This window comes from Pantherophis guttatus, chromosome 5 (genome assembly GCF_059756535.1).
Source record: "Pantherophis guttatus breed Tessera chromosome 5, ASM5975653v1, whole genome shotgun sequence".
Taxonomy (NCBI): domain Eukaryota; kingdom Metazoa; phylum Chordata; class Lepidosauria; order Squamata; family Colubridae; genus Pantherophis; species Pantherophis guttatus.
The window spans coordinates 89,403,323-89,517,416 of record NC_142067.1 but is presented as its reverse complement, the minus strand read 5'-3'; the positions used below and the strand labels follow the sequence as shown (position 1 = coordinate 89,517,416).

General features: G+C 38.8%; 2 long non-coding RNA genes across 2 annotated transcripts; both read right to left on the bottom strand.

Annotated features, from left to right (window-relative positions):
• Nucleotides 1-25,443: 25,443 nt before the first annotated feature.
• Nucleotides 25,444-71,891, bottom strand: LOC148113514 (uncharacterized). Its single transcript, XR_015728307.1, has 3 exons — nt 71,824-71,891; nt 65,577-66,854; nt 25,444-25,485 (listed from the first exon to the last, which is right to left on the bottom strand). It is a non-coding gene; the product is annotated as an uncharacterized LOC148113514 (long non-coding RNA).
• Nucleotides 71,892-90,820: 18,929 nt separating this feature from the next.
• LOC117673720 (uncharacterized) lies at nt 90,821-102,587 on the bottom strand. Its single transcript, XR_004593552.3, has 4 exons — nt 102,477-102,587; nt 101,489-101,601; nt 94,148-94,273; nt 90,821-91,053 (listed from the first exon to the last, which is right to left on the bottom strand). It is a non-coding gene; the product is annotated as an uncharacterized LOC117673720 (long non-coding RNA).
• Between the last annotated feature and the right edge of the window lie 11,507 nt (nt 102,588-114,094).

Sequence of the window (114,094 nt, the reverse complement as noted above, 5' to 3'; positions counted from 1 at the left end):
TGGCAACTTGCATATATTTATAATGATTGCAGTGTCCTAGGATCATGTGACAAGCAAAATCAATGAGGAAGCCAGACTTACTTTACCATATTAGGTTAATACGTACTACCGTATTAACAACTTAGTGATTCACTTGCCAACTGTGGTTAGAAAGGTCATAAAATTGGGCAAAACTCACTTAACAACTGTCTCACCTAGCAACAGAAATTTTGGGGTCAATTATGGTTGTAGGTTGAGGACTATCTGTAACCACAGGAAAATATATGTTTAAGGAATTGCAACAAGTGAGATGTTCATGATTTTGAGTACTCCAAAGGATTTGTTAACTTTCAAATATGAAAGGAAACTCACAGCCTGAGGATTGCATTATCATAGCAAATGGTGTCTAATTTATAAAAAACAACATGCAATTTATAACGGCATGTACTGTAAGCATGTTGAAAAGAGATTAGAAAATGCAATTTTGGTTTGTTAATTACAAATCCAGATATTCACAAGTCCTTGGGATCTAATTTTTGACCCTTGGGGATATAGTTGGATGATGGGTGTGCCATGTGCAAGGCAGCTACTAGCAAATCAGTTGATGTGCAGTTGGATGAATATGGTGTGGCTCATTCATTTTTTGCCCACCAAACATTTTTGTCTGCTAATACACCTATGTTTTCTTGCTTTGACAGTTTCACACTTCAATATTTTAATGGCTGTTGCCAGATTGCTATGGGGTTATCTAGGGGTCATGGCTGGCTCTACAGGCAAAAGGGGAAATGCAAATCCTAGGTGTTTGAGCTATTCTTGTCAGCTTTGGAACCTTGCCTATTGTGTTACTTATTTGGAGACTCTTTGTTTATGGATAGATTGGCTCATTCTTTCTGAATGGATACAAAATAGCCATTCCTAAAGACCAGCCTCTTCAAGCTCCTGCTTGAGACTATTTTTCTATGGTAGGAAGACTGGGGCTGCTTTCTGACTTTGTTAAGATTTTTCTCCTCTTTTCCTTTAGGGGAAATATTCCATCCTGCCCAATGATGAAATGTAAAATTTGTTACTACTGGTTCTGTGGGCGTGGCTTGGTGGTGGGGTAATGTGACTGGGTGGGCGTGGCCAACTTTTTTTTTTTTTACTTTTAAAACCATTTTTTCTACAACCTCTTCAGCCGAAGAGGTTGTAAAAAAAAATGCTTTTAAAAGCCTCTGACGATCCCAGCTGAGCCGTGCGATCATCAGAGGGTTTTTTTTTTTACTTTTAAAAGCATTTTTTCAGCCGAAGAGGTTGTAGAAAAAATGCTTTTAAAAATAAAAAAAGATGCCTCTGATGATTGAGCAGCTCAGCTGGGCATGGAGGGGAGGGCAGGGATTTTTGCTACCAGTTCTCCGAACCACCCACTGCCATCGCTACCGGATTGGGTGATCCGGTCCGAACTGGGAGCATTTCACCCCCGATCCTGCCTCTTTTTAATATTAAGAATAAAGAATATTTTAATCTGGGATGGGGGGGGGCGGTTCTACACAACAACACAAAGAAAAAAGACAGCTAGCCTTTCCATTCTGATCTATTCATTGATTATATCCTTTAAGTATAGATTTGTTACTGATCTAAGCTTTTCATCTTGACCTAACCCAACAGCTTTCACTCATCATACAGATGAAGGGTAGATCATTTCAGTGGTGGGTTTGACTATATTATTTCAAATCATAGATGGTGGGATTTAAACGAATTTATTGTATTGCACTGCACTGCATTGCATTGCATTGCATTGCATTGGTCCTTTTCTCCTCTTTTTTTTTTTTTTTTTGAGAGAGAGATACAGAGGAATGAAAATGATTTAGGAGAAATGTTTTAGATGTTACATAAGCACAGAATTGGTCTAGTATGAAAGTAACCTGGCTTTCCCAGGCTCTTATGGAATCACATGAAAGCCAAAGGATTTCTTGCTTGCAGGCCTTTCTGTAAAGGCTCTATAGGCTTTAATGATCCTATACTGCTACAGCAAAAGTCCTCCTTGAAAAAAACAAAGTGCAGGATCAGACATTGGTCATGCAGCATTTCTGTATTTTTCCCCATTGCATTTATTCTGAAGTCTACAGACTACAGGATAAGTGGGAATCTTTGCTTTACTCACTGAAAGCTCAGAGATTGCTATTTTAGCTACAATATTATGTCCCATAAATGTGAATCCATATTTCAATATTACTATTTTTAGTGTGTATCCATTTTCTTTCTAACTCACTCACCATATAATCCTTGAATACATGTTTTGTTTTAATTTATTGTAATTTAAATTAGTAGAACTAAAGAAGGAAGAGACTATGCAAAGCTTCTCAATGTGCACAGAAAAAATTGCTACATTATAAGAATACTGAATACTGAAAGTAAATAAATAAAATATATCTTCTTTAACTTCAAAAGATAATACACAATGATGATGACCTGGATCATATGAATATAGAATGCAAATAAATTAAAAGTAAATACTGCTAAAGCAGAAATTTGTAGAATCTGCAGGATTAATATCAGCCTAACTGCAGATCAGACTAAGAAAAAAAAATCCACAAGACTAAAAGGACTTTTATTAAGAATGGTTAAAATAACAGAGCATTACAAGTCTGATTATGCTCTATTTTTTCTCCTTGTTCTTCCCTTTCTTTATAGTTCATTGAATTAAGGACATGTCTGTCTGAAATGCTTCCAAATGTTACCTGACTATTACGGACTCAAAATACATTTTAATGTTTGTCACGTTGGCAATGGGGCTTGCATATCTCTGTCAAGGTTACCATCTTTACTCTCTAGAGGAGAAAAGTGTGGGATTTTGGCTTTATCTTCCTTTGAAGTTGAATAAAAGTTTTACATTTCTATGAGAGCATAAAATTACACAACCCTTACCTCAAAAATAGTTTTGTGAGGTCCTTTAGTATTATTTATCTACTATGTTTAGGTATCATTAATGGAATTGCTCAGTTCTTAAATATTGTCCAAACATTTTGATTAGAATTGGGCATAGCCTAGTGCTAAATACAAATTGCATTTTTAAATGCTCCAATAATTCTGTGGATGGAAAAATTGAGTAATCTGTACTTCTACAAAAAATCCTTAAGTGCAAGAACTCTTCCCTAATAGTGACATTAATAAATACTTTTCTATACAAGCTACCTTTTATCCAATTCAATTGGAATTAGTAATGGAAGAAAAGCAGGGTAATTCATCTAGTAAACAATAATTATCTTGTGAGGTTTGTTTGTTTGTTTGTTTGAATTCTGGCAGGAATTGTAGTTTTCAGAATGCCAGTTAAGAACCCCATGTCTAAGCCAAAACAATGACAACAATGAGCGGGTTGGCTATGCTATATTATTCTATGGTAGAAGGGCTGAATGATTTGTAGGAGAGCCAGTATGGCCTAGAGCTAGAAAAAGAAGCAAGTTTAATGATGATCTGTCAGGTTTCAACTCTTCAAAACATTTGTGGAAGAATCTTCAGCAGAAAGAAAAAAAGATGACAAAAAGCTGCTTCTGTTCAGGATCAACATACTTCTGTCTATTTACAGCGGAATATTATGCTCGCAATTTAGATAATGGAAAACAATAATACAATTTTTCCAACTGAATATCAACGAATGCTGAAAAAGAGGAAAATTCATTGATGCTTTAAAATGTAAATATAATCAAACAAATTTTTACCTCATGAAAAAAGCAGAACTTGTGATTTATAGAGGTATGCATAAGCATAATGTTCAGCTTTCTTTTCTTCTAAACAGAGCAAATTGAAAATCTAAAAATATAAGAATCATTGCCTTAGGACAATGATTCTGATCTCTTTTTTCTTCTAGTAGGTTTCATAACGCATTAAAAGAATAAAGGGTGGTGGAACAGTTCAATACTCTGCAAAGGTACTGCAAAATTTATATCTGTTCACCTCAGAATTGCTTTACATGCATTACCTAGCCTCTTGGTCTGCTAACAGCTTACAATTCTCAAAAAGCAATTGCAACTGTCTGTTTTAAAGCAATTCAGCTTTACAAAGTCATTCACAGGCAATTTACTGGAGATGGGCAAATGCACCCACTTAAACTCTCACTCTAGAGCCAACCAGAACTTAGACAGAGTGCCCTGTAAAAACAATATCTTTTTAATGATACTCATTTCCTTATAAATCCATAAATTACAGGTTCATTCCAAATGATATTTCTACAGAGAAGATTTAAAATATATAGTAGAAATAGTAAAGGAAACAGATAGGACCATTAAACCATTAAATGCTTATAGTTCACATTCCCATGCATAATACCGCACACCTCTGACTCACCCAATTTGTTTTTACTAGAGATTCTAGGAGCACATGATCATGTTGACTGTATCAAATATCTCCAGTTTTGGAAACTTTTGGAACCCACAAACTAAGGAAAGAAAATTACTGTTACTGCATGGCTTCTTCTGCTGAGAAGACTTTATTTCATCATTATTTCATCGCTTTTCAATTCAATAGGCAGATAGAAAGGAGAAGGAGAAGATACATTTTCGAAAAAGGAGAAAATAAATTAAGAAAAAAATCAGGAAACAGAAGGATTCAAGTCCCCGAACCTTTGAATACTCTCTCTTCAAGCAATATCTTATCTCCCAAGCTAGGACTCCAAAAATAGTTCATGGGGAAAAAATGAATCAATTTTACTTGCAAGGAAAACAAAACATTTAATGAGAGGGATGAAATGGCCATAAAGGAACAGCCACAAGTCAAACTGGAGAGGTAAGGTGACCCAGGGCAGGAGAAAACAGGGAAGAGCACCACATATAAGAGATTAAGATAGAACCAAAATGCTAAACCATTTCTTATTATCTGCACCAGGCACAGAAGTAGTGCTCTAAGTTCATGGCAGCATGAACTCAGGCATGGAAAATCAGACTGTGGATTCTTCCATATCAATCATGTGGAGGAGATATCAATGCTAATTGTCATTTTCTATGGAGTTAAAGCAAATCTCTTAACCACAAAACCTAGTATATGTGGCATTCTGAAGGCTATTTCAGCTGTGATATGATCAAGTTTCATATAGGACAGCCAGAAATAGGTAAGAAAGTGCTCATTGTGTCACTCACTTTGTTCTTCATAGTAGCAGCTGTGCCATCACATTTTCTCGTGTTTTTTATTACAGGAAATGATTTCCAGTTTTTTCATTGCTAGTGTGCTTAAGCAATGTGAAATGAAGCGGACTATGAGCATATGGGTCTTTCTGTTATCTAATTATAGCAAGATCGCATGAGTTTTATCCCCAAACTCCACAGTGGACCCCCTGAGTACTTGGAGCCTGTCTACTTTTCTCCAGATTTATAACTGCATAATTTTTAGACCTTAATTCTAAGCTCTTCTCTATTTCATTGGTCAATCAGTCATCAGCATCTTCAGGCATTTGAACAGAGCCCTCTCTTTGGCCAGCTCCAGCAACAGCCTTCATGTCCTCATCCTCTTGACCATCTTGACCTTGATGACCTACTTGAACCACTTTTCACAACTTTTACATTCTCTATATGCTGTTAGGAGGTGAAGTCAAACAACTTATTTTTTTCTGTCATCTACATTATGCTAATAGTTAATTCATGAATAGATAGAATAGAATAACAGAATTGGAAGGGACCTTGGAGGTCTTCTAGTCCAATCCCCTGCCCAGGCAGGAAACCCTACAGCACTTCAGGCAAATCGTTATCCAACATCTTCTTAAAAATTTCCAGTGTTGGGGCATTCACAACTTCTGCAGGCAAGTTGTTCCACCGATTAATTGTTCTAACTGTCAGGAAAATTCTCCTTAGTTTTAAATTGCTTCTCTCCTTGATTAGTTTCCACCCATTGCTTCTTGTTCTACCCTCAGGTGCTTTGAAGAATAGTTTGACTCCCTCTTCTTTGTGGCAACCTCTGAGATATTGGAACACTGCTATCATGTCTCCCCTAGTCCTTCTCTTCATCAAACTAGACATACCCAGTTCCTGCAACCGTTCTTCATATGTTTTAGCCTCCAGTCCCCTAATCGTCTTTGTTGCTCTTCTCTGCACTCTTTCTAAAGTCTCAACATCTTTTTTACATCGTGGCGACCAAAACTAAATGCAATATTCCAAGTGTGGCCTTACCAAGGCATTATTAAGTGGTATTAACACTTCACGTGATCTTGAATGTTTAGTCTGTTTCTACATCTCTTCATTCATAGGTTTGAAGACATACTGTAGATTTCAAAGTTCTTTTTTGATATAGATGGATATCAGGTGTAGGAAGCAGGTGTTCCAGTCTACAGTAGTGCTCTGTACAGTTGCAGCTGAGGAATAACATTTGGAAATGATAGGTGTGCCATTTTTTAGGAACAAAACTGGGGTTGTTTGTGAGAGAGAAAGAGAAAGAGAGAGACGCTGTCTGTCTGAAGTCATATATTCCTGCAATTTTCTTGGCAAGGTGTTTCAGAAGTAGATTGCCCTTGCTTCCTTCCTAAGGCTGAGGGAGAATGACTGGCCCAAGGTCATCCTGCTGACTTCATACCTAAGACAAGATTAGAACTCATGGTCTCTCAATTTCAAGGAACCTTAACCATTATACTAAATTTATTCTCCAAGCATGAGATTGCACAAAAATTTGATATGGAAATTTGATTAAACGATGGTATCAAATCTCCAAATTATCTCATTATCTGACTTAGACCAAATTGCAAAATGATCACAATTCTCAGTCAGAAACATTCCATCAGGACTGAATAATATTATGATGATTCATTAAGAAACAAAATTGAATTATTTTCTTCTTGAAAAATACATAATGGTTCAACATAATCTTCTCAAATTAGTCATGAATCAACTAGAAATAAAGGTAACCATCTTGTGTATTTTAAATTGTGATTGCTTCATATAATATTATTTTATTATTATTTAGATGTTATTGTATTGTTGTTGTTAGGATCTCTGTATTGTCCTTCCACCTGAAAAGAATGCTTAGTGTGGCTGAAAGCCACAAAGGAAAATGAAATACAACGTAAGATTTTTAAAAGCAGAATTGAAAATGTAACTCAAATATGTACAATCATCAGTACAATAACATTTTAAAAATTCAAATAAAATATCTCTTTTATTGGATTCAGTTGTTAAATAAATTGCAGAATGGGACACTGTTGGCAGCAGTCACAGAAGGAAAATTCTCAGTATGATCAAAACAAAAAGTGAAAGAAAAATGACACATTCAGAAATCCTAATTTGCTCAGCTCTGTTGGGCTGTAACGTTCATTCAAAAATCTGTGAAAGAGAAACCGGATGGCAGAGAGAAAAAAGTATGTAGTTCTATTCCAGTTGTAGAAGCAAATGTCTTCAATAAAATTGCTAAATATAAAGCAAGAGAGTTTTCCTTCTGTATATCTGTACCTGAACTTTAGTCCTACCACCAAACCTAGCAGTATTTGCAAAAGTATCTTAGTATATATAAGAATAAGATCAGATCATAATGTTCAGATGATAGTCTACAACAAAAAATATTTTTCTTTTAACTTTAATTTAATGATTGGGTTTCTCCCCTTTTCTTTTAAACAGAGAACTGTAGAAATTAATTTATTAAACTAGTTTATAGAATAGTAAGTTTTCAGCTCATTGCTTTATTCATTTATGAGTAAATTGCCTAATTTCAAAGGTTTTCATATCAACTGGATGTGCTTGTGAGCTTATCGCCAGATTCCGTGGACAGTATTGAATATCAAGTGACAGTTTAAATAAACCAATCAGGAATTAGTCCTGAGAGCAGGAAATTTAGAGGCATATCAATGGCTGAAGCTGCGGACAGCTCCTGGCTATATAAAGGGCTGCCGCGGCTGGAATAGCCATTGCTGTTACGGAGCTAAATAAAGTGTTGTTAGTACACATTGTATCGAGTCCTTTCTTCAATCGCCTGCGATTTAACACTGGTGACGAAGGTGGGATCCTGAAGAAAGGGACGGTACAGCGAACTCCAAGCAATCAACAGCCAACCATCAGATATACTGCACCGCACCGGTCAGATCATCGGCTACCATGATGTCTGCAATCAGCCCACCCGCTCCATTCAACCCAACCGGAGAAGATTGGGGAGCCTACATGGAGCGTTTCTACATGTTTATGGAGGCAAACGACCTATTAAGTTTGTCGGAACAGAGGAAAAGAGCCCGTTTCCTCACCCATTGCGGACCAGCAGTGTTTAAAATGGCCAAGACACTCGCCGCCCCAAGGACAATGACCTGGACAATGCTGCAGGAAATACTAAAGGCACACTACACACCACAAGCATCATCCCTGGTAAGAAGGCATGAGTTTTACCAGAGGGACCAGAGAGAGGGAGAGTCAATCAGTGCATTCGTGGCAACCTTAAGAGAGATAGCCGCCGCATGTGATTTCTTGAATCTGGAAGAGGCGATGAGGGATCGTTTAGTGCTGGGACTGAGAGACCTCACGTTACAAAGCAGGTTACTAGCCAGGCCTCAGATCACATTCAAGGAGGCTCTGTAAAAGAGGCATCCGCAACTGAGGCATCCCAGAAATCGGCGGCGGCTATGAAAAAGATGAAAAACGGACCACCAGTAAAGGAGGAGGCATCTGTGCACTATGACAGAGTGGAGTCAGAATCGGAAGAGGAGGAAGAGGAAGAGGAAGTCTATCACCTCCGGGCCAATCGTAAAGAGAGACAACAAGGAAAGAGGGAGGCCTGGTGTTCGGGATGCGAAGGAAACCACCCACGGTCCGAATGCAAGTTTCAGGATGCTATTTGCCAGAGACGTGAAAAGAAAGGGCACATAGCAAGAGCTTGCAGGGCATCCCAGCCAGTCTCCAGAAGGACCAGACCTCCCCGTTCACCGACGAACAACAGAAAGTTCCAGACCAGCGGAAGGAGGCAACCGTTTGGACAGGGCCAGAGGAATGAGGACCACAAGGCAGACCAAGGTGAAACCCATCAAACCATAGTGGTCAGCCACGCCAGCACGGGAAAGACGAACAAGATGGCAGCGACCGTCCTCATCGAAGGGAGACCCTGCAAAATGGAAGTGGACTCAGGATCCTGCCTATCGAGGGTATCGTGGACGACAATAAAGAAACTGCTGCCACACATCACAACCCACGAACTCAAACGGCAACGCCTCACACTCATCGATTACCAGGGACACAGAATTCCTGTAGTGGGCATCGGCATGTTCAACGTCACCTACAAGAACTTCAAAGCTATGCTACCCCTCACAATAGTGGACAGAGACAGACCCAGCCTATTGGGCATGGAGTGGTTTGAGCCGCTTGGACTAGCAATTACCGGCATCGACCACATCAGAAATGACGCCTGGGAAGAGGACCTGATGAAAGAGTTTGCGGAAGTGTTTAACGGCGAGCTAGGCAAGTACAAGGGGTCCCCAATCACTTTTAATCTAGATCCCCAGATAGCCCCAGTCCGAATCAAGCCCCGAAGGGTCCCCTTTGCGTTACAGCCTAAAATAGATGAACAAATAGACAAGCTGGTCACCCAGGGAGTTTTAGAGCCAATAGATCACGCAAGATGGGAGACCCCTATCATGACACCCATTAAGCCAGATGGGTCAGTACACTTGTGCAGAGACTATAAAAGTACCCTAAATAAGGCGCTCCAACAAAGTGCATACCCTGTGCCAGTAGTACAACACCTGCTGCACTCTCTGGGGAGGGAAATAATTTTTGCAAAACTAGACCTAGCACAAGCGTACCAACAGCTTCCAGTAGACGAGGCCACCGCTGAGGCTCAAACAATCGTCATTCACAGGGGGGCATTTAAGTGTAAAAGACTACAATTTGGGGTGAGCGTAGCGCCCGGGCTATTTCAAAGCCTGATGGAACAGCTTCTGCAAGGAATTGACGGAATCGTCCCTTACTTCGACGATGTCCTCATATCAGCAAAAGACACAACCCAATTGAAACAGTGGTTAAGGGAGGTGTTAACAAGATTCCAGAAAGTGGGGCTCAAGGTAAAAAGGGACAAGTGCCATCTAGCAAAAATGTAGGTCGAATTCCTAGGATATCTAATTGACGAGTCGGGGATTAGGCCCACACCGGGAAAACTGAGAGCAATCAAAGATGCACTCACACCAAAAAATAAAATGGAACTGCAGGCATTTTGGGAGTTGCTTAACTTTTATACTATCTTCCTGTCGCAGAAAGACACCACTGCTGAACTGCTCCACCAGCTACTGGACAGAAAGGCAGAATGTAAATGGGGGATCGAGAAAGGAAGGCATTCAAAGATATAAAAAAACCTATTGACTTCGGACAGAATATTGGTGCAATACAGCGGGACATTACCAATAAGACTAACGTGTGATGCGTCCCCTTTCAGCATTGGAGCTGTATTAAGTCACACAATGCCAAATGGAACAGAAGCCCCCATCACATTCTTCTCCTGAACTCTGTCAAAACCAGAATGGAACTATAGTCAATTGGACAAAGAAGCGTTAGCTGCAGTAGCCGGAATAAAAAGATTCCATGAGTACCTCTATGGTCGGAGTTTTGAACTCATAACCGACCACAAACCACTGTTAGGCATCATAGCAGGGGACAAACCTACACCTCCCGTCCTATCACCCAGAATGCTCAGATGGGTAGAGTTTTTAGCAGCATACAATTACACATTACACCACCGTCCCGGGAAAACGATTGACCCTGCAGACGCGCTCAGCAGATGCCCACTCCCAGAAATGGGAGAGGATCCAGCACCAGCAATGACCACACTTCTGACAGAAACCATGGAGGAAGCTCGGATATCTGCAGCCGATATCGCAAGAGCCACCTCAAGAGACAAAACGTTGGTGCGAGTTTTAAACTGGATCTGGAAGGGGTGGCCGGAAGAAAATAACATAAACCCAGAGTTCCTACCATACAGATGGAGGCAAAATGAGCTGTCGGGACTAAAGGGTTGCGTACTGTGAAGAGATAGAGTCGTAGTACCAGAGACACTAAGACAAAGTACCCTTAAATTGTTACACAAAGGACACCTGGGAATCGTGAGAATGAAAGCACTGGCCAGGAGCTATGTGTGGTGGCCAGGAATGGACAAAGAAATTGAAACATGGGTGTCCTACTGTGAAAATTGCCAAGAATCTCAAGCAGCCCCGAACTCAGCCCCCGTCCACGATTGGGAGAATCCGGGAATACCGTGGTCCAGATTACATGTCGACTTCACAGGGCCATGCAAAGGGAACACATTCCTAATCATTGTGGATGCGTTCTCGAAATGGCTCGAGGTAGTGCTCATGACGACGACTACGGCAGATGCAGTAATAAAAGTTTTGTGATGTTTATTTGCTACACATGGCATTCCAGATCTCGTAGTTTCGGATAATAGGCCCCCATTCACAGCGAACGCATTCAAGATGTTCCTCGCTGACCGGGGAATAAGGCATACATTGTCCGCCCCAAAAAAGCCATCCACAAACGGACTTGCGGAATGGATGGTGAGATCAACGAAGGAGACACTGACAAGACTGGGTCCAGGGGACATACAGGCCAAATTGGATAAATTACTGGCCATCCAACATATCACACCAAGCGCTACAACCCACCAGAGCCCAGCAGAATTATTGATGGGGAGAAAGTTGAGATCTCCACTGGACAGGCTGCACCCACAGTACAGCACAGAGAAACCAACCAACTCCACAAGCCGCATCCGAGAATTTCAGCCAGGGGACAAAATATACGCAAAGAACCTGAGCGGAAACTCACTCTGGGTGCCAGCGACGATAACACAAGTGACGGGCCCATTATCATACCGAGTCCAAACAACAGACGGTCAGCACTGGAAAAGGTACATCGACCAGATCAGGGGAAGACTAACGAGGGTCGAGAGTGAACCACAACATAACAACCAGGAGGAAGGAAAAGACAAGCAGGCAACAGCAGATTGGGCCATACCACAAGCACCAGTACAGGGGACTACAAACTTTAATCTGGAAGAAAACAATGAATACTTATCTGAGATCCAAGAGGAGAAGCCGATCGCCAGAAGAAACCTGCAAGGACAGCCGAGTGAAGTGGGAGAAGGAGACGGGCAGAATAAATCCAGGCCAGCAGCCGAGAGTTCCGAAGCCAACGCAAAGAGAGCAATGGAACTCGATCTCCCTCCGAGAACACCGGAATGACTGAACTGCGCAGGTCCAGTCGAGCCGCAAGGCGACCCACCTACTTACGCGACTACGTGGCCTAGGAGTCACCGGATTGGTGGGCGCTGAACTAGGGGAGAGGGGTGTTGAATATCAAGTGACAGTTTAAATAAACCAATCAGGAATTAGTCCTGAGAGCGGGAAATTTAGAGGCACGTCAATGGCGGAAGCCGTGGACTCCTCCTGGCTATATAAAGGGCTGCCGCGGCTGGAATAGCCATTGCTGTTACGGAGCTAAATAAAGTGTTGTTAGTACACATTGTATCGAGTCCTTTCTTCAATCGCCTGCGATTTAACAGAAAGTTAGAATGTTAATTGTGCAAACTTACATGTGTTGTCTTGGAAATAAGTCTCACTATCTTCTTACTAAATTATTTTAGGATTACTGCATCCTACAGTTCAATGTTGTTTTAATAGCCCTTCAGTATGATTAAAATAACTCCCTTCCTTCCCACATCAGTAAAAAATAAACTTTATAATTACAAATTTTAAAGTATCATAAAATAGTTAATATTTCTAAATCAATTTAAATTGAGAAGCTAGAGATTAAGGCCTTGTCTCCTTTCCAAGGAGCAGAAATACTACCCCTGTATGAATTGAATGACTCAGAGCAATTTGGTCAATAGTTCTTGAACCATCATTGATGATTATGACTTATAAATGCATTTGTTGTCTACATCCAATAGAAATTGGAAGAAATAGCATGAATCTCTAATAGCTACATAAATTTTTTATTCATGTATTTATTAGATTTATATTCTACCTTTCATTCAGAAGCTCTACACAGCATACACAAAACTCCCTTCTATTTTTTTTCCTACAACAACCCTCTGAATAAATTTAGGTAGAGAAAAAATTACTGACTCAAAGTCATCCAGTAAACTTCATGGCTAGGCTTACTTTGAATCTTTCCACTTTGTATTTATCCAACACACTTTAAACATTACACTCCCTTGATTCTAATCAACACTCTTTTCTTTGCATTTATTTACCAGTTCAATATATTATCTTTAATTCAAATTAGGAGCACTGTTTATGCGACTACACTTTAATTTGTATTGTAAAATATTTTTTAGACAGAAATGTGCAGTCATTAAGAATATTAATAAAATGTATCACTCTCTTTAAATGTATTTAATGTATATTAAGGTATTCTGGATAGAATACAGGAGGAAATAGACTGTTTCTTTGTTCCCATTCCAGCACATAGCCCAGAGTTTTCTGTACTGTGAGGTGCACATCCATTAGGGAAGTGCAGAGAGAGTCCAGGGTAGGTGTGAAGAACCTATAAATTAGGTAAAGGTTCTCCTCGCACATATGTGCTAGTCGTTCCCTACTCTAGGGGGCGGTGCTCATCTCCGTTTCAAAGCCGAAGAGCCAACGCTGTCCGAAGACATTTCCGTGGTCATGTGGCTGGCATGACTAAACACCAAAGGCGCACGGAATGCTGTTACCTTCCACAAAGGCGGTCCCTATTTTTCTACTTGCATTTTTTACGTGCTTTCGAACTGCTAGGTTAGCAGAAGCTGGGACAAGTAATGGGACCTCACCCTGTTACATGGCACTAGGGATTTAAACTGCTGAACTGCCAACCTTTTGATCAACAAGCTCAGCATCTTAGCCACTGAGCCACCATATCCCTTTAACCTATAAATTATATTGTTATAATAAATCCACCTCTCCCAGAATTTCAGTCTATTGTTTTCATTGTTCATTTGTGTTCATTTTGGGTTAGGTTTTTTAAAGGAAGTGTTAAGATTACACTAAAAAGAGATACAATGGTAAAAAGTTTAGGAACCCTACCTTACCCACTACATCACACTGACTCACATACATGCCATATTCACATATGACCTTCTAACAACATAGGATCCAATATGGGTCAATCACCGGGACCAGAGGTTTAGTCTTCCAAGCTTTTGGACTCTTGCTGAAGCTTTCGAACTCTTGATGGAGCCCATCCTTAGGGAATTTCTGTCTCATCAGAATGTGTTTGGTGGTCAGAGAGATTCCCAGAGGATTTCTCCAGCATGACTTTGAAAACTTGGAAGACTAAACCTCTGACCCCGGTGACTAAGCCAGATTGGATCCTGCAACATTATCCTGGGACATATATATTTGCCTTAATACTAACAATACAGTTCTAAACACATGGAGAACAAATATCAGTAGAATTAAGATCTAATATAAATGTAACTTTCACATTATTTTATTTAATACTGCTGATTTATTCATCACAATGTATTCTATTGAAGTGCCTCATCTTCCTATTTGAGAAAATTTGGATAAGTTTCAACTTCCATTCTGTTGCATTTTAAAAAATATTTCAAACTGTATATATGTGAAAATCTAATACATTCCTTTGTTTTCCCAATTATTCTCATTGTTTCTTCTCTTTCACAGTTTATTGCTGAGAAACTGTCAGATATGTATTGGATAATCACAATTATCCTCTGCATGCAAAATACAGAATTCAAATTGTCTCGTATTTGAAGATGTTGTCTTAATCTGCAAGTAATGCTACAAAATGTCAGAGGGATTTAGATATGTCAGACATTTCTGCATAGATAACAATAAAAAGATATCTTTGGGCAGGATTTATGAACTTTTTATCAAATTTGTTTCATAACTGACTTAATATAGAGAAGAAAAAAGATATTTTTCTGAGTTAATAAATGCTGAAGATAATACAATTTTGATTAAAAAATACTACTGTGAATTTCATACTGGTGAAATAGCTAATTATATTTACTGTTTTTTCATGTTTAATGCAAATGATTCAATTTGAAGAAACCATGTGATACTGTTCAGTTATTAACATTTAGCATGCTAAACTTAGAAGCTTTGATTTCTGTTAAGTGAGCTTAAGATTCTAGTCTTAATTATGTACACGCCAAGCAATTTTTAGAGGCTGTTATAAATTTGGGAATTTAATCTGTGGGAATTATAATATGAACTGACAAGGTTCAGACTTGTAGATCACAGCTGAATTATCTAGCAACATTTTAATTTCAGAATGTTAACAGATTTCTCTGCTCAAAACAATACATCAAAACATTTAAAAGCTCTAGTTCTGTGGTCTTTGAAGAACACCTTGAAGAAAAATCCAATAAAAGGTGTCTCCTGCCAGCTTCTCTCCCTGGTTTTTTCTGGTAACCTGTCCTTAAGTCCAAAAGGAAGTAAGGTGACGATTGGATAAGGCTGAGGGATTTCCCTTGAACATTGCTTTGATAGATTGAGGGGGATAAAAGATGCTCAATGCTCCCATATTTTGCTATGCTCCCAAACTGATTAGAAATGTATTCCTATCCAGGGCTCAGAAACTGATAAATCCACGGTCACTATCCTAACTTCTATTCTAGGATTCAGTATCCAGCATAAAATTAAAATTTCAGGGTCTTCTTGAATTGACTCTTTCTCCTGCTTGAGAAGTAGGTGGCAGGTGTAGGATAAAGTCCTTCATACCAATTCAGCTAGGCCTGGAATGCTCTTTAGATGGTCACTCATGCTTTAATCACTTTGCATGTGGCTTATTGCTATGTAGCAGTAATAACAACATATAATGGAATGAGCAACCACATGGTATTGTTGCTTGTAAATCATTTGGAAAATAGACTCATGTCTCTATGTTTCAAAAGGATATGCTGCTTTTAACTGTGATTTGTATTTGATTGTGATCTTTTCAGCACAATTCTTTCTTTCTAACACCCCAGTATCTCTGTCTGTCTTCAACTGAAAAGTGACCTAGGGTTGCCAGGTCTGCTTCCAAAAAATAGCGGACAAGCGGGGGGGGGGGGGTTAAGTAGTAAAAAAAAAATACAATTAAATTATATATTTTCTTACAAACATTTTAACACGTATTAAAATAATCTCTTCAAAACTTTACTTAAAATTCAAAACATCAAATAAATTATCAAGGGATGAATCGCCCTGCAGATGAACATAAACTTCTTCTAAGGCAGAAATTTCATCGAAGAGAGTGTTGGGTGGAACTTCTTCTCGCCATGGTGATAATAACCAGATGTTCGTCATTTCTTATAAAGTTGGAGAATTATTGCGATCAATTAGATTGAAAGAATTTAGCATCTCATATACTGAATCGGTGAAATTATACCCCTTTTCTAGGTACGCAATGGCTCTTTGATACACGTTGATGGCTTCTTTCTTGAACTTTTGCACGGCATTCTCAGGCAAATGTTTTTTACGTAAGGCAAATAAAATTTTCATTCCAAAAAACTGCTCATCGTATTTTTTTTGCAAAGAATCACGCAGCTTACACATGATAATGTGAAGATCACATGCAAGAATTTTCTTGCTTTCCAGCTTCAGTAGGGTGTCTTGCATTATTGACATGAAGAAGTGCGTGAAATATAAATACAATTCTGAAATTGTTGGTTCATCGTCCTTTGCGAGTTCATTTTCCTGATCTGAAATAAGGTTCCAGATAACCTTATGGCATCATCAGATCCAAGAGAAATAAAATACAATTTTAGAGGTATCCAGTTTAAAAGAAGTCTTTCGACCACTTTAAACAAACTTAACCAACGTGTTGGAACATGGCGCAAAACTTAATGGAATTCTGACTCGCAAAACTCAAAAAATGATTTCAACTCTTCTTGTTTCTTCGCAGAATTCGAAAATTCAGCAAAAACCTTCAGCACTACATTTTCGATATCAAAAGATAATTGCTTTAATGCATTTTTTGTGCTGTTGTGTAAAATGTGATTATTGCAATGAGCAGCTACAATATTGTCATTTTCCAGCAATAATTTTTGGTAAACAGATTTGTTCACTCCATAATTGACCGATGCATTATCTGCTGAGTAAGCTGAAACATTATTTATTTCCAATTTGTTATCACTAAGAACTCAACACAGCTGATTTTTTATTGATGTAGAATCTTCGAAAGAATTCTCATAAAAGTCTAAAATTTTCACACACAGTCCTTCTTCACAAGTAAAATATTGTGCAACAATGGGATACATTTTGCGATTTCCCTTGTTTGATGTGTCAGTGGAGAGAGAAAATGGAATTCCAGTTTTAAGATCATTGAGAACCAACTCAATAGAAAAAGGATACAAAACCTCATTGACAATAGCTGATGATTTGGTTCTTCCACAAGACATCTTTTTTACAATTTCTGAATCATCAAAAATTTGCTTCATTAACTTAATACCACAATCTTGAGCCAGGAAAGAAATATGGTGTTTGATCCCATGGTAAGTTTTAGCCATTTCAGCTACAGTCACTTTCTCACTGAAAGAGGAGTCTTTAACAATGAAAAACGAATTGATTCGCTTGTTGCTGGAAGCTATTTTCTCCTTATCTAAATGATTTTTTGTGCTTGCATGCTATGTGACAGCTTTTATACCATTATATTCAATTGTGAACGATTTCTGACACAATTTACACTAGGCCGTCGTATTTGTTCTGTTGGTTTCGTTGTTGGTAATCCATGCAAAAGTAGCTTCCCAGTCTTTGGTGTATTTGCACACTCCTCTCTTTTGTTTTAAAGAATTCGAAATCTCGCCGCTGTCACTCTCATCACTCGATGCCATTTTAGGCCAGTTGACACAAGCTACAATACATTTTAAAAATGTGAACTGTACATAATTTTATAATATATTTTTATTTTAATCTCATCATTAATTTTTTCGGAGAATCGAGTTCAATGGATATTTGATCTTTGTCTCATTCGAACTTATGAAAAAAAAGGCAAAACGCGATTCTCCTATCCTTATTCTCTTAGACTGTACAGCTTTAGATTACGTACCATTTCATCATAAAGCTTTTGAATAAAAAAAATGTCCACTATTTTGTGAAAAAAAATAGTGAACATAATGTGAAAAAAGTAGACTGTCCGCTCAAATAATGGACACCTGGAAACTTTAGAAAAGTCACTTCCTCCAAATTCATCCTAAGCACCTATTGATTCACATAGTTGTCTACAGACTATATATCATCAAACTCAGGGGTGTCAAACTCCCGGCGTCATAGCGGCATCACGTGATGTATCAGGACTTTTTTCCCCTTCGCTAAATCAGGCTGGGGCAGAGCCAGCATGTGACGCATCTGGCCCGCGAGCTGCGAGTTTTACACCCCTGATCTAACTGAACCAGAATGCAGTATCATCAGCAGATATGTAACACCTTTTATTCATGAGCTGCATTGGTAATCAGTAGGCTTCTGGTTGGAATTCAAAGTGCTGGATGTTATCTATAAAGCTCTTCATGACTTAGGAACAGGTTATATGAGACATGGAATGGGACAATTAACTACAGCCAACTTGCCGTGAATTCACCGCTGTCAGTTTGCCCTGGCTAACTCATTGCGGCCAGCTGCCCATGGTCTATTAGCCATGGGACTACATGCCATGGCCAACTTGCCATGGGACAACTTGCTGTCAGGAAATTCAAAAATTGTATTTAATTATTTAACATAATTAAAATATATATTTTATATTTTAATTTTTGTCATTCACATTTCATTTTGTCTCTCCTTTTGCATTCTTTCTGTCAGATGTGCTTCCTTCAAAGTCCAGGAAAGAATGACCAAAACTCCATTGTTTATAGAGAAAGGTACTTTTACTAAAAGATGAAGTGAACGCAACCAAAGGAAAGCAGAATCTAAGGCAAAACGCGTGAAAATTGCATATAGAAAGCATCCCCTCCCACTATCCACCGTAAATAATCCAATCCAAAGGTCTCCCAGGGGTCAGGTGGAAGCACATGTCTGGCAGTGTCATCAATCAGGAATGCCATGACCGTTGGCCCAACGGCAGCTTCAAAGATACAGTCCGGTTGATTAACTATTTTCCTCCAGCACGCTTCCCCCCCATGCTACCCAGCTCTCCCCCTCCCATTACTATGGCAGCCAAAGCAGAAAAAGCAGAGGTTGACATTCAGCCCCTCTGCAGAAGAGATGTTAGTCCTAAATAGGGAAAGAGAAAACAACACAACACAGAAATTAGGGTTTATCAGGATATTTGGTATGAAACAACTGAACTTTCTTTGGTGCCCGGACATCACGTTTATTCACCCATTCAGCTTGAGATAATGGGAAATGTTTCCAAACCACCAAATACTGCACTTTACCATGATGCTTCCTAGAATCCAAGATTTCCTTAACTTCAAAATGTTGTTCCCCTTCTATCAGTATGGGAACCGGAGAAGAGTCCTGGTTTGGATGCAAAGGGGACGAATGTTCCAATTTCAGTAAGCTAACATGAAATACAGGGTGGATTCGTCTCAAATTTTTCGACAATTCCAATTCAACTGTGACTGGGTTGATGAGTCTAGTGATTGGGAAAGGCCCCACATACTTTGGACTGAGCTTTTTTTATTTCTGAGAGGTTTGTAAATATTTGGTGGAAAGATAAACCATATCACCCACTATGTAAATGTGTGCCGGGCACCTCTTTTTGTCAGCTTGGGCTTTATGTGCTTGGTGTGCGTCATCTAAAGCTTTTCAAGTTACTGCCCAAGTACCCCGTAGTTGTTCGATCCACTCAATTAAAGACGGGTTCTGTGGGTTATCCTGTGGTAGCTTTGTGATTGGCACAAACTCTTGGCCAGAGGCCACCTTAAATGGAGTGAAGCCAGTGCTGTTATATATGGAGTTATTATATGCCACCTCCACAAAGGTGCTCATGCAGTACTTTGTTAATCAATTGCATGAACACAGCAGGAGCTCCTTGTAGTCCAAAAGGGAGCACTTGAAACTAGAAACATCCCAGTAGGTAGTTAAACGTGGTTTTCCATTCATCCCCCTCCTTAATTCTCACTCTGTAGTATGCCTCTCATAAGTCCAGTTTGGTGAAAATTTTCCCCTTTCCTAAATGTGCTAGCATGTCCTTCATGAGCGGCAGGGGGTAAACGTTTTCCACGCAAATAGTGTTGATATTCCTATAATCAACTACCAAACGAAGTGACCCATCTTTTTTTTCTCGGAACATTACAGGCGCTGCCACCCTTGGTCTGGCTGGTTGGATAAAACCCCGTTCTAGGTTTTTATCAATGAAGTTTTGCAATTCCCCTAGTTCTCGAGGGGTCATGGGGTAGATCTTTGGCTTAGGGAGCTTCACCCCGAGGAATATTTCAATGGTACAGTCTGTAGCTCTGTGGGGGGGTAGCACATCCGAGGCCTTTTCACTAAAAACTTCTCGGAGATCCCAATACTCCTTTGGAATCTTTTCCTCCCCTTCGATGTGGCCTACTGCCACTTCCGCCCTTTCATGTTCTACTCCGTCCTTCAGGGGGTTTTCTTCCCTCTCTAGTCTCGGTTTTCTGGTGAGAATGCGCAAAAACCCCGTTTTCTAGTTAACCCGTGGGTTCCATCTATGGAGCCAGGGCAGTCCAAGTATGAGGGGTCGTTCCATGCCAGGGGCCACAATAAACCTGAGGGTCTCTACATGATCCCCCAGTTGCATTTCAATAGGTTCGGTCACAAAGCTGGCTGAGCCCCCTCCTGCAATCGATCCGTCCAACTGACAGAACGCAATGGGCCTTTTTAATGTTTTTAGTCTCAGGCCCATTTTCTCCACCACTTTCAGGCTGATTATGCACCTGGTGCACCCAGAGTCTAATAGGGCTAACATCTGCACATGTGCCCCTGTGGACGGCACCCTTATTTCTATGGGGATGAGCATGGGGCCCCCAGTGTGACTCACCAGATCATCGGAGTCGGAGTCAGAGTCAGAGTCCGTCCCACTGTCGTCCGTGGTGGTCGGAGTTCCCAACTCACCCTGGTTTCAGAGAGCAAACTCAATGACTTCTCCTTTCAGGGCGGTTTCACAAGCTTTTGCGGGTGCTTTGTCAGCCTTCTTTGGTCCCGAGCCGGTAGATTTTGGCACTGGCTTGGAGAAACATTTGGCAGCTCAATGGCCTTCCTTTCCACATTTGAAACATGTGAAGGGCTTCAATTTTGGTTTGAATTTCGCTCTCCCCGCGCCCGCCTTTGGTGCTCCTTTGTGGTAGAAGGGGGATGACGGGTCCCCTGCATGGCCCCCTCAGAGTCAGCTTCGGGCCAGCTCGATTTCCACATCCTCAGCTACTATGTACCAACCCTGCAAGTCTTCGGGGATCCCCCTGTGCTCTACAGTCTTTGTATATGTCTTCATTCAGTCCGTCCTTGAAACTCTCCAGTAGGGCCGCTTCTGACCACCCTGTCATGTAGGGTGCCAGTTCGCGAAATTCTTGGGTGTATTCTGCCACCGATCTCCGGCCTTGCTGGATATCTTCATTCTGAGTCTTGCTTTCCGCTCAGCTAGGTGGTCTTCAAACTGCCTCCTAAGAGCCCCCATGAACAGGTTGTAATTCCTTAGCAAGGAAGAGTTATTATTGTGGAGGACTACCATCCATTCAGCTGCTACTCCCTCTAAGACATTCATGACGCATCTCACTCGTGCCGCATCTGATAAGTAATCCTCCCGCCAGCTTCAAAGATACAGTCCGGTTGGTTAACTATCGGTTTCGTTTTCCTCCAGCACGCTTCCCCCCCATGCTACCCAGGTCTCCCCCTCCCGTTACTATGGCAGCCAAAGCAGAAAAGGCGGAGGCTGACACTTTCTTTAATGATTCCACCATTTCTTCGATATTATGTTACTTCTGTCCTGTGGCAAATTGTCCCATGGCGTGTTGGCTGTGGCGAATTATCCCGTGGTGAGTTGGCTGTTGTGAGTTTCAGTCATTCTGTGCAATCAAGCAGTGTTGCCATGCTCCAGACATTTCCATTGAGCAGTGTTATCTGATTAGACCTTCTCTGTTCTAATGTCTGCTCTCTGGGACAACATTCTCTCAGATATATTTTTGGACCCCATTCCCACCTTGTTAAAAAGAGCTTGTAAAATTTTACTCTTCCCCCAGGCCTTGGACTAGAGTGAATTGCAGACCCATTGTTAGAGTTGGTGGACCATTTTTTCAAGACAGCTGTTGTTCTTTTGTTTATATTTTTAAACTGTTTTATGATCACAAAGGTGTTGTGCACCCTTGAAATTTAAACAAATCACTAAAATGAGAATTTAGGATTGCTCTGCTTGAACTGTATCTTTGACAGAAATTATACTGAAATATTTCTACTTATATATTATTTAACCCGAGTTGGATGCAGGCTTTTGGAAACATAAATTTGTATGGAAATTGAATAAAATGAACTTGGAGGGTAGGCAAATGTGTGAGGGAGGTAACCAAAAATCCTATTGATCAATTCATCCTTCACTAGCACCAGGTTAATTTAAATTTATTAATGGCAATTTATATTTATCACAAATATAAAAATTAGAAGCCAAGCTGCAGGCAAATTACATATTCTTCACTGATGAACAACACTTCGTGTAATGTATGCTTTTGAGGAATTACAAACCGGAAACTATTTAATGAAAGTTAATATAGTTTTTTGCACTGAGCATGTCTACATTAGAAGCATGTGATTTATGAAGCATGTTTTATAAGGCAGGTAAATTACACCAATTCATTTAGCAAGATAATTTAGCTGCGTAATTTTAAACAAATATTGACAATGACATTTAGGCATCAGTCCAGTAAAAAGCCATTATTTTTCCAAACAGTATTTTTTCCTGTCTACTAAAGATTAGGACCTGTAATTAGCTTGCTATCTGTCTTCTGAGTAGAGAGTTGGATGAAATTAACATGAGGCTTCCATCCAAAAAAATTGTGCTGATTTACGCAGGAAGTCTCTTAACTCTGGGTGCCCAGATTGCAATTTGAAGGAAATGCCTTCCATCCATGAAACCGATTCCATCGTTCCCTGAAATAGCTATGTAGGCAGAGAAAGAGAAAACATGTGATTGCCTTTTTAACTAGTTTTCTAAATACATTTAGGAAAGGTAAGCTGAATAGAAAAAGGACAGTTATAGTAGAACCATCCATGGTAGAATTAAGGGATTTTCTATATTTTTCTTGCTATCCTTTCTGCTGGAACATTCTTTAAAAAAATAAGAAATGAAATACAAAAGCAAAGAATTGGCGACGTTTCGACGAAGTCTCATTCGTCATCTTCAGGCTGGTGTTCTCGGCTTCGTGCTTCCAGGAGCAATGTGTGTGATCGCAGCTGTTTCTTCCTTTTAACTGCCAGTGGGGGTGTGAACTGATTGGGTGGGAGCTTGGCTGTGTTCTGATTGGGTGGAGATGTGTTCTGATTGGTTGGGGGTTTGGCTGTGCTCTGATTGGATGGGGGGTTGGCTGTGCTCTGATTGGATGGGTGTGTGTTCTGTTTAGGTGGGGGCTTGGTTGTGCTCGGGTTAGTCTGAGGGGGATTTGAGCTGGTGAGCTGTGTTGCTGTTGTTTGGATTCGTGTTTGTGGCCGTGCTATCTCTTCATGGTGGGTGTCAGTCTGCTTCATGTATGGATTGGAGGGGTTTAAAGGGGCTAATGATGCAGCTGTGGTCTGGCTTCTGGTCCGCGGTCGTGCCTCATCCTCAGTGTGGGTTTGAGTCTGCTTTCTGCATGGATGTGTGGTGGTTACATCCTGTGTGGCTCTCTCACCCACGTCTGGTGTCATTCTTTGTGTTAGGGACTCGTTTGTCAATAAGGGCGGGTTTCCAAATGGCTGGTAGGCGGGAGGTATCATCTGTTTATTCATGCTGTGTGGACGTTTTTCTATCTCGATGGCTTCTCTGATTATTCTGTTGTTAAAGTGTTCGGTTTTGGCGATAGTTCTGGTCTTTTTAAAGTCAATATCATGTCCTGTGGCTTTGAGGTGTTGGACCAGGGAAGAAGTTGGTTCCTCTTTTTTGACTGAGTTCTTGTGTTCTTCAATGCGTGCACTTATTCGTCTGTTGGTTTGTCTGATGTATGTGGTGGGGCAGGCAGTGCATGGGATTTCATATATTCCTTGATTTTCTAACTCAATTTTGTCTTTGGGGTTTCTTAGGATGGTGGATATTTTTCAGTTTGTGCAGAATGCTGTCTTGATGTTGTGTTTGTGTAGGATCTTGCTGATTCTATCTGTGGTGCCTTTTATGTATGGGAGGAGGGCTTTGCCATTTTCTTGTTCTCTGTCTTGGATTTTAGTGGGGGTTTCTTTTTGGATTAGGTTGGTAATCTTATTTCTTTGGAATCCATTGGATGTTAATACGTTAGTGAGAGTGTGTAGTTCGGTTTTTAGGTGTTGTTCGTCAGCTAAGCGTTTTGTTCTAGAGATGAGTGTCTTGGCTACGGAGTTGATCTGTGCTGGGTGGTGGTGTGAGAGTGCGTGCAGATAGCGGTTTGTGTGTGTTTTCTTCTGGTAGATGGTGTGTCCTAGGGAGCCATTGGATTTCTTGTAGACTAAGACATCCAGGAAGGGAAGTTGGTGGTATTTACCGGTTCTCCAAACTACTCAAAATTTCCACTACTGGTTCTCAAGAACTGGTCAGAACCTGCTGAATACCACCTGATCATATGTATGATATAGCATACATCATACGATATATCTCATCTTTTGAAAATAGTGTACTCTAGATTCCCAGTAGTGCACACCTTTTAAGTTTTCACCCTATAACTCATCACTATGAAGCATCAAGTAGATATTGTATGTGTAGGTATAAAGTAATGTGTAGGCATTGGGTAACTTTATTCAATGTGTACAAATGTAAATAATAATTCTATATAGCTGATCTTAAAGTTCAAGCATGATGAAGTTACTCATTATAATGTGTTTGTTTTTGCTAAAGTCCTAGAGAGGCATAAAAATATATATCTAAATGAACATGCTGACATAATGCACTTAGCATGTAGTTTTTCATTTAAAAAATTCCAGTGATTATGTAATTATGTTTTTTCCCATTTAGGTCACAGTAAATTATAGGGAAGAGGAGAAGAGTTTTTTTCTATAAAATTATTTGCATAAATATATGATATTCAGCTAGAGAATCAATTTATTTCAATCCAAATTATCAATTAGTAATGAAAATTCTTCAGCAAGAAAGTACGTTTTTACAGCAGCCATATGAGACTGATTTTAAAAGCAGCTGAGATTAAAATCTTTATAAACTACAAATTTTCTGCCAGTCATAAAGTGAGTGGTGATAAAACCACTCAAATATTCTAAATTAGTACATTTTATTGTCCCAATATGTACCTTTTTATGTAGCCAAATTAATAAGTATGTATGCGTACATGTATATACACACACATAAACACACAGACACACACACAGTTGTGGAATATTGTGTAAATACATGGGCCTATGGAAATATAGAAAGTGTCAGTATGTTATTTTAATAATGTGACATTTTAATGTAACTAAGATGGAAAGCTTGCAGAAACCAACCTTAAAATTCTGATGGAAAAAGTTGTCCACATGACTTTGCCTTTTGTCAGAAATAACCAATTCTGCTGCATTTGCAGAAAAAAAAGCTTTATTATTTTCCATGAATATTGAGTTATATTAACACAATAAGGTATAGGTACTGTATTTCATTTTCTATAAAACATTGCAGACACCTTATCCAAGAAATTTGGAAGAGCTATTTTGCTTTACTTAGGGGGATGTTGTTAGAGGACTTGCTTGGCTCTGATATTCTAAATTGTGCTGAACAAAGGATCAGGATCTCAAAGAGACTGGTGTCCAGTTAAAATGAGCAAAGAAGAAGAAACAATTTTATTTTAATCTCTATTTGCAGTATGTGGGAAGCTTGGGTTTTTTTTTTCCCCTGAGGATGGTTTGTTTATTGCTTTTTTCTTCTGAATATTCTTTTGGCAATATTCTGTATATTTGCTTTGGCTCCACTGTTGGCTGTGAAAGACAAATATGCATTCATATCTTTGTCTAGCTGAATTCCAACATGCTGCAAAGCCATAATGGTAGGTGTTGTACAAATATGCATGGAAGCAAGGAATACATTTGCACTTTGTAAGTTTCAGGCACAACAGATGGATAATAGAAGAGTGTTTCTGCCTAAGCCTGTCTTTCATGTGACTTGTAGGAATAGTAAAATAGGCAGTGCTCCCTGCACTCTAAGCATGCTGCTTATTTGTAACAACTACAATATGTCACTGCTATCTAGAAAAAATAGCTTCTACCCTTTGCTTTGTAAGGCACTCTAAAAATGGATAGAGTGGCTCATTGCTTTGGATAAAATTTCTTAAACATGATTCACAAATCTCATTGTTTCAACCATGGTTTTTAAATCATTCTTATTTTATGCTGCTGACTTCAGAATGACAGAGCTAATGGTACATTTATATTCAGTCGCAATAACCTAAACTGAGAATTGTTATAATTTGTTCCAGCAGCAGACGCAGGTCCTCATGCTCTGCATTTTAAAATTTTCTTTATAATCACTCCATGTTTCTAGAAAATTCCAGCACAAAGCACAGCCTAAACTTAGCAGACTTTCTTATACTTCATTAAGTGTTTTATACTGGCCACTCAGTTAGTGTTCTTTGCTAAACCTACTTCAAATTACAATAAAGTCAGAGCAAGAGAAAATTTAATTCATTGTGCAGAAGGAAAAGGATTAGATCAGTTCTAGGAAATGAGGAAGAACAAGAATCAGTTTCATCTGAAAAGAAAGAAAGAAAGAAAGAAAATCGTGTTATCGCTTCATTTCTCCTGCTCCCTGTCTACCATGCAATTGTTTTTTAAAGTTAATTGCTTTATAATTATAAAGTGCTCTGCCTAGAGGCTAGAAGCTATTTATGTTCCTTTGGCCTAGAAATGTTCCCTGATTTTTTTTCAGTTTCGTCAACACTGTGGAGTGTTATATTCTACTCCTTATATTCTACTTTTGAGCTTAGGAGAAAAGCTAAAAGAAATGGATTTGTCTGTCATTAGTTGATTTAGGGCAAAGCAAAGACAAAACAACACATACCAGTTGTTGCTATGTACATACTACACTTACAGCTGATAACTGTTCCACAAAATTAGTAGATACAATTCCTCCAATAATATTACTTAATCTGAATATTATTTCATTTCATAGTTTCACTGTTTCATAGGATGATATATTCAGTTCCCATTGAATCTGCCTAGTTAGCCTTTTTTTCAGCTGAAGCTCAGATATGAATCTCTATACATGTAAAGCTGCGTATATGCATTAATACATTTTTGAACAAAAATTAACATATCAGTCAATAAATATTTAAATAATGGCACAAACGGAAAAATCTGAGTAAAAGTGGTCTAACTTTGTTAATGAATGTATAGATGTGAATGAAAGTGATTATGAAAAAGCTAACATATACATCAACCAGTATAAAATAGTGTAGTTTAGACTGTTGTAATTGTGCATAATTACAGTTAAGTAGTGAGAATTCATAAGTTATTGAAAAAGAAATTAAATCCAGGGGACAAGTTATTCTGGAAACTGAATAGATAAGTGGAAATGAAATATGAGGGCAATAAATAAATAAATAGGGGGAGACTGTACCATTTAGAGACCTAAGAACAAATAATATGGGTGATTGGTATGTAGATGCTTAGAAAGAGAACTGTTTATTTTGAAATAAAGTTATTTATTAGTGGTCATGGCAAATGGATGAATCTAAACAATCATGGATGTTTAAAGTGAAAAATGGGGGGGGGGGAATGAAGAGTATGTATGTAATGACAAGTTCTGATTATTGGATACCATCAAGAAACCATCTTGTGAAAAATGGACATTGAAGAAAAGGAATAGGGAGGGAGGGAGGGAGGGAGGGAGGGAAGGAAGGAAGGAAGAAAGAAAGAAAGAAAGAAAGAAAGAAAGAAAGAAAGAAAGAAAGAAAGAAAGAAAGAAAGAAAGAAAGAAAGAAAGAAAGAAAGAAAGAAAGGAGGGAGGGAGGGAGGGAGGGAAGGAGGGAGGGAGAGTGAATATTCAAAATTAGAAAAGATAATGTGAAAGCTGCCTTGAACAGAGTGAAGAAAATGTGTTAGATATCCTATAACATTGTTTAGAGATATAATGTATTTAGAGAAAATATAATAAAATATTTTGGTGTTTTGTATTTTAACTTTTTTGAATAAAATAAAAATAGTTTTAAAAAAGAGATATGCTAGAAAGAAAAAAATAATGCTTAGTGGAATGATGAATGCAAGAAGTTGTGGATGAGGGAAAAGACACATGTAAGAGAATGCAAATATAATATTAGAAAGAAAAAAAGATTAGTGAATAAAGTAATGAAGGAGAACAAGGAATGTTTAAGATTAAAAGACACAAAGAAAATATAAAGTTAGAGGAGGTTTTGGTTTGCCGGATTGGGAACTATATTATCAAGCAACTAATTTGATGTGGATTGAAGAATGGATAATGTTAAGAAATACTAGATTGTTGACTTTAGAAGGACATGACTTGTTGTTGGGCTGTCACACTTTCTTATGGTACAAGGGCACAAAAACACAGGGGTAATTTAGAAGACATGTTATATGAGAGTCTTTGCTATTAACTTGGGAGAAGATTAAAAGACAACATTATTTAAAAATTCCAGTCTGGTTATCTACTATTGAAGCATTCTCATATTCAATAACATTTAGAAAGGAACAAATTGTTAGATATAGTGAATTATTGAATGAAAAGGGTGAACTTAATCGAAGCAAGAATTAGAAAAATAGGATATAAAGATGGACTGATTTTTGTATATGCAAATACATTCCAATATGACAAAGATTCGAAGACAGAGAGTTTTTACAATAATTTGACTAACTTAGATAAAATTTTAACAGGTTCTGATGACTATGTAATTAAAAAATTGTATGGTTATTTATTTGAGGTAAAATTGGAAGAACAAGTTAAAGAAACAATGATTGCATGGGGGAAAAATTTTGGTTATGGAATTGATTTAGAGAAATGGCAAAAATTGTGGATGCAAAATTATAAAATGACAATGTCAACAGCATACAAGGAGAATTTGTATAAGATGTTTTACAGGTGGCATCTACCCCCGACAAGAATAGCTAGAATGTTCAAGAACAAATCCGAGAAGTGTTGGAAATGTCATCAGATACCGGGCTCATATTACCATATATGGTGGACATGTGTAGAAGCTAAAAGATACTGGACTAAAATCCACACATGGTTGGAAAAAATGACAAAAAAACTTAGATTTTAAGACATAGACTTTAAGCCAGAGATTTTTTTTATTAGGGATTGTGCCAGAAATATACAATAGAGAATTGAGATATCTGATTGTGAATGTTTTAACAGCTGCTAGAATTGTGTTTGCTAAAAACTGGAAAAATGAGAAAATACCAACGCAAAATGAAATTATTAAGAAAATCATGGAATGTGCTGAAATGAGTAAATTGACATTTGAAATTAGAGAACAAGAAGATAAACAATATTACAAGATATGAGATTTATTTTATCAATGGCTAGATAATAAAACATGAAAATGAAATATGGAACATGAAATGAATGTCATAAATATAATATTTGAAAATAATTTTTATGAGGCAATAAAGCCATAGTTAAATAAAGGATAAATGAGGATGTTTATTTGTTTGACAATATTAGAAATTAGATAATTAGTCAATTTTGAATATGGGGATGAAACACAAAAGATTTGTAACTGACCGACACACTGTTTGCAATTGTAATGGATGATGGATTTGTTTTACGTTTTGTTTAAAAAAAATTTAAAAATTCAAAAAAAGAAAAGAAAATATAAAGTTATTTTTGCTGAAAATAACAATAATAATAGTACCTGCAAATGGAAGTAGAACTATGGCAAAAGAAAACAAAGAAAATACCAAAGCATTTAAGATGTAATCCCAAAATTTACTTCCTTCCTTCCTTCCTTCCTCCCTTCCTCCCTCCCTCCTTTTTTCTTCCCTCTTCATTCTTTCTTTCTTTTTCCTTCCCCTCTTCCCTTCTTTTTCCTTCCTTGCTCTCTTTCCCTCTTTCCTTGTATCACTTGAACATCATCAACACTGACAAAATCAGCATCAGTCAATTGCAAAAGGCAGCTTTATTTGGAACATCTTACATTCTGTGTTAATATCTTTAATACCATCAATCCACAACATCTCCCAATCCCAGATCCTTGGGAAGGATTATCTAGGTGGATAAAATGTCAAATCCAGACTAAATTCCTGGCAGACTGTTACTAACTATAATGAATAACGATGTTGTACCTGGAGTGAAGGGCCTAAATAAAAGAGCTTCTGTAAATATGAATGGTAAAAGGATTAAAGTAATGAAATGGTTTGGAATGAAACTGAAGGAAAAGAATGCAGGAAGGAGAATTTTAAAGATTTGTGTGGAAACATAGTGATACATCAAGGAATCGATAATAGGCACAAATTATAATTAGGTTTGAATTACATAACATTTTTCATGATTATGATCTGGAAGGTTCACTGCTGAATGTAATGAGAAAAGTACAGTATATGATGGAAATAAAGCATATATAAGAATAAATTGAATGCTTAGTGACTGGTTTAACACTGTGCAGGGACTAAGAGTAAGATTTGTAACAGCTCATTGATAAGGTAATGTTGTTATAGATAAATGTACTGTATAAAGAATACTTGTGGCAAAGGAAGAAGACATGAGTTACTATAATTGGGGACATAAATGTGTGAATACTTTTATATGCCAATGTTGCCACCCCAATGATTATTGCTAATGATAGACATATTGTGTGATATAGTAAGGAATTTGGATATGAAACTAATGTATTAAAGGTCAAGATAGCTTTTCTTGTATGGAAAATTGAAGTGAATGTTGTATATTATACATAAATGACAATTTTTGATATGTAGGATGTTCACTGAAGATACTAAAATAGGTGGAGAAACAACAGAATACAGAATAACAGAGTAAAAGAGTTGGGAGGAGCCTTGGAGATCTTGTAGACCAACCCCCTACTCAAACAGGAGACCCTATACCATTCTGGACAAACTGCTGTCCAATTTTTCTTAAAAATCTCCAGTGACGAGGAACACACAACTTCTGGAGGCAAGCCATTCCACTGCTTAATTGTTCTTACTATCATGAAATTTATCCTTAGTTCTAAGTTGATTCTCTCCTTGAGTTTCCATCCATCCTGCTTTTAGATGCTTCACAGAATAGGTTGACCCCATCTGCTTTGTGGCAACTACTCAAATATTGGAACATTACTATTATGTCATCCCAGTCCTTCTTTTTGTTAGATTAGAATGCCCATTTCCTGCAATTGTTCTTCATATATTTTTGCCTCCAGTCACCCAATCATCTTTGTTGATCTTCTCTGTACTCCTTTTAGAATCTCAACATCTTTTTTATATCTTAGTGACCAAAACTAAATGCAGTATTTCAAATGTGATATTACCAAAACATTATAAAAAAGTACTAACACGTCACATGATCTTGATTCTATCCTTCTGTTATTGCAGCCTAGGACTGTATTGGCTTTTTTGGTGGCTGCAGGGCACTGGTGACTCATAATTAAGTGGCTATCCACTAAGACTCCCAGTTACTGCTATTGAGCCAAGTACTGTATCACCTGTTCTATACCTGTGCATTTTGTTTTCTTGACTAAATGTAAAACCTGACTTTTCTCACAATTGAATATCATTTTGTTAGATAGTGTTCAAGTCTGCCAAGATCCTTCTGGATCTTGAGCCTATCTTCTGGAATGTTGGCTATTCCTGCCAGCTTGGTGTTGTCTGAAAGTTTGATGAGTTTGCATTTTATCTCCTCATCTAAATCATATATGAAGATGATTTATGATAATTTTGAAGAGTAAGGTCACACTTGGAATACTGCATATAAGGAATGGTTGCTGGAATTAGGTATGTCTAGTTTAATGAAAAGAAGGAGTAGAGGTGACATGATAGCAGTGTTCCAATATCTCAGGGGTTGCCACAAAGAGGGAGTCAAATTATTGTCCAAAGCACCTGAGGGCAGCACAAGAAATAATAGATGGAAACTAATTAAGGAGAGAAGCAATTTAGAAGTAAGGAGAAATTTCCTGACAGTTAGAACAATTATTAAGTGGAACAACTTGCCTGCAGAAGTTGTGAATGCTCCAACACTGGAAATTTTTAAGAAGATGTTGGATAACCATTTGTCTGAAGTGGTGTAGAGTTTCCTGCCTAAGCAGGGGGTTGTACTAGAAGACTTCCAAGGCCCCTTGTCTCCATGTTGAGTTGGTCAGCTATGGTGAATGGATGAATGGGTTGAGGGGAAGATCAGGAAGGAAGACATCCTTAGAAAAGGGATATCTTAAGTATTAATCTGAATATGGATATGATGAAAACAAGGATTCTTTGTAGGATAAATAGATATGGGGATGTATAGATAATGGTTTTAGATTTTTCTCACGCAACTAGATTTTTCCCACTCAACCTCCCACATTTATTTTATTCAGTAGTTTTTACTTTTGTTTACATTGTATAACCTTGCTTAAGCAGATGTGGAATAATGTAATGGAGACATGTGCATGTGACAATTTTATAGAACATTTATTATTATTATTATTATTATTATTATTATTATTATTATTATTATTATTATTATTATTATTTTTATATACCGCCCTTCGAAGGTAGACTCGGGCGGTGTACAGCCAAGATTAAAACATAAATATACAATATCATAGTTAAAATTAATTAAAATCATTAAATAGTTTTGGCCGAATTTTAAAACCCAATATTAAAACCCAATTTAAAATCATTCAGTTAGACAGCCCCGCCTGTTGGAACAGTAGGGTCTTGAGGGCACAGCAAAAGACCCGGAGGTCAGAGATGTTATGAATATCTGGGGGCAATTCATTCCAAAGGGCAGGAGCTCTGACAGAGAAGGCTCTCCTCCTGGGTATCGCCAGCCAACATAACTTGGCCGACGGTACCCTGAGGAGTCCCGCTTTGTGGGAGCAAATTGGTTGGTGGGAGGCTGTTGGTGGCAGAAGGCGGTCTGATATCCTGGTCCTATGCCATGGAGCGCTTTAAAGGTGGTGACCAACACCTTGAATTGCACTCGGAAGACCACTGGAAGCCAGTGCAGCTCGCGCAGGAGAGGTGTTACATGGGCATAACGAGGTGAGCCCATAACCACCCGTGCGGCCGCATTCTGGGCCAGTTGGAGCCTCTGAGTGCTCTTCAAGGGGAGCCCCATGTAGAGAGCATTACAGTAGTCAAGACGGGAGGTGACGAGGGCATGAGTTCATGAGTGACCATGTGCAAGGCATCCCAGTCCAGAAAGGGACGTAACTGGCGGATCAGGCGAACCTGATAAAAAGCCCCCCTGGCTACGGCCATCATATGCTCCTAAAGACAGCCATGAGTCCAAGAGAACACCCAGATTGTGAGCCCTCTCTGTGGGGGGCAAAGGTTCACCCCCAATAGTCAGCAATGGCACCAGCTGACTATACCAAGATGCCAGGAGCCACAGCCACTGGAAGGGTTGAGCTTGAGCCTATTTCTCCCCATCCAGATCCGCACGGCCTCCAGGCAGCGGGACATCACATCAAGGGCATCATTGGGGTGGTTTGGGGTGGAGATGTACAACTGGGTGTCATCAGCATACTGGGGGACTCTCACCCCAAAACCATGGATGATCTCACCCAGAGGCTTCAAATAAATGTTGAACACAAGGGGCGAGAGGACCGACCCCTGCGGCATCCCCCAAGCGAGGCGCCTTGAGGTCGACCTCTGCCCTCCTGCCAACACAAACTGCGAGCGGTCGGAGAGGTAGGAGGAGAACCACTGTAACACAGTGCCTCCAATTCCTAACCTCCTCAACCGCTGCAGCATGATACCATGGTCGATGGTATCAAAAGCCTCTGAGAGATCTAATAGGGCCAGAACAGAGGAGCAACCCCTGTCCTGAGCCCTCCAGAGATCATCAACCAACGCAACCAATGCCATTTCTGTGCTGTACCACTGCCTGAAGCCCGACTGGTACGGGTCCAGATAGACAGCTTCCTCCAGGTATCGGGGTAGCTGTCGTGCCACCACACTCTCAACAACCTTCACCACAAAACGAAGGTTGGAGACCAGACGGTAATTTGCTAATACAGCCGGGTCCAGGGATGGCTTCTTGAGGAGGGGCCTCACCACCGCCTCTTTCAAGGTGGCGGGAAAGGCACCCTCACTCAAAGAAGCATGGAGCCAGCCTCATGTAACCTCCCAGGAGGCCAGTACCAATCAGGAGGGATACGGGTCCAATAAACATGTGTCAGCACTAAGCCTACCCAGAATCCTGTCCACATCCTCGGGAGACATGGGGTCAAACTCTTCCCAGATAATATTCTCAAGACTCACCCCCGTCTCCCTCCCTGGATTCACCCAGTTTGAGTCCAAGCCTTCCTGAATCTGAGCGACTTTATCATGCAGGAATTGCACAAAATCCTCAGCTCGACCCTGCAAGGGATCTTCCTGCACTCCCACCCAAAGGAGGGAGTGGGTCACCCTAAACAGAGCAGCTGGGTGGTTCTCTGCAGATGCGATAAGAGCAGAAAAATAGTTAGATTTTGCAGCTTTTATCGCCACTAGGTAGGTCTTGATATAAGACCTCACCTGTGTCCGGTCAGATTCGGATTGACTAGTCCTCCAAACACTCTCTAGGCGTCTTTTCCGATGCTTCATCTCTCTCAGCTCCTCGGAGAACTAAGGAGCCAATTGAGGTCGGCATCGGGTCAGAGGCCGCAAAGGCACGACGTGGTCCAAAGAGCCTGTGGCCGCACTATCCCAAGCAGCCACCAGGTCTTCAGTTGAGTCATGTGCCAGAGTCTCAGGAAACGGCCCAAGCTCCATCTGGAACCTTTCGGGATCCATCAGGCACCTGGGACAGAACCATCTAGTTGGTTCCATCTCCCTGCGGCGGGGGGAAGCGGCTTGAAAGTCTAAGTGAAGGAGCGAATGATCTGTCCATGACAAGGGTTTAATGTCTAGGTCCCCTCTACCAAGATCATTCAGCCACTGACCAGAGATGAAAATCAAGCCCAGAGTGTGTCCCCCTGTGTGAGTGGGGCCTTGTACTAACTGGGTCAGATCCATGGCCATCATGAACTCCCGACCTCTGACCATGAACTCCCGACCTCTGACGTCTCACCGACGGATGGCAAGTTGAAGTCCCCCATAACAATAAGTCTGGGGGTATCAACCACCACCCCGGCAATCACGTCGAGTAGCTCAGGCAGGGTCACCACGTGGCAGGGAGCCAGGTACGTAGTCAGCAAACCCATCTGCATCCCACGACCCCACTTCACAAAAAGGGACTCACATCCAGCTATCTGAGGAACAGTGGCCTCCCTCAAACAAAGACTTTCTCTAATAATTGCCGCTACTCCCCCACCCCTCCCCTGGGCCCTTGGCTGAAAAATGCACGGAAGCCTGGAGGGCACATTTCAACAAGAGGAACCCCCCTCCTGGCCCAACCAGGTCTCCGTAATCCCAGCCAGGTCTACACCCCCCTCCACAATAAGATCACAAATGAGGGGGTCTTTGTTAATTACCGACCTGGCATTACATAGCATCAGTCGAGGACCCAGGGCCTGAGACTCTGTGCAATCCAGGACACGAGCCACGCTATGGGGGCCGGAGTGCGCAATCGCTCGAAGACAGTGTGTGCGCACCCCCAGAACCTGATATGGCCCCCTGCGCCCACCATACCTGCCCCTCCCACTTATCACTTTGATGGAACTGCCCTTCCTTTCACACACACCCCGGTGCCCCGGTCAAATTACCCTTCTCCCCTCCTCCATTGCACCCATCCAACCCACCACCCCACACAGTGCCTATATGGACCCCCATGGTCCATCTCTACAGCCCCCTCCCCCCCTCCTGGGTCCCCTTAAAAGCATCCCTGCTACCCTTTTTTAAAAAAACCTCAACCCCCTCTTTTTCACATGCCACCTCTCCGGGTCCCAAAACCCGTCACTGAGGTAGGTCCTCAATAATGTGGAGGGCCACATGTGCGAGTGGGGGCATCTCGCAGTGCAATTAGCTCAGCTGCCAAATACATCCACTAAGAAGACCAAATGGAACTGGTATCCGGGTGGGGTCCAATAAAGTTCTATAATAGAAAATGGTAAAAAGATGGTGGAAACCATGTGGAAGAACAGCTGGCCTCCACTGTTCTCTCACCACAGTGGGAGGAGTCCCAGGCCTTTGAGCACCTCTGCAAGATCAATGTCCCAATCACCCTTTCACGGCGATGGTCAGATAGTCATAACTTTGGAGGATTTGTTGGTCCGCCTCCAGTCTTACAGCAGTAACCAGTGCCCAAAAGCCATCTCCCTCAGCACCCACATGACTATCCAGACCACCTCGGTGCATGGGCTCAATAAGAATAGAATAGCAGAATAGAATAATAATTTATAGAGACAGGTCGATGATAATCCACGGGCGGGGGATGTTCCATAAACCGGGAATAAATCTGCAGTAGTACAATCCATGGGCAGCATCTAAGAAGTCCAAACCAGGCTGAAAAGAAACGGGGGGGGGGGGGAGAGATGCCGCCCAAGGGAGCCAGTCCACAGGCCCGGCAACTCCCAACAATATATGTATTGCTGTTTCAGTTAATGTTGATGCTCAATGAGTTTCTTTAGATTCCTTCTGATGTCCAAACTTAGCATTAGAAAATTACTGGATAATGATGGGCCAATTACTATCTCAGCCAAGGGAAAAAATAGAAAAGTGAATGTTATACCTATTTCTTTTGGAAGAAATATGGGACATAAATTGAATGAATAGATAATACAATTTGTATATATGATGAAATACTAAGGAGAATGAATTAGGATTGGTTTGTCTCATTTACTTTGAATAACCTTGTATTAAAAAATGGTAAAAGAGAAACAGATGGAACAATTTGGCGACTAACAAAAAAAATCAAATGTTTTATTTCTGGAAAATATCCTTAATGTATTAAATTGTTGCAAATGCACATTTAATAATAATCTTCACACCAAAGCTATTAACTATATCCTTTTCCTTAGTAAATTGATTGAATACTTTAAGATTTTCTTCTTTCGTTTGTCAGCAGTTTGCAATCTTTCAAGGCCACAAAATATGAAATGGGACTATATGTAAATTAATTGCTAATTTAATAGTTAAATTAAATCAATAAAAATGTAAAATGTTCCTCCTATGCTTAATAATTTTCTCTTCTATCACATGATGGTTTATCAGCAGTTTTTTAAAAAAGAGTTGGGCATTGCCTCAAATGGTTTTGAGATATTTCCTGAAAATAACTTTATTAAGTGTAACTGTCATCATAGGCAACTCACATGGATCTATATATGACCCAAAGGTGCTTTTTCAGGAGGCAACTGGACTTTCTTGTTATTCTTTGAAGTCGTTTTGCTTCTCATCAAAAAAGCTTCTTCAGCTCTAACTGGATGGTAGGGAATAGAAGGATTTATATTCCTTGCAGACAGCTGGTCATTTGCATACTTTTACAGAGTTATTGAGGCCACTTGGTGGTTTATCTGTGTCCTCAAGTTCACCCGAGCAGTGCAAATCTCCATAGACATTTATCTATGCACTTTGGGATAAACACCCTTTAGATGGTATGGGAGTATGAGTGGATTTTTTTCTTTCTAAAAAAAAATGCAGACTGCAGGAACCATTTGCACTTCAGTTTGAGATGCAGACAACACAGACTCATTCCCAACAGCCTGCACCTGTCTTCAACAGCGAAGGGGACACAGGGCAAACAAACATCCTGCAGCCCAGAAAGTTCCACACACATTTGCACTACTTAGGTGACCCTGAGGACACAGATAAACCCCCAAGTGGCCTCAATGACTCTCTAAAAGGATGCAAATGACTAGCTGTCTGCAAGGAATATAAACCCTTCCATTCCCCACCATCCAGTCGCAGCTGAAGAAGTTTCCTGGATGAGAAGCAAAACATCTTCAAAGAATAACAAGAAAGTCCAGCTGCTTCCTGAAAAAGCACCTTTGGGACAGTCATGACCTGGATGACTGAGAATCTCCATAGACATGGATTCATATAGTTATTACCAACAAACAGATGTGTGATTAACTTTAGAAACTGGGGGAAAAAAACAATCAATCATGAATATATGGTTCATGCCAATTTAGATTAATCAGAGTGTTTATTCAGAAACGAAACATTCTATTCTTATACCTTTATTTACAGAGAAAAAATCCTGCATAGAGCCAATCCTAGCATAAAATAAATTGAAGATAAGGAATAGTATATCAAATAGATTGGTTTTAATGTGTGCCTTATGAATCCTGCAAAGATATACTTGTTCATAGACTGGTAAAATCTTCCCATGTAGATCAATAAAACTTATCAAATAATTCTGTCAACTGTATGATATATTACTCTGAACATCAATATGCATTGAGCTGAAATTTCCACACATCTTTATCATGCCTAGAAATAATACCACATTCTGAGCTGCCAGCAACATTTTAACAACATTTAACTGAAAGATTAGTTTACTATAAATTGTTTCTAAAGGGCGTCATAGTTTTTTTTTTATATAGTGTGAAGTTCTATAGGAGGCTAAATATGAACAGTGTGTCATTTTCTAAAATTTTCATTGCAATAATTTCAGAGCTCCTGTAAATCTGATTCTCAGAAAGGACAAACTGTTGCACTTGATAAATCCAAAAATGATTCCCTAGGTCAGGGGTCTGCAACCTTAAGTACTCAAAAAGCTATTTGGACCTATTTCCCACAGAAAAGAAAACACCTGGAGCCACAAAACCTGGGTGGGCGTGGCCATCTCAATGTCACTTACTTCCACCAGTCATATGACACCCCCCCCAGCCACGCCTACCCAGCCGGTCATTAGGGCAGAGAACCAGTTGTTAAAAAACACCGGGAACCATAAAACCCTTTTGACATTTCTCTCCCTCTCCACTCTCTCTCCCTCTCTCTCTATATCTCTTTATGTCTCTCTCTCTCCTGCTCTCTCTGTATCTCTCTCTCTCTCTGCCCTGGCCACTTCTCCATCCTCTGCCGTCGCCCTTACCTTCTCAGGCCAAGGGGTGGGGCCAGCCAGTGGTGGGATCACTCGACACTGGCTGGCCCCACTAGCTCCAGAGCCACAGGTTGCTGACCCCTGCCCTAGGTTCAGTAGTGGGTTGCTCCTGGTTCGCACCGGTTCTATAGAACCAGTAGTAAAATTGGCGGGAGGCTCCATCCACTTACCCCGATGTCACTAAAATGCTTCAGCGCATGCACAGAAGAGCACACAGCCCCGCTGCGAACTGGTAGTAAAGGTAAGTAGAATCCACCCTTGCCTAGGTTGTAGAGGAAAGTTCCCTCCCACACACACACACATGTGTGCGTGTTTTGAACTACTGAAGAAATTGAACAACACAGAAAAGCAATTTGGAGACCAAATAATTCAAGAAGAAATTTGCCACTGAATGGACCATGTGAATTAGATTCCATTGCTTCCCAAGTATTCCAAAGCTAATGTTTCTTGCATATTAAAAACTCAGCGAACTGAACTCAACCCAAACAAAAGTGAGTGGCCAAGTGCTGAATGTGGCAGCATAGGTAGTAAATGGTGCTGGTTATTTGATGCATGTCATGCCTCTACTCCATGAATTGCATTCATTGCCAGTGCATTTTTCGGTGCAGTTCAAGGTATTGGTTGTCACTTTCCATGCCATCATGGAATTCGACCAAGTTATTTGGAGGCTCTTTTCACTCCAATTGCTTCTATCCATTGGATCCGATTAGGGAAGATGGACATCTTCACATCACATAAGTTAAGGAATGACATGGAACATGGAAAACATGTTCTGCCATAGTAGTCACTTTATGGAACATTGTTCCTAAGGAGAGCAGGATAGCCCCACCTGCTGCTTAAAGACTTGGCTCTGGCTTTCATTTCTTGGTTAATTTAGTAATTACAATGGGAGATTTTTTTTTGCTGCTATATATTTTAATATTTGTATTACAAATACTCCTTGAGTTACAACCACAATTGAGCCCAAAATTTATGTTGCTAAGTGAAACATTTGTTAAGGGAGCTTGCCCCATTTAATGACTTTTCTTGCCACAGTTGCTAAGTGAATCACTGCAGTTAAGTTAATAATATTGTTGTTAGGTGAATCTGGCTTCCGCGTGGATTTTGCTTGTCAGATGGTTGCAAAAGGGACACTGCAACTGTCATAAATATGAACCATTGCCATGCATCTGAATTTTGATCACATGACCAGGGAAATGCTGCAACAGTTGTAAGTGTGAAAAACAGTTGTAAATCAGTTTTTTCAGTGCTATTGTAACTTTTAACATCACTAAATGAACTATTGTAAGTCAAGGACTGCCTGTATTTTTATTTCTTTTTATTTCTTTTTTAAAATTGTATACCGCAAATTTGTATACCACAAAACTTGATATAGATGGGAGGCCATACAAAATAAGTAAATGATTTTGTCATTTCTATTTACTGTGAAATTTTAAATATCCCTATGTCAGAAGCATACCCATTCAATGGCAGTTCCTCTTAGAACACTGTCAGTAAGACTGATTTTATAGAACAAAAATGTCCTTAATTCTTTGCCCCTTATTTGCCTCATGAAGAACCATCTATATTGTTCTTCATATGTTTTAGGTAAAATTTGCCAGCAACGTTATTCTCTTAAGACATAACAATCTGTGATTTATGACAGTTGATCAAGGGAATCATGTTTATGAGTATCCAAGACCTAGGAAAATGTCTTTGAACACATCCTATTGCTTTGAAATAGTAGGGAGAAATCTGCTAGAGAGCTTTGTAAAAGACTGGTGAATTAATTGTGGATGAAAGTGGGGAAAAATATAGTACATGATGAAATCTGAACTATTTGGAACATTAACACATATTTACAGACATATACAGAGGAAAAAAGGGGGGAAATAAAAACAAAATTCTATTAAATTCCTTTTAAAAAGGGATTATATTTGACAAAGATTTTATTAAACTGACTTTTTTATAAATGTATTTTAATAAAACATTCTAATTCCTGCTGTATATGTTTTTCAGTTATCATTCTCTTCTGCCCTTTCTCATATTTAATTAGAGAAAATATCGTTTGGTAACATTTCTACTATTGAATAAATAGAAAGTATCTCTTTTCTATGGTGAAGCAGTGAGTCAAATTGTTTCCATGTGAAAAAAATAACCTACAAGTTTTTCTATTATTTTATTTCTATAGAAAACTATGGAGTAGATAATTCTCACTTTTTGAAGTAATTCATTTTATCGTTACAGCTGGTATTCGTTACTGGTAATATTTTTCTGCATTTTGAGTATTCTTATTTATTTCAAAGAAACATGGTTTTTTTTCTTCCATGAGAAATAAAGTTGGGTGAGGGCACAATTTTTATTCATCCTGTCTTATTTATGGCTTGCCTAAAGAGTCAATGTCTTTCTATTTCTCTATCCAATTACCTCTCCAGCAGTCTATATTCTGTTAGCCTCCCCATATTTTAATTAAATTGCAAAAGAAAACATCATAAGGGAACTCTTACAAGGCTTTGGGGTAAAAGAGAAAGACATGTAACAACAACTGCACAATTGTCACATTAATAACATTATTGTCCATCCTTTTGAGTCCCTTGGGAGTTGGGCGGCATAGAAACGTGACAAAATAAATAAATAAATAAAATAATAAACCAAGCTTAAAATGTTACAAAAGAGATTAGGAACAAATTCTAAATGCCCTGAGAATAAGATAGGGAAAAAAAGAAGAGGTTTTTATTTGTTGGTGGTTTTTTACTGTTGTTTTTTTAGGGAAGGAAATCCTTTGGGAAATTGTAGAATAGATTTTGGTACAATATTATGTGATTTATTTTCATTGTGCAATGTTATACATTATCTTGAGGTTTCACTAAAACCTTAAGCCACAAAATCTCTGTCCAGATGTGATCAGCAATATATGATTCTGCAATGCACTGACAGGTTTAATATTATTTTAACTATAAATCTTGTTCATTCCTAGACAGAATGCTGTGCTCTTTAGGCAACATAATAATGCTGAGGTTTCTTAGACTTTGCTAAAGAAGCTAGGTCTTGCTGATGCATCATTAAAAATTACATAAAATACTGTGTGTAAACTGTTAAATGTGCTGACCTAGGCAAAATGAGGTCCCAGTTTTTGTTCTCCCTGGCTTGATCCAATCAATACCAACCTCTACACAATCTGTTGGAAATAATAAATTACTGCAGGATGACTGGAAATCGAGGGTGGTATGGCCTCGTGCAATCTTAGTACTACTTCCCATAGTTTTATGACAAGACTTCTTAAAACATCATAGTCACTGACATATAAGCATGTATTTGCCTGACACAGTTAATACATTTTGGAGAGGTTCCAAAGCCCGATTTGGGAAAGCACTATAATCTGAAAAGCAAACTTATTGAAAGAGTTTTCCTGTGTGTTTCAATTTCCTTGGGTAATTTGGTCTGCCACATAGAATCTGGGGTCCATCAGTCCCTTTTCTCTGATTTAGCTGTTGCAGGAAACAATCTGTAAATTGTCTATCTTTCTGCCTTCAGGGAATCTCAATTTCAGACCTCATCTGCCTAGATTCTCAGCTGTTATTCAACTGAGGTAGAAAATGACATATGTGCCTTGCCCCACATTAACTGTATGTTCACAGGCCTTAGGGGTTTGATTTGTAAGATATTGCTTAGTTTATGTTACCAGAGTGGTCAAACACTATTGCCTCAAATGTTAAAAATTTTCAAGCAAAAAGGAACTGGTATGACCAGAAATCTAGATTTTGAAAATAGCAAATAATTAAACAAGTAAACTACTCCAGATCATAGAATATGTTACTGGATGTTTTGAAATGGTTTGTTTGTTTGTTTGATGTATATAGTTACCGATCTTACAAAAGTCATTCTGGGGGCGTACAATGATTAAGCAAAATAATAAATATATAAAACATCATTAAAGTATCAAACAAGTATTATTAAAATTTTTAAAAACAAAGGTACAGGAGTGAGTGAATATTAACTACAGTGCAATGTTGGAACTATTTTAAAATGACACCAGTTCTCTGGGAATCCTAGACTGATGACATAACCATATCTTGTGGGACCTCCGGAACATTAACAGGAATGGAACTAACTTCATTTTGGCAGTGGGGAAGAATGTTACATAAGATGAATATCATGGCAGAGAAGGCCTTTTCCTGGGACTCTCCAAATATAAATCCCTAGCAGATGGGAGGCACAGCATGTACTCTCTGCTGTATCTAATAGGACAGGCAGATGAAATTGGGTAGAGGCATTCCTCAGATAGCCCAATTCCATACCATGAAGAAATTCAAAGGTTAAAAACAGCACCTTTCCCTGAAAGCCAATGCAGCTCTCTGAGCAGAGATGCAATTACATATACAGTAGCAATCTGGTAGCACACATAACTGCCTGGACCATACAGTAGTGGCCAAAATTGTGGAAACCTTTTAGGAAAAGTGTATTTTCTAAAACTAGCTAATAACACCACTTTTTTTTTAGTAGTACCATAAAACTATATATCAATGGAAAGATAATTTAATTAAGAATGTAATGCAATAACTTTTATGAAGGATTTTCTATTAGAATAGCAGTTACAGTATAAAGAAGAAAAGTGAAACACGTAGAAAAAACAAGATATACAAAAATTATCACATCAGTTAATACTTATTTGGGTAACCTTTAGCATGAATTACGGCCTTACAATGTCTTCCCATGGAGTGAACCAAGTCTTTAGTTCTGCAGCTGTTGTAATGTGAAATCAAGATTGAATGATTGCTTCTATTAACTGGGTTTTATTGCTGGATCGCTTCTGACTAACAAGTTTCTTTAGTCGGCTCCATAGATTTTCAATTGGGTTAAGGTCTAGGCTATTCCCAGGCCATTCCAGCAGTGGAATATGATTATCTTGAAACTCCCCCCCCAAAAAAGTGGTGTTATTAGCCATCAAACCTCAAAAATACACTTTTCCCAAAAGGTTTCCACAATTTTGGCCACTACTGTATATTCTGCACTATATTCTGCACTAGTGGAAGATTCTGAATAGTTATCTTCTTTTACAAAGGCAATTTGTTGAGTACATAAAAAGAATACAACAGGGCACTATTCCACTCATACTTCAAAATATTTATATATTATTTATAGGTTTGAAGATTTCAAGGTAAACGCACAATATTTACTATAGTGTATTGGAAATGTATGCCCCCAAATGCAACTTGCATATGGAATGGGAAGATGATATTAATCACAAGCTCATCTTCCCACTTACTGGATCTATATCAAACTTTATTAATCAAAAAGTAATAATCAAAAAGTTATGGCTATTTTAATACAATACCCTTAAATTGTTATTTCTGCTAGTCTTCTACACAGTCTTCAGCTTCACTGCAAAACCTTTGAATAATTGAAATATACGATGAAGCTGTAACTAATTTACTAGTTAGCATGTTTATCTTTCTACAATCTCAAAATCTATCAGAAGTCCAGAATGCTTGTATGTTTATTACGTTTTATCAAAATCCATTAGTTAATTCATTCTCTATTAATCATTTATCAATCAATGCATACTATGCATACATGCATTCTATGTGAAAACAGTATGCTACAAGCCCATAAACATTAAGATTATAGCTGATATAAATTCTGCAAGCTCTTCTCTTTTCAATCACCCTCCTAAGCTGTTAAAAGTAAGCATGAAATTAAAGATTCATGACAGCTCAACCCATATTCTGTCCTTAATAAGGTTGCAATAAAACTGAAATGTAAGAGTTTGAGGGTTGGAACTATTGGAACAAAAAGAATTTAATTACTGAAATATTCAGTCAAAGCCAAATTGCTACCCTACACAATAGTTCCTTAAATAAGATGAATTGATTTGTGGTGTTCACAAAACCCCATTCACTATGCATTGGCACAACACTTCTGTGTTGTATCCTATAGTTATGGTTTGCAAGACAATACTTTTTCCTCTTTGGAAGTAATTTTGTAGTACCTTTGATGTATGTTTGAAGCTAATGCCCTCTTTTCCCTAATCAGTGTACAGCTGGTTGAACAATGCTTGCATAGCTTTCTAGATTTTCTTGAAAGGGAGACTTCTACAATCTAAAATACCAGATATTACCTGCATATCTTCTCTTCCCCCTCCTCTCCTGCAGATTTTTTAAAAAAGTGAACTGAGTGACAGACGTACCAGTTTCCAGTAGCTTCATTATTTTTATGTGTCCTTGGAACTTGCATGATAAATAAAAATAAAAATAAAAATATCCCATCTCATTTTCATCATTTTGATGGGGTGTGAGATGGATGAGAGCAGTTTTTGTGCTATAACTGGCAGGCAGTTTTGCTATGTACTCACTTCCCATCTTTGTGCTGTTTCTTTGTTGTGAGCAGAAGTTAACTGATAAAGTAACAGTATGAAAGGATTTACTTATTCTAATGGGCACATTATGAGTTGCAGTGGTTTAATTTGCTTTATGGCATTAATTCTGACCTATATTTCATGTATATTATTATTTCTACATGTGTCCAAACCATTTGTGTAACCTCCCGGGAAGGTCTTGGTCCGAGGAAGGAACGTTTTGGTCCGAGGGAGCCCACTGTGCCTCAGATAGCCAGATGTGAGTCCCTCCTTGTGAAGTGGGGCTGTGGGGGGCAGATGGACTTGCTGATCACGTGACGGCGACCTTGGGTGAGCTGCTCAATGTGATAGCCGGGATGGCGGTTGATACCCCCAGGCTTATGGTCATGGGGGATTTCAACCTGCCATCTATCGGTGAAACGTCTGAGGTGGCTCAGAAGTTCATGGCTTCCATGATGACCATGGACCTGACCCAGTTAGTTCATGGCCCTACTCACATGGGGGGACACACTCTGGACTTGGTTTTTGTCTCTGGCCAGTGGCTGAATGGTTTTGATATAGGGGATATTGTGATCGAGCCCTTGTCATGGTTAGATCATTCTCTCCTTCGACTTGACCTTCAAACTGCTACACCTCACTGCAGGGAGGCGGAACCGATTTGGTGGTTCCGCCCCAGGTGCCTGATGGACCCAGATAGGTTCCAGATGGAGCTTGGGCCATTCCCTGAGGTTCTGGCTCATGACACGGCTGAAGACCTGGTGGCCGCCTGGGATAGGGTGGCCGCTGGAGCTTTGGACCGCGTCATGCCTTTTCGGCCTCTGACCCAGTGCCGATCCCAGATGGCTCCCTGGTTTTCCGAGGAGGTGAGGGAAATGAAGCACCAGAAAAGACGCCTAGAGAGCGGTTGGAGGTCCAGCCAGTCCGAATCTGACCGAACACTGGTGAGGTCTCATATTAAGACCTACCTAGTGGCAATAAAAGCGGCAAAGTCTGACTACTTTTCCACTCTTATCGCGTCTGCAGATAACCGCCCAGCTGCCCTGTTTAGGGTGACCCGCTCCCTGCTCTATCTGGGAGTGCGGGAAGACCCCTTGGAGGGTAGAGCTGAGGATTTTGTACAGTATCTGCATGACAAAATCGCTCAAATTTGGGAAGGCTTGGACTCTGATGGGGTAGGTTCAGATGGGGTGATGGAGGAAGGTCTTGAGAGTGATATCTGGGATGAGTTTGACCCAGTGACTCCTGAAGATGTGGACAGGATTCTGGGTAGACTTAGCACGGCCACATGTTTATTGGACCCATGTCCCTCCTGGCTGGTGCTGGCTTCCCAGGAGGTTACATAGGCTGGCTCCAGAGGATTATCAACGCTTCTTTGAGTGAGGGTTGCTTTCCCGCCACCTTGAAAGAGCCGGTGGTGAGGCCCTTCCTCAAGAAGCCCTCCCTGGACCCGGCTGTTTTAGCAAATTATGGTCCAGTCTCCAACTTCCACTTTGTGGCAAAGGTTGTTGAGAATGTGGTGGTGCGACAGTTCCCCCAGTACCTGGATGAAGCGGTCTATCTTGATCCATTCCAGTCGGGTTTCAGTCCTGGGTACAGCACGGAAACAGCATTGGTCGCATTGGTTGATGATCTCTCGAGGGCTCGGGACAAGGGTTTTTCCTCTGTCTTGGTCCTATTAGATCTCTCAGCAGCTTTTGATACCATTGACCATGGTATCATGCTGCACCGGTTAGAGGGGTTAGGAGTGGGATGCACTGTGCTGTGGTGGTTCTCCTTTCTCTCTGACCAATCACAGTTTGTGTTGACAGGGGGCCAGAGGTCGACCTCGAGGCGCCTTATGTGTGGGGTGCTGCAAGGGTCGGTCCTCTCACCCCTTTTGTTCAACATTTATGTGAAGCCACTGGGTGAGATCATCCGTGGTTTCGGGGTGCAGTTCCACCAGTACGCTGATGACACTCAGCTGTACATCTCCACTCCAGATCACCCCAATGATGCCCTTGACATGATGTCCTGGTGTCTGGAGGCCGTGTGGATCTGGATGGGGAGAAACAGGCTCAAGCTCAACCCGTCCAAGACTGAGTGGCTGTGGCTTCCAGTGTCCTGATATAGTCAGTTGGTGCCATCTCTGACTATTGGGGGTGAGTCGTTGGCCCCCACGGAGAGGGCTTGCAACTTAGGTGTCCTCCTGGATGCATGGCTGTCCTTAGAAGAACATGTGATGGCCGTGGCCAGGGGGGCTTTTTATCAGGTTCGCCTGATCCGCCAGTTGTGTCCCTTTCTGGATTGGGACTCCCTATGCATGCCCTCGTCACTTCCCGCCTGGACTACTGTAATGCTCTCTACATGGGGCTCCCCTTGAAGAGCACTCCGAGGCTCCAACTGGTCCAGAATGTGGCTGTGCGGGTGATTATGGGAGTGTCATGGCGCTCCCATGTAACACCTCTCCTGCATGAGCTGCACTGGCTTCCGGTGGTCCTCCGGGTACGATTCAAGGTATTGGTTACCACCTTCAGAGCACTCCATGGCTTAGGACCTGGGTATTTACAAGACCGCCTTCTGCTACCAATAGCGTCCCACCGGCCAATTCGCTCCCACAGAGAGGGGCTCCTCCAGGTGCCATCGGCCAAGCAATGTCGGCTGGCGACCCCCAGTGGGACAGCCTTCTCTGTGGGGGCTCTGGAATGAATTGCCCCCCGAGATGCAGAGGATTCCCGACTTACGCACCTTCCGCCGGGCCCTCAAGATGCTTTTATTCCAACAAGCTGGGCTGGCCTAATTTTTAAATTTTTTAATCGTTAACTCTTAATTTTAAATGTCTAAAATGGGTAGTTTTATTTTAATTAGATATGGGCCAAACTATTTAATATTTCTTAAATTGTTTTTTTAAATTTTATATCTGTGTGTTTTATTCTGGCTGCACACCACCCTGAGTCCTTCTGGGAGAAGGGCGGTATATAAATTAAATCAATAAATCAATAAATCAATAAATAAATAAATTTAAATGACTCAATTTTTGAAGTGAGTGTTGATGGGAAAGAAAAAGAAAATAGGAAAATTTAGCATAGAAAGAAAAATAAGAATATAGAAAAGGAAAAGGAAAGAAATATATAAAAATGACTTTCCCCTTCATCATAACAAATATAAACAAATTTAGTAAGTTATCACTTTCTCTTAAAGTACAATAAATAATTATTTTTCCCCTAGCCCATATCTTTCCTATATAAACAAACCTTTTAAAACCTCATCATCTCAATTCTGATCAGCAAAAGTCCATCAAGTGTTAAAGATATATGAAATTTTGATCAAATAAACTAACTTTATATATGTTCCTTTTATTTTTAACAATCTTGATCATTAGTCCCTGCAAATAATGTCTTAAAATTTAATTTTTCTTCCTATTTTCTTTGTTCCTTTTCACAAAATTCTTCAAAGCTTTAACAAGCTGCTTTTCTAAACCCAGTATCGGAAGATTATTCAGGTCACTCTTTTGTTTGTTATCTGACCATTCCTTTTGATTATTATGACATCAGTCAGTTTCTTTTGTATGTCCAGCATAGCATCTTTTTCTATGTCATTCTTGTAACCTGTCATTTTTAAATCTACTTTCAAATCAATCTTTTTTTAATATCATACTTGTTCTTCTTCCACAGCATCTTTTATAACAAACTACAGAGGAAGACACTACTAAAATTAAGTTCTTGTTCCTTTATTCAAAATGCCCAGTCAGTATGTCCAGTGTTAAACTATTTTGCTCCATTCTGAATTAGACAAATGTGTTTTTCTCCTTTCATTATAATCTTTATTTATTTCCAGTTCCTAGTAGTGTCTAACCTTCAGAGCAGTGGTGAAATTCTCTGATGTCTGCTACCGGTTCACTGAGTGCGTGCATGCACAGTGCGCGCCAAACACGGGCTTCACATGAGCATGCGCAGTGTGTGCCAAACACACACGATTTAGATTTCCTGCTTTCTAGCAAATATAAATCGCATGGCACAGCTAATTATTGGAAATACCAGTTTGTCCAAACCGGAAGCATTTTTTTTACTACCGGTTCACCCGAACCGGTAGCTTTTATTACTACCGGTTCGCCCAAACCAGTCTAAACCAGTAGCATTTCATCCCTGCTTCAGAGTCATTTTTTTCTTTTAAGAATTCAAAACAAGTATTTTCACATGGGAAGGATTCTTATAATAATTCCAAAATGTTATTTCAATTTACCTGGATTAATCTGTAATTTGCTATAATCAAAATTTTAATAACACATTTGCCATTTGTTACAGAAAAAAAATAAGTATTTAAACTTGATTTGAAACTTCTTTTGCTAAGGATTATAGGAAAATCACCTGGTGCTATAAAATCCAAAGTTCCTAACAGATGACAGTTTATAACAGAAGCAGTTAATAAGGCATTTCTACAGAGTTTATGTGAGCTCTGGAAGATGAAGGAATAGTTATTTTGTATTCTTAAATAGATGGTATCAAGTCTGCTATTGTAACTACAACAAAAAGAAATATATTGACCTTTAAATTAAATGGAAAATTAAAAAAAAATCCATTGGGTTGCAAAAAATAACATAATTTAAGAATTACTTTACTTTATCAAGTCTCTCTGAAGTTAAAAATTGTCTTCGTGGAATTAGGATGTTCAAATATGAAAGCCATTTGGAGAAACAAATAACAGACTGAGCATCAAGAATAGAGCAGAAAGAGTGACACACTTTCAGTACAACATTTGGGTAAGTTTAAAACTAGACATCATGTGTTGTAGCATCTGTGCTCTTCTATTTCATTCTTTTCAAGTTTTGCAAATGCATTATTAATTCTAGAATCATGGATTAAAATATTTTGAGATTAAAAAATAAAAAGCATTTTATGCAAGGTATAGGAATGTCTAATACTTTACTTGATTGAATAGGAAGAAGGGCCAAGAGAAACAGATTTTATTCAAGAAGGCTGAATTTTGAATAAGATCAATCCATGCAACTTTAGGATATGTTTATTGCTTGTAGAGTGTAGAAATTATGATTAATTGCAATCTTGTTCCAGAGATGATTTTTGGGCAGAAAGAACCACAGTTCTCCTAAACACATTGGAGGCTTTAAAAAGTATCATTCCATTATATCATTTGATCACTTGTCTGACTCAATTTCCAGGATGAACTCAGCAAATGATACTAGAAGAGTTCTGTTATGTTCCTTGTGTTTTTCAACATCTACATAATACATCTGGAGACCATTATTTGGAGATTTGTACTGAAGTATCATCAGCTATCAGCCCTTCATAGATCAGACTAGAAAACCAATGTCATGTAGGTCAATGCTCTTTTATTTTAAAGATGGAATAACAGAGTCTTGCAATGTGTTTCCTTTCCTTCTCTCTTTATCTTTTTGGAGAACTAGGGAGGAACATATCTAAGACATTTATGCAGGGCAATTTTCATACTAGATTCAGGCTTCTTTTATTTGACCATTCCCTTGGTGATGTCTCTTTCTCCTATCCCTCAATTTATTATTTTATTTATTTTATTTTTGAATTTGTATACCGCCCTTCTCCCTGAGGACTCAGGGCGGTGAACAGCCAAATAAAAACATCAAATATAAATATTAAAACACAGTTAAATATATATATAGATTTGGCCCCATTAATTAAAACGATAAACAAAACAAAACAATTAAAAGACCCTTAAAAAGAATTAAGCCAGACTTCCTGTTTGCTGTTTGTCGCTGCCAGACGTTCCTTCGGGATCGTCAGCTTCCACTGCCTGTCAGAGCCGCCTTCACAACGGAACGGCGGCTCGAAAAAACTCCGTTCCCATGAGGAAACGGAGATAGAGCCGGCAGGGGTGGGTAGAACTCTCTGCAGAGTCCCAAAAGTTTTTCTTTTACTTTTGGGATGGAGCGGATGAGATGCCCCATATCCCCAGCCGTTGCTCCGGGCTTTGGGAGACCTCTGCTAATGCAGAGCCAGGCGTCAAAAGCAAGCCTGCGAATTTGACAGATTACTCAAAGAAAATGTGAGCTGGACCTGTAATACTGAAGCGCAAGTATTTTACTTATCTTTTAAAAATTACTTAAGAGAATAGAGGAAGAGAAAGAGGAAAAAAGTTTCTTTTTAAAATGGCGTCTGCCGCGGCTGGAGAAGAGTTTGAGAGGGAAAGTTCTTCCGTTTTTTATTATTACAATGTAGCGGAATAAATACCACTGGCTACATTTGTAGACAAAACTCCGCTCCTGTTTTTGTTTTTCTCTTTCTTCCCTGGAGGCTTGAGTGTTGCTGGCTGGAAGTCTTTTGTCTTGTTTTTTTTTTTTTCTTCTTCTAACAAAGCCTGCTTAGGCGGAAACATGGCACTGAGGCTTGTGAAGTCAGACAAACAAATAGGTGGGGGGGATTCCCCCACCAAGAATTTAAAGCAATATGTTTTAACTCTTCAGTCCCAGAAACCTGATTTTAATATAATAGAATTTCTCTTAGAGGAGATTGAAAGAAGGGATGAGATTGTGAATCAGCAACTTGAAAAATTTAAGCAGGAAACTAAGGAATTGGTGAAATCCAAGTTTGACTTTTTTGCAGCAAAAAATTTTAAAATTGCCAGAATTCATGATTCGGTTGGATACAAATATTAATTTACTAGAGTCAAAAATGGATGAAATTCAAGATAAATTGGACAATAGAATTCAAAAAATTGAAAATGATTTGTTAAATATTCAGGATTATAGTTCAGAAGAAAAATTTAAAATGGATGCTGACCAAAAGTCTGGTAATGTAGAATATCTGGAACAGAGGATTCAAAAAGAGGTTCTAAAGATACAATATAATTTCACAGAATATGCAATAAGACTTAGAGGTTTGCAGGAAAATAACAGAGATGACTTAAGGAAAATATCTTCTGAATTTCTAGCTGGGATTTTAAAGATTCAACCTGAGGAAGTGTTTTGTAGGATTGACAGAGCTTATCGAATAAACTCTTGGACTGCCAAGCAAAGGCAATTGCCTAGAGATGTGGTAATCTATTTTTCAGATAAAGAAATTAGGAATAAAATTGTGCAAAATTCCTTCAATTCTAATTTGCAATTGTATGGAAGAAAGATTTGGATTTACAAGGAACTCCCACCTAAGATACTAATGGAAAGGAAGAAATTTGGCTTTCTGGTGTCTGAGTTAAAAAGGAGAAATATTCAATTCCGGTGGGACGTCCCAGTTGGTATTATATTGAGATATCAAGGAGAAAGATACCAGTTAAATACTGTTGAAAGGGCGGAAGAATTTTATCAAAATAGGTTGAAAATGAATTTAACGTCTTCAGATATAATACAGGATAAGCAGAAGGAGCTGGAACTAAAGACAGAGACTGTACCAGATAAATTGCCTTTGGATTTATCGGATACCCCAGCTGGATTATCTACAAATTTGAGAGAAGTGCCATCTGATTTTAATGTGATGACTTATCAAGGCAAGGACAAGCATGGAAACCAATTAGAGGATATACAAGGGATAAAAAAGAAATGCGAGACACAAAAAATTAGGATGGAGGTCAAACCCACAAAAAAAAAAAGAAAACAAAAAAAGAAATAGGTTGTACAAAAATAGAAATTTCTAACCCAAGCAACAGTGAAGCCAGTGATTTTAAAATATGAATGATTATGTGAAAACATAGAGGAGGCGACATATTGGTCAATATCATCCTGAGGATAGTGGCAGATCTCTGCATTGCCGTAATTTTGGGACATGGAAAGAGCCTCAAATTGATGGTTTTGAATTATCTATTTTGAAACTTCTTTTTGTGTTGATAAATATATTATAATTATCTTGAATTATAAGGCAAGAGAATCACATTGGGACATGCAGAAGATCGGGTTGTTACCCAATACGATGATGGAAATTATTAATCCTGATGAAACCCACAATTATTATTATATGGAATACAATTATAATGTCACTCGGGTGGTTGTTTTTACTTTTATATATATAAGAAGATGTTTACTACTGATGGGGGCAGATATGATTGGAGATCTTGAATAAACTGTTGCATCCGCAAGCTATGTCACCCTATTATGGATGTTGGTTTTAACAATCCAGTGGAAAGACTTCAAGAAGATATTATATGGACTATAAATTTAAAGTTATTGTCTTTTCTTTTTTTATTTAGATATAATGGAATATATATATATATATATTTTTAAGTAGTGTGGGCAGTGAATTAAAGATATCAAGAATTGTTGTGTATGGTAAATTTGTAAGACAGTGGGTGAATAAGCTAGCTACAGACTGATTAGTTTAAGAAAAGGGATTTTTAAGTGATACATTTAGGGGAGTGGAGGAAATGGATAGAGTGGAATAAATGTTAAATTAGATTTTATGGGGAGCCCGCTTTGAAATGTTATTAAAGTAGGACTTATTGTATAGTTTTAAAGTGGAAGGTGGTTTTGAATTGTTGCAATAATGCATAGATATAAAACACTATTATGCTAAATTAGAGTTATTTTATAATAGTTATAGTATAATGTGTTTGTTTTTTTTTTGTTTTGTTTTTTTTTCTCTTCTTCTTTTCTGAAATGTATGGATAAAGGGGGATTTATAATATTTTTAGTAAGTAAAGGTCAGTATTTCGAGGAGGGAGTAAGTAATCTGTTATGAATTAGGGTTTTTTTTTGTTACGAAGAAGTCACAGGGGGGGAAGGGTGGGGAGGGGGGGTTAGGGAGGGGGGGGAGGGGGGGGAAAAAGGGGGAAAAATTTGTATTTGAAAACCTTTTCAATAAAAAAAAAAAAAAAAAAAAAAAAAAAAAAGAATTAAGCCAGCCCGGCTTGTTGAAAAAGGAAAGTTTTAAGGGCACGGCGGAAGGCACTGAGGTCATGGATTCTCCTTATCTCAGGGGGCAACTGATTCCAGAGGGTGGGTGCCCCCACAGAGAAGGCCCTCCCCCTGGGGGTCACCAGCCTACATTGTTTGGCTGATGGCACCCCGAGGAGGCCCTCTCTGTGGGAGCGCATGGGTCGGTGGGAGGTCGTCGGTGGCAGTAGGCGGTCTCGAAGATAGCTAGGCCCTCAAGGACATTCCCTCTGCCATTTACATCAGCACCTAGCTTATTCTGGCCTCTGGTTTTCTATATATTCATATATAAAAGAAGTTTGATATAAAACTTGACTAGATAATGCATCCTGAAATGAGTGAGAAGTGAGAGAGAGTCAAGAACAATTCTATGTTTGTTTGGATTCTCTGGCAAAAGAAATTTGTACATTTGTAATAGATTAGAGAAGCATAAGCACAACTTTCTGTCTCCCTTGGCCTTTTCTATGTGCATGTTTGTGTATTGTATGTGTATCAGAAACCTCTTTATGATTTAATCATAAAGATTTAATCTGCTGCAGCAGAGCTTTTCAGAAATGCAGGCAGGCAGTCTGGCTACTCAAGCTTGAACTAACAGCGGATTTAATAGAGAGTACTGGTGCCTCCTTCTTGGAAAATCTTGATAATTCATATTAGGCTGAAACAAGGCAACATAATGTAGAATGCACACCAAACTAACATTGCAATATTCAAGTGTGGAAATGAAACAGAAAGCTGGATAAAAGTTATTCAGATTCCATTGCCACAAATAAGTTGATTATCTATATTATCTGGTAATCTCCCAGAACTGTTAGTCATTTCAAACATTTAGAAATATTACACCAATTTCGTGCAGATTGGTCCTGACAGATATTTCTAATTAGACGTAGCCAAAACTTGTCATATTTAGCTTCAGGCTACCTTATACTCTGAGGGTTGCTGGTTTACACCTTTATATATTAAGTATTGGTGGACACTCAACTCATTTCTTTCTATTGTGCTTATGTGATCTCATAAAATGAATTTCTTCCCCCTATTTTATGCATACTCTATGAACAAGACTGGTTTGGGAGAGAGTGATTGGACCAACATCATCCTATGAGCTTTCCTGGTTTTGAATCTGGGTTTCTCAGATAACAGTTGATCACATTAATTACCATACCTGACTGGATCTCAGTGTTAAATTTTTTAAACTATTTTTTGCTTTGACCACACTATTTGCAACCCCCTCCCTTTCTTTTTTATTCATTATTCATATTATATAATATATTTCATTATTGCAGGTAAGCAGTGACTGCTATAGTATAAATCAAATAGATTAAGGAAAGGAGACTTCCGGCAGTGATGTCATGCCAGTGCGGAGCAAGCAAATGAGGCTCTGTTTAGTTTGCCTGAATTTTTGTGATTTTGAGGCCCCTGGGCAAAGTTGATTCTCGGGGGAGCACCTCTCACCACCTCAGAGTTGGCGGTGAGAGGTGTGATCTCCCAAAATAACAAAAGGAATCCGTGAAAGAAATCAGCCTTAATGGCAGATCCGGAGGCATGATGACCTGACTCTTTGAGTAGGAAGAAAAAAAGAGGTAAAGCAGCCTGAAATATCAGTGAGGAGGGATGAGAAAGAGACTGGAATGGGAAAGACTCTCAATGATTTTGAATAAATATAAATAGCTGAGTGACTCTCCGAGAAGATAAAAAAGTGGCAATTTATCGGTGGGTGTAGAGACAAGGCAATGGACGATAAAGAAAAAGACTGACTGCATGGAAGGTTGGAAGAAGAGTTCTGACAGGGCACCCTGTGAAGACTTTAATGATAAATGACAAATTTGGACTAAGATTGGGATAAAATACGAGGTTTGGAAGGGAAAGCCAGTTGGAGAAATAACAGTGACTGAGCTAAATAGAAGGGAGACATCTTGGATTTAAAGAGACAGTCACCAAATTGGACATTAATAGAGATGGACTTTTTCTGTGGAGATAGTACATACTAGAAATTTTAGAAGTAAGTAAGTAAATTTTAATAAGACATAAACTGACAACAGAATATATTTATTAACAGTAAATCTAGAAAGGATGATAACTGAATAGTGACTATATATACTTGTTATTTATTTGTACATTTATACTCAAATATTTATATTCCTCCATATATTAATTGATACAATCTCTATATTATTGGATCTATTTTTACTTTATTGTATGTTAAATTTATATATATTTAATAGTACATATGGGATTGGAAGAAGAATTTAATATATTTATTGTTTGATATATGCAATATAAAAAAATAGATTAAGGAAAATTTAAAAATATTTGACATTCATAATATACTCTGTAGAAATAGATGAACTTAATCATGTACTACTAACCTTCTAACCTAATAAGACTAATAACCCTAACAGAAAATTATAGATATCTTCTAGCTATATTTAAGTTTGGATCTGCTAGACCATTAAAAACCCTATAATTTATAATATTTAAAGTAATTATCTTTATGTTTGTAGAATATCTATATATTTCTATTTTATTTTTATTTTATTTATCTCTCTAAAATAAATAGATTAAGAACAAAAAATTAGATGAGTGATGGAGATAAAAGGAGTGGAATCATACTATATAGTATTGTGGCAACATTTTTAAAAAACATTAAAAATGACAAGTATGACTACAACGGTAATGAAAATAGGAAAAAAACCCTTCAACTATAGCCTCCCCATCGGGACAATACTCAGTGGAAAGTATGCTACGCAGTGAGAAATCAGGCTCATCACTGAATCTACAAATCGTGCAATCGACGTTGATGATGATTCAAGAAACAATGATGAAGACGCAGGAAACGATCACGAGAAACCACGAAGAAATAAAGAGTGAAATGGGAAAGGTAAAAGGAGACATCTGAAAATTACAATACAAGAGACAATAGATAGAAATGAACAGAAGATAAAGACAGTGGAAGCTAGAACAGAACAAACGGAGAAGAAATTTGAGGAGACGGAAGCAAAATTGATGGCAGTAAACAGAAAACTGGAGGAGGCAATAATACACTTGGAATTGGAGAAATCAGCATTTTTCCTACGATTTCAAAACATAGTAGAAAGCAAGGAAGAAGATGTCTCAACTTTGTTGGCAGAATTACTAGCTGATCCACTGCAGAAAAGTGCACAGGAAGTTCAAAACGATATTGATGAAGCATATAGGATTCATACCAATTACACACGTTGCCAGAAATTACCCAGGGAAGTCCATATAAGATTTACAAGAAAAACAGTTAGGGATGAGGTCTAAGTAAGATGAGAGAGGAACCAGTAATCTATAAGGGTAAAGAAATTTTAACTTTGAAGCAAGTACCAAGGAGATTAAGAGAACAAAGAAGGAACTATCATTTTTTGGTACAAGGCACAAGAGTTCTATGACCATTATATAATAGGAGTCTTCCAGATCCAAGGGCCACGGTGTAAGCCTGCCACAGAGGCAGGTCCTCACATCATCCAAGAAACACTTCCGGTGAGGGGCTTTGAGAGTTAAAGTCATGGCACGTTTGCAAGAACAGAGTTCCCTTTGTAGAAAGAAAAATCTGGGTCTTTCGGTGAGAAGACAAATTCGACTTGTTCCTCTGTGCATGGCAGAGGCAGCCAAAGACAGGGGCGAGCAGTCTGACCATGTTCTGTTCACAGTGCACTTTATATGAACAAAAAGAAAAAAAGTAGAATCCTATTGAAGACGCACTAACCTGCTGGCACACTTCGTCGGACTGTAGGCAGAAGAGAAGTGCCAAAACACACCATTCCATTTCCTTCCTTCCCCACCCTCCCCACCTGCCACTCCCCCTCACCAGCCGAGATCGACAAGCCAGATTTGGGGAGCTGAACACACTGCCGCCTCCCAGGTGGAGAAGAACATCTGAAATGGGATCTGTCGCAGCGCCTCCTTTCTCTCTTCTTCTCCCGAGTGGCAGCGATGCATCTGGCTCACCGAAAAGGCCATTCTGCATGGATGGCAGATGCATGTGGGGCACGTGGGTCATGTTCTCCCTTCCTTTCCACCCCTCTCCGGCCTCGCCACCTCATGTAGTGTTGTTTGCGTGGCAGCTGCGCATGCATCTAATTATTTTGGGGGGAGGCTTATTTTACCGCATGCCCTCAAAAGCTCAATTGGGCTTATTATCCGGACATGTCTTAGTTTCGGGAAAACACGGTATATACTATATATATGAAGAATATATTAAATCGATGTTAATGAAGAACAAAAATAGATTATAGCAAAGGATATTAAATAATTAAAGGTGTACACAATGTATAAAATAATAGGCCATAAATTGGAATTATGAAACTTGTAGTGTTACCAATAGTTGAAAAATGGAAATGTGCTTTTAAAATTAAAAAAGGTTGAATAATGACTATTTTAAAAAAAAAGATTAAGGAAAGGATAAAATGTTATGAGCTTGGATGAAGGTAGATGACCAAACAGAACAAAAGGTAGCAGAAAAGTATGAGCTAAGAAAAGTATGAGAAAAGTCTCCCCCTTAAGTATTCCAGGAGAAGGGTAATATAAACAAGACAGAGCAGCATCTTATCCTTCTTCAGGGTGGGAAACAGTCATGACATATAGGGTCTGCAGAACCCATGTTGTTCAGCACATACCCATCTCAGCTATGTCCCTATGTGAAAGAAAAGCTACGATATATAAATTTATATATAAATTTGAAGTAAATAAATAAAATATTTGAGAGCACCAGAAAAATCTGTTCAGTTTTCAATTCATTTTCAAATCTCTCCAAAGCAATTTAATAACATCTGGTTTGATTTTTTTTATATTGAATTATCTCAGATATTGGAGCAAAAGATTCAGATGAGAGGTAGGGAAGAAGATCTGAATCAAATCACTACTTTGATGTTTCAGAAAACTATATATTCATAACGAGCTTGAAGGCCAAAGGTGATGTGCTAGAAATACATGAGATGCAGATATATTTAGCTTTAAGTTAGTAAAAATGCACTGTAAGCATTCTTTGCTTTCTTCTTCCTCTCCTTCTAGCTAGACAAATCATATAAATAATGCCTTCAGCTGATCAAAGTCAACCTTTTTGAACTCTCCCATTTACTATAATGTAGCAGAAGGCTTCGTTTTTTAAATACTTAGTTATCTTAAAGTTATTCAGACTGTACATTCTTCTAAGCATTATTCATACAAATTAGTTACTAAAAGGAGCAATAAGAATGAATTGGCTAATTCTTTTAGCTCTCCCCATCATCCACAATCCTCTATTTGAAGGACAGAAGAAAAGAACATTTTCCACCCATGCCACATATTTAAGAATCATTGCAGATCAGATTTCTTAAAAATTCACAGATTTTTTATTGCTTTCATCTGCAAGGCTGATATACCAAAATCCCATTAACCAAGACACCTGTCCATGTGGTGACAAGAACATCAAAATAATTTCTCATGTATTACTGTACTGTAAATTTTACAGGGATAAAATTGTACAGGGATATTAGGTTTAGTTGTATTCTGCAGCTAATATATACATTTCCAGATTCACTTTGATGTGAATCTTCTATAAGATTCAGAACCCTTCATAACTTGTTCTGTAGCCAAATTTTGCATTGTCAAAAAGAAAATAAGGCATGAGACAATTAATAGAATAAATTATAATAATAGATAATTAATAGAACATTATTAAAAACTAGCCTGCATTTGTCAAAAGCAAGATCATGCCTGGCAAACCTAATTGCCTCTTTGATAAAGTGACTAAATTAGTGGATAAGAGGAACACCGTGGACATAGTTTACTAACTTCAATAAGGCATTTGACAAAGTAGATCACAGCCTTTTTTGTAAGATAGAACAATGTGGAATAGGCAGTACCACCACCAGATAGATTTGCAACTGAATGACCAACCATACTCAGTGGGTAATCCTCAATGGAAGTACATCTGCATGGAGGGAAGCATCAAGTGGGGTACCTCAAGGTTGTTTCTTAGGCCTAGTAGTCTTCAACATCTTCCAAAATTATTTAGAGGGGATAGAAGATGAACTCATCAAATTTGCAGATGGAATCAAGCTGTGGGAATAGCTAACAGTTTAGATCAGAGGTGTCAAACTTGCATTGTCATGTCATCATGAAGTGATGTAGAGCGGCATTTTCCCCCTTCGTTAAACCAGGGCTGGGTGTGGCCAATGCATGATGTACACAGCCCACAGGCCGTGAGTTTGACACCCCTGGTTAGATGATAGATTCAAAATTCAGAAGGACTTTGACAGACTTTAACACTGGATTCTATTCAACAAAATGCAATTCAGTGGTGAGAGAAGTAAAGTCCTACATTTAGGCAAGAAAAAACAAAAGCACAGATATAGAACAGGTGGCATCTTGTTCAAAAGTAGCAACTATAAGAGAGAGATGTAGGTGTCCTAGTAGACCACCACTTAAGTAAGAGTCAGCAGTCTGCTGCAGCTGCCAAAAAAATTAATGCATTCCTAAGTCGCATCAATATAGGGATAGTTTCAAAGTCACATGAATTGATAATACCACTTTATACTATACTGGTGAGACCACATTTAGAATTCTGCATTCAATTCTAGTGACGCAGAAAAGACCAACAAAGATGATAAGGGGCCTGGAGGCTAAATCATATGATGAACAATTAAGAAAACAAGGTATATCTAGTCTTAGAAAGAGAAGGATTAAGGGGAATATGATCTGGTTGAGGGGCTGTCAGATAGAAGATGGATTCAACTTACTCTCCAAAGCATTTGAAGGTAGGATAAGAAGTAGCAGGTTGAAAATCATTAAAAGGAGATCTAACCTAGAACTAAGGAGAAATTTCCTGATAGTGAGAATAATTAATCAGTAGAATGGCTTGTCTCCGGATGTTGTGGGTGATGGACGTTTTCAAGAAGAGACCAGACAATCATTTGTCCGGAATGGTATAAGATTTCCTGCTATGAGCATGGGGGTAACTAGAAAACCTTCAAGGTTCATTTGAACCCTGTTATTCAAATTGCTGAACCTTTCATAATATCAGATGATAAACAGTAGAAAAACAAGAATAAATCAAAATGGAAAAGATTAAGTTGTCATATGGAAGCAAGAGAAAATAGTACATTTTAAAGAAAAATAATAGAACAAAGTAAGAAAAAAATGTCCAAGTATCACAGAGGTTTCTATCATTCTATATTCTCTAACTGGTCCCAGGAATAACCATGTCTATTAAATTCATCACTTCAGATCTAACATGCAGATTCTGCTATTGGGTTAATTATATTTTATATGACATATTCTTGCTATGTATGTGTATATATATGTGTGTATATATATATATATATATATATATATATATATATATATATATATATATATATATATATATATATATATATATATATATGTGTGTGTGTGTGTGTGTTTGTGTGTGTGTGTGTATATATATATATATATATATATATATATATATATATATATATATATATATATATATATATATATATATATGTAGGTCTTTGGTTATTCGGGTCTTCTCCCACGTAAAATTGGAAGTGTCTTGGCAACGTTTCGACGAAGTCTCATTCGTCATCTTCAGGCTGGTGTTCTCGGCTTCGTGCTTCCAGGAGCAATGTGAGATCGCAGCTGTCTCTTCCTTTTAACTGCTAGTGGGGGTGTGAGCTGATTGGATGGGAACTTGGCTGTGTTCTGATTGGGTGGAGGTGTGTTCTGATTGGTTAGGGGCTTGGCTGTGCTCTGATTGGATGGGGGGTTGGTTGTGCTCTGATTGGCTTTGAGTTAGAAAATCAAGGAGTATATGAAATCCCATGCACCGCCTGCCCCACCACATACATCGGACAAACCAACAGACGAATAAGTGCACGCATAGAAGAACACAAGAACTCAGTCAGAAAAGAGGAACCAACTTCTTCCCTGGTCCAACACCTTAAAGCCACAGGACATGATATTGACTTTAAAAAGACCAGAACTATCGCCAAAACTGAACACTTTAACAACAGAATAATCAGAGAAGCCATCGAGATAGAAAAACGCCCACACAGCATGAACAAACGAGACGATACCTCCTGCCTACCAGCCATTTGGAAACCCGCCCTTATTGACAAACGAGTCCCTAACACGACGAATGACACCAGACCCACACTCACGAGAGCCACACAGGATGTCACCACCACACATCCACGCAGAAAGCAGACTCAAACCCACACTGATAATGAGCCACGACCAAGGACCAGAAGCCAGACCGCAGCTGCATCATTAGCCACTTTAAACCCCTCCAATCCATACATGAAGCAGACTGACACCCACCATGAAGAGCTCGCACGGCTACAAACACGAAGCCAAACAACAACAACGCAGCTCACCAGCTCAAATCCCCCTGCAACTCAGACTAAGCTGAGCACAACCAAGCCCCCACCCAAACAGAACACACCCCCATCCAATCAGAGCACAACCAACCCCCCATCCAATCAGAGCACAGCCAAGCCCCTAACCAATCAGAACACACCTCCACCCAATCAGAACACAGCCAAGTTCCCACCCAATCAGCTCACACCCCCACTAGCAGTTAAAAAGAAGAGACAGCTGCGATCTCACATTGCTCCTGGAAGCACGAAGCCGAGAACACCAGCCTGAAGATGACGAATGAGACTTCGTCGAAACGTTGCCAAGACACTTCCAATTTTACGTGGGAGAAGACCCGAATAACCAAAGACCTACAAACAAACACCCGCGAAAACCTGAGAAAACATACACACACACACACACACACACACACACACACACACACACACATTATTACAGTAGCGTATGTTATACTCTTATTACAGAGACTCTTTGCTATGTTGGAATTCTCATTTAATTTGACTAATTTGTTTTCTGTGTATCTCTGTGATACTTTGACATTTTTTTTCTTACTTTGTTCTATTTTTTTTTTTAATGTGCTATTTTCTTTTGCTTCCATGTGACAACTTAGTCTTTTCTATTTTGATTTATTCCCGTTTTTCTACTGTTTATGAAGGTATGAAAGGTCCAGCAATTTGAAATCACAAAATGCTCAGGAGAAGGTCAATGAGTATCCTTTGCTTAGACTTTACAATTTATTTTATCAGTCTTTTCTGGAATGAAGTAATGATTATTTGAAATAAGGAGAAGGAAAACACATCTTAGTCCAGAACTGAGAAACTTTGAGAAGCATTACACATGTCATCTTAGGGTTTATAAATCACTCTTTGAAAAATGCATTGACCAGATTACAGTCTTCTGTTCAATACAAGGTATTTTATTTGGGTAGGAAGATCAATGTTAATATGCAATGTTACCTTTCCAAAGTCTTTGTTATAGGGAATTAAGTCTCTACTTGTGTTAAGTCTTTGAGGCAGTTCAGACACACATTACCATGAGTATCAGCACTTATCTTTATTGTAAGGTTACATTAAATAGAATCTTGCAAGATTGAAAGTATTTTTCCCTTCCTCTCTTTTTAGTGTCCAGAAACCCTGGAGGGCCTCTTCTGAAATGCTTCCTATGCTTTTCCCCACCGAAGGCATAAATTGCCTTTTATCCAACTGTTGCTTAGGCTGCAGATCTTCCTCATGTGCCCTAAACCAGCGGTGACCAACTGGGGGTCTGTGGGCCACTGGTGGTCCACAAGAAAATGTTGGGGGTCCGCAGAAAAATTATTTGCATTTTTTATATTGCACTAAATACTATTTATCTTTTTAAAAAATTCATATTAGTGATCCGTGGGACTTAAAATTATGAATTTGGTGGTCCCTGAGGTGTGAAAGGTTGGTGACCCCTGCCTAAACTCATTCTCACATGCCATCATTTTTGGGATTCAAAAATTTTTACTACCAGTTCTGTGGGCATGGCTTGGTGGGCGTGACATGGCTTGGTGGGCGTGGCTTGGTGGGCATGGCAGGGGAAGGATATTGTAAAATCTCCATTCCTACTCCACTCAAGGGGAAGGATATTGTAAAATCTCCATTCCCTCCCCATTCTAAGGGAAGGTTACTGCAAAATCCCCATTTCCTCCCAATCAACTGGGACTTGGGAGGCAGAGAATAGATGGGGGTGGGGCCAATCAGAGGTGGTATTTACCAGTTCTTAGTTCTCTGAACTACTCAAAATTTCCACTACCGGTTCTCCAGAACTGATCAGAACCTGCTGAATACCACTTCTGGTCTCTATGTGAATATACTTGTGTGTTCTTCTATGCATACTAGGAGCTAAAGTTAGCTTTGAATTTTTTAATGTGAGCCTAGTAATTGGTTCTCAGTTTTGCTAATTTTTCTATTAAGGTTAGATAGTGACATTCATTATGGTATTACTATCATATGTGTGTGGCGTGTATGCGTATGTGTATTTATCTGAGTTACTGAGATGAGAATTATATGCTATTTCTTAGTAAACTAACAAACAAGTGCTAATTACTACATACATATCTGTTTGTTTACGTTCATATCTCCTATTGGCACTAATAGAAACTTCTCCCATAAATAAGTGTTAGAAAAGGCACAATTTTATGGATCCTGACCAAAGAGAACATTAAATAAATTCCCCCTATTCAATAACCTTCAGAATCCTTTTGTTTTCTAATGGCTGTGTAGGAAGCCCCCCTCTGCCCGAAAAAATAATCTTTCTTGTTAATATTAAAAAGAAGCAGAATAGAATATTGTTACAATTGAAAATACCTAACTTGTTCCCTGTAAATATGTATATTTGTATATATGTTTTTTTTATTGAAAAAGTTTTAAAACAATACACATTTTCCCCACAACCCCCCCTCCCAACCCCCCTCCCCCTCCCCGACTTCCCAGAGCAGAACACAAGGTATTTCTATTGACCTTTAACAATAAACTAAATTGCATAACCAATCATTAAACTAACACCCCTAAAAAAAATTTTCTTAACCCCCCATATATAAAATCCTATTTTTTAAACATAATACTTCTAATATCACTTATATAACACTTATACAAATAAAAGAAATCATTCATAAGCTATTTGATATTTTTTGGTCTGATACTTATTTTGTATATAATCAATCCATCTTCTCCAATCCTGTATGTACCTTTCTTGTGTATGATCCTTCAGATATGCTGAAATTTTAGCCATTTCAGCTAAATTAGTTACTTTCAATATCCAGTCATCAATAGTAGGCAAAAAGTCCTTCTTCCAGTGTTGTGCTACCAACAATCTTGCTGCTGTTATCAAGTTCAAAATCAATTTAGTCTCTGCAACTGTACAGTCCGTAGTTATACCCAATAAGAACAACTGTGGAGTAAATTTCAGTCTCTTTTTAAAAATATTCTGCATCACCCACCAAATCTTTATCCAATATTTGTATATATGTTATTGTGTGATGTCATCATGATCTTTGTCATTGGTTTCTACTTACCTTTTGCCCCGCCTCCTCTGTATATAAGTCGTTGCTCCTGTCAGAACCTCTGCTGTCCAAATGTATTCCTGAGGAAGACAAGAAATAAATACCTTTGTTATAAGAAAGGCTTCAGTCTTTTATATTGGGCCTGACCAGAATAAATAAACAAGTAACAAATTGGTAGCAAGAGGATGGTTTGGTAGGCCCAACCAAAAATAAAAATGCAAGAATCACAAAAAGACAAAAGAAGACCTGCCACTAGATATATAACAAAAAGAATGGCAGCCCAGCTGACTCCTGACAAAAACACACTAATTGAAGACATGAAGAAACACATACAATTACAAGAAAATGAACTACTAACACAATACAAACAACCACTAGCTGGAACAGAAGAAACCCCCTCAGCCTCAAACAAAGAAGGTGAAGTAAAACGAAAAATACTAGAGTTAATAGAAACAACTACAGATGAATCAAATCTGCTTGTGAAAATCCGCAGCATGATAAACAATCACGGAACAGCAGCAGATAACGAACATAATAAACAAGAAAAGTCCAAGGTAAGAAAGTCAACCCCTGACTACAAAAATAACGCTGAAGACGGCGATAGTTTCGCGCCTTTTTCATGGCGGCCATCTTATCTACCTAATACTCCCAAAATGGCCGACCAATCATTAAAGGAATCCCAAATTTTAAATTACAAAGCGGGAAGCAAAACCTACCAAGAAGATGCCTACCCGAGTCCAGAAATAAATAAAAAACAACTATTTAAACAATATAACACTCAACCTACTGAACTTGAAATAGATAATGCCATGCAGGTGTTAACTGCAGCATTCGGGACTAAACTAAAAATACCAAACAAACAATCAGAAAATGAAAAAGAAAATTCTAAACTAACACCTATCAAAAGTCAAAAAGAACTAAACTATCTAAAAGAAGAACTAGTCGCCCGAGAAAAGACGCACTGGCAACCATACTTTCCTGCCGAAGAACACCTTGCTGAGCGACCTGACTTCACCGCCAATGACGGTCCGCATCGAGCTCCGCTTCCCGGCCGCATCGAGGAACATGGCTGCCAATCCTCCGGTGGATTTTTCTTCAATCGCCGCAACTCCGGAGACTTCCCGACGAGATGGACAGCATCCCAGGCATTCTTCAATCACCAGAGGCCCTCCGGAAACAAAGCCGAAGAACAGAAGGCCGACTGGGACTTCATCCTGGGAGCTGCAGGCACAGGATCCTCTCTCATCGACTGCTGGGGAAGAATGAGGACTGAGCATGCGCAGAACGAACCTGCAAAAAAAAAAGAAGACATAAATACAAGTCAGCACAGATCCAGCCAAAACATAGAGATAAGTAAATACAGACATGCATCTACCATACCTATGCCTTATTGCGAGTATGCTAAGGTCTTAAACCATGGACAGCTCCTGAATATAAATAATTTCTCACAACACTCTGGGACACTACCTACAGACTTTATAAAATTAAAATTAGATGGAAGCAACTTAATGGAATGGAGCCAGTATTTACAAATTATATATTTGAGGGAAAACATTTTATTTATTTTTTTTATTGAAAAAGTTTTACAATTACATTTTCTCCCCAATTTCCCCCCCCAACCCTCCCTAACCTCCCTAACCCCCCCTAACCCCCCCTAGCCTACCCCTCCCCCCGGACTTCCACAGAATATAATCCAAATCAAAATCCCCTTTTTATAAAACTTGAACCCCTCCACCCCCTGTATATTTTTCACATCTTCACAAAATTCAAATATTCTATCTCTATATAATACTTTCAATTAAAGGCTATCTGATATTTCCTAGTTTGATATTTATTCTGCACATAATCTATCCACTTTTTCCACTCCCATACATAAATCTCTTGTGAGCGATCTTTTAGGTATGCTGAAATCTTCGCCATCTCTGCAAAGCTGGCCATCTTCAAAGTCCATTCTTCAATAGTAGGCATAGCTTCATTTTTCCAATATTGACCTATCAGTAATCTCGCTGCTGTTATCATATACAATATCAACTTTGTTTCACCCAATGTAAAACCCTTAACTATACCCAATAAAAACAATTGTGGAGAAAACTGAATTTTTTTCTTTAAAACATTCTGCATAACCCACCAAATTTTTATCCAAAAAGCCTTCACTTTCTTTATTGATGATCCACCAGACAAACCTTGGACTTATGAAATAGACTGCCTCCATCATAAGGCTTATTATTTATTAATTGCTTCTATTTCCCCAAGTATCTTTCCTAGTCTTGAACATAATCTAACCGTATCTGAAACATACCAAAAATTATTTAATTTGTTTTATAGCAAAAGTGTAGCCACAATTACTAGAATTTCAAGAGAATTCTATTCTGCCAGACTAAAACATGATACATCTATGAGCGAACATATCCTAAATCTGAATGCAACCAGAGCAGAGCTCATCCAAAGGGGGGGAAATATTTCTGATAGCACTATGAAAAGCATTATAATCAATTCATTAGACCCCAGCTGGGATAACTACATTACTTTAATTGATAACTTAAGTTTAGAACAACTTACCTTAGAAAACCTTACCAATAAACTTATTGCTGAAGACAGACTTAGAAAGGAGCAATCCGTAAATCAAAGGGAAGGTAGAAATCAAAAAAGGACAGATTTCAGAGTCAGAGACAGGTACCCACATGAATGCTCAACATGTGGATCTGAAAGACATCAAAAAAGAGACTGCCCCAAGAACGCAGGATATAGAGATACATATCATCACAAAGATAGAAGAATACATTTCTTAGATAGAACTTCTCCTGACTACAGATATAAATGCAGGGAATCACCATATTCAAAAGAAAAGAAAATATACAGAAACAACCCTAGGGAAAACAAAAATGAATCACTATATGGAATAAAAGACAGTAATACATCAACATCAGATTCACTCAACACATGGCTCATCGACTCTGGAGCCACATGCCACACAACTCACAATAGAAAAATACTCAACAACTTCACAGAAAGGGAATATTACATAAAAGTAGCAAACCAAAATGAAGTCCTAGTAAGAGGAGTAGGTGACAGGCATATAAAAGGTATAGGAAAAATAGAGGGGGTGCTATTTATACCCGAAATTCCAAATAATATATTGGCAACTCTAAAACTAAGCATAGAAAATGGGGTAGAGACCACGTTCAAAAGTGGAAAAGTATTTATGACTAAAAACAACAGGAACATTGGCAAACTATTCACAAATGAAGGACTAACATATCTACTACCACAAAATAACGAATTAATCTATGCACACTATCAATTAAAAAACAAAGAGGCAGAGCCAGATAGTCATGAAGGGGGTAATAATACACCAACTGTTGAAACCACTATATCAGAGAATTTACACAATGGTAAACCTATACACGACAACTGTACCCATTTAATCCACAGAAAGCTAGGACATGCAAGTTTCCCTGTTATACGGAAAATGTTAGAATGTTCCGAAGACTTAAAAATAAAAAATTGTAAAAATTATTTGGAATGCTCCGTATGCAATTCATCCAAACTCAAAAACAAACCTAAGCCCAAAAAAGCCACTCGCACCACACATTCAATTTTTCAGCTAGTTCATATGGATGTTGTAGGCCCAATGAAACCTTCAATTAAATATAGAAAAAGATACTTTCTAACTATAGTCGATGATTACAGCAGGTTTGGGTTTGTTTACACCCTTAATCATAAAAGTGAAGTTTTCAAAAAATTCAAGGAATTCTTTAAAATGGTAGAAACTCAACATAATATTAAAATTAAACAAATAATGACCAACAGAGGGTCAGAATTCTTATCCAACGAATTTTCAAATTGGCTAAAATTACAAGGAATATTACACTTTAAATCTTGTCCCTTCTCCCCCTTTCAAAATGGAGTCTCAGAGAGAAAAATAGTTTGCTACAAACCATGGTTAAATGTGTGTTAGACGATGCTGGTTTAAGCCAATCATTCTGGGCTGAGGCCCTTACTTATTCTAATTATACTCTAAACCGCTTATGGTCAAGTACACTCAACAAAACTCCATATGAACTCATGTATAGCAAAAAACCAAAAATTGGACATTTACACATATTTGGCGTAACTGCTGATGTATATGTACCTAGACAATTGAGACACAAAGGAGAGAAAGTATCCAAAAGACTAATATTCATGGGGTACGAATCAGGAACCAAGGGATATCGCTTCATTGATAAAAATAACCATTTCATTGTATCCAGATCTGCCGTGTTCCATGAACATGCAAATTGGTCAAAAATACACCTCAACGAGATATACCCAGAATCAAAAAACACTACACACACACACACAGAACATTATTCACCAGATTCCAACCCCAAAATTATAACAACAAACAAACCCAAATACCCAAAAATAATTAATGATGAATGGAAGAAAGGACATCCTATATTGAAAGTAGACCCACTAACTGAAAAAGAAACTAAATATATGCATAGCAATGAACAACCTCCGGATAGACCCATTAGATCTAATAGGGGTACAATTCCTAAAAGGTTTGATGATTACGTACTGTCTCTCCATGCAAAATATCTGACTCCCAATACATATGATGATATACTCAAATTACCTCTAGAAGAAAAAAATAAGTGGGAGGAAGCAATGAAAAAGGAGATGGATAGTTTGAAGGAACTAAACGTATTCTCACCAACAGATCTCCCCACAGAAAAGTCCCCCATTGGCACTAAATGGATATTTAAAATCAAAGAGCTAGAAGATGGCAAATTCCTATATAAAGCTAGGTTAGTAGCTCAAGGGTTTGCCCAAAGATTCCCTGATGACTATGAAGACACATACTCTCCAACTGTTAGATCAGAAAGTGTAAAGGCCGCATTGGTACTAGCTTCCATTTTAAATTTAGACGTATATCAGTTTGATGTACAAACTGCATATCTACATGCTGATCTTGATAAAGAAATATATGTAAAGGCACCCCCAGGAAAGAATACAAAAAAGGGAGAGATTTGGCTATTAAATAAGAGTCTTTACGGATTAAAACAGTCTGGTAAACGATGGTATGAATGTCTGTCAAAAATACTTAAAGAAATGGGTTTTATAGCTATTTCATCTGATCTATGTTTTTTCACTAAAAGAAAGAATAATTCTATTGAATATGTATTGATCTATGTTGACGACATATTGTATTTTGGACATGATAAAATCAAATGTGATGAATTTGCTGAACAATTGGGTAAACATTTCAACTTAAAAATATTAGGAAAGGTAAACAAATATTTAGGAGTCCAAATTGATAAAACCGATAAGGGGTTCAAATTGTCCCAAAAAGAAAAAAATATAGAACTCATACAAAAGTGCAATATGATAAACTCAAAAACTTGCGAGACACCAATGTCAACCGACTTCAATAGAAACATGCACAATGAACACGAGCCATTCAAAGAAAACACTTTATATCGATCAATTATTGGGTCATTATTGTATATTTCTAATTGGACCAGACCTGATATCACCCTTGCTGTTAATTTGTTGTCAAGACATGTAAGCAACCCTAGCATATATCATTGGGAAGGAATCAAGACAGTTCTGAGATATCTGAAATCTAGCACTGATGTCTGTTTATATTTAGAACCATTCATTTCTGAAAAGCCAGCTTTGACCTGTTACGCTGATGCAGACTGGGCTGGTGACCCAAAGAGCCGAAAAAGCACCTCTGGTTATGTTTTCCTTATAAATGGTTGGTATACTGGCAAACAAAATTTAATTGCCACCTCTACAGCAGAAGCCGAATACGTTTGTCTATCTAAAGCAGTCAATAACCTAACCTGGTTTGATGATTTGTTGTCTAATATATGGATGAACCCATTTATCCAATTATCATCAATGAAGATAATAAAGCAGCAATAGATATATCAGCTTCCGAGGCAATAGGCCAAAGATCTCGACATATCGATATCAAATACAAACATGTGAGACAATTATCGAGTATAGGATTTATTAAAGCTGTTCATTGCGATACTAGTGAACAAATTGCTGACATTCTCACTAAACCCTTAGCAACCAAACAACATGTATATTTAACTTCTAAACTTAATGTACATATATAAAACTAATAATTTACTATTGGTTAGGTATTTTAGAGGGGGGATTTGTTACAATTGAAAATACCTAACTTGTTCCCTGTAAATATGTATATTTGTATATATGTTATTGTGTGATGTCATCATGATCTTTGTCATTGGTTTCTACTTACCTTTTGCCCTGCCTCCTCTGTATATAAGTCGTTGCTCCTGTCAGAACCTCTGCTGTCCAAATGTATTCCTGAGGAAGATAAGAAATAAATACCTTTGTTATAAGAAAGGCTTCAGTCTTTTATATTGGGCCTGACCAGAATAAATAAACAAGTAACAAATATTTCCCGTAAAGAAGAAGAGGAGAGACAAGTTTTCTTAAAGGCAGAAAGCAGCCCCAGTCTTCCTGTTATAGGAAAACAGCCTCAGATTTTTCTTCCAATAGCTGCATCTTGCCTAACAGAATGTATTTAATTAATATGGACTCCAGCATGAAAACCCGGTGACTGACCCAGATTGGATCCTGCAACAGTATCCTGGGACATGTATATTCATTGTCACCCATAGTTTTTATGAACTGGAGATTTTTTTTTAAATGCAGTAGTTCTGCAACAAGTAGTATTGAATTCAGACAAATAGTCTGGCTTGGTAGATACTAGAGCCGTGATGGAGAACCTATGGCATGCATGCCAGAGGTGGCATGCAGTGCCCTCTATGTGGGCATGGAAGCCGTCACCCCAGTTCAGTTCCGCTGTGCATGCGCGCATGCCTCCCACCGGCCAGCTGGTCTTTGGGTCTCTGCCATGCATACAGGAGGGTGGGGCATATGCAGGGGGTGCATGTGCATGCAGGGAGTGTGCATGGTGGAGAGTGGGGCATGTGCGGGGGCACGCACACATGCAGGGTGGGTGAGGTGCATGCGCAGGGGCTGCACAAGCATTGTATGTTGGGGGTTTGGGCACACGCACACATATTTGCATGTGTGTGCTTTGGGCATCGGTCCAGAAAATGTACTAGAGTTTCTTTCACCAGACAGGGAAATCAGAAAATTGTCAAGTGACCCAGCCAGTTTATTCAGATAATTATCCTATTCCATTCTTAAGAAATATTGGCAATATGACTTCAATGTTCCCTATAATAGAAGATGAATGTAATTGTTAAAACTCCAGAAAACATTAAACAAACAGACAAAAAATCCCCAAAAGCCTTGGAAGAACGAACGTATTAATGATATGGCCTACCTTCCTTCTAGTTTTTGAAGATTGATTATTTGCTGCAGTTGTTGTTGTTGTTGTTGTTGTTGTTGTTGTTGTTGTTGTTGTTGTTGTTGTTATTATTATTATTATTATTATTATTATTATTATTATTTATTACATTTTTATACCGCCCTTCTCCCGAAGGACTCAGTTAAGGGAAACGCATACATAGACATACAAGTGCATGCATTCTTAAAGGTTTTATTTATTTTTATCCCTCCTGGTGAGAATGGAGAACTGTTTTCCAAGTTAAGTGTTCATAAGATTGCAGCTTGAAAGAAGTTAGAGAAAATGTGGGACACAGTTGGAGGCAATTTGTCTTTGAAAGTCTTTGTTCAATTGTGCATGCAAACTATTGCTTTTCACTGTACTTTGAAAAACAGGACCGAGGGCAAAAAGCTATATTAATTTACACCCCAGGCATACCCATTAAATGTATTGCCTTGTGGTTAAATTACCAATGAATATATTGTTTACTTCTCAAAAGCAATTGCACAACTACTTATATATTTCTAAGTTCTACTTATTAAAATAAAAGTAGGGGCAGTGAGCTCATGACTATTTCAGAATTATATTCTCTTGTGCTTTGCAAATAATTCACCAACAGGAGTGACTAAAAGCTAAATCCTCACATTTTATGTTGTGTTCAAAAAGAGAATTATGGAAGAATAATTATGGATCAAGTTGTATTTGAAGATAGTGTGAAAGAACTATGAGAAAACAAGTTTCTTGTAAGCTATTGCTTACAAGTTGTATATAACTTCTGGTTTTGGGGTGTAATAAAAATATGATTTGATTCGATTGATTGATTGAAGTCAACTTACAATTAATATAAAATAAAACCAAATGTGAACAGTAGATTTCTATGTAGCTGCTACTTCATTATAAATTCTAGATGGTGTGTAAATATGTAAAAAGTACCGTATTTTCCGGCGTATAAGACGACTGGGCGTATAAGACGACCCCCAACTTTTCCTGTTAAAATATAGGATTTGGGCTATACTCGCCATATAAGACTACCCCTCTTCCAATGCACACCAAATAAAAATTACAAAACATCAACTGGCTCACCTACAATGTAAAAGCAGCTGTGCTAGTCCCAAAATGGCCCCTGCAACAAGCAGGAACCTCACACAGCCACAAAAAGCCCCCCAAAAAACTTTCACACTCTACACACACACAACACAACACAACTGGCTCACCCACAATGTAAAAGCAGCTGTGCTAGACCCAAAATGGCCCCTGCAACAAGCAGGAACCTCACACAGCCACAAAAAGTCCAAAAAACCAACTTTCACACTTTACACACACAAAATTCCACATACAGCTTTGTGAGATTTTGTGTGTTTGTGTAGTTAGAGTGAATCACTACAGAAACACACTAAATCTCAGAAAGCTGCACAAATATTATTTTATTTTATTTTATTTTTATTTTTATATGAAAGCTAAATTTAAAACTTCCTGAACTTTAAATGGCTAGGTCTAAAAAAGAACAACTAAAAAAACCCCAATTGACTATTTTTTTTAAAGCTCCCAAAGGGGAAAAAAACTTACCCAATAGAACAGGGGTCTCCAACCTTGGCAACTTTAAGACTTGTAGACTTCAACTCCCAGAATTCCTCAGCCAGCTTTGCTTTGCTGGCTGAGGAATTCTGGGAGTTGAAGTCCACAACTCCCTGCTTGCTTGATTGCAGGCAGGGAGTTGCTGATGGAATAGATTCAGGCAAGCGAAGCAAGGCAAGCATTACGACTAGCAGCTGAGGTAAGCAAGCTGGAGGGGGAAAACTTTTTCCCTTTTACATGGCTCTGGCCATCCCAGCTGAGTTGCAGGGAACTCAGCTGGGATCGTCAGAGCTGGGATCATCAGAGTAAAAGGGGAAAAACTTTTTTTCTTTTACATGGTTTCTGGCGATCTCAGCTGAGTTGCAGGGAACTCAGCTGGGATCATCAGAGCTGGGATCGCCAGAGCCATTTAAGGCTCGTCAGAGCCTTTCGGGCTGGTCTGCCTGGTTACAGGAGAACGACACCCGGCGTATAAGACGACCCCCGACTTTTGAGAAGATTTTCATGTGTTAAAAAGTCGTCTTATACGCCGGAAAATACGGTAAATCTCTATATCATGACTGACCACAGGGGTATGTGGAAGGGGAACAAGGCAAGTGAAAAATGTATGTCATGTCATGCACAATCTGTCACTTATGTACTTGCATATGACATTACAAGTACAGTAGGACAAGTTGGATCTTGTGTTGTGATGTCACAATACTTGTTTTATCATTTGGGCATTTTTGTGACAAATTGCAAAGAAGCTGCTCTGTCTGTGTAAGATTCTTATATTCTAATATACAAGTAAAGGGCTTTGATAGCTAGGAAGTTGAAATATACTGAGTTGAAGCTGGTGGCATTGTCCTCCTATCCATGCATAGTTCCCACAAGGAAACGTATGCACATTCCTGAAGGGAATGACTACGGGAGAAAAGTTTAAAGAGGTACTTGGTGCCCAATAGGAAGTTTTTAACATTTAACATTTAAATAATTTAATCTACCAGTTTACATATGTTTGTGTATAGAATACATATAATCTGCCAATAAAAGTGCCTAATATAGAAAGATTATCCACAGACAATCACAGAATAGACTAAAAGATAAATCCTGAGGTAATTCCTTCCCTGAATAAAGCCAATAATTTATTTAGCATAGAACTTGAATTTTAAACTTTCCTTGTAAATCTTTCTATGGAAAAAAAAATAAAAGGAAAATCAAATAATAGATTTTCTAGAATGAAATTAATACTGGGAAAGATGGCAGGTGGGAATTCGCTTGAAAAGGAAAAGGCTTGTAATGGATAGGGCATTTTATTGAGACATAAAAGAAGTATTAGTCTAGTGCAGGGGTGGGCAAATGTGGCCCTTTTACAACCTGTGGACTTCAACTCCCAGAATTCCTGAGACAGCCAAGCTGGCTCAGGAATTCTGGGAGTTGAAGTCCACAGGTCATAAAGGGGCCATATTTGCCCACCCCTGGTCTAGTGTTAGGTTTTAATGCTAGGATTGCTTATGTGGATTATACAGTAGCTGGAATTGTTCTTATTGATTTGATTGTTTACCTGTAGTAAAGTAATGCTGTTTAAGGGTTTTGTTTTATTTTACTGGGTGGAGAGAAGCAAGGAATTAATTTTCATCAATGACTAATTAGGCTGAATGTAAATTTCCATTCCTTTAATCTCAGATCCAAGAAATAAAACACTCTTTAATACTGAGATATTCCTGTGAGATGCCAAATAACCTCCAATGAATACAAACTCTTATAATGATTTATCTTGTTTTAAGGATATCAAAAATAATTGCTAGAAAAGCAACAATAGGGTATCTTTTCAAACAGAAAACAATACCCTAATCAAAGAGTTAGCAAGGAGAAAACCATACCCTACAAATATTGGCTGGGTAAACTATTATATATAAACAGGGTGCGAACCCTACAGTCACTTGCATTGATAATGATAATTAAACATTGTCAAGCAAACAACCAACCTCAGACATCATCAAGGATTCCATTGTTCAACCACCACCCCTCTGTGTGTGTATACACACAGACACACACATCCATCCATCCATCCATCCATCCTCTTCTATTAGAAAGTTGCTTGAAGAGTAGAAAAACTTATTGTCCCTTAAACTTTATGGCTTGTTAAACTCAAATAATTAACAAAAATATTATTGAAGAGTTCATAAACAAAAAGCCTCAAATGAATTTTCATTCAACAAATTTCGGTAAAAAATAACAGTAACAAGAAAATCAGAACTACCTACTTTTTTAAAACAAGAAAAGCCCAAAATAAAATCTATCTATTGAATATCTCTATAATTTTCTGTAGAGAAACATTTTGTAAATCAACATATTGGTTACAAGTTTTTCTGTTTACTCAGTGATCAAACATTAACATATAATCCTAAACAAATAAATCTTTTTTTCTATCATTTTCAATCTTCTTCCTTCTATTACAAACAAATGAATAAACATTATTGACATATTCCCAGGAAGTTGGCAAAATGATTAGTAGAGTTATGCCACAAGAAAATATATACAAGCCTGGTTTATCTAATAGTAGGTTTACAATTAACATACAAGAAGTACTTTATTTAAATATTCTGACAAAACAGAGAAGGCTGGTGGGAGCCAATAGTTATAACATTATTCTCTCCCTCCGTACATCATTAGTTTGGACTATATCTATTATCCAATCCAATCCTGTCATGATAAATGCCTAACTACTATGTCTCCCTGATCACCCGGACCTTCAAGGGTTAACTAACCACATATCCCATAATCCTTATAACCACTCCTTACCTCTTAACCCCTCCTCCTGGGTACAAAAGGTCCAACCGCATGGTCCACAACTCATTCCAGATGTATACCTGAAGGAGAAAGGTACAAGGTCAGTGACCTCCAGTACCAATAGATCAACAATAAAGCTACAGAAAAGAATTGGAGTCTGTCTCTGAGTTATTGGGCTAGATCCAGCTTATGACAAAATGGTAGCAGAGGTCGGTTGCCCATAACTCCAGACAATGACTGAACCCAACACCTACCCTGAAGAAGCAAACAGAGCACAGACCAGAGCTCTTACCAAGAAGATGGCTGAGAAGCTTGCAACCAAAGCCACAGCCATGGAGGAGACAGAAGCTGGAAGCGAGCAGGACTCCAGCCTGGACTCACAATCAGATGAAGAGGGGCCATCCAAGGAGATCACCGCCCCGGAAGAAGAAACAGCACAGATAATGAATAAATTCAAACTCTCCATCCTGAAACTGATGGAGGCAAGCAGCGACAAAGAAAACCTCATCGCGGACCTTCAAAGCCTCTTCGAGCAACAAGAAGCAGCGATTGAGGCCCCAAAGACCACCGAGAAAGAAAAACCAGCAAAAAAGGGTAAGCCGCCCCAACCTGATGATCCTGAGCCGGCAGAACCCATTTCCGTGCCCCCCTCCCGGCGGCCATCTTGGGACGAGCACCAGCCAATGGGAAGCCAGGATTTGAATCCCTTGGCGCAAAAATGCCCGAACCCCGAAACAGACGAGGGGGACTCAGAAAGCGACTACGAAGAGCCCAGCTCTGAAAGCGACCACGAAGAGACCACAATAATAAAAAGAAAAACGCCTACCGATCTCGAATTGTAAAAGGCAATCGAGACCATCACCGCTGCCCTAGGCTCCGCTTTCGAGCCTCCCGCGGCACTCAATAAACCAAAGAAAAATCCTGGAAAGCACAAGAAGGCCAGGACAACCAACAAAAACCAGGCAACCGAGTCACAATCAACTAAAAACACCGCACACACCAACAACCGGCACAGAAGACCGCCCACCTGCAGGAAGAATCAACCGCAGGACTCGAACTCGCCACCCACTACACCAACAGCGCGAGGCCCGAGGGAGAAGAGGAGAACCGGCTACTCACCCACGCCACGACATCCATCAGGCCAGTCCACGCGACCAGGGACCAGCGACCACGAGGGAGGATCCGCCGCCGCCGCCGCCATTACCGCCGAGCCGCTGAGTGCAGGGAATCCTCAACCTACGACCTCCGCTGCTGCCGCGCCGCCGACCCGCGAAAGTCCTCGACTTGCGACCGCGTCGCCTCCTCACCTTCTGCCCTTCTTCGCCGGGGATCCGGCCATCCAGCAGTGGTGTCCAGCCTCAGGGGGAATCTTCGGACCCACCGGGAGTGGGTCCAGCCTCCCACCGACAGGCCTAGGCCTAGGCCTGGGAGCTCCAGCAACAGGAACCTCACCCGATGGACTCCAACGCGGAATGAGCTTCGCGCATGCCCAGTACCTGCCTGTAACAAGAGAAGCAAGTTACATAGATCCAAGCAAGTACAGAATGGCCACAGACATCCCAAAGCCTTATTGTGAGTTTAATCACATTTTGGACCATGGACAGCTCCCCCCAGTAAGTAACCTTACTAATATTTCTGGGGCAAATTATACCAATTTGCCAAAATTGCAGTTAGATGGGGGTAATATTATAGAATGGAGCCAGCAATTAAGAGTTGCTCTCATGAGAGAGAATGCACTGTTCCTAGCTAACAGACCTCCCCAAAAGCCCTGGTCACTGGAAATTGACTGCATTCATCACAGGGCATTTTGTAGCATGTTAACCTCCATTCCATCTGCTATGTATCCATCTATTGAGGACAATCTAACTGTTTATGATATTATGCAAAAACTATGTAACCCATTTTATAGCCAAAGCAGAGCCACTACCACTAGACTATCTAGGGAGTTCCACTCCACCAAGCATAAGGCAGGGGTCCCCATGAGTGAGCACATCTTAAAAATGAATGCTGCAAGGGCAGAACTCATGCAGAGGGGGGAAATCATCACTGAAGAGAGCATGATAAGCATAATCATAAACTCTCTTGATAGCAGCTGGGACATCTTCATGACCCAACTAAATAGCCTCAACTTGCAATACCTCACACTAGGCGCACTGACCAGTCAGCTCGTTGCAGAGGACACTCTGAGGAGGGAACGCCAACTAGCCAAAGGGGACCCTAGACCCACAAAAAGAGTGGATTTCCAGGATAGGCCCAGGGATACCTCAGAGTGTTATTCTTGTGGATCAAGGAACCACTTAAAGAAGGATTGCCCCAGGAACCATAGGGATAGGGGACAGCACGACAGTAGAGGGGGAAGGTCACCTGAATGCAGGCACCCAAAGGAAAGAGGGCGAGGGTGGTCACCCAACCCCAGGAAACACCACGAGCGCAGAGACCACTCCAGGGACAGTAACTCTAGCTCCATGTATGGGATCAGGCACGATGACCCAAATGACAAACATAAGGCAGAGAGAAACACATGGCTCCTGGATTCAGGGGCCACAAGTCACACTACTTGTAACCCAGAGCTGCTAGACTCACTCACAGAAATAGACTCAGAAATAAAGGTGGCAAACCAAAGCAAGGTCAAAGTAGGGGGGAAAGGAAACGTACACATCACACAGGTAGGGGACCTAAAAGGAGTACTGTACGTACCAGAAATTCCCCACAATGTGCTAGCCATCACAAAGCTGACACGAGACACAAATATAGAAATAAAATTTAAAGATGGAAAGGCACACTTGATCAAGCAAGGGAAAGAGATAGGAAAGGTAACCATACACGAGGGGCTTCCCTACTTCACACCCAACGCAAGGGAGGAAGAAGGCATTGATGCCAGCACAAACCACAAGGTAGATAAGTATCCAGAAACAGAGGGGGTGCAGCAGGAGGCAGGATGTAGCCATGAGAAGACAAACAAGTCTGTATCTATCGGCAAGCCATTGCATGATAACTGCGCCCACCTCCTCCACAGGAGACTGGGACACATAAGCTTCCCCATTGTAAAGAAAATGACGGAATGTACCGAAGGTCTCAAAGTAAACTGCGAAAACTACTTAGAGTGTTCAGTTTGTAAGCGTTCCAAGATCAAGGTTAAGGCCATTCCCAGGGGATCCAAACGAACCACGGAATACCCCTTCCAATTGGTGCATATGGACTTGGTAGGGCCAATGAGACCCTCTGTAGGACATAGGAAGCGATTCTTCCTCACGATTGTGGATGACTACACCAGATACGGGTATGTCTACTCCCTCAGACACAAAAACGAAGTGTTCCAAAGGTTTAAGGAATTCCACAGAAGAGTAGATATGCAACATAACATGAGAATAAGGCAGATAATGACTGATAGGGGCTCAGAATTCATGGCCAAAGAATTCACGAGGTGGCTGAGGGAGCAGGGCATAGCGCATTACACCTCTTCACCTTTCTCCCCCTTTCAAAATGGAGTCTCAGAGAGAAAAAACTGGGTGTTGCAAACCATGATGAGATGCGCCCTGGAGGATGCTGGGATGGGGCAACATTTCTGGTCAGAGGCATTACACTACGCTAATTACACCCTGAATAGACTGTGGTCAAGCTCTATCAATAAGACACCATACGAGATGCTATACAACAGAAAGCCCAACATTGCACACTTGCACATATTCGGCGCCCCAGCTGATGTCCACATTCCCAGACAGCTAAGAAGAAAAGGGGAGAAATTATCAAAAAGGTTAAGGTTCGTGGGTTACGAACCAGGCACAAAGGGCTACAGATTTGTCGACAACAATAACCGTTTTGTGGTTTCCAGATCAGCCAGTTTCCACGAAAACGCAAACTGGTCGAGGGTACACTCCAATGACATCCCAGCCAATAGGGTCACGTTCGAGCATGGCCAAGAGGAAAGGGAGGTCAGAGAGGTCACAGGGCACAAAGCCAACCACCGCAAGGCAAGCGTCAAAGGTTGGAAAGAAGGGCACCCTTCACTGAAGATAGATGACCTGACGGACAAAGAGGCAGACATCATGCAGGAAACCGAGCCAACCCCCAGCAGGCCAATCAGAGAAACCAGAAACAAGCTACCAAAGAAGTTAGAGGACTACGTTATGACCATCCACAACACCCATTTCATGCCCAGCTCATATGAAGACATCCTCGGGCTCCCCCGCGAGGAGAAAGAAAAATGGATACTTGCCATGGAGAAGGAGATGGAAAGCCTAAGGAACCTCCAGGTATACTCACCTGCCCAAGTTCCAGAGGACAAAAAACCAATAGGAACCAAATGGGTGTTCAGGGTTAAGACATTAGAGGACAACAAGGCCCTATACAAGGCAAGACTAGTCGCGCAGGGTTTCGCCCAAAGATACCCCGAAGACTATACGGACACCTACTCTCCAACCGTCAGGGCGGAGAGCGTCAAAAGCGCCCTGGTGGTGGCCACCATCCTGGGCTTGGAGGTCTTCCAATTCGACGTACAAACAGTGTACTTGCACGCCGAGCTGGATAAAGAAATATACGTCAAAGCGCCGCCTGGGTACAACAAATGCGAGAACCAAACCTGGCTGCTGAATAAAAGCCTGTACGGGCTCAAGCAGTCGGGCAAAAGGTGGTATGACTGCTTGGCCAAGGCCCTCAGATCCATGGGCTTCGAGGCCACCTCAGCTGACAAATGCTTCTTTACGAGGAGAGAAAACAACACATTCGAAGGTGTGCTCGTTTACGTGGACGACATCTTGTACATCAGCAAACACAAGAACAGGTGTGACAAGTTCGCCACTGACCTGGGTAGCCACTTCTCCTTAAAGTCACTTGGAAAGATTGACAGATACCTAGGGGTCCAAGTGATAAAAACCAATAAGGGCTTCCGCCTCTCCCAGAGAGAAAAGATCATCGAGCTGCTGTCCAAATGCAACATGTCCGAAGCAAAACCCAGCGAGACCCCCATGCAACCCGAGTTCCTGAAGACCATGTATGAGGAATCTGAACCTTTCACAGACAACAAACTGTATAGATCAACGATAGGGTCACTGCTGTACATATCCAACTGGACCAGGCCCGACATCGCCTTGGCCGTCAACCTGCTGTCCAGACATGTAAGCAAGCCTACGGTAACACACTGGAACGCCATCAAAAGACTACTTAGATACTTAAAATTTAGTGCGGATGCCCTAATCTGCCTAGAACCAGAAACATCCGAGGAACCAAAGCTAACCTGCTATGCTGACGCTGACTGGGCTGGGGACGTAGAGTGCAGAAAAAGCACCTCAGGCTACGTGCTACTACTCAACAATTGCCCCATCCACTGGTACACTGGAAAGCAAAAACTGGTGGCCACATCAACTACGGAAGCAGAATTTGTTTGCCTATCAAAGGCCGCAAACAATTTAGTATGGTTCGATGACCTGCTCTGCGACATCTGGGCTGAACCCTCATATTCAATAGTTATCCACGAAGACAACAAGGCAGCGATAGAGATCTCTAGGGCCGATGCCATAGGTCAGCGTTCTAGGCACATTGACATTAAATACAAACACGTCAGGCAGTTTTCAGAGATAGGTTTCATTAGGGCAGTGCACTGTGACACAGAGGAGCAAACAGCAGATATTCTCACTAAACCCCTACCACATAAACAACATGCTTACCTCATGTCAAAAATGCGTGTTTGCTTGTAATTCATGCCTGTACCAGTGTATTCTCTGTATGTATGCAAACACCGCCTCAGGTACCCAGTTAGGCATTTAGAGGGGGTTTTGTCATGATAAATGCCTAACTACTATGTCTCCCTGATCACCCGGACCTTCAAGGGTTAACTAACCACATATCCCATAATCCTTATAACCACTCCTTACCTCTTAACCCCTCCTCCTGGGTACAAAAGGTCCAACCGCATGGTCCACAACTCATTCCAGATGTATACCTGAAGGAGAAAGGTACAAGGTCAGTGACCTCCAGTACCAATAGATCAACAATAAAGCTACAGAAAAGAATTGGAGTCTGTCTCTGAGTTATTGGGCTAGATCCAGCTTATGACAAATCCAATTCTGCAGAACTTGTGATCCAACAAGTCAGATACAGCAGAGTAGCTAAATCTTGACAGCATCTGAGTATCAGGTAAGGGATACAAATAAGCAATTAAATAATTCCTCCCCAGACCACTAAATGTGGTTGATGAGTTTTGCACAGCATGTGAACCAAATTGTGAAGTCTTTCTGAATTTAAAGTGATAATATTTTTTGTCATTGTTCATTTTTCCTGCATGAAGAGTGAAAGAAGTCAAGACACTTGGGATTTCATTCATTCTCTATTTCTATGTGGTGAATTACACATATTTTATATTACCCTAGTTTGTCAAACTGGCTTTCTTGAAAAACAATTTAGAGCAACAGATGGTAGAGAAAAATGAAATGAGTATTTTATAAATAGAATGAAATTTGAAAATTTGGAATTTGAGAACATAATTAAGGAGGCAAATTCCATCAATTTATGAAGAAAATTAAAGATGGCTTTAAACTAATTTGCAATGTCATTAATAATTTGCATCGGCATTTATTAAAATTAAAGTGAAGTATCTTTATCTGTGCAGGGGAAAGTATCTGAAATAGATCCAATACTCCTGCCTTTCTTAGGGCTGTTAATGTTTTGCAAATTCAGCTGTCTGATTTTTAGTGTAATGAATCAGTCCACTAGCAGAAGAATATCAGAGAGGCAAGTATGTTTTTAATTTTTTTGTAGTAATTAGTTTAATAAGAGAAGATGCCACTAAAATCCATAGATGTAGGGCATTCCACAATTAAGACTTGTTTTCAAACTTTCAATATTTTGAAAATAAGTAAAAGCATATGTCTTTAATTTGACTATTTAAAGTCTTTTGTAGGTTTTAATTCTACAATACTTTTCAATTATTTGTGTTGCTTGCCTTTAAATTTCACTGTCTCATTTGATGTTGTTAAGACACTGTATAAATGTGATAAAAGAAAAATACACAATGATAATATTTGTAGAGAAATATAAGGAAAATAAATGCATGCAATTCAGATTAATCCAGTAAATATGTATTTATAGCTAATGGGAAATATATATATTAAAGAGCGATATATGTATCTATCCTTGTTCTGCAACACTATCTCTAGTTATGAAATGGATACAGGATGTATGTGTATCTGCAGCTACTAAATCTTTTGGAACATACCTTGGTTGGTTTGCAGTCTCTCAGAATATACTGTATAAGAAAGATTATACTAAACAATAAAAAAACATTATTCTCTTAGCTTGAATATACAGTAATCAACATATTTCTGCATCTTAAAAACTAATCTAATAGAGTTTATCTGGCCTCAGAAATTAAACAGAGTTCCGATGGGAATACCAGACCATGGTAGACTAGGCAATGGGAAATAACTTCCATATTGTTTTCAAGAAAACTGCATGGAAGTTTTCATAAAGTCAACAAAGTTCAACTCAACAAAAACATCCATAAAGTTAAGAAAGAATAGAACATGGTAAGAGAAATAAGAACTCTGGAAAATTTATTTTGACATGAAAAACATCTTTAGCATTCTTTCTATTTTGTCTTCTTTCTCTTATGCTAGTTATTTTTTCTAGGTGGGACATGTTCTGAGGCAAGTTCTGAGTTCATTTGTAAAGAATAGAGGTCAGAGCAATTTGTAATCCTGCTAGGTCAATGAAGAGTGATTGGAATATTGGTTTTCCTAATGTATTAGCATTGGTTCTTTAACTGATCATGTATTTTATGGTATTTTTAATTTTCTGTGGTGCCTTGAATCATGTTGATTTGGTATCAAAATTATCATCATCATCCCACCTAGGATTTACCTAGGCCCACTTGAAATTCTCTAGAGAATCATTCTCTATTCAGAATGATAAAATGCTATTGCTTTTGTGTTTGTTTTTTGTCTCAGACATCTATGTCACTGCGTTATTTTATTTACCAGCTGAACTCATCATTTCTGGACTGTCAGACTCTCCGTAACTTGCCAAATCCTTATCAGTAAGCTATTACGCATGTCCATCCACCCACATTCCTTCACTTGCTTCACACTCTTTCCTTTGTTCTCCTGCCAGCAAGGTCCGGCTTGGACCGGCAGGAGACCTCGCTTGCCAAAATGTAACAATTAACTTTTCTTAGTTAGTGAGGTGTTTTATTTTCTTTATAACAAATAAATGAGTTTTATTAGAAACCTTCCTTCGCGTTTCTTTTCGGAATATTGCAACAAGGAATAAGCCTCGATTCATCTCCTCTAATCTAAACCAGGGTAATTAGTCCCAGAGCCAAACATGGGATTAATAGATGCCCTGACATCTGGTAGCAGATCGGACGGTTTGATTTATGGCTTTTTCCTTGTTTTGTTACTTCTGATAAGAGCGCATAGGCAATTAGTTTTTAGCTACTGAGGTACGCTAATTATTTTGCTAAGATGCCGAAACAGAAGAAGAAAAAAGGCAAAGTGAAACCAAGACCACTCTTCGTAAATGATTTGATTGATCTTTCCAATGAAGAGGTGGCAGACAGGAGATTTCCAGATTTCCAGCCCCTTACTACAGCCACACGCCTGGAACGAGAAGAAGCCGTGGGAACAGAAATGGAGGGAGATAAGACAGAAGCTGTTTTTGAAGATGATGATTTACGACTGAGGTCAGTAACATTTTCTTCTGATCTTCCAAGTTCTGAAAAAGTCTTCCCAGAACCTTCTGAATTTGTAACACTCGATGCAAGGCTAAAGCAAACTGCTGAGCAAAATTCCTCCCACGCAGAGAGAGAAACAATTCATTATTCTCCTTGAAGCTCTAAGCTCACCCTGGATGAGCTGGCTATGAAAGCCTATCGTGACCATATAAAACTCTATGAACAGCAGGTATCCCAGGCAAAAATGGCTATATCTATGTTTGAGCAAGATAAGGCAGATAACTTAAGATTTTCAAAAAGCACCATTTTGCCTTCTTCTCCGGAGCCAAAGACACTCCCCCTGGTGGATTCTGTGTCAGGCCAATTAAGGCAGAGAGCACTGCATACGTCACATGAAAGTCTCCCTGATCAAGTTACACATGTCTTACATAACCACTCCTACTCTAAAGCATACAATGCCCCGTATGCAAAGCTGCCCGAAGCTAAAGGTGCAGCACCATCTGCTGGCAAAAGTAATTTACTACAGGAAGCTGAAATGCCACAAGTGTTTCCACAGGCCCAAACTCAAACACCCCCTGGCGGTGTTGGTGTCTTTTTAGATGGAACACAGCAAAGGCAAATGACTGCATCTCCAGCAGGTCATGCCAATATTGCAGATCAAGCACAAATGGCAACTGGAATACAGCAGATTCCAATGCATCAGCCACAGCAGCTACAAATGCCTGCATATGTGCCCCAGCCACAAGTGCAAATAGGGCCACCTCCTGGCCCACCTCCAATGGCACAACCAAGACCATTTTTAGGTCCACAACAGGCACAGCAAATACCACAGGCATTCCTGCCAGCACAGCCAGCATACCAAATGCAAGCTCCTTACCAGGCATTTTCTGTCTCTCCACTAACTGGTGAGTCAAAACTAAAAATGTCAGGACACAATTACAAAGCCTGGGTCAGTGAGATTACACTATTGCTTCTTAGAGAAGGCACGCACTGTATGGTATTTAACCCACCTGCTCAACCTTGGACTTATGCAATAAGAGATTTAGAGATAAGGGCTCGCACAACATTATTGATGTCCATGGATACTGAACTGCAGGTCACTTTTCCACCAAATACAACAGCCCGACAAATTTGGGCTGAATTGGAAAATTGCTACAGGCCTATCTCAATTGAATCTTCATGTTTACTCATGTCTGAACTCCACGGTTCGAGATTGAAACCTGGTGAACAAATTGGAGGACATTTGACCAAACTGAAAGGTCTGAGAACAGAATTGAGAGAAAGAGGCCATAACATTGAAGATATTCAAATGATCAGCATCATTATTAACTCTTTGAATTATGAATGGAAAGATGCTGTTACAAAAATTAACCAAGTCCCAATTGCTCAACGCACAGTGGACAATGTCTGTAGGCTTTTAATTGAAGAAGAGGCATTCATGCTGGCCATACCACACTTGAGAGGACCACCCGCATCAAGAGCTCCAGCTAGGCGCCCCTTCCGAGGAAGGACCTACGCTCCAAGGATGCCAAGATGCTACACCTGCAATCGTGTGGGACATGCCACCCGGGATTGTCCCCAATGAGTTCCAGCTCCCGTCACATACCAGCCCAGAGGAACAGATTCCAGAGGCAGAGGCAGAGGCGGAAGACAAGGTCGTCGTGGTCCCCGGCGTGATCCACAAGCTCCACTCGCCACACTGGCTTTAACCAATGATCCACAACCTCAACCAGAGTACGACAGACGACTCCTGTGGACTTTGGACAGTGGTGCAGCATTGCATGTTACCTACAGAAAGGAACTTTTTACAGAGATGCACGAGCCTGAAGAGATTTAGATTCTGCTATTCTGCATCCTATGAACCTGAGGATGATGACAAGGAAGATTCTTAAATTTGTTTGGGTGTTCTATCGAAGAACAATCCTTAACTGAAGAATAGTATACTGCTATTTGGGAGAGTCATCCTCTTCTACCAAGTATATACCTTTGAAAAGAATGCAAATGGAGCAATGAGGCAAGATTGCCAGTTAGATCAGTCAAATCCCCACTAGCATTCAAAGGGGTGATAGATGATACAAATCACAAGAAAGGTCTATGAGTCTTACTGAACTTCCATTAATGTTACATGATTTATAGGCTACTCATCATGCCATTGAGTCATTTTTATGAATAGTTCTTTATTATACAAAATGTTGGTACTTTTTTGTCTGAGATAATAATCCAGTCACTTTTTATTATTTTTGTATGCATTTTTCCAATGAAGAATTCAACAACAATTTCATGTTTTTGACTTTTGATAATTATTCTCTATTTTCCACATTTTAGCTGAATATCCAAGATATATTTATTTAACACTCTGCTGCCTCTTTGGAATGACTGTGTGAGTACCTGTAGGCAGGTGTTTTTAATATATCACAAACTTGGTACAAATTCATTGAAATAAGTTTTTGAGGAAAAGCAGTAAATTAAAATTGAAAATAAGTACTGCTTCTTGCCTTGAAAGCTGACTATGTGAATGAAATGTCAGTTGTAACATCTTCCATTTTTCAGATCACTGCTTCTGGGATAAATTTAGCTAACCTACTATTTCAGCTAAAGTATGACACAGATGCTAAGTCCCTTGATGACGCTATGATTGTGAACTTCTGTTTGCTGGATTTTATGGAAATGTTTAACCAAACCCTATGACTATCCTTGAGAGGGAAAAGAAAAAGAAAAATTAAAAGTTGGTTTTGAGTCATAATGCGTCATTTCAAGCATATTTTTTGACATAAATGGAATGTTGTGCATTTGTATTTAGTAAAGGTAGACACTTTACGCTGAAAAAAAGCAATGCTTCTAGTTAAAGGACTAACTCAAATTAAAAAGAACCCATGGAGCAGATGTTGGCTAATATTGCTCAAATGTTACCTTAGCTATTAGTTTACAAGTAAATATTTCCCATTTATTTGACTTTGTCTCATGAGAACGCTATCATATGAATGAGCTCAGTGTTCTATTAAGTTAAGATGACACAACATCTACATTTTGTATGTTAAGAAATGTAACATAAAGTGAGAGACAACATGAACCCATCATATGCCACCTGTAATTATGACTCTATGGTATTCTCGACCCTTAAAAGGGCTACAGAAGTAGAAAGCCATAAACCACTTATCAATGTTGAAAAGGATGGAACTGTTCACATTTGATGGATTTTAAATGTTTCTAAATGAGGCGAGGCAAGTTTTCTCCTCTTATCCTGTCATTTACTAAATGCCTTCTGAATAAAAAGATTACTACTGCTTGTAATAGCAATAGCAACAACCATCATTAATCGCACAGCTACAACTTTGCTTTCTGTTTATTTGAAAGGCCACACTAATCTTAAACCTTATTGACTGTGCTTCTCTAACTAATCTCAATGAAAACTGTCCTCACTCAAAAATATAAAGCTATAGGAATATTATTTTTAGAATATATAAGTCAAATTGAAAAAAGACCCATGTTTACAATATTTATATAGTCAAGTGTTCTAATTTGATGGAAAACCAGCCTACGTGACAATACAGACGACAAAGCCCTTATATGATGGGTGTGGATCAGAGGTGGGTTTCAGCAGGTTCTGACCAGTTATGGAGAACTGGTGGCAGAAATTTTGAGTAGTTCAGAGAACCAGTAGTAAAAATTCTGACTGGCCCCACCCCCATCTATTCTCTGCCTCCCAAGTCCCAGCTGATCGGGAGGGAGGAAATAGGGATTTTGCAGTATCCTTCCCCTGGAATCAGATGGGAATGGACATTTTACAGTATTCTTCCCCTGCTACGCCCACCAAACCACAGCAACCAAGCCATGCCATGCCCACAAAGCCACACCCACAGAATCAGTAGTAAAAAAAATTGAAACCCACCACTGGTATGGATGACATTAGGAGTATTTTAGATACTGGGCATGACAGTCTCACAATAGTTCTCCTTATATGATTATTTCTCTCTCTTTCTCCTTGTAACTTCAGAATGGGATAAATTAGCTCTGTTACATTTTGGGATTCTGGACTTCTGTCTCATAATCCTACCCTGATGGCCCTTTGCCTAAAGTCTTATAAATATTGCTCAACTATAACACACTCTTTCTGGTTTTAGGTCCTAGGTAATGGGAATTAACTGAACTTCTCATCATATTCCACATTTATAAATGACTGCATTTTATTGACTCCTAATTATAAAGTCTCCATATACTGTATGTGCATCAAACTACAGGGAGGTTGTTTTCCTTGGTATTGTCCACTTGATTGATTCTGCCCTTTGTCTTATTGGCATCTCACATTTGACGACTACGAAAAGTTGAAGAAAATTTCACTTGCTTGATTCCACAATCTTTTGCTCAACTAGCTGGCAGTCTAATGAATGATGGCTGAAAGGTGACATTGGAAAAGGCTAACAGTATGAAGAAATACAGCCTGAAATACAGCCTAAAAATAATACACCACCTTTCCATGGTATTTTTATTTTTGATACTCCATTGACATTCTGCAATTGCATTTTAATCATTAATAGTAGGCAGTTTGGAAATTTTTTCAAGGTTATGAAGTGGGATACAATGCATTGCTAAATCTGCTAGCAATGTGGAAAAAATTGTACCAGAGCCATTGTATCAGAAATAGGTTTTAGTATTACAATACTACATGAATCATCCTAGAAAGTTAATATCAGTAATGATGTATAGTATTTTTATTGCAGGATAGGTAGTGTTTGTTAACTTTAAAACAAGCAGAGTTGAGTTTAAGTGTGGTCTCCTCCAAGCAAGCATTACATTGCACTAAAAAAGTGCAATAATAAAATAACAAACTCTGGATCATTTTTAATTAGTATGCTTATATCACAGAAAGATCAAAAATAAAATGCTAAGATATATACATATATAGATACAGATACAGTATGTATTCCATTATTTTTTATTCATGTATATTTCCCAAAAACAACAAGAATGTGAAAATTGTTTTGGATTATGAACAGTTCTCCAACAATGTATGAAAGATAAATGCATGACCTTAAGGAGTATAACTGAATAAACTAGGGATAGTTTTGTTGTTGGTTTACTTGCAATTCTGTCATTGATTGATTGTCCTTCTGTATATCTTTGGGGGGAAATCAATGTTTTCCTTTAAGAAAGGTCGCCTTTGGAAAAAAGAGAATACATGTACTGAATATTTTCCTACTTCATATCTGTGTCTAACGGGCAGTATCAGCAATGTCAATTCAACACTGTCTTTTTGGGGAAAAAAGGGCAGCATAGCTTTCCAATGGGAAATTTTCAGGGGAGTCATTGTTTAAGGGGAGCTTTTAAATTATACTAGGTTATGAAATGGGTTTTGGAATGTTTTGTATAAAGCCTTTTTTTCAAATATTTCATTTCAATTAATATGCTCTGAAATCTAATTTATCCAGGGACTTTTCATTATAGCTCAATAATACATTTACATTTTAAAAATAATTCCATATTGGAATCATTGCAAGTGTAGAAATGACACTGAAAATACAATAAGTAAGGAAGAAATAAATCTCAGAAATGACTATCTATGTGTTATGCAAAATTAGCCTATGCCAAATATTTTCAATGGAAATTCTAAATAAGCTTACAAAATCAGGATGAAAAGAAAGTAGAACTTGTAGGTTGTTTGCTTGGCATCTCAAATTTTAAGCTAGTTTATAGGAAATATCTATTGTTATTTTCTCCATTACATGCATATGGGTTAAACATAATGTCCATATAAAAATAAAGATTGTCCATACATAAAATGTAGGATGCCTTTATAAAAGCATCTTCCTTAAGTTCTCAAATAGGGGAAATGTTTTGAAAAATAAAAAGGGTAAGAGAGTGCATGATTCATATTTTGTGTGCAAGAGCGTGTGCCAGATTCAGATTTTCAAAATGCGTAAGAATGGAGGGCACTGAAAATGCAAATTCATCCTGGACCTCTATGCTGGACTGCCTGTATTTACTCAGAAGGTCTAAAGTGGAAATTGAATCAAGTTCAGCTAAAGATAATCATAGAACTCTGCATGAACAAGAAGTTTCCTCTTATAAGGATTTCTGAATATGCTGAGCTTGATGACGATAGACATTTTAATATAATTACATTCTGCAGCTGAATAGAATTACAGTTTTTAGTGTCATCATCCACATTGTATGATTTTCAAAGATCTGTACAAGCCAATTGTGTATTTTAAGCCTAGAATCTATACACTATTAAAGCTGTTATTATCATAACTTTTAAGTGGGTGAAAGGGTGCACCCCAGGGCAACAATTTTTCAACTAAGGTACCTCAAATGTGTTAACTTACAGAATGTGTCCAAAATCTAGGACCCATGACTCTCAAAATTTAGGAAAGTTGTGGTTACTTCAGGCTGCTGCTGTTCTGCTGTGCTTTTGCTATGGGGCCATGATGTTCATCTTTATCATGTAGCACTTAACAAAGCAAGAACTTTAAAGTGCATGAAAAGAAGTCATGGATACTTTATTATTTTATGTGTCTCTTCTCTGGCAAACAGACACCCAGTAGTTGTTCAGGAACTTAAGGCACACAGATAGAATTCCATCCTACATTTCTCCATAAGCCCCCTGTGATGTAGGCTGAGCTGAAAATCAGCAAGTAAGCTGCTATGGCTGCAGATGGAGCAGAAACTGGATCTCTCTGTTATCAATCAAGTACATTATTAACTATATCTTTGGAGAGAGAAGCAATGAGAAAAGCTGGCAAACCATGGAGATTGCTTCACTTGCTAGCGCCTTGTTAGGGCTGAAAAAAAGCTTCACAGTTGAGAGTTGGAGGGAGCAGGCAAAGCAGGGAAGCGGAGATCGCTTCACTCACTAGCGCCTTGTTAGGGCTGAAAAAAAGCTTCAAAAAAGCCACATTTGGAGTATAAGATGCACCCAAATTTTCAGCCTCTTTTAGGAGGGAAAAAAGTGTGTCTTATACTCTGAAAAAATATGGTAGTTCTTAGGAGATCACATGATCCTATTTTTAAACTTTGCCAGACAGCCTCCAACAAGCCAGTGGAGAATCTGGCAGGGATTTTAAACTATTCTGAGGTGAGAATGGCAATCAGGAATTATTGCAAGAACAATATGAGACAAACAACATGAATTTATGTATACAAGGAGCCTCTATTGAATTATAACCAAAGAGGAGTATATGACTATATGTGCAAGTGCCTGCAAAACAATGTTTCTTCAATAATTTCCATTGATATACCAGGAAGAATGGGAAAATACATTGATTACCCACTTTATCCTCACTAAAGTTAGGAGAGATGCAGATGTTGCTATAGCATTATCTGGCATTGCACAAACATTGATGCTTGGTAGTGGGACAGCAAATTCAAGATTTAATATAGCCATCAAAGTGAATGAAAGTGCTCTTTGTAAAATAAAAAAATATATCCAATATTGCACACATTCTTTAACATATGCGATATATTGTCTGGGATGAGAATTCCATAATTAGAAGGTAGAGCATTGAAGCCATAGACTCTTTACAGTCTATGTGGCAAAAATGAGACTTCTGGGAGAATTTTAGCCATTTACTATAGTTATTTCTATTATTATTATTATTATTATTATTATTATTATTATTATTATTATTATTATTATTATTATTGTTGTTGTTGTTGTTGTTGTTGTTGTTGTTATTATTATTATTATTATTTATTTATTTATTCAATTTATATACCGCCCTTCTCCTAGTGGACTCAGGGCGGTGCACAGCCAGAACTAAAATACATAGCAATACAAAATTTAAAATTAATTAAAAGAATTATAGACTTTGGCCCGAATTAAAACAGTGCGAATTAAAACCCATTAACAAATTAAAACTAAACAATTAATAACAATTAAAAACTAAAAAAGGGGGCGGGGTTCATGCCATCTATTAGTTGTGAAAAGAGGAATTCATGCATAAAAAGAATATCATACTTGTGTACAAACTTTGTCAACTCTTCAATTGAAGAGAAACATATGACTGAGTGAGAGAGAAGGAAGATATTCTGAGTTTTAATTGGATGTAATTGGAAGGCAAAAGAAATCAGAAAAATTAAAATGATGAAACAGAATTATCTGAAGATGTGGTTCTGCCAGCAAGAACTGTGAAAGAATGTATAGATTTCCTTTACCCAACATTTGGCAGTTCTGCAGAAATATGCTCAAAGAACTTTATCTTGGTTTCCCTCAATGAAATGATGAAAAAAATAAATTCCACATGCATTACATACTTCTCCGGAATGATGAAATAATATTGTTCCTTCAATGCTCCCGGTGAAGTTGCTAATGTTACTCATTTTTCAACAGAATTCCTTGAGTCAATTGAACTCCCTGGATGGCTGCCACATAATCTGGAACTGAAGATAGGATCTCTCATCATTTTAATGAGCAAATTTAATCTTTAAAGATTTTGCAATGGAATGCGGATGATTGTGGAAGAACTCTACAAGAACTCATTGCACTCAAAAATGAGTCATTTTTCCAAGAATTAAACTCAATTTATAAGAAGGTGACGACGTCCCTTTTCGGTTCCCATTTTGCTCTCATTTTACATAAAGTGCAAGGACAAATTACCCATGGAGAACTGTCGATGTATCTAGAGAACCTGGTATTCCAGCATGGTCAGCAATATGTCACTTTAAGTGAAGAAATAAGTAGTGAAAATGTTGGAGCATCCTTAAAGAATGACAAATCAATTACAAATGTCATCAAAATTTCCTGGGTTAAACAAAAAGCATCTATATTAGACTTGCTACACATCTTTTTTCTTTAATAAAATGTTTTCTTCTTTAAGTTTAAAATCAAAACATTAGCAAATTACCCATAGTTATTCTGTTTCTCTGTTTAGGTAAGGAAATATATCTGAAAGGATGAACCAATGAGTGACAGATTGCCTAGTTCCACTTAAAATCATCTGAACCACATCTGAATGCTTATGTCAGATCCACCATATTCGGTTTGGTGCTGTGCTGGTGTCCTGCCATTTAAAGATTGGGGGGGCATGAGGGGGAACCAAATGGGCAGCAATTAAACTTGTATGCATTCTGGTGTGGGAATTTGGGAGGGGGAATGACAGTTGAAGAAAAGCAAAGCACTGTGGGATCAGTTTGTGCCAAGGTATCTTCAAGGCCATTTGCCTTGAGTGTGGAAAGTTACCAGACAAAAACATCTCAGAGTTCCCAAGACATCCAGGTGGCATCATATTGGCTGTTTGGACATGTCATGGGGGAGGAATGGAACTGAGGGAGAATAGTCTTTGTCTTTTTGTGCGGGAATTTAGATTCCACCTGATTTTATTACAACCAGCATCTCTTAGCAAAAGTGCCTTTTACCTCAACCAAATGGAGTTGAGGCTTTTTCTTCCCCAGGAATCATCCAGCTGCCTGCAATTACTGCTAGTTCGAATCTCCCCAGGCTCAAGGTTGACTCAGCCTTCCATCCTTTCTAAGGTAGGTAAATTGAGGACCCAGTTTGTGGGGACAATAAGCTGACTTTGTATAAATATATACAAAAGTATGAAGGCTATTGCTTAACGCACTGTAAGCCGTACTGAGTCTCTGGAGAAGGGCGGCATATAAATCAAATTTTAAAAAAAATGTGCTCAGTATGGACCACAGAGGCCATAAACACAGCAACCAAGATCAAGATCAGATTATTTAATGCCATTGTCATACCGATTACCATCTATGCCAGTAAGGCCTGGAAATCTATAAGAATTATTCATAAGATCAACATCTTCCAACAATATTGCTTCAGAAGGATTCTTTGTATCTCACATCAGGACTATGTCACAAACAAGGAAATTCTACAAAGAAGTAATTCCCAAAGACTCTCTGAGATAGTAACAGAACAAAGAATGTGCTTTCCTGGACATGTGCTCCATATGAGTGAGCAATGTCCAACAAAGACTACAATCCATTGGATACCACCAGATGGTCAGACAAAAAGAAGAAAGTCAAAGAAAACCTGGTGCCAAACATTTCAGGAAGAAATGAAAAACATCAACTTTAAATGTAAGGATGCAGAGACTATAGCGGTGGAGCAGTGAGGGGTTACCCCCAGTTTGGACCGCTTCACAAGAATTGGTAGTAAAACCAATGGGAGGCCCCACCCACCAACCCAGATGTCATCATCAGTGAGCTGCGCATGCTCAGAAGCAAGCCTTGCGTGCACGCGCGATCCCGTTGCAAACTGGTAGTAAAGGTAAGTAGAACCCACCCCTGCTGTGGACTGAGAACTGTGGAGTACCCTTGTATCCAATGTGTTTAGCACTGGGCCTAGCTATCTTCGAGACCGCCTGCTGCTACCGACGACCTCCCAGCGACCTGTGCACTCCCACAGAGAGGGCCTCCTCAGGGTGCCATTAGCCAAACAATGTAGGCTGGTGACCCCCAGGGGGAGAGCCTTCTCTGTGGGGGCACCTACCCTCTGGAATCAGCTGCCCCCAGAGATAAGGAGAATCCAAGACCTCAGTGCCTTCCGCCGTGCTCTTAAAACCCACTTTTTCCAGCAAGCCGGGCTGGCTTAGGAAGAAATTTTTTAAAATTTTTAAATGTTTAATTGGTTTGTGGTTTTTTAAATTTTGGGCCAAATTTATATAGATTTTAATTGTTTTTAATATTTGTATTTCATGTTTTTAATTCTGGCTGTGCACCGCCCTGAGTCCTCAGGGAGAAGGGCAGTATATAAATTGAAAAATAAAATAAAATAAATAAATAAGACGTGATGATGATATATTTGCCCCAGTTGCTTTTAATGAACCATATTAATTAGAAAGAAATCACATACAAAGATACCTTTCTAGTTTGAGTGTAATTGTATGTCAGTGAAGAAATCATGTAGTTCTCATTTCAAAGTGAACATGATGCCTTTTTTTTTATTTTACATTTCAGCATATTCAATTTCTGTATTTTTTTTTCTCTAATAAACTTTGGATTTTGTTTGCATCCAAATCTTTCATCAGGCCTGCTGGCTTAGGAGAGCTTGTAAATGATCATGATGATATATTCTGCCACTCAGTTTCCGAAACTGATTATTTTTAAGCTTTGCTAAAGTATTTCTGTATAAGATATTGGTCAGTTTAATTCAACCCAGTGACTTTCTAGTCTCCAGGATAAATGAAAACAATGGCTTCAGCCACAACCAGAAAAGTTTAAGCATATGCCAATTTATCTATTTTATATTGTTTTAAGATATTCCTGAATATTTATGTACAGTACTGTGTCTTGCTTTTCACCGCTTTGCAGAAAGTTGGATACAAAGTCGGAAAGTTATTCAGCTAAAAAGTCTTTGAAATTACTGGCAGTAAAAGAAAGAGGGACAGTCAGCATAATTACATGATGCTAGTTCATGATTCTGTCTCTCATTAACTTTTTCTGCATATCATGAGCATTTCAATCATTTGGACTAAAAATGTAACATTAACATTAAAGCATTATTCCACAAATGCTTCATTAAAAAAGCATTTTCCTTTTTTATTACTTAGAAATGATATCTGTATAATTTATTATTAGATATAGAAATAACTTCTCTTGTTAAGTGGTAGTGGGGAGTGAGGAAAGGTCACTTGGAAATGATAAATGATTCCCTCATTCCAGTTCAAAGCTTAGAAAGAAAGCCTTAGGTGATAGAAACATTTGGGAAACAAAAATCAGAAATTACTAGTAAGTTCAGGCTTATAAAATATCTATAATGTTGACTTGCTTTTTTGAGTAATTGTTACAGAGACCATAACAATAAAAACAAATCCATTTACTGGAAGATAAATTTAATTTATAGCAGTTTTGTGCAATGGTTAAGATATCTGGCTAGAAGCAGGGAGACTATGACTTCCAGTCCCACCTTTGGCACAAAGCCAGAAAGATAACATTTGATCCTTTCTCACAGCTCTAGGGAAGAGACAATAGCAAAAAACAGTTCTGGAAAATCTTGCTAAGAAAACTGCATGAACTTGTCAGGCAGTCTCCAAGAATCAGTTATGTCTGAACAGACGAAAAAATACCTTAGATCTGGCTCAAAACAGGGACTCAAAAGAATTCATACATGGCATTCAATGTGTAGGGAAGAAGTATCAAATGAGATGCCATAAAATTAAGTTCAGTTCAAGGCAACTGTCAAGGTTGACTTGTAATATAACTCTACTCGCAGCTTGACAACAGAAACAAAGGGAGGGGGGAGGAGAATGCTTGGAATGTATTGGAAGCTGGGAGGGAGGTGAGGAATTTATGTGAGCCTTTTGCAACCTGAGAAGATCCTGATATTTCAAGGCCATGCCTTCCGAAGGCACAGACTGTTTTCCCAAAATAAAAAGAATGTGATTGATTGGTGGACAATACACAATGGGTGTCCCAAATGGGGGAAAGGGGAAATTAACAATGCTGTTTTTCACTAGTTTTGCTTCTTCTGTACCTGTATGGACCTATCAGTAAAGTTATACTCTTGGTAAAATAATGTCCCAGGAGTTTCTTTTGCTGCATATGCCAAAGGGACAATTGACATTGGCCTCTCCTCAATCATTTCATTGATGATTTGGATAAAATTACTGGGGGAATCCTTTGTAGTATTCTTTTAATCCTTTTGTGTTTTGGAGTAAATCTTCTGATTGGTTGTATTCTCTTTTCTTTGATATATATTTTTTTCTTTTTTTAAGTGTAAGCCACTCAAAGTTGTTGTAGAGTTGGACAGCCCAAAATTGAAATATTATATTATTAAACTGAATTTAATTTTCAAATTTTCAAGTAAAACAAAATTGAGCAACATAGCTAGCACAGTAGAGGAGAAAATTGGCTTAATAATTTTGAGAAATTGACTGAAAGTAAAACAACGAAACTGATCAGAGACACATGTGAAGTGGGCAGTTAGGCAAACAAAAACCAAATAGATATAGGATGGGAGTAGATACTTGCATATATATATATATATTAGAATACTTATTACATGCTAATTGAATATGAGCTAGTTGCAAAGAAGGTAAATGCTTCAAAATCGTGGGAAATAATCATCCTGTCAAGGTTCCAAGTAAGAAGACCCAATGAAAGAAGACCCTGAGGCTAGAAGTTCCTCAAAGTTCCATTTTAAAGAAAAGAAAAGATGGCTTCCAGGACTGCCACATCCTTTTCTATTCTGTTTTGGTCAAGCCCCACATCTGGACCATGTACAATTCTTGATAAATTATTTTTTAAGGATTCAGTAAAAAAGAATGTCAGAGAAAGGCCGCAGTGAGATAATTTAAAACTAAATTCTAAGAAGAGAGAATAAAGATCATCAAAGGAGCTGACTGTGTTTAGAGAAAAGAGAACTGAAGGATAACCAATACCTGAAAGGGACCATGTGGAAGATTAAGATCTGTTGCCTTTTGTTTCAGGTTGTGGGCCATAGAACAATAGATTTATGGTACATGAAAGGAGAGCCTAAATGAAGATTAAAGAAATTTGCTAATGCTAAGAATCGTGTGAAATGCTAAGAATGACAGTGAAACCAAATTGTCCAGAGACATGATGAGGCATTTATTGGATAGGTTCAGGTGGAAACTGGGCAGCCATTTCCCTGAGACAATTTAATATAGATTCTTGCTTTGAGCAGGAGTTTGGGCTTGGTAACCTAAATGGGCCCTTCCATGTTTATGATTTGTGAAGATATTCTGTCTCTAACTCCCTAAATGTCTCCTGAATTTATCTTTCCCTTCCCTCTGCCACTAGGAATATGGGCAAACATGTTCCTAATGTCAGACTAGTTAGAAAAATCTATAATTATAACAATTCATAATTATCCTATTTCCTGTCCCTGTCCTAAATGGTGATAATATCCATCCTTATTGCAATTGTTCATTCCCTGATTTTATTTATTTTTGTTTAGTGTGCCATTTTATCCTTTAGCTTAACATATGATCTTTCCACACCATTAGAATGATTGTGAATGGGATACTATCCCAGTTTTTTATTCATCTGTAGGCAAATAACACAATTTCAGAGTCAGGACCAACAAGCCCAATTTATTTTCATTTCGGAGTAAGAGCTGAAAGGTTTCTGAAAGAGGTCATGGTTTTGCTGTAATGTTGGTGAAATGTATTTTCCCCAGTCTAATGCAGCCTAGCTGGTCTCTAACCAATATAACGTTAGGGGCTATATCTTGCATTCGTGTCAGAAGCATTGAAATGCTTCTGGGTTGAAAAAATTAGTTGGTGACATCACAATTGGGGATTGTCCAGTTGGGGGCTCCTTTCATGTTGCTGACAGGAGTTGGAGTGAAGGACAAATGCTCACAGCAGTACTTGGGTCTTGAACACAGGCTTGCTAACCTCCATTTTAGCATCCTAACCACACGAGCCATCATGCTCTGGGGCTTTAGCTAACTGTTATGCATCAAAAGAATGACACTTATCTTATAATAATAAGATAGCAAGCATGGGTGCTGGTTGAATCAACCTGTTTCTTACTGACCATGTCCTCAGATTGTTCATTGTGATATCAAAGTGTAATGAGGATTCTTTCTATATATGTGTAGGCTATTCTTGTAATGTGATACTCACTGTGAGTATCATTCACTAGGCTTTCTCATTGAAGATATTACTAAATAATGCTTGAACAGCCTTGGATGAGTACCAACAGATGATGCTGGTAATGCCAGTGATGTGATTACACACTTAATCACATAATCTTTCTCTCTCCTTCCTTCCCACTCCCGCCCCCCACTGTTTTTCTCTTCATACCATCTAAATCACACAGCACCTAATGATGGCAGAGAGTTGCAGCTACATGTACATTATTTACTCCTACATGCTAAATTGGATCTCAGGCCATGATCCAAGGAATCTCAATGTAGCAGCTTAGATGGAAAACTGTTTGCGAATTCTATATATGCAGGTAGTGTTTTTAAATATATTATATTCAGAAATCTTTTATCAAAGATGTTATCATTTTCTCCTTAATGTCGGTTGCAATACAATTGTTCCCACTGCAATTTAATTCTGTGAATATCTTTCCTTGCAAAGAAAAAAAAAGAGAGAAACCTGTGGTGTTCTGAAAGTACATGGTGATATTTCATATTCACTGATGTGGCTTAGTAATAGCTGTAATAGTAATAGTTTACTATTTATAAATCATACACCACATGCATATTTTCCAGACTTATATTTTAAAAGTACAGTATTTTATTCCAATGAAAAAGGAAAGGAATAAACAAGATAGGAACTTCTATAGTCTTCTTTCAATATTATTTGAAAAAGAATTCTGTCAGTTATAATACACCCTTGCATGTCACAAGATTAAATTACGGTATTTTGCTATTTATCCACACTGAGCTATTTTGTTTTGTTCATTTCATGCCTATGGGACAAAAGTTCTTTTACTTCTCCATGTTTGACTTCCAGCAGTGGTTTTAAGTATGCTTCACACTGATTATCAAAAGTAGCAACCCTTTCACATTGTATTGGATAAGTAATGCAATGACATAAAATAAACTGATCTATCAACTGCATCTCAGTTACAGAAATACACTGGGTGTTTCTAAGCCAGTCATTTTCTCTCGGAGCAGCCTACCTCTAAAGGTTTAAGCCAGGGGTGGGTTCTACTTACCTTTACTACTGGTTCACATCATGTCCTCATGCACACGCTCTTCTGCACATGCGCAGAAACTTCTGGGCATGTGCAGATCACCTATGATGATGTCCAGGTCAGTGGGTGGAGCACTATGGAGCAAAAGAGAACCAAGTTGACATTCTTTTACGTGATTTTTTTCCAGGTATTTAAAGCGTTAGTCCCATTCCCATCACTACCACTACAACACTGTTGACTTTTCTCAGGGGTAAATGTACCAACGCCTTTAATCATTTTTATAAAATTTAGTTTCAAGACCTCAACATTCTGTTTGCCTTCTTTGAAACCATTCCAATTTCTCTAACTCCTGCTTTAAATGTGCTAAAACTGGAGCAAAGAAAAAATTATATGCAACCTAAAACTATTTTTTTCAGACATATGTATACATTCATATTCGGTTGGAATCAACCACCAGAAGACAACTTGGTTCCTGGTCACTGATATGCTACAATATCAAGGGCACTCACAGAGGAATAAAGGCGGGGGTGGGGGGGTGGGGCTGATGACTAAGCGTATCATGACAGTGCAACACAAATTCTGGTCTTTGAACACCTACAGGTCATATCACTATGGAAGTAACAAAAGGCATCATAATCCATATGTTATCACATTGGCATTATTGTAACTACTTCTTGTTGAGGAACATACTTCAACAGGGCCTCTATAATTGATAGAATTAGTCTTCTGTTCAGCATGTGTTAACAAAATCAAGCCTCATTTTAATGTAAGGCTATTGATTTTCTAGAAATAAAAAGAGGAAGCATATTTTCCCCAGAAAATTGGAACAGCACATCAAACATTTGAGTATCTACCTTTAGATATTTTGTTTTCTTCCCATTAGATTTAAGCCTGCACAGTACATTCCAAGTATATTATCATAGCCATGTCTGAGACAACTTTATGATCTTATGGATTTTGTCAAGTTGAATTAAGCTTTCCTCTAGAATTATTTAGTTAATTTGCTTACCCAGTCAAATCTGTGCTAAAGGAAGGATATTTGTTGGCGACCTGTGCAAAATCTTTCCATTTCTCTCCAAGAACTAGATGTGTCTGCTCCAGTCTGAAACCTGTACAATGTCCCACTTTTTATTAAAAAAAATAAATAAAAACCTGATCAAGACTATTTAACAAATTTTTTAGGTTAAAAAATCTAATTCTTCCACAACGCAGAAATTCTTGCAGCATGTAATAATATCTTATTTTGACCTTTCTCTCCATCAATTTGCTCTGCAAATTATCTAATACTAATAAGTGCATTTTTAAAGAATGTATTTATCGCTGGCCTTTTCTGATCTTTTATATTCATGTTTCCATCCTGTTATAAAAGCAATGGCATGGTATGTTAGGTATAGTTTTATGTATTGAATAGGCACAGAAAGCTAACACAACACAGACAATTTGTATGAATGTTTATTTATTTATTTATTTTTAAAATTTTTATACCGCCCCCTCTCCTGAAGGACTCGGGCGGTGAACAGCCAAAATTAAAAACACACAATACAAATATTAAAATACTTTAAAACGAAATTAAATTTATCATTGGCTTCCCCAATTTAAAACCCCTTACCCATAAAATTCCCCAATTAAAACATTTTTAACCCAGCCCGGCTTGCTGAAATAAAAAAGTCTTCAGGGCCCGGCGGAAGGTCCGGAGGTCCGGGATCAGTCGTATCCCTGGGGGTAGCTCATTCCAGAGGGCGGGTGTCCCCACAGAGAAGGCTCTTCCCCGGGGGGTCGCCAGCCGACATTGCCTGACAGACGACACCCTGAGGAGGCCCTCTCTGTGGGAGCGTATTGGCCGGTGGGAGGTTATCGGAGACAGAAGGTGGTCTCGTAAATAACCAGGCCCTAAGCCATGGAGCGCTTTGAAGATGAGAACCAGCACCTTGAAGCGCACCCGGAAGACCACTGGAAGCCAATGCAGCTCACGCAGGAAAGGTGTCACGTGGGAGCGCCATGTCACCCCCATAAGTACCCACGCAGCCACATTCTGCACCAGTTGGAGCCTCCGAGTGCTCCTCAAGGGGAGCCCCATGTAGAGAGCATTGCAGTAGTCCAGGCGGGAAGTAACGAGGGCATGAGTGACCGTGCATAAGGAGTCCCGATCCAAAAAGGGGCGCAACTGGCGTATCAGACGAACCTGATAGAAAGCCCCCCAGGCCACGGCTGTCATATGCTCTTCTAAAGACAGCCGTGTGTCCAGGAGGACACCCAAGTTACGCGCCCTCTCCGTGGGGGCCGATGTCTCGCCCTCAATAGTCAGCGATGGCACCAGCTGACTATATCGGGATGCCGGCAGCCACAGCCACTCAGTCTTGGAGGGGTTGAGTTGGAGCCTGTTTCTCCCCATCCAGACCCACATGGCCTCCAGGCACCAGGACATCACTTCAAGGGCATCGTTGGGGTGGTCTGGGGTGGAGATGTACAGCTGGGTGTCATCAGTGTACAGATGGCACTGCACCCCAAAACCACGGATGATCTCACCCAGCGGCTTCACATAAATGTTGAACAGGAGAGGCAAGAGGACCGACCCTTGTGGCACCCCACAAACCAGGTGCCTTGAGGTCGATCTCTGCCCTCCAGCCAACACGGACTGCGACCGGTCAGAGATAGGAGGAGAACCACTGTAAGACAGTGCCTCCCACTCCCAATCCCTCCAACCGGCACAGCATGATACCATGGTCGATGGTATCAAAAGCCGCTGAGAGGTCTAATATGACCAGAACAGAGGAGTAACCTCTGTCCCGAGCCCTCCAGAGATCATCTACCAATGTGACCAATGCCGTTTCCATGCTGTACACGGGCCTGAAGCCGGACTGGAATGGATCTAGATAGACGGTTTCATCCAGGTACTGTGGGAGCTGTTGCACAACCACACTCTCAACAACCTTCGCCAAGAAGCGAAGGTTGGAAATTGGATGATAGTTTGCCAAAACAGCCAGGTCCAGAGAGGGCTTCTTGAGGAGGGGCCTCACCACTGCCTCTTTCAAGGTGGGAGGCAAGAAACCCTCACTCAAGGAAGCGTTTATAATCCTCTGGAGCCAGCCTCATGTAACCTCCCGGGTAGCCAGCACCAACCAGGAGGGACATGGGTCCAATAAACATGTGGTTGCGTTCAACCTCCCCAGCATCCTGTCCATGTCCTCAGGGGTCACAGGGTCAAACTCATCCCAGGTAACAGTCTCAAGACACACCTCAGACAACCCGCCTGTACCCACCCGGTCAGAGTCCAAGCCTTCCCAAATTTGAGTGACTTTATCGTGCAGATAATGTGCAAAATCCTCAGCACAACCTTGCAAGGGGTCTTCCCACACTCCCAGATGGAGAAGGGAGTGGGTCACCCTAAACAAGGCAGCTGGGCGATTATCTGCCGACGCGATAAGAGTGGAAAAGTAATTACACTTTGCCGCCTTTATCGCCACTAAGTAGGTCTTGATGTAAGACCTCACTTGTGTATGGTCAGATTCGGAGTGACTGGCCCTCCAACTACTCTCTAGGCATTTTTTCTGGCGCTTCATCCCCCTTAGCTCCTCAGAGAACCAAGGAGCTGGGTAGATTCGGCGCTGGGTCAGAGGCCGCAAAGGCACGACCCGATCTAAAGCACCAGTGGCCGCCCTATCCCAGGCGGCCACCAGGTCTTCCGTCGAGTCACGAGCCAGAGTCTCAGGAAATGGCCCAAGCTCCATTCGGAACCTATCAGGATCCATCAGGCGCCTGGGGCGGAACCACCTGGTCGGTTCTGCCTCTCTGCAGTGGGGTGTAGCAGTCAGAAAGTCAAGTCTAGGGAGGGAATGGTCTGACCATGACAAGGGTTCAATAACTATATCCCCTGTATCTAGGCCATTCAACCACTGACCAGAGACAAAAACCAAGTCCAGCATGTTTCCCCCTATGTGAGTGGGGCCCTGAATTAACTGGGTCAGGTCCATGGCTGTCATGGAAGCCATGAACTCCTGAGCCACCTCAGACGCTTCACCGATGGACGGCAGGTTGAAATCCCCCATGACTAAAAGCCTGGGGGTCTCAACCGCCACCCCGGCTATAACGTTGAGGAGCTCAGGCAGGGCCGCTGCCCGCAGCAAGGAGCCAGGTACGCAACCAGCAGGTCCATCTGCCTCTCATGGCCCCACTTCACAAGAAGAGAGTCACAGCTGGCTATCTGAGGTACAGTGGCCTCCCTAGGATCAAGACCTTCTTTTACAAGATTGTCAGTTAAATCTTTTCTTTTAGATATACTAAGGGCATACATATGCATTTCTTTTGTTTTTGTATACTGAAATTCTGATCTATCCTGTCAATGTAATAGCAAACATGGTTGGTTTATTTACAATAGTCTATTCAGCTGTATTTAGAAAAATGACCTTTACTGCAAAATTGATTTGCAGAAAAATATAAATAGAATATACCTGGCAGATATTAACAATTGTTTCATCACATTGTTGACATTGCTAGAATACTATATATATTTCATACTCTATACTGATAACACATTGTAAAAATATCACTTCTCAGAGGAATTAAGAATACATTACCAAAAGACAGGTCAGAATTCAATCAACAAGTTTTGATGTTTGCACATTTCAGACTGATGTTAAAAACCACGTTTTCTAAAATTACTTTGGTAATCTGATTTTATTTCAGCTAGAGTTCTACTGAAATGATCAAGGAATAATGTCTTGAAATTTGCTAGCAATTTTTATAGAAAGAGCCAGTTTGCTGTGGTAGCAATGACATTAGACTAGGAGACTGTGAGTTCTATTTCTCCCTTAGGCCTTCTGGTGATTTTGGACCAGTCATTCTCTCTCAGCTCAATCCACACATAGGGTTATTGTGGAGAAAATAAGAGGTCGGGCTATTATATATACATGGAACCTTGGGATTGACTTTGAGATAAACTCCCTTTTTACAACTCTGCAATCCCTTAATTCAGGGTAGAGTTGGGGAGACTGGATGGAGCTGGGCATTTACTGGCCTGATGCTCTTCCTGACACCATGCAGAGATTGCAGCAGATTTTTTTTTTTTTTTTGCACCCTAGGAGAGAAACATCCACCGCTACCAAAGATACAACATGGGCAAGGTATCATGACCTGTACAATTCATGAATAGAGAATGTAGAAGTCAATTTAATCTTTGCTCAAACTTGAAAAGCTCAGCTCTTGAATATTCACGATGACAAATACCTTGGCGGTGAAACATTCCTGCTCAAGAAAATATTAATTGAATCCTTTTCCTCTCTCTGTCTCTCTCTCACTCTGCCTCCTTTCTCTGTAATCAACATAGTAGAAGTAACATTGGTATTTATAGACAATGGAAAAAGTCTATAGTCTCTAGAACAAGGAATATCTCAAGCTTCCGTGAACGACTCTTTGTTTATAGTGCTGATAATTACTACATTATTTAGTCAAAAGTCATTCTTAGCATTTTTCATATTCACTGGTGATAAAAAAGCAGAACTTCCTTTTTTTCTATATTATTTTATCTGTCCCTCTCTTTGTTGTTGCCACTTGGCTCCCAACATCAAGGCTAGTTTTATTCTGGAATGCAAATTTCATGTTATGATAAGCAACAGTTTCTCTTGACTTATCAGTGCTTGGGAATAGCATAGTTGTGTAGCCATGATGTAGTTGGTTATTTCCACTCTTGACAAATTATCATGAAAGAAGGAAAAATATCAAAATATTGGCTAAATCCCATATTCATTTTACTTATGCTTATGACAATTTTCATTTGAAGCAATTAGACTAATCAGTAAATTTAATGGCAACAACAGCATACATAACAAGAAAAAGAACAATTGAATCTTGGACTCATATTTCAATCTTTAACCTCATGTGCTGGTTAAATCAAAAACAAAATTTGAATAAGGCTAGCTTGGTCTTCAGATATGTACTACAAATAACATGTTCTTGGTACCTAGTAGTAACCAGATTAAAACAATTTGTCTAGTTAAAACCAGCAATGAAATCTCAAAGTAATTTTGTGCATGAAATGACCCCTAAATTATTCTCAACAAATTTACAAGCCAACATATCATATACTTTAGGACATCCATTCACTTTAAAGAGATTGCACCATAATAGTTTTCAAATTATTTTATTCTATTAATACCACAGAAGCAAACTGACTCCACAAACAATACATGCAAAGTATGAATATAATTTATCAGAACATCTAGTGCTTATTAGTATACAATAGACTTAGAGTCTATTTCCAATATAATTTCAGGAAATTAAAGGAAAAAAATGTAGAGTTCATCTATTCATTTATTTGGGGTCAGATTTCATTACTGAAATATTAATCTACTTTTTATACTAAATAGTTTGAAGCCTTGTGAATTTTGTAAGGCTGCCTTTTGACTATTTGTTATGTTTAATGAAGAAATAACATACCTTAAATGCATTTTAATGTTCCTTCTAGGATCGGGGCCTTGATGAGGGAAAGGGGCTTGTGTGGGTAAATGAAATCATGGGCTAAGTCATTGGACATCATGAAAAACAAAAATAAAGAGTGATAAACTGTTAGAGGAGAACAGTGATTTTGAGATTAATCTGTCAAATTGCTTTGCTCTATTGCAAGTTTTGGAAGAGATGAACATTATGGACCAAAATGAATAAATAGTCAAAAATGTCATTGAATCTGCTACATCTATATCAGTGGCACCCAACCTATGGGTCACCAGGGACCATTCCGTGGAGAGGGTTTTTCTGTGTACTAGAGAAGGTGTGATTTTGTATTCTGCCTGCATCCTGTAGATTGGGATTCACTAGTTTGTAAGGCCTGGTTTCTGGCATGCCACAGACCGGTGCCATTCCACAAACCAGGGTTGAGGACCCTTGATCTATAGCATCACTGGAAAAACACTTGGTACAGTCAAAAATCCCTGCTGAAATAATTGATTTAATAAAAAAACGATGGACAATGAAGAGTATTTGAAATTTCACTAGTAAACTAGAGTACCATAAGAAAATGTATCCAAGAAAAAATGTGTCAGTTTAACATGAAGTTTGTGAAAAAGTCAATTGAAGAAAACAAAGGGATTAAATAGAGCAAAAGAAAGATAGAAAGGATTAGAGAACAAACAAAAGTATACAATATCATCAAGAGAGTAAAAGATTTGAAATGCAAATGGGCTGGTCACATAGCAAGAAGAATTGATGGCAGGTGGACCAAGGCAGTCATAGAAAAAAGCATCCACGAAAGAGACCTAAAACAAAATGGCTTGATGACATTAGCAAGTATTGCAGGCCCAATTGGTAAAAGAAAGCTCAGGACCATATTGGAAACATGAAGAAGAGGTGGATAGACAATGGCTAAAAATGGTAGTGGTGGTGATGATGATGAAATGGATTAACTCAACACCTATTACAGCTGCCATTGAAAATAAAGTGAAAACTACATTTTGGAGATTTTTCCTCAGGTGAAACATCTGAGGAATATATAATGAATATATACGTTTTATAAGATTAGGAAACATATTATGAAAAAGTAGTTTTTAAAAAAGAGATTTTGAGACTGTTCTTTTTTCTAATATCTTAATGTTAATTAAGACTCTTGGTGTTGATATGCATTATATAACCTATTTTATATTTCAGTGTAATAAAAGTTGGTGTGTGTATACAGACACATGTATGTATTATAATCTTAGGGAAGGACATTTATCTGACCATTTGACTAAAATATTACAATGAAATGTAATGAAGGGGATTCTTGTTTCATTTCTCATGAAATTGCCTATTATTGTTTCTTTGTATCACATCATTAGTAGATGAAGTAACAAACACTGGATAGGAGAATTCTGTCTTCTGTCAAAGCACTTAGTTTTTGTCTCTTTAAATTGATCCAGTTTTAGGATATGGTTCATTGAGTTATGCTAGAAACTGACTGGCATTAGTTATTCTCAATAGATACTTTGACCTGGACAGAAAAGGTTTTAATATCATACAGTCTTATTTTCTGAATGTTAGAACTGCTTGTTTACTATAACCAAAAAATGTTATGCAAGCATAATTAATAAGTGCTGCACTAATTATTGATCAACCATATGATATGTTAGGGTGGCTGTATCGTAAATACTTGGCTAAATGATTAATAGTTTTCAAAGGTTCATAAATTTCTTGATTATGTTGTTCCCTGTTGTGTACCGACATTGACTTAATCACATTGATTTTGTTTCAGCCATAGGCTACTCTTTGGGGATTGGAATTAATAGCCTTTTAAGTGTACATGCTAGCATATATTGAATTAGTTAAACTAACATATTTCTTCAACTGCTAGTCAGGGGTATAAAATATTCAGTTGGAATAAATACAGATGTGATAGTGAAATTCCAGCTTCGAGAAATCAGCACGTAGGAAACCCATATGGTTGAGTTCCCTCAGGTGTTGTCCTTTTCAATTACCTTTGGAGGTGATGGTCACTTGTTTCAACAGTGATATGAATCTCTCTCAGCCAGCAAGCATGGAATATGCCAGCAAAAGAAAAGGCTATTAATTGGTATTCTCCCATTGTAGGTTCTTGCTTTGCAAATTATTACTACAGCTTTTAAGACATTATCAGCCCTTCAAGACAGCCCAGGTCAGAAATCAGACAATGTAAGAACTATAGAAATGCTACTTGATTTGCTGTAGGATATGATATTGAAATCTTGCCAGAGTCAAGGTAAGATCATGTTTGAGTTTCTCTATTATGCTTCTCATTTTCTAAGACTGAACTGTCTTTTGCCTTGCTTTGACTATATTGCATTGACTATATACCATGTACAATGTGATCTGCATACTCCTTTACAGAAGTACCACTCTAATTATACAGGCAATATATCTATAAGATGTTTGAGGTTGGGTGGTTTCTAGCACTATAGTTAAATTTTGATGAAAATTTTTACTAGATAGATAATCTGGATTATAGTCACTGATCAGAAAATTAAGCAATCATCTTTATAAAAAGAATAAAAGAACAAAGTGCAGTAAGCCATGACATAGGAAAGAAAGTATAAACCTTAATCCAGAAAAGATAAGAAAAATGCCTAAAGCCTTAAAACATTTCTAAGATAATAGCAGGAATGCATGCAGCACTATTCACATATAGCAGGATATGAGATTCATAAAATTCTACCCATTGAACCATAAGCCATTCAGTGAACACATAGAAATACGACTATATGTGTGTGTAAATTGATAGAACTAAAATTGTATATTGGTTAGTTACAAAGTATAATAGGAAATAAAACATAGATGTAACGTAAGAAGCTTAAGAAAACAAATAAAAATATAACCAGGACATTAAAGAAGTGCATCAGGAAAATGCACTTCTCTGTAAAACATCACTCCCTTGGAGATAGGATTGGGCCCCACTTTACTTTTCCAAAATGCCCTAAATATGTGGTTCTCTAGGCAGGTTTGGGATTGATGTTGCTGCTGTGGAGGGAGGGGTTAAATAATTGATTTTTATTCTTGTACATCAGCTGCAGTCACCACGTGTAAATTAGGTGGCTTTATAAATTTGTTTAACAAATAAATAATAATAAATTAAGAAAGTACTTTTGTATATATGACAATGAGATATATGAATTTTTTTTCTGCCAGTGAGTGATCAACTGATTTTTTAAAAACTATCCCAGATATGGTAACCTGTTTGTGCTTATTTATATGCAAAATAATAGTATATAAATAACTGCATGATAAAAGCAAAAGTGATCAAACATTGGACAGAAATCAAGCAATACCACTAAGATCTGTCAGAAGATGAACAGTTTGATCAAAAAGTAGGAAAGGCTAAAGGACTAACTAATAATAATAATAACACCAGACGGCTGAAGAATTAAAAAAGGCATTGGAAGAAATTTCAGTAAAGCTAGTATACCATGAAAGCTTACTGAATACCATAGAGACTATACTGGCCTACACAAAAGATCAAATGAAGAACAGTAAAGATACATGATGAGGAAAAGTATTATATGTCCAACACACACACACACACACACACACACACACACAGAGAGAGAGAGAGAGAGAGAGAGAGAGAGAGAGAGAGAGAGAGAGAGAGAGAGAGAGAGAGAGAGAGACTAGTAGAGAAAATAGAAAATAATAAGGCATGGCAATGGCTAAGAACAGGGAAGTTGAAGAAAGAAACAGAGAGTCTAATCTGGCTGCATAAAAGCAAGCCTTAAGAACAGAGGTGTCAAACTGGCAGCCTGCAGGTCAGATACATTATGTTCAGGCCACGCCTACCCCAGCTCTGCGAAGAAAAAAAATGTTGTGAAAAGTCACATGACAGCAATGTGGTGCCACGAGTTTGACACCCGTGATTAAGAACAAAGCCATATAAAGAATTAAGACAGCAACAAACTGCAAATGCCACTTAAGGAAAGAAACTGAATAACAATGGACTACCTAGTTAGCTGTTGCAAGAAAATAGCATAGACTGTCTACAAATAATGGCAGGACAAAGTACCAACAATGATACATTGGAATATCTACAAGAAACACAGATTGCCTGGAAGTAAGAAGTGGTGGGATCACAAAATAGACAAGTAATAGAAAATGAAGACAATAAAGTTTTCTGGAACTTTAGAATTCAAACAGACAAGCACCTGTCACATGCATAGTCGATGTGGCAGTGCCTGGAGACAGCAGAATAGAAGAGACAGAACTGGTGAAAATTCACAAAATACAAAGACCTGCAAATAGAAGTAGAACAGCTGTGACAAAAGAAGAGCAGATAATAGCAATAGTAATAGGTGCCTTGGGTGCAACCCCAAGCATCACTTGAACACTATCAGCACTGATAAAATTTCCATCAGTCAATTGCAAAAGACAACTTTACTTGGAACAGTTTACATCCTGCAACAAAATCTCTAATACCATTAGACAACTGCCTATCTCATGTCTTCGGGAAGGACTCAATAGGTGGATAAAAATGCTAAATCCATGGCGAGAGAAGTCCATGTTAAATTTTTTAAAAAATCAATCCAAGATGAAGCCTATAAGAAATCTAGAGAAGAAACGGTGATCTATAATGAAAAAGAAATTATAATTTTAAAACAGATACCCCGAAGAGTAAGAAATCTACGACAACAATATCAGTTTTTAACACAACTATTGATCAAATATAAGATAATGTATAGATGGCTGCCAATAGAGGGGATCTTAATTACGTGGGAAGACAAAAAATATAAAATAGACACTTTAGAAAAGGCAAGAGAATTTCATAACACACATTTTAGACTAGAAGTAGAACAGGAAAGTAAGGAGGAAACAGATAGTAAAAGTCAAGAAGAAGAACCAATAGAAACAAATGAAGAAAAAGAAATAAGACAGAGGCAAGAAAAAGAGAGAGAACAGAGAGAAGGTGCAAAACCTAGGGAACGGATGGAAACAAGAAACACAAAAAAACAAGATACAATAGGCAATGGATGAACAGATCAAACTCTTTTCGGTAAACATTAATGGCTTAAATGCCCCAAAGAAAAGGAATCAAATTTTCACAAAATTACGAAAATTAGAAGCAGATGTGATATGTCTGCAAGAAGTACGCATTCAAAAAGATTATCAAAAAATCCTAGAAAACCCTAAATTAGGAAAACTATATTTATCTCTGGCCCAAAAAAAGAAAAAAGGAGTAGTGATTTACGTAAAAGAAAAAATACAATCTAAACTAGTCTATACCGATGAGCAAGGTAGAGTGGTGATGGTTGAATTAGAAATAGGAAAGAGGAAAATGTTAATTGTAGGGATTTATGCACCTAACCAAAAACTACAGGTTTTTTTTAAAGACCTACATATAAAATTAGCAGAATTAGAATATGATGATATTTGTGTAATAGGGGATTATAATGCAATAGTAAATGCAAAGAAAGACTACAAAACTGGGGAAAAAAAACAAAAGAAAAAAGAAATACTTCCAAAAGAATTTTTTACTATGGCTGAAGAACTAAACTTGGCAGACGTATGGAAGGAAACACATGAAGAAGAGGCCCAATACACCTTTTACTCCCATCCACATAACTCCTGGTCAAGACTGGACATGGCATGGATGACCCCAAATATCAAAATAGAAGTAGAAAAAATTGAGATAGGCACAAACTAATGGGCAGACCACAATCCACTATTCATAAATTGGAAAGGGGAAAGAAGACGTAAGAGATGGACAATGAACCAAAGATTATGTAAAGAAAAAGAATTTAATTTGATGTTAGAAAAGGAAGTAAAAATATTCTTCCAGATAAATAAAATAGAGGAAACCTCTTTACAAAACACATGGGATGCTTTAAAAGCATATATAAGGGGCCTAGTAATAGCATATACGAGGAAAAAGAATAAAGAGAAGAAAAAACAATTAGATAATTTAGAGAAAGACCTAAAACAAATAGAACAAAAACTCCAGGAAAAGCCCCAGAACAATAAGAGAAGAATGGGAAATGATTAAGCATAAATTGAATTTGATAAACCAAATAGAACTAGCCCAAAAAATAAAAATGGCGAAACAAAACTATTTCGAATACGCAAATAAAATGGGCAGATGGCTAGCCTATAAACTGAAGAAAGAACAGAAAAAAAGAATGATATACCAATTGAAAGATGATAAAG